Source organism: Neovison vison, chromosome 3, assembly GCF_020171115.1.
Source record: "Neovison vison isolate M4711 chromosome 3, ASM_NN_V1, whole genome shotgun sequence".
Classification (NCBI taxonomy): Eukaryota; Metazoa; Chordata; class Mammalia; order Carnivora; family Mustelidae; genus Neogale; species Neogale vison.
This window is the reverse complement of record NC_058093.1, coordinates 222823787-222967533: the sequence shown is the minus strand read 5'-3', so window position 1 is coordinate 222967533 and position 143747 is coordinate 222823787. Positions and strand designations below refer to the sequence as shown.

The 143747-nt window shown below is 46.4% G+C and overlaps 2 protein-coding genes across 5 annotated transcripts; one reads left to right on the top strand and one right to left on the bottom strand.

Moving 5' to 3' along the window:
• Nucleotides 1-1695: 1695 nt before the first annotated feature.
• On the bottom strand, nucleotides 1696-28372 carry PIWIL3 (piwi like RNA-mediated gene silencing 3). The gene is made up of 22 exons (XM_044244416.1): nucleotides 28362-28372; nucleotides 27977-28035; nucleotides 27347-27479; nucleotides 26156-26238; nucleotides 19739-19867; nucleotides 18922-19136; nucleotides 17988-18106; nucleotides 17262-17342; nucleotides 16738-16938; nucleotides 14016-14127; nucleotides 12163-12289; nucleotides 11834-11951; nucleotides 11335-11449; nucleotides 10578-10765; nucleotides 9485-9557; nucleotides 7005-7205; nucleotides 6755-6858; nucleotides 4865-4935; nucleotides 3976-4132; nucleotides 3178-3303; nucleotides 2144-2291; nucleotides 1696-1992 (listed from the first exon to the last, which is right to left on the bottom strand). The coding sequence occupies exons 1-22, from the start codon at nucleotides 28370-28372 to the stop codon at nucleotides 1876-1878; spliced, it is 2688 nt and encodes an 895-aa protein (XP_044100351.1). The 3' UTR covers nucleotides 1696-1875.
• A 24195-nt stretch (nucleotides 28373-52567) lies between these two features.
• On the top strand, nucleotides 52568-142436 carry SGSM1 (small G protein signaling modulator 1). Of its 4 annotated transcripts, XM_044244049.1 has the most exons (26): nucleotides 52568-52649; nucleotides 52759-52802; nucleotides 83735-83810; nucleotides 86946-87108; nucleotides 88688-88840; nucleotides 91963-92030; nucleotides 92302-92447; nucleotides 92573-92704; nucleotides 96697-96821; nucleotides 99925-99992; nucleotides 101068-101231; nucleotides 101629-101761; nucleotides 105826-105990; nucleotides 108258-108396; nucleotides 110687-110751; nucleotides 112670-112815; nucleotides 116302-116430; nucleotides 120575-120757; nucleotides 122103-122171; nucleotides 123504-124094; nucleotides 126026-126150; nucleotides 128046-128128; nucleotides 133618-133727; nucleotides 135676-135772; nucleotides 136874-137041; nucleotides 140218-142436. In XM_044244049.1, exons 1-26 carry the CDS (start codon nucleotides 52631-52633, stop codon nucleotides 140304-140306), a joined length of 3450 nt encoding a protein of 1149 aa, XP_044099984.1. In that variant the 5' UTR covers nucleotides 52568-52630; the 3' UTR covers nucleotides 140307-142436. The 4 variants fall into 4 exon arrangements, with proteins under 4 accessions (XP_044099984.1, XP_044099985.1, XP_044099986.1 ...); XM_044244050.1 differs by lacking the exon at nucleotides 105826-105990; XM_044244051.1 differs by lacking the exons at nucleotides 52568-52649; nucleotides 52759-52802 and adding an exon at nucleotides 83932-84439 and having other exon boundaries at nucleotides 83733-83810.
• The last annotated feature ends 1311 nt before the right edge of the window (nucleotides 142437-143747 follow it).

Sequence of the window (143747 nt, the reverse complement as noted above, 5' to 3'; positions counted from 1 at the left end):
CCAGTCTCAATGATGAGTGGTGTCACTTGCTCAGAAGTGCCAAGTGTTCAGGCGTGGTCCATCATAAAGTCACTGACTCAAAGTTAAGTTGTAAGACACAAACCTCGTGGTCTTTTTCCCTGTCTGGAAAATAGAAGGATCAGGTTAAGTCAGTGGTTGTACCACCAAAAGGGCACACCACTCTAAACCACCATGTCCCATCCAAATGATTAGAATTTAAAACTATGCATCTTGGGGTGCCTGGGTGCCTCAGTGGGTTAAGCCTCTGCCTTTGGCTTGGGTCATGATCTCGGGGTCCTGGGATTGAGCCCCACATTGGGCTCTCTGCTCAGCGGGGAGCCTGCTTCCCTTCCTCTCTGCCTGCCGCTCTGCCTACTTATGATCTCTGTCAAATAAATAAATATTTCAAGATTTATTTATTTATTTGACAGACAGAGATCACAAGTAGGCAGAGAGGCAGGCAGAGAGAGAGAGGAGGAAGCAGGCTCCCTGCTAAGCAGAGAACCTGATGCAAGGCTCGATTCCAGAATGCTGGGATCATGATCTAAGCTGAAGGCAGAGGCTTTAACCCACTGAGCCAACCAGGCACCCCAGTAAATAAAATATTTTTTTTTAAAAATTATTTATTTATTGCTTCTTTTGATTGGCTTTTTTTTTCCCAATTTATTTATTTTCAGAAAAACAGTATTCGTTATTTTTTCACCACACCCAGTGCTCCATGCAAGCTGTGCCCTCTATAATACCCACCACCTGGTACCCCAACCTCCCACCCCCCCGCCACTTCAAACCCCTCAGACTGTTTTTCAGAGTCCATAGTCTCTCATGGTTCACCTCCCCTTCCAATTTACCCAAATTCCCTACTACTCTCTAACGCCCCTTGTCCTCCATGCTATTGGTTATGCTCCACAAATGAGTGAAACCATATGATAATTGACTCTCTCTGCTTGACTGATTTCACTCAGCATAATCTCTTCCAGTCCCGTCCATGTTGCTACAAAAGTTGGATATTCGTCCTTTCTGATGGAGGCATAATACTCCATAGTGTATATGGACCACATCTTCCTTATCCATTCATCCGTTGAAGGGCATCTTGGTTCTTTCCATAGTTTGGCGACTGTGGCCATTGCTGCTATAAACATTGGGGTACAGATGGCCCTTCTTTTCACGACATCTGTATCTTTGGGGTAAATACCCAGGAGTGCAATTGCAGGGTCGTAGGGAAGCTCTATTTTTAATTTCTTGAGGAATCTCCACACTGTTCTCCAAAGAGGCTGCACCAACTTGCATTCCCACCAACAGTGTAAGAGGGTTCCCCTTTCTCCACATCCTCTCCAACACATGTTGTTTCCTGTTTTGTTAATTTTGGCCATTCTAACTGGTGTAAGGTGATATCTCAATGTGGTTTTAATTTGAATCTCCCTGAGGGCTAATGATGATGAGCATTTTTTCATGTGTCTGATAGCCATTTGTATTTCTTGATTGGAGAAGTGTCTGTTCATATCTTCTGCCCATTTTTTGATGTGTTTGTCTGTTTCGTGTGGGTTGTATTTTTTTAAAAAAACTATGCATCTTGGGGCACCTGGGTGGCTCAGCCAGACGAGCGTCGAACATTTAATTTAGGCCTGGGGTCGTAATCATGGGGTCATGAGATCAAGCCCCATATTGAACTCTGAGGAGAGTGGTGGCTGCTTGGGATTCTCTCTCCCCTCTCACTCTATCTGCCCCTCCCTGCTCACTCTCCCCCCACCAAATATATGTTTGTATTAAAACTATGCATCCAGGAGAGTATTTCAGAAGTACACGTTCAAAGGAGAAAAAAAAAAAAAAACTAACAAACTCTGGTTTTCAACATATCGTCAGGCTTTCTTCTGAAAGTCACAGGTAGAAGAGACGGCTGGCCAGGGAATGGTGTGGTTCTTGGTGAATACTCTGACCCACAAGGTAAGCCAGTTTGTGGGCGTAGTGACAAGGAGCAGGAACTCGAATGACACCCTTTAGAAGAAAGAACAACAACAATATTTTTTTCTGAACTTTGTCTGAATTTAACCTTTCATAGGTATCAATTCAAAAGGTTCACAAAGTATAGATTCAACATGGAGCAATCTTAGAGATTTAAAGGAAAATGCATATAAAAAATACTTACTGCCAAATTGTAATACATGTGGCATAGTCTGTAAGTGAGATGCTGTATCCTATCTGGGGTAAAGCGAACCGTATCGTGGATGACATTGTAATGAGTGGGAGTGACAGTACCATCTTTCACAGACTGACTCACGATAAAGAAATCGTACCTAGAATCGCAGAACACATGAGTCTAGACAACAGCTTAATTTCAGAAGAAAAAGAACATAGCAAACCTAGCATCTGATGTGCCATGAATAGACAGAAACCCATTGTACAGACAGTTCTGTTTACATGTAGAAGCCCACTGAACTGTGGGGCAATGATTTGGGAAAGCAAGTCCATAAAGGTCAGGGCAACACTCATGGGATTTCTGCAGAAGCATCCGAGCTGACGCCTCAATGCAGAAACCTGACATTGGCACATTGGATAAGGTCACAGGGAACCTCAATTCAGAGTTCCAGGGATGGACCCTTCAGACGTCTCCTCAGGAATCTCTGGAATCTATTCAAACCCCCTAATGATAGAAATGGCAAGGTCCATCAGCTTCTTGTAGATACGGGACTTTTTCTCATGTGCATTATGTTATGCTTTTTACGGATCATACTTTCCCACTTGCTTTTTTCTTTAACCCTTTCCCGCCTCCTACTAGATTGATCAGTGTTTGTCTTTCCTTCATTTTCTTTCATTTCTCCCTGTTGGCTTGTAGGACAGTCTTGTTTCATTTCCCATCCTGTGTTGTACATAATTCTCTCATTTGCACAATTGACAAATCTCTGCCTAATCAGAAGCTCAGTCATTCTTTCCAACAACCCAGGAATATCAGTATGTTTATGGTATATGCTGTAAATTCTAGGAGAAGAAAAAGGAAGACAGAAACTTCTAGAATCCCATGTTTATCTGTTCATGTAATTTTCAACCAACTTTAAGTCAATCTGTTATCCTCCAAACCAGGCAAACCTTGAACACACACACACACACACACACACCTCCTCTATTTTTGTTTGAGTAAAAGAGAATGTTTATTTAAACAAATAAAAGGGGGGGGGGTCTTACCATTGCCTCTTGGTCACCTCCACATCAATAACTGTTCCTGGAAGTGGGTTTCGAAGTCTTCCTTCAGACTCCACAAAAAATCTGGTGTTTATTCGTTTCTTCACCACAATGAAAGTAAGTTTGACCCTTGAAAAGAATGACTGGTGTTACCAGCTGGCATTCAGAGTACTGAAACCACAACACAGGATCCATTAAGAATCTACAGAAGAGGCAGTTCTCCCCACACACCAACCTTACTGTCCTAGCCCCCTGTGCCCAGGCTTAAGCAGTGAAAGAGGTTTCTCTTCTCAGCCACCCACATTGTAAGGGGAGGAACTTCCTTACAAGGTCATGACCATTCCTATTCATGGTGGGTACCAGGCTCCACCAACAAACAGAGGAGGCCAGAGGCAAGAGCTGAGAGAGATCCCCAGGCCTAGGACCTACAAAACTCCAGAATAAAGGAGTTACATAAATACAAACCATCGCCAGGCTGTGTTCTTGGATTTTAATGAATATCAGAGGTTAACAAGTACCCCTTACATCAAGGCTTGCAGAGAGATTAGGAAAAAAGGACAGGTTCTTAGGGTTCCATGGGGAGAATACAATCTGGAATGTTCCAGTTCTGTTCTGTCCTCTGACTTGGGTATGGAGCAGAAAGTCTAAGAATGAAGGGTCGTCTATCTTCTCCCCACCTAACGACTGACGCCCTCTCTGTCATGCTCTTTCTCTCTTAATTCACATGTCATAATTTCTACAGATTCGTTTCTAAGAGTGAAATGTAGAGTTTACAAAATCTTCACTTTACAATTTATATACCCAGAGTCTTTAGGACACACGGATTTTAAGGAAGACTCAATCTGTGGTACTTCATAGTCCAGCAATGCTTGAAGCTGACCATCCCCCACTCCATCCCGGTACACAATGATAGCTTGTGGCAGAAACAGGTTATGTTTACACCAGAGCTTCAGGGCGGCTGGAAGGAAACCAGAAACTTGGGTAAATAAGCTGTAACTCAGAACCAACTGACCACTGCTATTTGTAACAACTTCTAGGGTCATTTTTCCAACCCTGTAGCCTCCAGGACACTGTCACACCTTTTTTTTTTTTCACTTGAGCAGGCAAACCTTTATTTTACTCTTTTTATGCCAACTTTACTGCTATTAGTTTTTTTTTAATTTTTATTTTTATTTTATTTTATTTTTTTCCAATTTATTTATTTTCAGAAAAACAGTATTCATTATTTTTTCACCACACCCAGTGCTCCATGCAAGCCGTGCCCTCTATAATACCCACCACCTGGTACCCCAACCTCCCACCCCCCCGCCACCTCAAACCCCTCAGACTGTTTTTCAGAGTCCATAGTCGCTCATGGTTCACCTCCCATTCCAATTTACCCAAATTCCCTACTCCTCTCTAACGCCCCTTGTCCTCCATGCTGTCACACCTTTTAAGTCTTCAGGCTAGCCCAGCGTTTCTCACCAGCCCCACTACTGAAATTTTGAGCCAGATAATTGTCCATGGTGGTGGTGGTAAGGGTGTTGCTGTCTTCTGTAGCATGCTGGTCTCTAGCCATCAACTGGATGCCAGTAATACCTCCACCATCCCAACCTTGACAGCCAAGAGCGTCTTTAGTCATTGCCAAGGTCTCTTGGGGGACAACGACCAGTATCAAGTCAGAGACTCCAACCTTGATGAAGGCACTGACCTTCCAAGCAGGCTTTCAGCCCATTCACAAGCTCCTGTCCCGATTTCTGGAAGATGCACTGAGAGAACCACCTGTTTGGAGAAAAATCAGCCATTGGTTTGGGAAACAAGACTCTGAAAATGTCATCATTTTGATTCTGAGTTCATCTGGGACCTCCAGGAAAGAAGAAAAGTCCTTATAGGTAGCTGAGGATCCCATTAAGGATCAATTCTCTGATTCCCCTGCAGAGACTGAAGCACTAATCTCTTCCTATACCCCAAGGTGCCTATTAAAATTGGGAATGCACACAAAGAGGAATTCAGAATGGAAGCATTCATTAACATTGCTCCGAATTATGCACACTTTCACTGTGCAAGACTACTTCTGTCTCACCCACTGCGGGCACCACAAAATTAACAGCCAGCCTTCCTGGAGATCCCTGCTTTGAGCCTCATGTCTCAAACAATGGCTCATCCATAATCTGCTTTGAGGGAGCCATCTGCTTTGGAACAGTAATAGCTACTTGACCACTTCCCCACAGATTGAGCAATGTTTCTCTCAAGTCTCTATCCTCTCTATTTAATTCAGGTATCATGATGACCTGACATGATATAAGATGCTTCCCTGCTTCTTTTCCAGAATACACACTCCATGAGAGATCATGCTTTGGGGTGAAACATTTTCACTGCTGTGCTCAGCATCTGCATATAGCAAGGGCTCCAAAATATCTAGGAACTGAATGAAAGCTTAATTTCCTTCCCATTGTACAATGTTCTTTTTTACCTGCCCCCCACCCCAAACAAAAAGCAAACCAATGTTACTATATCAAAATAGAACAGGACTGGGAAAAAATGATGCCATTTGTGAAAATAAAGATGGATCCTCCTTAAAGAATATTCTGGAATTATACCTAGTGGGCTATACTCATCAGGAAGCATAGCATGTGTAATGGTTTTACAGGTCCTAATGCTCAAGAAACTATAAACTGAAGAGTGTGCAAATTCATTTGAAGGCAGGTTCTACTCTAAGCACAGATAACAGAAGTGTCCCTGAAGCAAAGGAGAAACATGGGATATGGAAATCTTCTTTGTCAGGTCACATAGATGTATGAAGACCAGATCCTGTACCTAGAGTCTGCTGGTCATATTCCTACACCTTTCTTCCCCTTGGGGGACCTGAGTTCTTTCCTCTGTGTTCCTGGTCCCCATGCAGGGACTCAGTGATCATTAGAGCCTCTGGTGGGCAGAATTCTACCTGTCCTAATGCTCAAAATCTTTGACTGTCCCATTGCCCTGTGATTATGTCTTATGGCATGGTTGGCTTTATAAGGAGATTTTCCAGATGGACCTTATCTAATCTCATGGATCCCTTGAAAAGCAGAGAGTTTTCTCTGATGACAGAAGAGGAAGAGATTTGAAGAAGAATAAGGACTCAGTGTGCCCTTGCAGGGAACAGGGCTTTCGAGAAGGAATGTGGATGAAACTCAAGGAACTGAGATGGGTCTGGGAATTGAGGACCTCTGTCCTCTATCTACACACCCCCCCAAAGAAAGTGGATTCTGCCACACATATGTACACTTGGAAGAGGACCCCAAGCCTCCAGAGGAGAATGTGGCTTGCCCAACCTGTGGCCCACCCAAGAGCCACATGGTGCCAGATTTCTGCCCGACAGACCTGTGTAGGGACACACGAATGGCCCCTTAAGCCTCCTTATTTGTCATCATTTGGTAAGCAGCAATGGTAAAATGAAATAAAGCCTTCCACATCAAATGTTTTGGGAGCATAACTTTGCCAGAAGAGGAGGAGAACACCTTGTCCATGGACCTTGTCAAAAAACATGAGCTGGGTCCACCTCTCCCCTTTGGTCTACAGCTAGCTGCCATATACACAATGTCTGCTGAAGTCTACTCACTGTGTCAATTCCTGATTGATGCTGGACACAAAGCCTGCAATTGACTTCTGCTGATTTACAGTATCGTGGAAACAGTCGATACCAATGAACATCGCATTCTGCAACTAAAATTTTTAAATAGGTAGTACATGGAGTTAGAACACAATAGGAATAAAATTAAGCAATTACATTTGCAAGATAGGTAAATAGAGTCTTAACCAATTCCACTGAACACAACTGAAAAAAGAGAAGGCAATGAAATCCAACGTACTCCTGTCTCCACCTTCCAGAGGGCTCCTCCCATCTTGCAGTTCATTTGCTGGGCAATATTTGTCGCAATGGTCAGCAGCGTCTGGGGTTTGTCTAAGGTCCGTGCGATGACACACTGGCTTGGGATTGGGCAACTGACACACAGGTATTGTTTTATGCTATCATACAGCTCTTTCTTTTCACTGGACAACACGCAAACAACCTTGGAAGAAAGCAAAAATGGGACTGTCCAGTATGCAACCACAGCAATAGGAGAACAGGATGTCTGTGTAGGTGGAGCACTGAGTAACTAGAATCTATCCATTCAATCAATAGCTGGACCATGAGGGTAAGAGGTCTGGAATCCCAGCCCATGAAACAGTTGTGAAGGTGACCATGTGGAAGAAGAAAGTCTGGGAGCCAGGCACAGACAGTATCCTCACTTGAACTTGCAAAGTCCTTATGTCCTGGTTATTCTGTTTCTGGGAGTTTATCATGAACTTAACACAGGATGATTAAAAAGTACAGACTGACATCTACCATTGTCAGGACTGTCCTAGCGTCCAGGATGGACACTATGCAAGGGGCATTTGCTCATTCGTCAAAAACCTACTGAGATCAATACTATCCCCATTTTACCCCTAAGGAAACAAGCGCAGGAGTCAGGAACTGGCTGCTGTATGGGCAGCAGACAAAGTTTCCAACACTCGCTGGGACCTCTAGCAGGACACAGAGCCATGAGGAAGAGCAGTTACCACATGGCTGGGTTCATACTATGATGGGAAAATCCTCCATGTAGCATTTTTAACATGTATGCATTATTATATGTATAACATTTATATATAATGTTATAGAAAGTATTATTTTTAACAATGATGTTTCTAGGAAGACTTTCTGGGGGTAGGTATCCTCAATCATATTAGGGACATTCTTCTCTCATTCTAGATGAAGTGACTTTGTCTTTTCACAAGAAATGTGGAATTCTATAAAATGCATTATACACATTTTGCTTACATTTTATCTGCAATTATGTTTCCTAAAATTCATCACACTAACCAGTTCATTTCTTCTTTTTCTAAAGACTAGATTGCCAGTTTTCAGACTTGCTGGCACCCCTGGTGTTGTCCTAACATTTCTTTAACCTCCATTTTGTCTGTTAATCATGAACTCTTCTTGTCCTTAATGCTGTCAAGCCTCTGCTGGACTCTTTTCTTCACTCTTGACAACATCAAGTTTTAATATTTTTGGCTTTATTTTGTTCTCTGTTTCTGTTTTTTTTTCTTTTGTTCTACTTTATTTTGTCTCACTCTGCACTTAGTGCATTAACATTCAGACTTCCTTCCTAATGCACTGATCAAGGGCTGGAGGACCCCTGTCATTATTTTTTTTAGCTTGCTGTTTTAAACAGATTTTCATGCATACTACTTATAAGGTCTAAAATAGTTTCTAAATTTTCTATTGATCTCTGTCAAATAAATAAAATCTTTTAAAAAATAAATTTTCTATTGGTATGGTTCTAATATGGTTGCTACTTACAAGTAATTCTTTGGTTTCTGAATATATGTGGTTTAATGATTTCTAATTGTAATGGACTGTGGTCAATGTGTGAGTGTTTGATAAGTAGGTATCAGTCCTTCATTATTGGTTTAGGATTTCTCCATGCCCGTTGAGATCCTTTAAAGATGAAGGCTAAACTAACTTAGAGATATGCTTTTTTTTTTTAAGCACCTCACCTTTTGGGTACAGATTACACACAAACCAACACACAACGTACACACACACACACCCCCATCCCTCCCTCCTTTTATATATTTATGTATATTTTAGTAGGTCAGTAAGTCAACCTTTTAAAGACAGATGCAACATCTTCTAGATTCTAATTTTTTACATGAGGATGTCTGCGTTTTCTGCGAGCAGTCAGCTAATGTTGTCCCCTACAGATTCAGCTTCTGGAATAGCAGGGGCTGGTCTCCTCCTAAGAAGAGCTGTTCAAGCTGATGAAAATACAGAACTGTGCCTCTCTGGGGCTCAGCCAGTCTACCAAGGTCATGAAGAGTTACAGGGTTAAGACAGGAGAGAAGTAGGGACCCAGAGTGCCTGCCTAACCCCCAGAGGGAGAGGTCTGAAAGGTTGGAGACCATGAACAGACTGACAGCCTCCAAGAGAGAACAGGACAGGAATTGGAGACAAGACCCTGCCAAGGACAGGGTTCTTTTTTTTTTTTTAAGATTTTTTTTTATTCATTTATTTGACAGAGAGAGATCACAGTAGGCAGAGAGGCAGGCAGAGAGAGGGGAAGGGAAGCAGGCCCCCGCTGAGCAGAGAGCCCGACGCGGGACTCGATCCCAGGACCCCGAGACCATGACCCGAGCCGAAGGCAGCGGCTCAACCCACTGAGCCATTCTTGAGACAGATTTTGAGTGTCTGCCACTCGAAACTGAACATATGTGATTTGTAACACTACATATCAAGACATGAAGCCACTGCCACATAGACACTTACCATCTGTGTTTTGGAGGATGCATGGTTTTCTAAGGTGGTTGTATAGGATTGGACTGAATGACTTACTTGAAGCCTAGAAAAAAGAAGAAAAAAAGAAAAGTATAGGACCTCTATACTCAAAAGGCAATGAACAATAAACATATAACAAGCATTTTATGCTGCCAATGAAGCACAATATAAAACAAAACAAAATACCACGTTAAGACAGTTACTTCAGTTGAAAGGCTTTTTTAAAGACTGATTATTCATTAGAGAGAGAGGCAGAGAGCTAGCCCATGTACACATGAGGGGAGGGGCAGCGAGCGAGCGAGTGAGAGAGAGAGAGAATCTTAAGCAGACTCCCCACTGGGCACAGAGCCCGACCTGAGCAGAAACCAAGAATTGGACGTTTAATTCACTGAGCCACCCAGGCACCCCAAAAGTTTGTTCTTTAGACAAAAGTAAGTTCAATTTTTGGCTTCCTTAGTATGTGTCCTGAGAGCCACAAATCATACATCACAAAAGCCTATTTTTACTATCTGTTACTGGAATAGGCTAGACTTTTTTTTTTAAGATTTTATTTATTTATTTGACAGAGAGAGATCACAAGTAGGCAGAAAGGCAGGCAGAGAGAGAGAGAGGAGGAAGCAGGCTCCCTGCTGAGCAGAGAGCCCGATGCGGGACTCGATCCCCGGACGTGAGATCATGACCTAAGCCGAAGGCAGCGGCTTAACCCACTGAGCCACCCAGGTGCCCCTGGAATAGGCTAGACTTATTTGCTTATAACCTTTCAGTGTTTCGATTAAAGTGACTGACTCCTAGAATTTAGTATCTTCTCTTTTTTAAGATTTTATTTATTTATTTATTTGACAGACAGTGATCACAAGTAGGCAGAGAGGCAGGCAGAGAGAGAGGAGGAGGAGGAAGCAGGCTCCCTGCTGAGCAGAGAGCCTGATGCAGGACTCGATCCCAGGACTCTGAGATCATGACTTCTGAGCCGAAGGCAGAGGCCTTAACCCACTGAGCTACCCAGGCACCCCTGGAATTTAGTATCTTCTGATTCCACTTTCAGGTAGCTAATGACTGGTTTTTAAATCAGAGGTAGTCGACTTACATTTTTGCCTCTTTCATAGCTATGCCCATCGTGGGTGTGACTCTCCGTAGACTCTGCAGAAAGGATGAGGCTGCTCTGTAGTATCCTGTAGGATAGAGTATTAACCAATGATCTAGTGACTTGACATTGAGTAAGGGTCCACTTCTTGTCTCTTTTGTCCAATCTGCAAATTGTGGGTGGGAGTCAAACTGCAAGAGAAAGGATAAGACTTCATTTAAAATTTTTATGTATATTATATATGTAAAAGATTTAATAATTTACAAGACTATATATTACACATATATAATATATATAATATATATATATAGATAATGCCTTTGCTGATATTGAAGAGCCTTTCCATTGCAAATCTGTGCTACTTCCCATTGTAAGGTTATTAGTTTAAACTTCAGTCATGACTTAATTACCTATTTTTGCCTTAAGGTACAAGTAAGTGATGCTGGAATTCTTTCATGGGTTATTCTGGATTGTCTTGATTCTAGGTAACTAACTCCTAAGGAAAACTTTGGAAGATAGTTTTACCATGAGAGGGGACCACAACACTAACAGAGATAAAATACAGAGTTTACTCTATACCAAGGATGCCCTATGCATTTTAATTGAACATCTGCTTGCTGTATCCTAGACAAAAGACAGGTAGCCCAAGAAGAGAGAGCAGAGAGTTATTGACCTGAGCTAGTTCCTCTGCATTATTATTCATTTGAGCCCAAATGACAAAATGAATAACTAAAACACAACCATCTTGAAATGGTCTTACCACTCGTCTTCCTTGAAAAATTCTTACTTCTTTCAAGATTCTTCCTGAGAAGGACAAGAGGCTGCCATCAAATTTCAAATCCCAGAGTTGAAGTTCCCGTTGTATCTCCTTATTTCTGAAAGTTAAAATGTTTCCACAGGATCAGACCTCCTTCAAGGAAATAAGCAAAAGCAATGATCCATTTTCAAAATTCTCCTCTAACCTAAAGATGCCCTGTTGTTTGTCCTCTGTGCTGACACGTTGCAGAGAAGGCCCCTAGTATTCTGAAATCACATCTTTGCTCTCACATTTGTGCTTAGGATCTTTCTAGTTCATTTTCCCCCTCCAGACCTCCCCTAACTTTGCACTGACAGAACAAATAGAGTTGTTCCCCCAAGAGCTCACTTTCTTTTTGACCTGTTTTTTTAGTTGGAGAATCTAAGATGCCAAGAGTTCTGCACATGTCCTGACTTCAGGACACACACACACACACACACACACACACACAGTCAGCACTTACGTCTGTATAGTATTCATCAATTTTCGTAACTCGTGCTGCCTTTTTTCTGGATCCAACCTCATATGGAGAGCCAAGTCTCTCATCACTCTGTAATTTTTACGCAGCTCATCTGTTAGACCTTTAAAAAAGAGTAAAAGCTATTGCTCAACAAGTAAGACTAGATTTATATGGGAGAAGCCTCAGTGGCTTTATCTGGAGGAGGAAGAGCCAATGGAGAGAATGCAGCTCTGGGTCACCTGGAGGACTATGGAAAGTGTGGACCTCTAGATCATAGCATCTGGGGCTTGAAAGGGGTGGTCTTCCAGGAAGACCGGGTAAATGCGCAGTACCTGTCAGGTTGCATAGCTGGGGAACCAGCAGTATAGGCTCATGGGGCGTGTCCTGTTTGCTCTTCTGCCATTTGCCTTTGCTGATCAAGAGCGGCTGATTCAGTTCCGTGACTACTTGATCATACCGCTGCTCAGAAGGGGGAAGAAAGAACACTGGCATGACTACCATCCAAGCCCCAGTAAATCACGTAAATAGGTACAACAGCTCATTTTTGGATCACCAACAGAGGCCCAGGGGTGTCCTGGGGACCCAGTTTCCCCAGGTTTAAGGACACATCAAAAATACTCTTCATGTTCCCATGAGATGTCCCAGGAATGGCCTCTTTTTTTTCCCCCCCAATAAGCACACATGGCTGAGGAGAGGCGGGATCACAAACATTATATTGGGGTCATTGTAATAGCCTTCTTTGACTTCAGATAGGTAGATGTGGGACCAACTCTTGGAATATATCTCTCTCACTACACGACTCTCTTAAAAATTCTTAACACATAATTGAGAAGTTTCAAGAGGATTGCCAAACGGATGGGGGACAACAAACCTGGTCACTTTTTAGAGTGACTACTACTACAGCTATGCCAAACATGCCTCCAACATCATTTCCCCTAAAATATTCCAGCAGGAAAAGGCAATTGCCAAGACATCCTACCCAGAAGGTCTTATTCCTAGGCTCCAATTCCTGTACAACAAAGTGCCCTTACTCTCCAACACAAAGTGATGATTTGTCATAGATCCATTCATGCTGATCACTGAGGTCCTCCTCTGTAACCAGTGAGCCACAGGAATTCTGTATGATCTGCCTATTAAGCATCTTGAGAACATCAAAGGAGTTCCTACCTGAGACAAGACTTCAAATCCAGTGTTCATGGCTCTTTTCCTCTTGAGCTGAAATACTACTTTTAATTCTCATGATCTTGTTGCAGACCATGTATATTTTTTTCCTTAAAGTAGTTATTTGAAAGGCAGCCGAGATTCACCCCATTTCTCTTGGTGCTAGAGTCTTAATTAAGGCAGGAGCTTTTACAGGGAGATGTATGCACAAATGTGCAGGATCATAGGGTCATTTTAGGGCCTCAACCACCACTCTTACCACCCAGTCTAGCTAAGTCTTTGTACAAGCTATTCTTCCTGTTGAGAACTTCAGGAAACACACTACTTATTTCTCATAGCTGTCCTGTGACATTCTAGAAGGATATCCTGCAACATTAACTTCTGCATTTTCAAAGGAATTCTGCTGTCCCACTTTGTATTATTATGAAAACTTTTTTGAAAGCCAGGAATGTACTTTCCTTCTAAGGGCTCCACTATGGATTCTGGGATTTTTCTAGATCTCATGATAACACAACAACTACACTGCCATCTGTTAGTAGACTGAGTTCTCACCAGGGCACCCCAAGGCTACCCAACATTTTAATTACTTCAGCCCATCTGTTTTGCTCAAGCAAACCTGCTGAAACCATGGTCTTATATTTCTTTTACATCTAAGGCTCCTCCTATCAACACATGCCAAGAAGGTAGTTTGCTTTCACAGAAATGCTCTTTCAAAATGTTCCCAAACCTATTGCTCTGTGATGCCAGCATGTGTGAACTACCATAGCCACTTCTAAAACTTACTGTATTGGAACCATTCTAGTTATATGACATTACCCTATATACAAGGCACTCTAACACATGGAAAATAGGTATAAGTCAAATTGTAATAACCCCAAGGAGAAATTCTATAATATGTATTTGTTATGCATAAGATTATGACCTATTATGATGTAACACAGGACTAGAAGTTTACATGTATTATTGGGAAACATGTTTGAATAAGAAAAAAAGATTTAGATACACTGAAAGAAAGACTTCCTACCGTTTTATAGTATTCTACAAAGGTGATTTCAGCACCATCTGAGGTTTTAAATGTAGTTCTGGGAGTTTCCTCCCAATTAAAAGCGTCCACCCTATAGGTTTTGTTGTTATACCTGTGGAATAGTCACAACATATGGTTTTATTCCTAATGTATTCATTGCATGGGATCATGCAAGAAATAAGAGGCTTTAAATCCTATGAGTAATTACAAGATATATCCCCCTTATTTTATATATATACATATATATATAACATTTGTTATTCTTTTTTTTAAGATATTTTTTATTTATTTGACGGGGGTGTGGGTCACACGTAGTCAGAGAGGCAGGCAGAGAGAGGAGGAAGCAGGCTCTCTGCTGAGCGGAGAGCCTGATGCAGGGCTCGATCCCAGGAACCTGAGATCATGACCTGAGCTGAAGGCAGAGGCCTTAGCCCACTGAGCCACCCAGGTGCCCCAACATGTGTTATTCTTAGTATATTCACCAAGCTGTACACCTTTGAACACAACCCAAAGAACTACCACAACCACGACAGACACTCCTCATTTCCACTAAACTCGCCCAGTCCTGAGGCAACCACTAGTTTAGTTTCTATCCCTATATATTTGCCTACCCATCCAATTTCACATGAATTATATCACACAACATGTGACCCTTCCTGACTGCCTTCCTCCACTTAGCATAATGTCTTTCAAGGTCTATCCCTGCCATAGTGTGTTCTGGAAGTTCACTTTTATTGCCAAATAATATATCATTTTATAAATATACTGCATTTATGTATCCGTTTATCACTTAACGAACATTCAAGTTGTTTACACTTTTGAACTATTATGAATGAGGATGCTCTGGCCATTCATGTACCAATTTTGGTAGACATAGGCTTTTCTTTTTCTTGAGTAAACAACCAGGAATAGAATTGCTATATGGTCACACTATATATAGCTTGTTGAGAAAGTGCCATACTGCTTTCCAAAGAGACCAAACGATTTCACATTCCATCCTAGTGGGTATGAAATTGCATTTCAGTGTGGTTTGACTTTGCACTTCCCTGATAGCTAATAATGTTAGTATTGTTTCCTGTGATTATTGGTCATTGTATATTGACTTCAGAGAAATGTCTATTCAGATCCTATGCCCATTTTTTAAAAAGTTGGGCTGTCTTTTAAATTGACTTGTACGTGTTCTCTATATATATAGATGCAAGTTATTTATGAGATAGGTGATTTGCAATTGTTTTCTCTCATTCTGTCCATTGTTTTTCACTTATGACTTCAAAGAATGGACATTTTTAATTTGATGAAGTCCAATTTGTAGTTTTCTTCTATCATTCCCCTCTCTCTTGGCATCCTAGAAGATTTTGCCCCACCCAAAGTCAAGAAGATTTACTCCTACTATAGTTTTTTATAAGAATTTCATACTTTTAACTCCTACATTTAAGTCGATTTTGAGTTAATTTTGGAGTTAAATTGGAGTTAATGTTGTATATTGTGTCAGGAAAGGCCAGGTGGATATCCAGTGGTCTCAGCAATATTTGCTAAAAAGACTTCCCTAATTAAACGGTCTTGACACTCTTATTGAAAATGAACTGACTATCAACGTGAAGGTTAACCCTGGGATTCTCAATTCTATTCCAGCAATTTTTACATCTGTCCTCATGCCCCCCCCTTTTTTTTTTTTTAAAGATTTTTTTATTTTATTTTATTTATTTGAGAGAGAGAGACAGTGAGAGAGAGAATGAGCGAGGAGAAGGTCAGAGAGCGAAGCAGACTCCCCATGGAGCTGGAAGCCTGATGTGGGACTCGATCCCGGGACTCCAGGATCACGCCCTGAGCCGGAGGCAGTCGTTTAACCAACTGCGCCACCCAGGCGTCCCCCCCCCTTTTTTTTATTACTAGAGCTTTATAGTAAGTTTTGAAATTGGGAAGCAGGAGTCCTTGACTTTACTCTTACAATATTGCCTAAGCAATGTTAAATCCACATTCTTCTCAATTTAAAGCATCTGGTCTAAAGGGAGAATAAAAAATTTTTTTAGAAAACTTCCTCCAAGGGGAAATTTGCTCATGGATTTTAGTTAAGCCCTGATTTTTAATAAACACAAAGCAAAATAAAAGAAGAAAAGAAGGAGGGACATATTCTGTTATCACAAGACAGGGTTCAGAGCAGAGGACTGGATCGCCATTAGGAATCAAGAACTGCAAAGTCTATACCCAACACATATTCCTCTCTTGTGCTATAGAGCCAGATGAGAAAAAGCATGGAGTGGTTCTGGCCATTGCCATGCCAGGCCTACTTCTGAAATGTAACCCTGATTGATCTGAAATCTACAGAGACACCTCTTTTTTTTTCCAATTTATTTATTTTCAGAAAAACAGTATTCATTATTTTTTCACCACACCCAGTGCTCCATGCAATCCGTGCCCTCTATAATACCCACCACCTGGTACCCCAAACTCCCATGCCCCCACCACTTCAAACCCCTCAGATTGTTTTTCAGAGTCCATAGTCTTTCATGGTTCACCTCCCCTTCCAATTTACCCCAACTCCCTTCTCCTCTCTAACACCCCTTGTCCTCCATGATATTTGTTATGCTCCACAAATAAGTGAAACCATATGATAATTGACTCTCTCTGCTTGACTTATTTCACTCAGCATAATCTCTTCCAGTCCCGTCCATGTTGCTATGGGGAAAAGAGAAGTTATGAAAGTGATGGGATGCAGACTTACATCGTAGAAACAACCGATCCGACTAGTCGTTTAGAAACTTGCTCCTGAAGCTCTTGCTTTGTGGGGAAGCCATCACGAATATCCGATATTAAATCATAGGCTGTTTGCATTCGGAACAGTTTATGGTTCACGTCAGCACAGAGGGTAATGCTGGTTTCATACTCAAGAATAGAAGTAACATATCCAGGCCAGATGACCAGCCTGCAAATGGAACACATTAGATGTGAAATCAAACTCCAAGCTCCAAATATAGAAGTGTCACAGGGCTGGCAGTCAGGGTCTAAAACTGGTGATTAGGAGTCAAGTAAGAAATGGTCTTTCAAAGGATCTTTCCAATAGATATTTACCTGATGAACCCGTTATATTATCTTTGTTAAACCATTTTTATCACCACCCACAGGCGCTCTCCCCCCCAGACATACACACACGTGCACACACACACACATTTGAGAATATAGGTTTATATAGGATATAGGTTTATATAAATTATAAACATTATGTGAAACTTTCTACTTGATACCAACTTGTGATCATGGAACTCCATGGCCTCTCGCTTGTTGTAATAGTTGCGACCAACTTGCTCCAACTCCATCATCTTCAAAATTCTAGAAATTGGAAGAACAGATTTTGTTAAAAGTGCCACAAATATTATTAAGCACTTAATAACACACATGAGGATACTGTGGCGGGGGGGGGGGAATCTGCCAGTGACTTGGTCTACCAATAATTAACGGAAGTGCCTGGTACAAGTAAATTACATGGTGAGGTTAGATATTCAGGCTCATTTAACCTCTTTTTTTCCCTGCTTTCCATAATATACAACTGACTGTCATGAAAAGGCCATTAGAATGTCCTCCATTCCTAGAAATGATCCAAAACAGATTTTGCAGACTAAGGGCCTCTGATTTTAATTTTGAATTTTTGTCCATCATTATGAAGGTAGAAAACAAGTGCATTCGCTCCAGGGAGAAACACACGTAGATGTGCCTAGTTGATGTCCATTCCTCCTTCTAGACAGGAACCAGCCATGGGATGTGGCAGTAGGCAGGGAGAACAATATGGAGAATAAGCCACAGAATTTAAACATGTCTAGGTGAGGTTCAAGTGCCATGTCATTTCCAAGATCCTTTGTTTTCCCAGAACAAGGAAGTGTCAAGAACACAAAACTCTAGGAGCAAACATCTGTGTTCCATGCCACTGACACACTAACACACAACCAGATCTCAGGAAACCAAATCCTACGAACAAACCTTCTAAAGAGAATGTTGTAATAACGTAAACAGTCTGGTGAGGTGGGCATGAGTTCGCTGGTGAATTCAATGGTCACCTTCACAACCTGTTTTCTCAGCAGGCTGACCAATTCCATTTTCTGAGAGAAAAACAAACAAACAAACAAAAAGTTCCAGCAGTCTTCCCAAGGATAGCAAGCTCATTATTGGACCACAAATCAAGGTGTCACTTGGGTATCCAACACATGAACATGGCGGGAGCCATCTTGCCCCCAGAGACATGTGCAGGGAGAAGATAGGATCTATGAGACCAAAGTGAGGAGTCAGAATTAAACATTTATAGCTCCTTAAAAAAAAAAGTTCCTGTGTATTAGTCACTTGGTAAATATGGAAGTTTATTGAAGAAAATATTAAGTTCTAAAACTTTTTTGCTGAAGTTTTAGAGAGAGCAAGAGATAAAGACTAAATTATTCAATAATTCATCAGCATTTGAGCCATATTTGCCACTGAAAAGGTTAAAAAATTAAATGTATTTATTGCTCTCAAATTCATTGTAAGTGCTGAAATGAGGCACAAGGGAACATCCTGATAAACACACATGGCATGTGGGTTTTCTTACAAGCCCTATGGGCAAGAGATCTTCAGGAGGTCTCCTCAAACCATTGTACAGAAATGGTGTATTTGCTCTAATACAGTAAAAATGTGGGAGAAAGAACAAATGTCCAGAAAGTACCGGGGGTGCCTGGGTGGCTCAGTTGGTTAAGGGTCCACCTTTGGCTCGGGGCATGATCTCAGGGGGCTGGGATTGAACCCCATGCTGGACTCCCTGCTCAGTGGCGAGTCTGCTTCTCCTTCTCCTTCTCCCTCTGCTTCTGCACTCACTCACTCTCTCTCTCCCCACCCCACCAAATAAAATCTTTTAAAAAAGTGAAAATGTCCAATAACAGTACTTAACCGGTGATCGTAGTTTGTGAGGTAATAACAAAGAAGTTCCATCAAATATATAACACTTTCTGATTATTGCTTTATGCTGCAGAAGCAGTTCTGAACGAACTTGTCTGTCCTCAATGTCTGGCATGTAGTCAATGTTGTACTTATAGGTGATCTGCTGGGGGCGAGATGTCACTCGGAAATGGTTTGCAAATAGCTTCACAGGTCTACCCTGTGTGCCTGCAAAATGGTGCCATGTGTTAACCAGGAAACAAGCTGACCAACTGCACCCAAAACAATGTGGACACCCTGATACCACGAGCCAAAATTAGGCCAAACAAGGACGTCAACCACCACACAAACACTATATACACCTGCTGTTCCAGAACGTGTACCATCCATGCAGATGCGTCCTACATAAGCGTATGTTGAGAGTTACCATAGAAGATTAAAATCTTCAACAATAACAATAAAAAAATCTCTAACACAAGATTTCCCAAAAGGGGTGGGGAGGGTGAGTGGGAAGTCCTAGTGTAATAATGTAAACATCGTAATAATGTTTAATTAAGATAAAAAATCTCAGTGGATCCAAAGAGCTGGGTCATTCTAACTTAGTGGCTCTAAAAGGAAAAGAGAGAAACGAAGAATCCATCTGGGATGCTAAAACAGGTCTTTGTTTCTGCAGAAATGGGTGCTATGATGACAATGAGAACAGAGAGGAGGATACCTGCTCTCATAGCGATGAGCTAAGCTTTACACACACCCTGAGACACACACAAGCACCCCAGCACACGTCTAACAGGGACAGTTCCCTAATGCTGGGTTGTTAATGGCTGCTGCACCTGCCGTGGACTGTCTCACGTGGTCTAAGTACTGTCGGGTATCCACCACATGGTCTCGAAAGATGCCCCCAAAATGGTTTCTCTCCTTCAACGACGCTGCCTGGACTGTAGCCACCAGCTGAGTTTCCTCTACATGGAAACAAATGTGAAAGCCATGAATTTTAGATGATTAAAAAAAAAAGGGAGGGAAGTCAAACAGGACATTGTTAAACCCCAGCTGTGAAGTTAAACTAAGTCAGGTCACTGGAGGTAGGAAAGAGGATTGTCAAAGGATCCAAACATGAATTTCAGTCATGGGTCACCAGAAAGGGGGACTGTGACCTAGAAGCCTCTCCCAGCAAGACCCCACTCCACATTAGTGGCTGGCCCAGCCTCTCACACACATCAGTGCTATGCCTTTTGCCTTCATCCAGCACTTGTCCAGAAACTTTGTCTCTTCTCTACTGACTTTATATGCCAATCACCTGTCACCACACGGCCCTCTCATAGACATCAGAAAATGCTGACTGAACAGGCTCTTAAAAAAAAATCTGGGGCGCCTTGGTGGCTCAGTCATTAATCATCTGCCTTCGGCTCAGGTCATGATCCCAGGGTCCTGGGATCAAGCCCTGCACTGGGCGCCCTGCTCAGCAGGAAGCCCGCTTCTCCCTCTTACTCCCCCTGCTTGTGTTCCCTCTCTCACTGTCTTTATATATATATATATGTATATATATATATACATATATATATATATATGAAATGCTTTTCCTACAGAATAACTGATCTATTCTTTTATTAACAACAACTGGGAAAACTCTATTTTTTTAATCCCATAGTAATGTGCATACAGGTTTAAATATTTTACAAGGTTAATATTTGGAGGACAGTGCAAAGCGTTCTTTCAAATATTGTGAAAGAAACCTATATTATCCATATGCCCCTGAATAGCTAATATAGTCCCCACTCTGGGCCAATTCTTTTCAGAATGTTCCTTCTGGAAGCTATTATTCCTCATTTATGAAGATCTTATACCAGAGTCTAAATTTCTATAATAGAAAAGCTATTAAATTTCATTTTACATATAAATTTTTAAAAAGCTTTTTATCAAACTCAGCTAATTCCAGACACCTCCAGCAATCAAACTTACCACGTTCAAATTTCAGTGAAAAAAAAATTTGGCATTGTTCATTAGTACTTGCTACATATAATGTGCTTTACGTGAAGCATTAATCATAACTCTTCAGACAGGATACAGAGGATAAAAATAGGTATTTTACTATTTTGCATTCACATTTACAACTTCATTTCATGGAGTCTGGAGTTCGTATCAGTTTATTATAAAAATATCTACAACATAAGACACCAAAAGCAGAGACAGCAGAAGCAAAAATGGACAAGTGGGAATTCAAACAGAAAAAGTTTCTGTACAACAAATGAATCAGTCAACAGAATGAAAGGCACTTAAGGAACGGGAAAAGACATTTGCAAACCATGTACCTCATAAGGGGTTAATTTCCAAAATATAAGGAACTCCTGAAACTCAAGAGTGAAAAAAAACGTAATAACCCAATTACTTTAAATTGAGAAAGGACCTGAGTGGACATTTCTCTAAAGAAAACATAAATAGACAACAGGTATATGAAAAGATGTTCAAAGTCATCAGTAAATTATCAGGAAATTGCAAATCAAAACCACAATGAGGGGTGCTTGGGTGGCTCAGTGGGTTAAGCCTCTGCCTTCGGCTCAGGTCGTGATCCCAGGGTCGTGGGATCAAGCCCCACATCGGGCTCTCTGCTCGGCAGGGAGCCTGCTTCCCCCTCTCTCTCTGTCTGTCTCTCTGCCTACTTGTTATCTCTGTCTGTTAAATAAACAAACAAACAAACAAAAATCTTTAAAAAACAAAACCAAACCACAGTGATCTATCACTTCCCATCTGTAAGTATGATTATTTTATATATATGTCTATATATATGTATACACACACATATATAAGTATATATGTGTGTGAAAATACATATATACATATATACACACATATATACATACATATATACATATATACATATATACACACATATATACATATATAAGTATATATGTGTGTGAAAATACGTGTGTGTGAAAATACGTATGTGAAAATACGTGTGTGTGAAAATACGTGTGTGAAAATATGTATACAAAATATATATTAAAAAATTAAAAAAACAGCAAGTACTGATGAATATGTGGAGAAATTTAAACACTTTGAGAAAGCAAAAAATGGTATAGCTGCTATGGAAAACAGTATAGAGTTCCTCAAAACACTTAAAAGTAGAACCACCGTATAATCCAGCAATCTCACCTCTGGGGGATTCTTACAGAAGTATTAAAATCATAATCTCAAAAAGATATTAACACTCCTGTGTTCACTGAAGCAGTATTAAAAATAGCCAAGCCCTGTAAACAACCTAAAAGCCCACCAAGGAATGAATGGGTAAAGCTAATGTGGTATATTCATACCGTAGAATATTATTCAGCCTTAAAAATAAAAAAGAGGAAAATCCTACAATGTGCAAGAACCATGACCTTGAGGACATCATGCTAAGTGAAATAAGCCAGTTCTAAAAGGACAAATACTGCATAACTACAAAATTCCACTGATAGGAGACATCTAAAATAGTCAAACTCCTTGAAGCAGAAAGTAGGATGGTGGTTGGTGTTCAGGGGTGGAGTGGAGGAGGGATGGGGAGTTGTTAGTTAACAGGTGTAAAGTCTCCCTTATGCCAGATACGTTCTAGAGATCTACTATTCAACATTGTGCCTACAGTTAACAGTACTGTATCTATCGTACACTTAGAACTGTGTTAAAGGATAGATCCATGTTCTCTATTCTCACTGTAATTAATAACAATTTCAAACTTAATGGGGTGCCTGGATGGCTCAGTCCGTTGAGTGTTCAACTCTTTTTTTTTTCCCAATTTATTTATTTTCAGAAAAACAGTATTCATTATTTTTTCACCACACCCAGTGCTCCATGCAAGCCGTGCCCTCTATAATACCCACCACCTGGTACCCCAACCGCCCACCCCCCCCGCCACTTCAAACCCCTCAGACTGTTTTTCAAGTCCATAGTCTCTCATGGTTCACCTCCCCTTCCAATTTACCCAAATTCCCTACTACTCTCTAACGCCCCTTGTCCTCCATGCTATTGGTTATGCTCCACAAATGAGTGAAACCATATGATAATTGACTCTCTCTGCTTGACTGATTTCACTCAGCATAATCTCTTCCAGTCCTGTCCATGTTGCTACAAAAGTTGGATATTCGTCCTTTCTGATGGAGGCATAATACTCCATAGTGTATATGGACCACATCTTCCTTATCCATTCATCCGTTGAAGGGCATCTTGGTTCTTTCCATAGTTTGGCGACTGTGGCCATTGCTGCTATAAACATTGGGGTACAGATGGCCCTTCTTTTCACAACATCTGTATCTTTGGGGTAAATACCCAGGAGTGCAATTGCAGGGTCGTAGGGAAGCTCTATTTTTAATTTCTTGAGGAATCTCCACACTGTTCTCCAAAGAGGCTGCACCAACTTGCATTCCCACCAACAGTGGAAGAGGGTTCCCCTTTCTCCACATCCTCTCCAACACATGTTGTTTCCTGTTTTGTTAATTTTGGCCATTCTAACTGGTGTAAGGTGATATCTCAATGTGGTTTTAATTTGAATCTCCCTGAGGGCTAATGATGATGAGCATTTTTTCATGTGTCTGATAGCCATTTGTATGTCTTGATTGGAGAAGTGTCTGTTCATATCTTCTGCCCATTTTTTGATGTGTTTGTCTGTTTCGTGTGGGTTGAGTTTGAGGAGTTCATTATAGATCCTGGATATCAACCTTTTGTCTGTACTGTCATTTGCAAATATCTTCTCCCATTCCATGGGTTGCCTCTTTGTTTTTTTGACTGTTTCCTTTGCTGTGCAGAAGCTTTTGATTTTGATGAAGTCCCAGAAGTTTATTTTCGCTTTTGTTTCCTTTGCCTTTGGAGACGTATCTTGAAAGAGGTTGCTGTGGCTGATATTGAAGAGATTACTGCCTATATTCTCCTCTAAGATTCTGATAGATTCCTGTCTCACGTTGAGGTCTTTTATCCATTTTGAGTTGATCTTTGTGTACGGTGTAAGAGAATGGTCGAGTTTCATTCTTCTACATATAGCTGTCCAGTTTTCCCAGCACCATTTATTGAAGAGACTGTCTTTTTTCCACTGTATATTTTTTCCTGTTTTGTCGAAGATTAATTGACCATAGAGTTGAGGGTCCATATCAGGGCTCTCTACTCTGTTCCACTGGTCTATGTGTCTGTTTTTATGCCAGTACCATGCTGTCTTGGTGATCACAGCTTTGTAATAAAGCTTGAAATCAGGTAAGGTGATGCCGCCAGCTTTATTTTTGTTTTTCAACGTTTCCTTAGCGATTCGGGGTCTCTTCTGATTCCATACAAATTTTAGGATTATTTGCTCCAGCTCTTTGAAGAATGCCGGTGGAATTTTGATCGGAATGGCATTAAAAGTATAGATTGCTCTAGGCAGTATAGACATTTTAACGATGTTTATTCTTCCGATCCAAGAGCATGGAATGGTCTTCCATCTTTTTGTGTCTTCTTCAATTTCTTTCATGAGTGTTCTATAGTTCCTCAAGTATAGATCCTTTACCTCTTTAGTTAGGTTTATTCCCAGGTATCTTATGGTTCTTGGTGCTATAGTAAATGGAATCGATTCTCTAATTTCCCTTTCTGTATTTTCATTGTTAGTGTATAAGAAAGCCACTGATTTCTGCACATTGACTTTGTATCCTGCCACGCTGCTGAATTGCTGTATGAGTTCTAGTAGTTTGGGGGTGGAGTCTTTTGGGTTTTCCATATAAATGAATGAAAAGGGAGAGATCACAACTAACACCAAGGAAGTAGAAACAATCATCAGAAGTTACTACGAACAGTTATATGCCAATAAGCTTAGCAACCTAGATGAAATGGATGCATTCCTGGAAAAATATAAACTACCAAAATTGAACCAGGAAGAAATCGACAACCTGAATAGACCAATATCTAATAACGAGATTGAAGCAGTGATCAAAAATCTCCCAAAAAACAAGAGCCCAGGACCTGACGGATTCCCTGGGGAATTCTACCAAACCTTCCAAGAAGAAATAACCCCTATTCTCCTGAAGCTGTTTCAAAAAATTGAAGCAGAAGGAAAACTTCCAGACTCTTTCTATGAAGCCAGCATTACCCTGATCCCCAAACCAGGCAAGGACCATACCAAAAAGGAGAATTTCAGACCAATATCACTGATGAATATGGATGCTAAGATTCTCAACAAGATCCTAGCCAACAGGATCCAACAACACATTAAAAAGATTATCCACCATGATCAGGTGGGATTCATCCCTGGGCTACAAGGATGGTTCAACATTCGTAAATCAATCAATGTGATACAACAAATTAATATGAGAAGAGAGAAGAACCACATGGTCCTCTCAATTGATGCAGAAAAAGCATTTGACAAAATCCAACATCCGTTCCTGATTAAAACGCTTCAAAGTATAGGGATAGAGGGAACATTCCTGAACCTCATCAAATCTATCTATGAAAGACCCACAGCAAATATCATCCTCAATGGGAAAAAGCTTGCAGCCTTCCCATTGAGATCAGGAACAAGACAAGGATGCCCACTTTCACCACTCTTGTTCAACATAGTATTAGAAGTCCTAGCAACAGCAATCAGACAACAGAGAGAAATAAAAGGTATCCAAATTGGTAATGAAGAAGTCAAACTCTCTCTCTTCGCAGATGACATGATTCTTTATATGGAGTGTTCAACTCTTGATCTGACTCAGGTTAGGATCTCCTGGTTGTGAGATTGAGCCGGCTTAAGATGCTTTCTCCTTTTCCCCTTCCACTCACAACTCACATTTATGCTCTTACACACACACACACACACACACACACACACACTTATATAAATAAGAGCAAATCAGAGCATCAGATATGAGGTCTTATTGTATTAGCCAAATCCTTGGCTAATGTTGAGGTGCTCAAGGAGCGACTCAACCTCCCAGGGCAGTGATTTACAAACACGATAATGTTCCCAGAATTCCTAGTTAACCTGGAGTCATTATATACAAATGCATGGTCTAAATCTGAAAAACAATTTTATCAAGCCATTGGCTAGACTGATGGTCATCAATCTCCATTTCTTTTCCAAAAACCTTAAAATACAGGGACACTAAAATGCTGATTAATTCATTGCAGAAAGGAAAAATACTTGTGGCCTGTATTCCAGTCCCATCCTGACAAACCCTATGGGGGTCCTGCAGTTCTCTACCTGGAATGCTGTCACTGTGGTGCACCCTCACAAATTAGACATCCTCTGTCCCCCACCGTATCCCTCTCTTTTTTACCTGGAGCCTGAGGTGCTGCTGTTCTTGGTCTTCTTCGTTGTGCAGGCTGAACCACTTGGCTCCTCACTTGCAGTGGCTGGGGGCTAGGTGGAGTTTGGCCGGCTTGCTGAGCCTGCAGGTTTTGGGGGAAGAGTCCTAAAGGATGCTGTTAACGATATTTGTTCATCATCCAAAAATTATTTGCCTGCCACGTGCCAGGCACTGTCCGGGAATGAAGCAAGTTCCCTTGTAAAGGCTCCCATGCCAGTGATGGAAAATAAAAATAATGATTTGCATAGCATTTGCATGTTAAGTGCCTGGGAAATGAAGAAAAATAGAACAAAGTAGGCAAAAGTGGGTGTTGTTGGGAAGGTGGAGTGTGAAGGGGACTGGTTAAGCTAATGGGGGATGAAGCAAGCCTCAGCACAAAGTTGAGACAGAATCAAAGAGTTGAAGGAGGAGAGTTACAAGGTCACATAAGCCACAGGTAGAGGAAAAAGAGCAAAAATTCTAAGGCAGAAATGTTCAAGGAAGGACAAAATGGCCACTGCGGCTGGAGCGAGGGGAGCAAGGGGGAGAGAAGCAGATGTCAGAGAGGTGGTAGGGCGGAAGCCATTTTGAACCATGTGCCTCTGACTAAGGAAACAGGAATGCATAAAGGGGAGGGTGCTGGGAAGAGGAGCTGCATGGACCAGTTTATCTGGTTCTGTGCTGGGAAACATGGAGGGAAAGACCAGGGGGAAAGCAAGATGACCGGTTAGGAAGCCACCGCCCAAACCTAGGGATGCTGGTGGTTTGGACCAGAAGGTGGTAACAGAGGTGATAAGACATTATCAGATACCAGATTTTTTTTTTTAATTGGGAGACAACAGTATTTCCTGGTTATTTATGTGAAGGGTTTGAGAGGAGTCCACAATGGATCCAAAGACTTTGGCCCCAGCAACTGGAAGAATGGGGCTTCTTCAAACAAAGGGAGTGGGACCTTTCTGAGAGAGCACATCAGGAGTGTGGGAAGATCTGTGGAGCATCAGCTGCTTGTTTTGAAGTAACTCCCCAGGAGGACTCACTGGCTGGGCCAAGCTATTCAGAAACCCTCCCATCCACTCAGGTCGGATGGAAGTCCATGTGCATATGTGAAAACACATGAGAGGGAAGCAGTAAAGGAATTAAAGCATCTTTTGCATAAAGGAGACTGAACAGGGCTGAGCTCACTGGTGGCGCTGTGGCTCCAGGTGGCACAGTGGCTCCAGGTGGCACAGTGGCTTCAGGTGGCACGGGTTGAGAGGGTGTCTGACCACGGGTTCTGCCTCGGGCTCGGGTCCTGGCTCGGCCTGACATTGCTGTCCTGAAGGTGCAGACCCTCAAGGGGACGAGCCCTGGAACAGCACGGTTCTATTAGACATCTCTGTGTAAGTTGCCTGGCAACTTTCTACAAATCAGGACTTTAAAGAAAGCAGCAGGTACTAACCGTGCAGGTTTTCTGATCACACCAAGCCTGATAACTCCAAAGTTATCAAGTAAGTGTCCTGTAGTAAAAGACAGGAACCTGGTAAAGTATTCTTAAAAATTTAAGAGAAACCATTGGCTAGGATTCTTTTCCCCCCACAAAGTGGCAGGACACCATGGGTTACAGTGCTTGCTTATAGGAGTCAGGTGTGCACAGGGTTCTCACCTACGACGTATCCTCCACGGCACAGGGAGGAGCCCAGGTGTCCCCTGGACACTCGCCTGCCTCCACCAGAGGCACACACACCTTGGAGCTAGCCCAAACGGGTCCTCCAAGCTCCACTGACACCACTCACCCTCCTCCTCAAGAATTAGGCTCCTCTGTGGGTGATGTACCCAGGGCCTGTGGCCTGGGGCTCCACTCCTCCAGCCCCACAGCGTCTGAGTACTGATAACTGTGGGGTCAGAAGGGCTAAAGCTTCTCTGCAAAAGGGTTAGCCTTTTCCAGGACTGGCCCTGTACCCTGCCCCAGTCACCAAATGGATGTAGGACTAGCCTAGCTGCCTTGCCTATGCTCCTGCAATCAGGAAGATGGGTGCCCTCCTGGGACCCACCGTCATTTCAATTTCAACCCTGCTGGCCCAGCCCCTTCTGGCACGCCTCCATCCTGCTCCAAATGAAGCCAACCTTAATGTTCACCTGGCAGCTTTATAGGAGCTCTGACTTTCAGTGGGATGGGCGTGAGTGGTTCTGCCTGCTCTCTTGCCCTACCTTAACTCACCCAACAACCATCCCCCCAATTAACCTGCCAGGTGACATTAGGGAATGATGTGCACTTGGGGCTCCAGAAACTTAGGCCCTTACCACTTAATATTTTAACCAATTCCCTGCTGTTGCCAATACAACTGAATTGTAATTGATAGGGTCCGTGATCAAAGGAGTGAGACATACAAGCAAAGGTCAAGCAAAGCTTTATTTTGCACCAGTATTGAGAATCAAACCGACCAGTTGGGGCTGTCTCTTATGGAAAGAGCAACCCTTCCCAGCCTCACAGGCTAACTTTTATAGAGCAAAGGCAATGTGGTTGAGCCTAGCCACACATAGGGAGCCAATGAGATTGTAACACACAGAGAAAGTTGCATAGTCATGCTAGGTCACACACAGGTGGCCAACTGAATTGCAATTCACCCTATAGTAGCTGTTTGAACTAGCCTATCACCTTGGTCAAGACTGACCCCCAAGTTTGGCGCCCAAAAGTTGGGGCCCACATTCTTTAGTAGTCAGGGAGATAGTATGTGCACTTTACTGATTGGATGTCTCCACCTGGCCTGACACGTCCCTGTATTCTGGGCTCTGTTTTCAGGGACTGGTCAACCATATTTTACTGGTTTCCCAGACTTGCTTTTAATTACGTTCCTCTGGGGGGGAGGCAGGGTCAGTTTAAGTTTTACTGCACAAACAACAAATGGCTGTTTAACCGAGATGGAGTCGCTCTGGCTAAGTAGGCCCTTACAGTAATCACTGTCCAAACCTAGGCTCCTCCATCATGGTCTTCTTGGCCTAGATCCTACAAGTGGATTTGCAGTAAAGTATAAGTTTGTAAGTATGGGGAGTCATTTTTTTAAAAATGGTATTTGTTGTGTCTGTCTTTTTTTTGTTGATTGTTTCCAAGTCTCTATCATTCTTTGATTTTGCTACTAAAATCATTTTTAGGGGGGCCTGGTTTGTTCCATCAGTTGAGGGATTGTGTTTGGCTCAGGTCTTAATCTTGGGGTCCTGGAATTGAGCCCCTCGTCAGACTCCCTGCTCAGTGGACAGATTGCTTTTCCCTCTCCTTCTCCCTCTCCCTGTGAGGACCGCTTGCTTGTGCCCCCTCTCTCTCTATCAAATAAATAAATAAAATCTTTTTAAAAATTTTTAAAACACTCAAAAAGAGCAAAGGATTGCAGGGGGAAATTGTGGGAATCGGGGCAGTTAAGGACAGGGGCTTAAGTCCCTGGACCCAGGACAGCCTCCCCTGGCGCTGAGCCAGAGAGAGTGTGGCAGAGAAACCAGGTCTTGGTCCCTGAGCCACCAGTGCACCCAAGAACACATGGGGCCCGGCTCCTGTGAGGGCCTGGGAGTTTCGCCAGAAGGCAGAACGCACGCACCCGACACCCTCCCCTGAGAGAGGTGCACACAGGCGCTAGCCTGGCACTCTTAGACACATGACATACTATCAAAGCCTGAGACACATGTGCCCCACACCCTCCCCTGAGAAGGTATGCAATGGCACCAGCCCAGTGCGCTCAGACCCAGAAAGACCAGGCACTCCCAGCCTGGGCCAGTGGGAAAATCTCAGTGTGCGATCACTGCTTGGAACCTCTCTGGCAGTCTGGAGCTGCCCAGACATCCCCCGCTGCCATGGTTTTGGGTACAAGCAGGAGATCCTGTGTCCCCAGGGACCGCGATGTGGCACCTGCTCTGCCAGTGGCCGAGGGGGAACTTAATGTGCTCTGGAGACCCAGAGGGGAACAGACTGAGGCTTCTCTCTGAGAGGGAGGTTGGGACACAGTTTGCTTTCCTCTAAACCTCCAAAAAACATCAAAAGCTGCCAAGGCGAGAGAAAACAAATGAACAAACATAAAAACCTCCAGAGAACAAAAGCCTGAAAAAAATCAGTTTCCTCAGAGCCCACCCCCTTGAGGGGGGCAGGAGGACTTAACTCAGGGAACATCATTGACTGAAAACCCACGTGGCAGGCCCCTCCCCCAAAAAACCAACCAGGAAAGAAAAAAAAAAAGATGACAAAAGAACAACCACCTACTTCATAGATATAACTTTTCTTTTTAACTTTTTCCCACTATTCTGGTTCTTTTTTTTTTTAGATAATTTAAATAATTTTTTAACCTATTTACCAACACGGTGACATGTCCAGTACATCAAATTCCATAATAATCTTCTAACCTGAACTTTTTGATACATACACCCATGATTTTCTTTTGCTTTTCTATTTTTTAAATATTTTATAAATTTTAGTTTAGTTTAGTCTATTCTTTTTTTATTTATATTTTCTAATATTCATATAGAGTTAAAATTCAAGGTAATCCCCCTTCCCCAATCAATGCTACCCCTATAGGTAAACCAATTTTTAATCCCCATTTATCTTAGGAAAGTTGAGTCCTTTAACAAAGATATCAAGATACATCCAGGAAGAATCAAAATAACCGTCCTTGCCCACACTGAGAATTTATAACCACTCTCTGATCTTTTTCTTCTGCCAGTGTTTCTGTGTATTTGTGTTTGTCCTGATAATATATAACTCTTATACTTGGGGTTCTTTTTAATGAGGTTTTTCCTATTTTTGCTTTTATATATATATTTTTTTCTCTTGTCATATACTTTTATCAGTCTTTTTGTTTGTCTGTTTTTCTTTCTATACTTCATAAATCTTACCTTGGGGCCCATTTGGGCTGAACCTTCTCTTTTATCTTCCCTTTTTTCCCTGTCTCTCTCTCTTTTTCTTTTCTTTTTTCTCTCGTTTGGGTGGGGAATCCTGATTGCTCAGAAGCATTCCAGGGTGCTCCTTGACTGCACCACAGTCAATACCTCCAGCTACATCCGTCCAGTCATCTCTCACCAAAATGACTAGGAGGAATGCCCAACAGAAGAAAAATACAGAGGATGGGCCTTCTACAACAGAGCTAATGGCTATAGACATAGACAATATGTCAGAAAGGGAATTCAGGCTAACAATTATCCAGGCAATAGCTAGGTTGGAGAAAGCCATGGATGACCAAACGGAATTGATTAGGGCAGAACTGAAAGCCACCAGGGATGATGTTCACAATGCTCTCAATGAGTTCCAATCTAATCTAAATTCCCTAAAAGCTAGGGTAACTGAAACAGAAGATGGAATTAGTGATCTGGAGGACAAACAGATAGAGAGAAAGGATCAGGGGGAAGCCTAGAACAAACAGCTTAGAAGTCACAAAAACAGAATCAGGGAAATAAATGATGGCATGAAACGTTCCAACATCAGAATTATTGGAATCCCTGAAGAGAAGGAGAAAGAAAGAAGTCTAGAAGATATAGTGAAACAAGCTCTCCATGAAAATTTTCCCAGTTTTGCGAATGGAACCAGCGTTCATGTACTAGAGGCTGAACGGTCTCCACCCAAGATTGTAGATTCCAAAAAAAATCAAGCCACCTGATAGTCAAACTGAGGAATCATAATTGTAGGTATAATCTCTTGAAAGCCGCTAGGACAAAGAGGCTCCTTACTTACAGAGGGAAGCCCATCAGAATAACATCAGACCTATCCATGGAGACCTGGCAAGCCAGAAAGTGCTAGCAAGATATATTCAGGGCATTAAATGAGAAGAACATGCAGCCAAGAATACTTTATCCAGCAAGACTGACTTTCAAAATGGATGGAGAGATAAAGAGTTTCCAAGACCGGCAAGGCTTAAAAGACTGTGGAACCACCAAGCTGACTCTGCAGCAAATATTAAGGGGGGTTCTATAAAAGAGGAAAAATCCTAAGAATAGCATTAAACAGAAATATAGAGAAAATCTACAGAAAGAAAGACTTCAAAGGTAACACGATGTCAATAAAAACATATCTATCAATAATCACTCTCAATGTAAATGGCCTAAATGTGCCCATAAAATGACACAGGGTTGCAGATTGGATAAAACGACAGGACCCATCCATATGTTGTCTTCAAGAGACCCATTTTGAACCTAAGGATACACCCAGACTGAAAGTGAAGGGATGGAGAAGCATCTTTCATGCCAATGGGCCTCAAAAGAAGGCTGGGATAGCGATTCTCATATCAGATAAATTATATTTAAACTAAAGACTGTAGTCAAAGATACAGAGGACACTACATAATTCTTAAAGGGACTATCTACCAAGATGATCTAACAATTGTAAATATCTATGCTCCCAATTTGGGAGCAGCCAATTACATAAGAAAACTATTAATCAAGATAAAGAGTCATATTGATATGAATACATTAATAGTAGGAGATCTTAAGATGCCTCTCTCAGAAATAGATCATCCAAGCAGAAAATCAATAAAGAAACAAGAGCATTGAATGACACATTGGACCAGATAGACCTCATAGATATATACAGAACATTCTACCCTAAAACAAAAGAGTACTCATTCTTCTCAAGTGCACATGGAACCTTCTCCAGAACAGACCACAGACTGGGTCACAAATCAGAACTCAACCGATACCAAAAGACTGAGATTATTCCCTGCATATTCTCAGATCACAATGCTTTGAAACTGGAGCTCAATCACAAGGAAAAGTTCGAAAGGAACTCAAACACCTGGAAGCTAAAGACCACCTTGCTTAAGAATGCTTGAATCAACCAGGAGATCAAAGAAGAACTGAAACAATTCATGGGAACCAATGAGAACGAAGACACTTCGGTCCAAAACCTATGGGATACAGCCAAGGCAGTCCTAAGGGAGAAATACATAGACATCCAAGCCTCTCTCAAAAAAATTAAAAAATCCAGAACACAGCAGTTGTCTCTATACCTTAAAGAACTGGAGAATCAACAACAAATCAACCAACTCCACAAATAAGAAGGGAAATAATCAAGATTAGAGCTGAGAGCAATGAGGTAGAAACCAGAGATACAGTAGAACGTATCAACGAAACTAGAAGCTGGTTTTCTGAAAGAATCAATAAGATTGATAAACCACTGGCCACACTAATCCAAAAGAAAAGAGAGAAAGCCCAAATTCATAAAATTATGAATGAAAAGGGAGAGACCACAACTTACACCAAGGAAGTAGAAACAATCATCAGAAGTTATTATCAACAGTTATATGCCAATAAGCTAAGCGACCTAGATGAAATGGATGCATTCCTGGAAAAATATAAACTCCCAAAATTGAACAGGAATAAATTGACAACCTGAATAGACTGATATCTAGTAACAAGATTGAAGCAGTGATCAAAAATCTCCCAAAATACAAGAGCCCAGGACCTGACAGATTCCCTGGGGAATTCTACCAAACTTTCAAAGAAGAAATAACACCTATCCTCCTGAAGCTGTTTCAAAAAATTGAAGCAGAAGGAAAACTTCCAGACACTTTTTATGAAGCCAGCATTACCCTGATCTCCAAACCAGGCAAAGACCCTACCAAAACGGAGAATTTCAGACCAATATCACTGATGAATATGGATGCTAAGATTCTCAACAAGAGCCTAGCAAACAGGATCCAACAGCACATTAAAAAGATTATACACCATGACCAAGTGGGATTCATCCCCAGGTTACAAGGATGGTTCAGCATTCGCAAATCAATCAATGTGATAGAACAAATCAATAAGAGAAGAGAGAAGAACCAAATGGTCCTTTCAATTGATGCAGAAAAAGGATTTGATAAAATCCAGCATCCGTTCCTGATTAAAATGCTTCAAAGTATAGGTATAGAGGGAACATTCCAGAACTTCATCAAATCTATGAAAGACCCACAGCAAATATCATCCTCAATGGGAAAAAGCTTGCAGCCTTCCCGTTGAGATCAGGAACACTCCAAGGATGCCCACTCTCACCACTCTTATTCAACATAGTATTAGAAGGCCTATAAATAGCAATCAGACAACAAAGAGAAATAAAAGGTATCCAAATTGGCGATGAAGAAGTCAAACTCTCTCTCTTCACAGATGACATGATTCTTTATATGGAAAACCCAAAAGACTCCACCCCCAAACTACTAGAACTCATACAGCAATTCAGCAACGTGGCAGGATACAAAGTCAATGTACAGAAATCAGTGGCTTTTTTATACACTAACAATGAAAATACAGAAAGGGAAATTAGAGAGTCAATTCCATTTACTATAGCACCAAGAACCATAAGATACCTGGGAATAAACCTAGCCAAAGAGGTAAAGGATCTGTATTCGAGGAACTACAGAACACTCATGAAAGAAATTGAAGAAGACACAAAAATATGGCAGACCATTCCATGCTCTTGGATCGGAAGAATAAACATTGTTAAAATATCTATACTGCCTAGAGCAATCTACACTTTTAATGCCATTCCGATCAAAATTCCACCGGTATTCTTCAGAGCTGGAGCAAATAATCCAAAAATTGTATGGAATTAGAAGAGACCCCAAATCACTAAGGAAATGTTGAAAAATAAAAATAAAATGGGGGGCATCACATGACCTGATTTCAAGCTTTATTACAAAGCTGTGATCACCAAGACAGCATGGTACTGGCATAAAAACAGACACATAGACCAGTGGAACAGAGTATACAGCCCAGATATGGACCCTCAACTCTATGGTCAATTAATCTTCGACAAAACAGGAAAAAATATACAGTGGAAAAAAGACAGTCTCTTCAATAAATGGTGCTGGGAAAACTGGGCAGCTATATATAGAAGAAAGATACTTGACCATTCTCTTACACCATACACAAAGATAAACTCAAAATGGATAAAAGATCTTAACGTGAGACAGGAAACCATCAGAATCCTAGAGGAGAACATAGGCAGTAATCTCTTTGATAGCAGCCACAGCAACTTCTTTCAAGATATGTCTCCAAAGGCAATGGAAACAAAAGCGAAAATGAACTTTTGGGACTTCATCAAAATCAAAAGCTTCTGCACAGCAAAGGAAACAGTCAAGAAAACAAAGAGGCAACCCACGGAATGGGAGAAGATATTGGCAAATGACAGTACAGACAAAAGGTTGATATCCAGGATCTATAAAGAACTCCTCAAACTCAACACACACAAGACAGACAATCATATCAAAAAATGGGCAGAATATATGAACAGACACTTCTCCAATGAAGACATACAAATGGCTATCAGACACATGAAAAAATGTTCATCATCACTAGCCCTCAGGGAGATTCAAATTAAAACCACATTGAGATACCACCTTACACCACTTAGAATGGCCAAAATTAGCAAGATAGGAAACAGCACGTGTTGGAGGGGATGTGGAGAAAGGGGAACCCTCTTCCACTGTTGGTGGGAATGCAAGTTGGTGCAGCCTCTTTGGAGAACAGTGTGGAGATTCCTCAAGAAATTAAAAATAGAACTTCCCTATGACCCTGCCATTGCACTCCTGGCAAAGGAAACAAAAGCGAAAATAGTTTACCCCAAAGATACAGATGTCGTGAAAAGAAGGGCCATCTGTACCCCCAATGTTTATAGCAGCAATGGCCACGGTCGCCAAACTGTGGAAAGAACCAAGATTCCCTTCAATGGACGGATGGATAAGGAAGATGTGATCCATATACACTATGGAGTATTACGCCTCCATCAGAAAGGATGAATACCCAACTTTTGTAGCAACATGGACGGGACTGGAAGAGATTATGCTGAGTGAAATAAGTCAAGGAGAGAGAGTCAATTATCATATGGTTTCACTTATTTGTGGAGCATAACAAATAGCATGGAGGACATGGGGAGTTAGAGAGGAGAAGGGAGTTGGGGGAAATTGGATGGGGAAGATGAACCATGAGAGACTATGGACTCTGAAAAACAATCTGAGGGGTTTGAAGTGGCAGGGGGTGGGAGGTTGGGGTACCAGGTGGTGGGTATTATAGAGGGCATGGATTGCATGGAGAACTGGGTGTGGTGCAAAAACAATGAATACTGTTATGTTGAAAATAAATAAAAAATAAATTTAAAAAAAAAGATCAGGTTCTTGGGTTATTTGATAACCTAGTTAAGAAAGAGGAGTAAATCTGGGACGCCTGGGTGGCTCAGTTGGTTAAGCGGCTGCCTTCGGCTCAGGTCATGATCCCAGCATCCTGGGATCGAGTCCCACATCGGGCTCCTTGCTCAGCAGGGAGCCTGCTTCTCCCTCTACCTCTGCCTGCCATTCTGTCTGCCTGTGCTTGTTCTCCCCTGCCCTCTGATAAATAAATAAAATCTTTAAAAAAAAAAAGAGGAGTAAATCTGAACATCTTGAAGAATAGAAACATTTTCTGACTGGTTTGATGAGAAACCAATAGAAAACTCTTTATGAATAACATTGGTGACAAATTAGCTAATGAGTATCCCTACTTCAAAGAGTATTAAAATTCAATCAGTTATGCTCCACAAATGAGTGAAACCATATGATAATTGACTCTCTCTGCTTGACTGATTTCACTCAGCATAATCTCTTCCAGTCCCGTCCATGTTGCTACAAAAGTTAGCATGGAGGACAAGGGGCGTTAGAGAGTAGTAGGGAATTTGGGTAAATTGGAAGGGGAGGTGAACCATGAGAGACTATGGACTCTGAAAAACAGTCTGAGGGGTTTGAAGTGGCGGGGGGGTGGGAGGTTGGGGTACCAGGTGGTGGGTATTATAGAGGGCACAGCTTGCATGGAGCACTGGGTGTGGTGAAAAAATAATGAATACTGTTTTTCTGAAAATAAATAAATTGGGGAAAAAAAATTCAATCAGTTCACAAAAAAAAAAAAAACTCAAAAAGCCCAGACTATGGACATTATCACATGCTGATAGAAGCTCAGTAAAGTCTTTCCCACATCTGACAACAATCTCAAAAATTTAGATGGTGTCACAACTGAGGACACATCATTTTCTAAGCTATCACTAAGGAAGAACAAATTTCTATCTTCCATGCCAGAGAAAAGACTGAAATTTATTTTACTTGTTCTACAAAACATACTAGAAAAAGCATTCTCCAGTGGCACCTGGGAGGTGGCGTAGGTTAAGTGTCCAACTCTTAATTTTGGCTCCGGTCATGATCTCAGGGTCATGAGATCCAGCCCCCCCAACCCCCACTGAGCTCCCCATTCAGCAGGAGTTTCTTCCCCCCCCTTTCCCCTCCCCTCACATGCTCTCTCTCTCTCTCAAATAGATAAATAAAATATATTTTAAAAAAGAAAGAAAAAGAAAAAGGATTGTCCTCAGGAGAAGCGATCCCAGACGATGCAAGCAAAATAAATAAATAAACAAACAAGGAGCCGGTAGAATACAGATGGCAGGCAATATACAAAACATTGTTTTCTGGGGTTTGGGATGGCATGAATATTTTGAAGCTTTCTTAACTCTGAAGGTTGTCACTTTTAAACCAAAATTTGTTTTTGCAGTTTTTATTTTTTCCTTAAAGTGATCCACAAAATTGGGGAAGTTTCAGACCCTGTGAAATGCAGATTGGCACTGGCAGGCATCAGCTCATCCTGACCCGTCCCCATGCCTTGGCCAAGGATGCCACCTTTCTCACCCCACATTCCCAGGTGTGCCCAAAGTGCTCAGTATATATGGGCCTGAGGAATGGTTAATATTTTGTTATGACTGGCTGTCGTCATTATTATTAGCAACAAAAAGTAGAGGAAGAGGTTTCTGACATTTTGTTGAGGATGTTTGGGCGAGGTGGGCTTTGAACTTGTAACACAAAGAGCAGCTGAGTTTGCACACTGGTGGCATTATATTCTGGAGCAGAAGCACTAAAAAACACAGCCACCCATCAGAGAAGATTCAGAATCATCCATGCTTACCTTGGATAAGCCTGTTCTAGAGCACCCTAATGAGAGGGGCAAGAGGGAGAAAATTCCAGGCACCCCAGAGAGGTCAGAATTTACAGAAGCCACCGGAGCCCACTCAGCAGGTGTGTCGAGAGCTCAGCGGCTGCTGACTGGACTCCAGCTTCCCACGAGCTGCTTCCTGATCCACCTGAATGCTGCAGCTGTCCCCTATGGTCCCCAGGACCCAGCATGATGCATAACATATGATGGGAATTTGTAAGAATTTGCTGATTAAATAGTTGTGCCATTTGAGATGTGATTCTGTTGGTTTGGGATGTCTGTGGTTTTTAAGAATCCTCTGCAACAGAGACTCTTAACTTAGTGTCTAGGAAGCTCCTGAAACTGGATGGAAAATAGAAGGTTTAAGTGTGCTTTTCAGGGAAAGCATCTAGGAACTCCCCATATCCTCTACAGTGCTTAAGGCTCCAAAGAAACCAAGGAGTATGGAGAAAATGAAGAAGCATGGGCCCCTGGAAAGTTCTCCCTAAACCACCATCTTACAGACAGCAGCACTCCAGGACTGGAAGGGACCTTTGGGATGGCACAGTGTGGTTGAGCCAACAGACCCAAAGATGACGACCCAGATGGATGCCTAGATGGGACAAACCTGAGGTCACAGGACATCCTCTGTCCTCCACATTCCCTGGGATGGACCACAGAAAGTCTTCTGCCATAAGTGCTTCTATAACCAACAGCAGTTCATTTGTTCCATACTAACTGAGGCTGTACTCTGTGCCAAGCTCTGGGCTAGATGCTGGGGACACATGGGGACGAGATTCCCAGGAGGGTGGACACAGGGCCAACTATCCATAGAGTGAGTCTATCTTATTCATCTCTGTATTCTCCAAGCATAGGCTTCTGTCCAGCACGTAGTAGACATTCAACAATTAGCAACTGCCTTAAGCAATGGGACAGGATAGTGGTTCAGTCTTCGGCATTTGGAATCTGGAAACATCAATTGGAATCACTGCTTGTCCACTCAGGTGCTGTGTGACTCTGGGCAGGTCACATCATCTCTCTGAGACTCGATTTCATGATATATAGGATGAGAAGTCAACTTCAAGGGGTCTGGGGGTGGTGAAGAAGCTAATTGGTGAAGGGGCACCTGGGTGGCCCAGTTGGTTGAGTGTCAGACTCTTGGTTTCAGCTCAGGTCATGATCTCAGGATCGTGACATTGATTCCCATACCAGTTCCATGCTCAGTGAGGACTCTGCTGGAAATTCTTTCCCCCTTCCTCTCCCTCCCTGCTGCTCCTACCCACCTCTCCAGCTTGCATGTGCGCTCTCTCTCTCTCGTGAATAAATAAATAATCTTAGAAAAGAAGGAGAAGAAGAAGAAGAAGAAGCAGCTAATGGGTGAAAAGAGCCTGACACACACTGAGTGCTCGTCAAGCCACAGCTATTGGAGTCAATACTGTCACCATAATATCAAAGAGCCCAGGTAAAGCCTTGGACCTCCATGCATCTTCTGGAGAATGGGGAGGACTCAGCAGATGGCCTCTCTGCCTCCTCCACACAGGGACCTCAGAATCAGAAAAGTGGGCTGTTTTTGATGGCCATAGAGCAGCATCTAGTGGAAGGGAAGGAAAAGTGACAGGATATCACTTTTCATAGGATATCGGGAAGGATATCCCTTATCATGACAGGGTAAGTGACAGGATATCACTTATCATAGGATATTGGGAAGAGAGAGTTTTAAAGGCAGGGACAAAGCTTGACAGAGAAGCCAGGAAAGTGACTGGCCTGTGCTGGTGTCTTCAGCAAGGAGAGGTCAGACAAGGTCTCCTGATTAGGACCAGGGACTCTGCCTGCCTGAGCCAAGGGAGCAATGGAGGAGAGGACCTCCCCCTCTCTCCCGACTCCCTCCCTTTTTCCCTCCCTCCCTCCCTCCATGAGTGTCAGGTTCCCATCTGCACAGCACTGTGTCACCTCCACTGTCCCCAAGTCTCCAGCACCCAGGATGTCAGGGTGGAAGAGGACTCTGTATAGGACACAGCCAGGCCATCTCCATGGCTCTGGGCCACTTGTCAGCAGCAGGGTCTGTGTCCCTCTGATACCAGGTCCTTGGGTTTCTGGCTCTGCTGGCCTGTACAGGGATGCTCACCACACTGTCCATTCCCCTTGCCCCATCCTCCTGCCCCCCTCACCCCCCTGCCCACAGCCCTCCCTCCTCTTCTTCCTGCCTAAAGAATCCAGAGCAAACCAGCCTTCTCCCCTGGCCTTGTCTGCCACCAAGAGCAGGGACCTAGCAGACTACCTCCCCAGGTTGTGAGAAGTGATTGGGAGAAGTTGTAGAAAGCAGGAAGCATGTGTACAGGCACACATGGAACATTTCAGAAGTAGAAGTAAGTATAGCATCTTCAGGAACATCATCAATGATGAAGCAAAGAGCCAGCCCCCCTCTTTCTCCAGGAAGAGCTTCCACGTATTCATGGAAATTCCTGTGTGACAGTTACTCTTCCAGTCCCTTTTAAGGATGTCCATGGATATAAATAGTAATATTTTTAAGATATGTTAATCATATGTTGAAGTTTGCAAGCCAGAGGCTCTGATTTTCCAAGCACTTTCTAAGTGTCAGGAATAGCACAGAGCAGTTGCTGTCCACCTCATAATTTAACAAGCTTAGATTGATAATTATTGCCCCATTTTTTGGATGAGTAAACTGAAGTTCAGGAAGGTCAAGGGTTGTGATGAAGGTTACATAGCTAGTATCAGGGTTGAAGTTCAGTTATGCATATGTCTGACCACAGATTGTGGTCTTAACTTTTATTATGTGGTGCTGCCTTTCTTAGTGGACCCCACCTCTCCTTAAGGCACCTCAGTATTCAATAGGCAGTTCACCAAATGCTTCACGCTAGTTCTCACCTCTGAGCGCCTCATTTTTCTTTCTCTTGTTTCATGTCCTCCCTGGATCTGCCACTTCTTGTTTCATGTCCTCCCTGGATCTGCCACTTCAGAGCGGTTACTCCTTGGGCGTATCTCTCCATGTCGGGGACCTCAGTTTCCTTGTGTGCCGAATGGGAAACACAGTGATTATAACACTTACCTCACAAGGTCCTTGTGAGGCTCAAGTGATGACTGTGAAAGCAGTTTATAAACTTTTCCAGCCCTGTGCCGCCTCAGTGAATGCAGTCACAACAGTGGATGCCTGGGGGCTCAGACAGGAAGGGAACTTGAAAGAGCGGCTCTGTCGAACTGGCAGACGCAGAATTGATCTATAGTCTAGCTGCAGAATTAAGCTTTGTAAAAGTGCAAATAAAAACAGCAAAATTGGGATAAGGGCTATGAAAGAAGCAAGGTGGAAAGCAGAAGCCAGCATGGGGCTGATCCTTTGAACTCGAGAGAGAGGAAAAAAATCGACACATGCAAGAATTGATCAAATGAGTTTCAGGGTGGGGAGAAAAGGGGAAAGTCACTTTAGAGGTGGTTGGACTGGTCCAAGCAAGCGGTGATATTACAGGTAGAAGAGTTCAAGGAGTAGGAACAGGGGGTCAAGAAGTGGACAGATTCTTATGGTTCTTGGTGCTATAGTAAATGGAATCGATTCTCTAATTTCCCTTTCTGTATTTTCATTGTTAGTGTATAAGAAAGCCACTGATTTCTGCACATTGACTTTGTATCCTGCCACGTTGCTGAATTGCTGTATGAGTTCTAGTAGTTTGGGGGTGGAGTCTTTTGGGTTTTCCATATAAAGAATCATGTCATCTGCGAAGAGAGAGAGTTTGACTTCTTCATTACCAATTTGGATACGTTTTATTTCTCTCTGTTGTCTGATTGCTGTTGCTAGGACTTCTAATACTATGTTGAACAAGAGTGGTGAAAGTGGGCATCCTTGTCTTGTTCCTGATCTCAATGGGAAGGCTGCAAGCTTTTTCCCATTGAGGATGATATTTGCTGTGGGTCTTTCATAGATAGATTTGATGAGGTTCAGGAATGTTCCCTCTATCCCTATACTTTGAAGCGTTTTAATCAGGAACGGATGCTGGATTTTGTCAAATGCTTTTTCTGCATCAATTGAGAGGACCATGTGGTTCTTCTCTCTTCTCATATTAATTTGTTGTATCACATTGATTGATTTGCGAATGTTGAACCAACCTTGTAGCCCAGGGATGAATCCCACCTGATCATGGTGGATAATCTTTTTAATGTGCTGTTGGATCCTGTTGGCTAGGATCTTGTTGAGAATCTTAGCATCCATATTCATCAGTGATATTGGTCTGAAATTCTCCTTTTTGGTAGGGTCCTTGCCTGGTTTGGGGATCAGGGTAATGCTGGCTTCATAGTAAGAGTCTGGAAGTTTTCCTTCTGCTTCAATTTTTTGAAACAGCTTCAGGAGAATAGGTGTTATTTCTTCTTTGAAGGTTTGGTAGAATTCCCCAGGGAATCCGTCAGGTCCTGGGCTCTTGTTTTTTGGGAGGTTTTTGATCACTGCTTCAATCTCGTTATTAGATATCGGTCTATTCAGGTTGTCGATTTCTTCCTGGCTCAATGTTGGTAGTTTATATTTTTCCAGGAATGCATCCATTTCATCTAGGTTGCTAAGCTTATTGGCATATAGCTGTTCGTAATAACTTCTGATGATTGTTTCTACTTTCTTGGTGTTAGTTGTGATCTCTCCCTTTTCATTCATAATTTTATGAATTTGGGCTTTCTCTCTTTTCTTTTGGATTAGTGTAGCCAGTGGCTTATCGATCTTATTGATTCTTTCAAAAAACCAGCTTCTAGTTTCATTGATATGTTCTACTGTATCTCTTGATCTCAGCTCTAATCTTGATGATTTCCCTTCTTATGTGTGGAGTTGGTTTGATTTGTTGTTGATTCTCCAGTTCTTTAAGGTGTAGAGACAGCTGGTGTGTTCTGGATTTTTCAATTTTTTTGAGCGAGGCTTGGATGGCTATATATTTTCCCCTTAGGACCGCCTTTGCTGTATCCCATAGGTTTTGGACCGAAGTGTCTTCATTCTCATTGGTTTCCATGAATTTTTTCAGTTCTTCTTTGATCTCCTGGTTGATCCAAGCATTCTTACCTGATTTCAAGCTTTATTACAAAGCTGTGATCACCAAGACAGCATGGTACTGGCATAAAAACAGACACATAGACTAGTGGAACAGAGTAGAGAGCCCAGATATGGACCCTCAACTCTATGGTCAATTAATCTTCGACAAAACAGGAAAAAATATACAGTGGAAAAAAGACAGTCTCTTCAATAAATGGTGCTGGGAAAACTGGACAGCTATATGTAGAAGAATGAAACTTGACCATTCTCTTACACCATACACAAAGATCAACTCAAAATGGATAAAAGACCTCAACGTGAGACAGGAATCCATCAGAATCTTAGAGGAGAACATAGGCAGTAATCTCTTTGATAGCAGCCACAGCAACTTCTTTCAAGATACGTCTCCAAAGGCAAAGGAAACAAAAGCGAAAATAAACTTCTGGGACTTCATCAAAATCAAAAGCTTCTGCAAAGCAAAGGAAACAGTCAAAAAAACAAAGAGGCAACCCACAGAATGGGAGAAGATATTTGCAAATGACAGTACAGACAAAAGGTTGATATCCAGGATCTATAATGAACTCCTCAAACTCAACCCACACGAAACAGACAAACACATCAAAAAATGGGCAGAAGATATGAACAGACACTTCTCCAATCAAGACATACAAATGGCTATCAGACACATGAAAAAATGCTCATCATCATTAGCCCTCAGGGAAATTCAAATTAAAACCACATTGAGATACCACCTTACACCACTTAGAATGGCCAAAATTAACAAAACAGGAAACAACATGTGTTGGAGAGGATGTGGAGAAAGGGGAACCCTCTTCCACTGTTGGTGGGAATGCAAGTTGGTGCAGCCTCTTTGGAGAACAGTGTGGAGATTCCTCAAGAAATTAAAAATAGAGCTTCCCTATGACCCTGCAATTGCACTCCTGGGTATTTACCCCAAAGACACAGATGTTGTGAAAAGAAGGGCCATCTGTACCCCAATGTTTATAGCAGCAATGGCCACAGTCGCCAAACTATGGAAAGAACCAAGATGCCCTTCAACGGATGAATGGATAAGGAAGATGTGGTCCATATACACTATGGAGTATTATGCCTCCATCAGAAAGGATGAATACCCAACTTTTGTAGCAACATGGACGGGACTGGAAGAGATTATGCTGAGTGAAATCAGTCAAGCAGAGAGAGTCAATTATCATATGGTTTCACTTATTTGTGGAGCATAACAAATAGCATGGAGGACAAGGGGCGTTAGAGAGGTGTAGGGAATTTGGGTAAATTGGAAGGAGAGGTGAACCATGAGAGACTATGGACTCTGAAAAACAGTCTGAGGGGTTTGAAGTGGCGGGGGGGTGGGAGGTTGGGGTACCAGGTGGTGGGTATTATAGAGGGCACAGCTTGCATGGAGCACTGGGTGTGGTGAAAAAATAATGAATAATGTTTTTTTGAAAATAAATAAATTGGAAAAAAAAAAAAGAAGTGGACAGATTCAAGACCCCCAAGACTTGCAGAATCATACTCAGGGGTGTAGGATTGAAAGGTCTCCCTTAAGATCAAGAACAAGACAAGGATGCCCACTTTCACTAATTCTATTTAGCACTGCACTGGAAGTTTTAGCCACACCCATTAGGCAATATTTATCTTTATTTGTGAAGACACAATCTTACATAGAGAAAATTCCAAAGAATATACATACACAAGCTATTACAGCTAACTAATAAATTTATTTAGCAAAGCTTCAGTATATAAGATCAATACACAAAATCAGTAGTATTTGTGGGGTGCCTGGCTGACTTAGTTGGTAGAGCGTGTGATTCTTGATCTCTGGGTTATGAGTTCGAGTCCCACATTGGGCGTAGAGATTGTTAAAAAAAAAAAGAGCTAACAAAAAAATTAGTCTAGTCATATTTCCATACACTAACAACAAGCAATTTGAATAGGAAATTAAGAAAACAATTCCATTTACAATAGCATCAACAAGAATAATGTAACTTGGAATAAACTTGACCAAGCAGGTATAAGACTTATCCACTGAAAACTACAAAATGTCATCAAAAGAAATTTAAAAAGATACAAATAAATGGAAAGATATCCTGTGTTCATGGATTGGGAGATGTAACATTATTAGGATGACAATACTATCCCAAACTACCTATAAATTCCATGTAATCCCTATAAAAATCTCAAAAGCTATTTTTGTAGAAATGGAAAAACTGATCCTAAAATTCATAGGGAAGATCGAGATTCCCCAAATGGCCAAAACCATCTTGAAAAAGAAGAATGAAATTAGAAGGTTCATGCTTTGCATAACACCCTCTAGCTCCATCCATGTCACCAAATTGACATGGATGGAGCTAGAGGGTGTTATGCTAAGCAAAGTAAGTCAGCCAGGAAAGACAAATACCATATGATTTCACTCCAATGTGGAATTTAAGAAAGAAAGATGAACTTAGGGATAAAAGCAGAGAGAGGAAGGAAAACCAAGAAACAGCCTCTTAACTACAGAGAACACCCTGAAGGTCACCAGAGGGGAGGTGGGTGGGAATGGAAGAAATAGGTGCTGGGGATGAAAGAGGACACTTGTTATGATGAGCACTGGATGATGTATGGGAATGATGAATCACTATAATATTATACACCTGAGATTAATATCACACTGCATGTTAACTATGCCAGAATTAAAATCTAAAAAAAAAAAAAAAAAAAAGAAGGTTCATGCTTCCTTACAGTAATCAAAATCGTGGTACTGCACTAAGAACAGCTATTAGATAAACTGAGTAAAACAGGAATCCAGAAATAAAACCATACATCTATGATCAATTGGTTTTGTTTATTTATTTATTTGAGAGCAAGAGCGAGAGCGAGAAGAGAAGAAAAAAGCATGAGTCAGAGGGAGGGGCAGAGGGAGAAGTAGACTCCCCACAGAGCAGGGAGCCTAATGCAAAGCTTCATCCCAGGACCACAGTATCACGACAGATGCTTAATAACTGAGCCACCCAGATGCCCAGATCAACTGGTTTTCAAGAGGCTGCCAAGACCAATCAGGAAAAAGTAGTCTCTTTAACAAATGTGCTGGCACAACTGGATATCCACAGGAAATTAAGTTGGATCCCTACCTCATACCATATACAAAAATCAACGTAAAATGATTAGAGATTTAAATATAAAATCTGTAACTATAAAAATCTTAGAACAACACATAGGAGCAAACAGTCATGATCTTGCATTTGGACATGGTTCCTTGGATATGACACCAAAACTACAAGCAACAAGAGAAAAAAGATAAATAGGGCATTATAAAATTCTAAAACTTTTGTGCACCATCTGAATAGGTCACTATCAAGAAAGAGAAAAGGCAACCCATGGAGTAAGAAAAAATATTTGCAAATCATATATGTATTGAGAGTCTAGTATCCAGAATACGTTCAGAATTTGTACAACTCACCAAAAAAAAAAAAAGACAATCAAACTTAAAAAATGAGCAAAGCACTTGAACAGAATTTCTCCAAAGAAGTTCTACAAATGGCTCACAAGCATATGAAAAGATGTTCAACCTCATTAGTCATTAAGGAAATGCAAATCAAAACCACAGTGAGATACCACTTCACACCCACTAGGATGACTCTAATTAAACAAAAAAAAAGTAAAGTAAGTTTAGGCAAGGATGTGAAGAAATTGAAGTCCTTATGCATTGCTGGTAGGAATGCAACATGGTGCGGTCACTATGGAAAACAATTCAAAGGCTCCCCAAAATGTTAAATGTAGAATTACCCTATGAGCTGTGACTTAATCCATTCAGGCAGCTATCACAAAGTACTATCAGCTGGGTGGCTTATAAATAGCAGAAATTTATTTCTCACCATTCTGGAGGCTGGAAAATCCAAGATCAAGGTATTGGCATATTTGGGGTCTGGTGAGAGCCTATGTCCTGATTTATAGACAGCTATCTTCTCATTGCATCCTTGCATGGTAGAAGGGGCAAGAGAGCTCCCTGGGGTCTCTTTCATAAGGGAACCAATCCCATTCACTAGGGCACCACCCTCCTGACTTAATAACCTACAATAAGACAAGACAACACCTCCAATACATCTCTAAGTATACTGGGGATTAGGTATCAATATATGAATCTGAGGGGACATAAACGTCCAGTCTTTATCACTCAGCAATTACACTCCTAGGTATATATCCAAGTTAAATAAAGTTATATGTGCCCACACAAAAATTTACACACAAATGTTTATAGCAGCCCTTTTCACAATAGCCAAAAGGTGTAAACAATTTAATATCCATCAACTGATAATGAACAGAGAAACAAAATGTGTTCTGTCCACACAATGGTATATTGTAAAAACCCATAAAAAGGAATGAAGTACAGACCTTTGTTATGACATGAATTAGTCTAAAAAATATAGCAATATCTGAAAGAACATAGACACAAAGGCCACATGTGGTATTTTCCATTTACATGAAATGTGCAGAATACGCAAAGCCATAGAGATAGAAATCAGATTAGTGGTTGCCAAGGGCTGCAGGGACAGGAGAATGGGGAGTGACTGCTTAAGGAACACAGGATTTCCTTTTTTTTTTTTAAAGATTTTATTTATTTATTCGACAGAGAGAGACCCAGCGAGAGAGGAAACACAAGCAGGGGGAGTGGGAGAGGGAGAAGAAGGATTCCCGCCAAGCAGGGAGCCCGATGCAGGGCTCTATCCCAGGACCCTGAGATCCCTGAGGCAAAGGCAGATGCTTAATGACTGAGCCACCCAGGAGCCCCAACAGGGTTTCCTTTTGAAGTAGAAGAAATGTTCTGGAACAGTCTGAGGGGTTTGAAGTGGCGGGGGGGTGGGAGGTTGGGGTACCAGGTGGTGGGTATTATAGAGGGCACGGCTTGCATGGAGCACTGGGTGTGGTGAAAAAATAATGAATACTGTTTTTCTGAAAATAAATAAATTGGGAAAAAAAAAGAAATGTTCTGGAACTAGATAAAGGTGATTGTTTCACAACATTGTAAAGGTACTAAATGTCACTGAATCATCCACTTTAAATGGTTAAAATGGTGGGGGTGCCTAGGTAGCTCAGTCGGTTAAGCACCCAAGGCTTGGTTTTGGCTCAGATTATGATCTCAGGTTTCTGGGATCAAGCCCCACGCCCTGTCCAGGACCAAGCCCAGTGTCCTTTTTGGCTCCATGCTCAGGGGGAGTCGGCTTCCTCTCTCTCTCCCAATTCTCCTCCCCCTGCTTGTTCTCTCTCTCTCTCTCTCTCAAATAAATAAACCTTTTAAAAAATAAAACAAATCTTAAAAAAAAAACAATAAAATAAAATAAAATGGTTAAAATAAAATGAAATAAAATGGTAGGGTGGGGTGACTGGGTGGCTCAGTCAGTTGAGCATCTGGCCCTTGGTTTCGGGTCAGGTCATGATCTTGGGGTCCTGGGACCGAGCCCCATGGTGGGACTCTGTGCTCAGCAGGGAGCCTGCTTGAGATTCTCTCTCCCTCTGCCCTCCCCTGCCCTCTTTCTCTCATAAATAATTAAATCTTTTAAAAAATAAATAAAATGGTTAAAATGGTGACTGTAATCACCATTAAAAAAAAAAGAAGAAGAATAAAGCTTGCTGATGGACAGAAGGTGGGATGAAAGTGCCAGAAGGAAATCAAGAGCCTCCTGGTTCCTCTGGGGAGTTATGGATTGGAGGAGCCCTGAGTCCTCACTGTGTTTCAGGCTCCACTGCATCCTTTCTCTTCTTTGTCTTGGCACAGTCAATCCCACCCCAGGCCTTTTGCACCTGCTTTTCCACACACCTGGAATGATTTTCCTCCACCTCGTGGCCTGGCTACTGCCATCTCTGAGACTCATGTCTCAGTTGTGTGGTCACTCCTTAAACACCCTTCCACAATTTGGACTGATTCCTCCTTATCTCCCCAACCCCAAAATCCCCAGTGTCATGCCATCCAGTTCACATGTTCCGCAGCATTGATCACAATCTGTTATTTTATGGATTTGATTATTTGCTTATTGTCTCTCTCCCCCCAGCTCAACTGTGAGTTCCATGAGAAAAATAACATCCTATTGTCACCAGCTAGACCCCAAGACTGAACTTTACTCACCTGCTTCTACTAACTGACCTTTGTCTTACAGTTTTCCTTCTGTTCTTCTTTCCAGTTTATCTCTTAATCTAGACAAAAGACCATAGGGTCATAGCATCCCGTGATGGAGAACCATCTAGAGAAAGAGAACCAACTGGATTTACTTATCCATTTTTACAAGGAATTGGCTTATTCAGTTATGGAGGCTGAAATATCCCAAGACTGGCAAACAGGTGACCCATGAGAGCCAATGGTATATTTCACAGCAAGTCTGAAGGCTCAGAACCCAACAAGAGCTGAGATTTCTCTTTGAATGTGAAGCTCCCAAAAGACAGATGCTTCAGCTCATGCAGTCAGGCTGGAAGCATTCCCTCTAACTCAGACTTCTTTGTTCTATTCAGGTCATTGGTTGGTTAGCTGAGGCCTCTCCACACTAGGGAGGACCATCTGCTTTACTCAAATGTGATCTCATCTAGCAACACCCTCAAAGACACACCCAGAGTAAAATTGAACCAAATATCTGGCCATCCCATGACGTTATCAAGTGGACATATACAATTAACCATCACAGCAATGAAGAGTAAATGCTACATGGGGCACATAAGACAATGCGAACTAGAATTACTTTCTACAGTAAGTAGGTTAAGAACACCTTGGCTTGAATCCAGTCTCTCTATGTTCTAGCTACATGCCTTTGACTAAGCTGTTTAACTTCTCTGGGAGCTTCAGGATAAAATACAGATGATGAGAAAAACCTACATCATGGGGTTTTTTGGTGCATTAAATGAGCTAATACGTGAGAAGTTCACAGCCTAGTGCCAGACACATTTAAGTGCTCTAAATTACAGTTATTATCATTGTTATTATATCATGAATTGTGAGGTCATGCCTTCTGCCAGTTATCAGTGTATTGCCTCTCAGCTCCAAATTGTTCCTCCGATGATTGTTCCTTGGTAATAGGCAAGACTGCCTGAGCATTTCTAATTTGTACTGAGCACCCTGCTGAGCTTTCTCAATAGAGGGCACAGAAGGGACAAGGCAGGAGAAAAAGGCTTTCCACCTGGTTCTGGCTGCAGCACCACGGGGCAGTGACACGGGATGAGGCATAGCCTGGGAAGCATGAGGAAAACTGGCACCCAGCAAAGTTTTTCTGCTCTGGCCAGAGGGAGAGTCTCATCACTTTCCAAGATGATGCTAAGTGATGGCGCCCCTAGTGGTGAGTGGTCCAACTTCAGCGGGCCCTGTTGAGAAACCCCGGGGAGCCGGGCCTGATCCCATCCATGCCCAACTTCCTGCTGCTGTCAAAAAAACTACCAATTCTTGTATCTTGGAAGCAAACCTTCAGGTTTTCAAGGAAGGACCAGCGCAGCACCGGTCAACTTCCCAGACTTAGTGTTTGGCTGGGAAGGGAGAAACGTGGGCTCTGGAAAAGGGCTCCCTACAGTGATACCTAGCTACCCTACTTTTCTAAAGTACCCTAGTTAACGTAGGGGTGCAGTCAAAGGGAAGAACCACTGAATCAGTCTCTTGGATCCTGAGGTTGTAATTCTGGCTGTGGCTCCCTTGCTGTATGAAGTTGGACAAAGGACTCTCTAGGCTTGGCTTTCTTTTATAATACAAAAAAAAAAAAAATGAGTGTTGAGGGGTAGGGAGACAAGAAGATCAAGCAGACACACCTAAAGCCCTTAACGCAGTAGCTGGCACATAGTAGGTCCTCAGTATATGGTTCTAATATATGGTGGAAGGGTATTTGGCTTCCAAGCAACCATTTCACATTCTCTGGGCCCACAGTGGGCTTGCACATTCTCATTGGAGATAGTGGGTGGGTGGGATTGTGACTCAGAGTCCCCTTCCTTAGCAAGGAGCAGGTGTGTGTCTCAGTGGGATGCTCCCTCTTCGGAACAGGAACCTCCAATAGCTATAGCTCCTTTCACCTGAGTGGTGGCACCCTGACCACACTGTCCTCATCACCAGGTGACTATTCCCAAAGGTTTCTCTTTCTGGAACTGCCTTGCTTTCAGCCCAGTTCCCCAGATGCTTGCCTCCCCTATGTGAGACCCACCCATCTGCTAATAATGGTATTCCCATTATCCTTCCAGTTTTTCCCTTTTCACTAAGTTAGCCAAAATCACCTTCTCTGGCTTATGGCCAAAGACTTCCGACACTGACAAATGGAAAAGAGGGGATTCTGAAACTGGGGCGGGGTAAGGGGGCTCTTAAGAGCAGGATGCAAGTCTTTAAAGTGGACTTCAAGGCCATAACAGGACCTTGATCTTCCACCATCCTCCTTGTTCATGCCACTCCAGCCCCACTGGCCTCTGAGATGTTTGTCATACCCAGTGGCACACTCCCACCTCAAAGCCTCTGCACTTTCTGCTTCCTTTGCCTGGAATGCTTTTCTTCCAGAAATCCCCACAGTCTATTCCTTCTCTTCTTTATTCAGATGTCACCTCCTCAGTGAGGCCCCCCCTCAAACACCCTACTTCAAAATACAAACCGCACCTGTGTGGGCCCTCCCTGTCTCCTTTGCCTATGTAATTTTTCTCCAGAGATTTCCAACATGCCGCATGATCTGCTTATTTATTTTGTTTTCTGCCTTCTAAGCCCTGTGAGGGCAGGCTTTTGTCTGAGTTGCTCACTTTGGTATCCTCAGCACAATAACCTGACGCATGGTAGGTGCTCAATAAATGTTTGTAGACCCGAGTCGCAGTCTCGGTGGCCGTGGTCAGGAACTTGGTGGAACAAGTGCTGGTCCCAAAGAGGTCATTGCCTGCCTGGCCCTGGAGGTCCTGGCTCACAAGTGCCCTATTAGGGTCCTGGGACGATCTTTCCCAATAATCTGCATGTGGGGGAGGGAGCCACTTAAGGCCTGCCATATCTTGCAAGACTCCTAATAATAATAACAACAATAACAATAACAACAGCAGCTATCTTTTACCGTTGCTGGTCTTTTTTCCTCTGTCTCCATTAAGTGCTTTATCTTCACTCTCATTTGAGTCTCATATCATTCCTATGTTATCAAATTATATCCATTTCAAAGGCGAAACCCCTGAGGCTCAGAGCGTCAGTAGCAGTCCCTCCATCTCCTTCCGCTTCCTGGAGCCTGGTACAGAGCCGACCTCCAGTAAAGGATCCCTCCCTGCCCTGCCCAACAGAGGTTGTGAGGGACTTGGGGCGCCGGGAGCCGAGTGGGAGGGGGGAGGGGGCGGAGCTTCCGCGGAGGGCGGGACGCTGGCCTTGGGACCTGAGCCTGCGTCTGGCACCGGAGGAACCGCCCGCCAGGAACCCGGACACGCAGCGGCGGCTCTCTGGAGGGGCGGGGCAGCGGCGCGGCGGGTCCTGACGTCACCCGGCGCTGGGCCCCGCCCCGCCGCGGCTGCAGCAGCAGAGCTAGCGAGCAGCCTCCGCCAGCGGCCTGACTGGGAACGCAGCGCGCACGGCCATGGCCTCGGGCCCCCCGGGTAAGGGGCAGTGGGGCGCAGGGGTGGCGGGGGGAGGCGGCGGGAGGACAGCCCCGGGCCTCCGCCTTCAGCGCTGGGCTTACCGGCCGTCCCCCATCTCGTCCCACAGAAGCGGACACGCGACAGAGGCTGCTGCGCACTGTCAAGAAGGAGGTAGGTGCCCGGACGGGCTCGGGGGTCGCGACCTTGAGGGAGGGGGCTGCTGCAACCCCGCACCCCTACGCCGGGGAAGGTCTCTAAAGGAGTGGTGGCTCCTGGCAGCGGGGGCGGCACCTCCGGTGTGGGGCTCACCTGGGTAGGTATTTACCTCCTGCGGTACTGGAGGCCAGTGAGTTTGGGGGTGGGAGCCTCCGGTATTGGGGGGGGGCTCTGGATGCAGCGGGAGGGCCCCCCAGGTGTGGGGTACACCTGGATGTGCCTGGGTAGGAGCCCCTCTTGTGAAGGAGCAAATGGGTGGGTCTCACTAAGGGGAGGCAAGCACCTGGGGGGGCTGACTGGACGTATTGGAAAGTGCGGGGCCTGGATGGGGCTGCAGAAGGAGGACCAGACTTCGAAAAAGGGGAAAGGTTCACTTTGGGAAAATAACAATCCTCTATTCCTCCTTCCCCCCAATTCTCAGTCCTTGGAGCCACCCCCAGGAGCCAGGGGACTCCCTCCCTGGAAGTCCCTAGTCAGTGGCTTACTCCATTTGTGGGCATGTGCTAAGGCCTCATGGCAGGTGGGTTCCCCTCACCCACCCCTCCCCACCCCCCACACGCAGAATCAGTCCCAGCTCAGCTGCCCTTCTGCCCCTTCTCTCTCCTTGGGGCCAGATGGGAGCCAGGTCTAGCCTTTAGTTAATAGCACTTGACTTCCCGCAAGGGGTGAATCTATAAGCATGGGTTCCTGGGAAGCATTTAGGTGCTCGGACTGTGTGTGTGTGTGTGTGTGTGTGTGTGTAGAGCACACTCACGCTTGTGTGGGTGAGGATATGTGGCTGTGAGTGTGTGTATCTGAGAATGTCTGTGCATCTGTCTGGAGATACCCAAGTGCATCTCCATATTGTGTGTACATGTGTCTGTTTATCCATTTTTGTGACTATGATGTGTATCTTTGTGATGCATGAGTCTCTGTGTATGTGTGTGAGGCTGTGACCATGTATGTGTAACTGTGTGTGTGTGTGTGTGTGTGTGTGTGTGTATCTTGCCTTTCTTATGTCACTTCACATCCCTCACCCTGGGACCCCATCACTGCTGAGCTGATCACCTATCTTGGTGCAGAATGGCTGCAGACCTCGGGGGCTGGCCAGATTCCTTTGCCTCTGTGTGTGTGTGTGTGTGTGTGTTGAGGGTATCAGCCTTTGGTGTCAGCACCAAGCACCAAGAAGGCCCTCACCACATGGTGGCAGACAGCCATCAAAGACAGCCTTGATGCTGGGACCTGTTGCTGTCCCTCCCTCCTTGGAAAGCATGGGAGTATGTTGGTGTATAGATCTCTGTGTGTGGCATGTCCCGCGTTGTTCAAAGAATCAGCTCCTGGGCTGGTTGTACACTCCAGGATTTCTGAATAAGGATGCATAATAGGTTATGTGAATTCCTCAGAAAGGCCCAGAACTTTTCAGTTTAGCCCTCTTAGAGGCACTGTGGGGACCTGAAGAAAGCTCTGTCTGGATAGACCATCCTTCCAACAAAACCCACAGACCTATAATAGTCTGATGTCTGTGTCAGGGGAGGGTGTCTGTAGAACCTGTTTGTTCATTGTTTAACTAAATCTAGTTAGTTTAGGTCAATTTGTGCTTCCCAGATATTTTCACCTGGAATGACGATGGGGAGGACAGTGCCTCTGGGCAGTGCTCAGCTGGGGCCCTGGTCCCAGCTCAGCCAGCAGCTCCCTCAATGCCCTGGCCAAATCCCTTTGCCCTCTCAAGGACTCAGTTTCCACATCTGGAGAAAGAGGTATTGTTCCACTGTTCTTAGAGATCCCACCCATGTTAGTCTAGTTTGGGATAGTGGCAGGTTGTGGGGGATACTTTGCCCCTGGTGACCAGAGTTGTGGGCTTGCATCCTCTCTCCTGGGAGCCGCCAAGTTTGGGGCTTGGAATGAACTCTCTGCCTGGCATAAGGCCGAAGCCATCACCTGATCAGAAGGATCCCTTGGCACCCTGCTTAGTGCCTGAAGGGGTCACGGACAGAACCTTGCAAGTTTGGGTAAAGGGCCTCAAGCAGTATATGACCTGCGGCCAGAAGTCAAGGGTTATGGTCACAAGTTAGTGACTGATTCTAAATTCTACTTTTCTTGGGTCATTTCAATAATCAGAGTTTCCATATAGTGGGGGCTACTCTGTGCCATACCCGATGTACATAGTAACTTTATGAGGTGACTGAGATTGTTCATATTTTATGGACCAAGGAAACCAAGCCTGGAGAGGAGGTATGAGCTGCTCAAGGGAACACAGCCAAGAAGGTCCAAAGCCAGGGACTTAAACCACCAGGTCTGTCTGACATCAGAGCCAGGCTCTTACCTCCCATATCCCAAATGTGCCCTTCCATGTCTATATGGCACCAGAGTCTCAACATGGGTGGCATGATTTCCATCATACAGAGCTGAAATGGCCCAGACAGAGTAAGTGATGTCTCAAAGGTACAGAACCAGTAAGGAGAAGACAAGTTCAAGTTTTCTATGAAGTCTTTGTTCAGCATGGGTGCCCCCAAGGGCATGGCGACTAGTCCATGCCCCACCAAAGCAGACCTCTTATCTCCTTTCCTTACTCTAACAACCTCTTTGGGGAGCTTCTCTTCCCAGTATCAGAGAGCCGGTCTCCAGTGGAATGGTGGAGGGAAGCTCTTTGCCTAGAAATCTGGAAGTCAAGTCTGCTCTTCCTTTTTCCTTCCATCTTTCTGGGTTCAGAGGAGCCACATGCCTGCCAGAAGCAACTCCCATCATTCTTTCTGGAAGGTGGCTTAACAATCAGTTTCCTTAGAAAGGTGTGCAAGTTTGGGCTGAGCCACAGAAACCGCAAAGGCCAGCAGAGTCCGTGAGGCTGGGAGCTCTGTCCAGTGCTGACTCTGGGAGCCAGTATGACCCAGTAACCATGAAGCAGGTCAGAAAGGGGCTTTGGGCTCACCCAGAGCAGGGTTTAAATTCCGGTGTGTTTAGGGCAGCGTCTGTGTGCCAGACACCGGGCTGGGCTCTGTGGCTACAGCAGCGAACAAGGTAAGTCTTGCCCTCTTGGGGCTGACATCCGGTATGGTAGACAGACCCCCAATAGACATTCTGACTGTAATTCAAGGGATCATGACGGGCTTTGCACCAAAGCGTGAAGTAGAGACGCTTGGCACCACAAGAACACACAACAGTGTGATTAACCTCATGCAGGTGGCCCAGGAAGGCTTTTTGGAGGAAGGGATGTTTAAGAAAATACATGAGCGATGAGTAAGCCTTCTAGGTGGAGGTGGGAGTTGGGAAGACACAGAGGAAAACCCTTCCTGGCAGAGGGAACGGCATATACGAAGACTGTGGCTGGAGGGAGCACCATGAACCTGAGGGATGAACAGACTGGGGAAGTGGCTGGGTGCGAAATGCAGAGGGGCAGAGTATGTGGTCTTATCCTAAAAGCAGAAGCAGAGGAGTGGGGAGGACATGAGCTATATGGAGGTAGAGGGTGGAGCTAAACTTGACGGCTTGTAGGTTGTACAGTCCTAGACAAGCATCTGTCTTTACCTTCACAAGGTTCCCGAGTTTCAGTTTATTTATTATGAGGATGAAGATTACTCACCTGTCAGGATAAGCCACGTGGAAACACCCACTACGTTAGGCTGTGCTGCTTCTGGGCAGACATCTTATTTTTTCTCTGTCTCCCCAATGTTGCCAAGGGAAAGCTGGAGACAGGGTGGCCTCCCCTCGGGCACAGTTTTCTCCACTTAAACCCAACCAGCTCCATCCAGGCTCCTTCCTTGCTTGTTTCACCCTCCCCTCCTTTCCTCTCCTGCCTCTACCTCTTAATTTTGTTTTGGTTCCCAGAGCTGTGGGGACTAGCTTCTCGTTGCCATGACAACTGCCATTAAAGGAGCCAGCCACGTGACTGAGGAGTTGATGAGGGAAGCAAAGTGACTAACTGCCTTGTTTTCTTGCCTGGTGCTGGGCCTGGGAGGCCTCTTAATTGGAAGGGAGAAGGCTGCTGCTGGAGGGCAGGAGGAGAGACCCTGGGAAGGAGACAGGGGGACAAGTCGGGTCCTGGAGAGGACACTCCCTGTACCTGTGCCAACTGGGTCTGGTGTAAGAGCTGCCATGGGGAGCCCTTGTCACAGTGGCTGAGTTTGGGGAGCTATGCTTCCCAGCCCTCTTCTGTGGGGGTAATGGGATGGGGGAGGAGGGCATCACATCCTAAGAAGATTGGAGGAAAGTGAGAGAATCAACCCATGTTTCTACTAAGACCCCCATGGTGCTCCCACTTTAATCCAGGGGTGCTCAATGAAAGAGGGGTGACAACTTGCCCCCCTCCCCCGGGTAGGGTTGCCAGATAACATATGGGTCATACAGTTAAATTTGAATTCCCCATACACAGTAAATACTTCTATTTATCTATTTAGTATAAGTATGTATTGCTGAATCCGGCAGTCCTACCCCAGGGGACATTTGCTAATGTCTGGAGCTATTTCTGGTTGTCAAAACTGGGGGTCCTGCTGGCATCTAGTGGGGAGAGTCCAGGAATGCTGCTCAGCTTCCCGCAGTGCCCAGGATAGCTTCTCCACCACGAAGATGTGTCCAGCCCAGAATTGCACTGTGGTTGTGATTGAGAAACTTCTGTGCAGACCATGTGCTGAGTGCACCCCCAGACATTCCTTCCGACATGCTCCACGACAGCCCTGAGAGGGAGAATAATTATCTGCTTGATAAAGGAAGAGCTGGAGGCACAGAGAGGTTAAGCAGCCCCCTTTAAGGTTGCATAGCCAGCCCGTGGAGAAGCCAGGATTCAAATCCTTCTTCTGGCTCTGAAGGGTGGCCTCACAGAGGTTCATCGAGTTCCGGGAAACATGGCTTAGGGTCAGATGAGTGTAGGGGAAGAGATGAGGCAGGACAGGTCCATTTGCCACAGCTTGTTCGGGGCTGTGAATTGCCAGGCTGCAACATTTGCTCCATCAGATAGTGTGGAGCTAGAGAAGACTTGGGAGCAGGGAGGGTCTTGGTTGGACTTGGACTTCAGAAAGTGTCAGCTGATAACAGGGGCCAGGAGGGAGACTTTTGCCACTTCTTGGAAGAAAACTTTCTCCTTCCTCTCTCCTTCTCTCCCCACCTCTTCCCCCCCACCCCTCCTTCCATCCCTTCCTTCTTTCCTTCTTCCTTTCTTCCACAAATATTTATTGAGCATCAACTATATACCAGGTACTGCTCTAGGAACTGTAGAGAAGGAGCAAAGCAGCATCCTTGCTCACATGCTGTCATGAAGCATATGGTTCAGTTGGGGGACAGATAGATAAACAATAAATATATGCAGGCACACCTTGGAGATGTTTTGGATTCTATTCCAGGCCACCAGGAGAAAGCAAATATTGTGATCAATTGAGTCAAAGGAGTTTTTTGATATTTCAGTGCATATAAAAGTTATGTTTATACTATGCTGTAGTCAGTTAAGGGTACAAAAGAATTGTGTCTCAAAAAAACCAATGTATATATCTTAACTTAGAAATACTGTTATGTTATTATATAAATTATATTTTTATCTTATTATATACATTGTATATACTTTAAATATATTGTATACATTTTTAAAAAGATTTTATCTATTTATTTGAGAGAGAGGGGGGAGGAGAGTGGGGTGAGGGCAGAGGGAGAAGCAGACTCCCTGTGGAGGAAGGAGCCCCATGTGGGACTTGATCCTGGGACTCCAGGAGCACAGCCTGAGCAGAAGGCAGATGTTTGCCTGACTGAGCCACCCAGGCACCCCATATTGTATACATTTTAAGTAGGAGATACAGGCTTCCCCCCACAAAAAAAATTTTACTGCTAAAAAATTGCTAACCATGATCTGAGTTTTCAGGGAGTCATCATCACTGATAACAGATCACTGTGATAAATATAATAATAAATAGAAGTTTGGAAATATTGTTAGAATTACCAGAGTGTGACACAGAGACAGGAAGTGAGCAAATGTTGTTGGGAAAATGGGACTGATATAGACTTGTTCGATGCAGGATTGCTACAAACCTTCAATTTGTTAAAAAAAAAAAAAGAAAAGAAAAAAAAAAGTAGTGTCTTCAAAGCACAATAGAGCAAAGTATGCCTGTATTAGAAGCCACAAGTACTGTGAGGAAAATAAAGCTGGAAAGGGAGTGGAGAGGAGGGGGAAGGGTTCTCCAGAGGAGGTGGTCAGGGATGGCCTCTCTGATATAATGACATTTGAGCAAGGACCTCAAGGGAAGGAGAGAACCCTACTGACATCTGCAGGAAGAGTGTTCTTGACAGAGGGAAAAGCATATGCAAAGGCGCAGAGTCAGGAGCAGTGAAGGGCGAGGAGGCCAAGGAGCCTGGAGTGGAGTGAACAGAGTAGAGGAGGAGAGGAGGTCAAAGAGGAACAGGAGGCTGCTCCTTCAGGGTCTTGTGGCCCTCAGACATGAGATAGCAGCCATGGGAGGATTTTGAACAAGGGGTGGGGGGAATAGGAATTTACCCATGTTGTAGACTGCTCAGGCTATAGGCTAGTGATAAATGCGGGGGACGAGTGGGGGCACAAGGTCATTAAGCAAGAGAGGAGACATCTTGTTCTTTTCTGAGCTTTCAATATGCAGGCTAGAAACCAGAGCCCCCCAACTCTGCCCAGCTCCCCCACCAGCCAAGAAGGGGTTCCAGAAATGCTTGCCAGTCGCATGGATGCAGGAAAACGGTGCAGATATTTCTGGGCTCTCAGCTGCTTATAGGGTTGACTCAGATCAGTTTGCATGTGTCATGTTTCCAGGCTTAAGATGGCAGTTTCTCCTCATGAATCATGCAGCCACAGCCGTGCCGTGCGTTTGATGCTTTTCTCAGGGCTCTGGCAGTGTGGCTTCCGGGAGCTCCTGCTGGTGCAGAGCCTGGGTTTCAGCACCATGGTCAGATGTGACGAGGGTGACAGAGGGCTTACGGTGTGGTTCTGTCTCCTGCATGGTCTGGCTAGGTCTCCCCTACAGTGACCTCATGAGGGGCTCCGGGAGAGGCTGGTCACCTCTGTTGCTGGTTGGCAGGTAGGAAAGGGCATTTTTGTCACCCTGATGGGCCTGCAGACCCCAGGATGGGAAGGGAGAACACTGGAGCCCTGTCCCAACTCTGCCCCTAAGCATCTTTGGCCTCCGAACGGGTCCCTTCTCCCTGTGTCATTCTGCTTTCTAAGTAGACAAGGTTGGACGGCCCCAGGATTCTAAGAACCTTGAGCCATCAAATTTGGCCAGCATCTCTTTCTGAGAGCCAAGTCTCCCCGCATTTTGTCAACTCCGAAGTTGCCAAGCCTATACTTAAGACCTATTAAAAACTCAGTAGCTGATGAAACTATTCAGGAGCCTTCATTCCACTCAGGGAAAACAAGGGTCAATGGGATAAAGATTTTTTTTATTTGTTTCTTAAGCAGCATTTACTGGGCATTTTATATAGATGACTTTGTTCTGTTGTCCTGATGCCACCACATGAAGTGGTAAAAAGGCTGTCCCTTAAAGATAAGGATATTGACATGCAGAGATGGCAAGTAAGTTGCCATAGGTCATGGACATTGTCAGTAGTACAGCATGGGGTTCTGGCCCTAGAACCCTGCTCTTCATTACTCCAGAGCTGAAACTGATGACCTACTTACGGTTAGGAGATACCCTGAGTATGTGGAACTGGGGAAAGGTCCAAGCTTTGGAACCGGACCACCTTGAGTTAAAGTTCTGGCCCTGTCCTTTAGCGGACACACGAACCTCTCTGGCTCCGGCATCCTTGGGCATCAGGTGGCAAGCGTACCCTGTACCACGCAGCACTGCTATTATGCCATCATTCCTGGGAATTCACCAATATTCATGAAGGGCCCTGGCATACTGCTTGGCTCACCCATTTAAGAGTAAGACAGAACTCAGTCACAGAAGGACATTGTGCTGCCCTCTCTGGTCAGGCACATCTGAACTTGCAGATGTTCTTGGCGTGGGATCTGGTTCTCTGTGGGTAAGCCCTCGGCTGGGGGTGCAGCAGCCACAGGCTGGGGAGAGGTTATTTCATGGGAGTCCGGAGGAATGAGCCCTTGAAGGGCGGCCAGGAAAGCTGAGTCTTGCCTGGCTGCCTTGCCATCCTGAGGTGGGCAGTGGGATCTTCCCTCTGGGTCTGGTGGCTCCTTAGCCTCATGGAGGTAATCCCTCAGCCAAGGAAGGTCCGACCCCCTCAGCCTGTTGGCCCCACCACTTGGCTGCTCTGAGCCCACTCTTAGCTCTGAGCAGCTAAGAGTGCTGAACTCCAATGGGAGGCAGCATATTTTTCTTTCAGTCATACAGAAAGACAAGACATGAATAGATTCTTGTGCTTTGTCTTTGGCGTACCTTGAATGAACTCAGATTTATAAAGGGCAATAACCGTTCCTTTAGCCGTGAGTCCCCATTTAAAAATCAAATAACATCTGAAAAACAATCTGAGGGGTTTGAAGTGGCGGGGGGGTGGGAGGTTGGGGTACCAGGTGGTGGGTATTATAGAGGGCACAGCTTGCATGGAGCACTGGGTGTGGTGAAAAAATAATGAATACTGTTTTTCTGAAAATAAATAAATTGGAAAAAAAAATCAAATAACAGAAGTCCCAAGAGTGAAGAGACTTAGTGATACCTGGGATGTTGAATGATTCTCCTTTAATTTTTATTAGTTAGTAAATAACATTTAATTAGCAAGCTAGAATTACAGCAACTATCATGCATTTCCCCCCCCTTTTTTAGACATAAAGATATCTTTACAACCACCATTTATTAAATGCTGTTCTAAATTGCTTTGTTTGATCTCATTTAATGCATCAAGCAAGCTTCCTTTAGAGTAGGTACAAATAGCAGCTCTACTGATGAAGGAAATTGAAGCTGAGAGAGGTTAACCTGAGCCGCCTGAGTGGCTCAGTCAGTTATGTGTCTACCTACAGCTCAGGTCATGATCTCAGGATTCCAGGATTGAGCCCCGTGTCGGGCTTCTTGCTCCGCAGAAAGTCTGTTTCTCTCATCTCCTTTCTGCTCTTATTTGTTGCTCTCCCTCTTTTTCTCTCAAATAAATAAATAAATAAATAGTCTTAAAAAAAATAAAACTGGACCAAGGTCACACAACTGAGAAGCAGCATAGCAGGGATTTTTTTAGCTAGCTATACCCATTTCAATTTGAGTAATAACTTGCTAACAAAACCAGTTAGAACAATAAATACATATATAAACATAAAACCAAAAGGGAAAGAGGGGCTAAAAAAAAAAATCAATTCATTGGTTCAGACGTTTGGGAATTTGGAGTCCATCCAGCTTCAGGTGCGGCTCTATCTAGGGGTTCCGATGATGTCATCAGGACCCTGTCTGTTTTCATGTCTCTATGCTGGCTTTCTGCCTTGCCTGTCTGCGTGGGGAGGGAAAGCATTGCCCCAGCAGCTCTCAGGGTACAACCTGCCAGCTTGGCATCAGCAGACAGAGAGCTTCCTCTTCCCCATGGTTCTCCGGGAACTTTTAGGATTAGGTCTCATCGGACCAGCTGGGTCACATGTACCTTTTGCATCAATCGCTGTTGGGTGCATTGCTCTGCTAGGTCGGGCCTAGAGGGACGGTGTGGTGGGGCTTCAGCCCAGTGAGAGTGAGAGAGGGGACCCCGGGGAGTGTCAGGGTAAAGTGACCAGGCAGGGACATGGGAACAAGGCCGAAAAGCCACAGATGTCCACCTGGACAGGATGAAGATGCCAGTATCTGGAGCCAAGCCCTGAAATGCAGAGGTTGCCCCAGTCCTCCTGAAAGTGCTGCTTGAGGGCCTACTAGGTGCTGGGTGTCTGTGGAATCAGAGATTCTACTCCAGCATCGTGCACAGCCCTGAAATTGTACTTGCTGTAGGAAGACAGTATCCTCAGTACCTCTAAGGAGTCCACCGCCCCCCAAATCCAAAATGGTTTAGAACTGCCTGGCAAGATGCTGGGATGTGAAGAGGAATACAGTTTACCCGACCTCGGCTCACTCAGAAATGAAATCCTCCCTAATCTCTAACTCAGTGAGCCCTCCAATCACAACCACCCCTAATAATAATCATAATTAGCATTTATTAGGCACCTGCTGTGTTCCGGACCTGTACTGTCCAATGAGAGCCACTAGTCCCATGTGCCTCCTTACATTTAAGTAAAACTCAATTAAATAAAAAATCCTGTCACTCTGTCGCATTAGCCAAGTTTCAAGTGCACAACAGCCCCACGTGGCTAGAGATCCCACTTTGGACAACACAGGCTTAGAGCATTTCCAGAAAGTTCCGTTGTGCCCTAGACATTGTGCTAAGTGCTTTACATTCATTAACACAATTAATCCTTAAAACATCTCAGGAGGGTAGGTCCAGTTTATTATCTCCCTTTACAGGTGGGTACATGGAAGCATGGAGGAAGTGAAATGACCTACCCAAGGTCACACAGCTGGTGAAGGGGCAGAGCCAATGTCCTAACCCAGCCCTTGGATGTGACCCTGGACTGCTTTCCCTCCTAAGCTAGGCTAGGGGCAGTTTGTGTGTTTCCTGGTGCATCCTGTGCATGTTTGAAGCAACCTTCTGGGAATTCCGGCTCTTCTTTCCTGCAGCTGCTTTGACCCCCAAAGAGAATTGAGGAGGCTCCAGACTCTGTGTGTGCCTTCCTCATCCACGAGGCCCATGGGTCTGTGGAAGCGAGGCGCGTTGTCAGGGGAGCCGCCTCCCGAGGCAGAGCCCCCAGGAGAATGCTGGCTGGTCTCCAGGGGGTGAGCTGGGAATGTGAGACACGCAGGCCGTTTCCTCTGGGAGTGGAGGGGCAGCGGGGGATTGACTCTGCACAGCTCCATCATCTCCCTGAGTGGCCATGTGTGGGAGTGGGGCTGGAAGGAACTTTTTGCCAAGATGCCTTCAGATAGATGCCCCAGAACCAGGCATGGCAGCAGGGGTGGGGGGACCTCTTTGTCAAGGGGTGTCTGAACACCCGTGCAGGGCTGCGAGGGGAGGCCTGTGTGTGGGAAACCCATCCTCAGTGTCCAGAACGCCAAGCTTCCAGGTCAGAGCAAGTTGGCGCGTCCCTATACCATGAGGGAAGGATGCATGGTGCCTATTTATAGCATCCTAGTAAACCATTAACTGGGACCAGCCTAGCAGCTGCCCAGTGAAAGAGAAAGGCTTTTGCTTTTTGCTTGCAAGGCCCACAGCCATGTTTAGGGCAGGTCAACAAGGAGGTACAGGAGGGAGGACTTTTCTAGCCCTCCGAAATCCACGTGCCATGGCGACATCACTTACAGGAACCTCCTCCCTGGCCCCCTGCTCTCTCCCACCGCACAGATGGGGCTGTAGAAGGACTGTCCTGTGTCTTGGCTTTCATCTTCCATCTGCGTGGATGTGGAGGGCAGGGGTGGAAGGATGTGGGTGGGAGGGTGGGGCAGGTCTGTTCTGGAAGTCCAGGAGAGGAAGCTCTGATCCATCCATCCACCAGCGGCTGCTGCACTCCTGCTGAGTGCCAGACCCCTGCAGACCCCTTGTCTGAGAAGACCCCAGCCCAGTGCAGGCCACGATGGTCTGAGGGCATGGAAGACCCCATCTGGGAGGAGGCAATTTGCCCGTGTGCCACAGCACGGCACACATGCTGACATCCTGTACGAGCCCCAGAGCACAGGAAGGATATTTCCTTTTTCCTTTCTTCTTTTTCTTGTTTTTTTTTTTAATAGACTTTATTTTTTAACAGCAGATTTAGGTTCACAGTGGAAATTGAACAGAGAGTACAGAGATTTCCCATACATCTCTTTATCTGCCCTAAAAATCCTCTGTGCTCTGCCTATTCATCCATCCCTCCCTCCAACCCCTGGCAACCACTGATCTTTTCACTGTCTCCATAGTGTTGCTCTTTCCAGAATGTCCTGCAGCTAGAATTGTACAGCATGTAGCCTTTTTCAGATTGGCTTCTTTCATTCAGTAATAAGCATTTCAGGTTGGACGCTTTCCCTTTGTGATCATCATTCTCCTTTGGAAGCCGATGTGCAGCAGGGAGAGGGAGCCATGAGGCGCTGGGCATACGTGGGGGAGATCAAGGATGAAAGGTCATGGCAGGACAGAGGTGGAGCCGGCTGGTGCCCTAGGACTTGGACGTGGGTAGCAGTTGGCCATGACTATGACACTTGGCTGTACAGGGCTGAGGGAGCAGGTGCACTGGCCACCTGGAACTTTGGAGCAGGAGACCTTGATTCAAATCCCAACCTCTTCTTGGGCCAGATGGTCTCCGTCCCTCCTAGGTCACCTGCCTCATTGGGAAAATAGAATAACAATAGTGATACCCACATTGCATGCTTGTTGTTGTGAATCTTTGGGTTCATGGATGTGAAACACCCACCTGGCTTGTGGGATGCACCCATCGGTGTTGAATGAATAAATGAACCTGCTGTGTGCCAGGCTCAGTGCGAGGACAGTTAGTCTTGGGTTTGAGTCCCCACTCTGCCATTCAAAAGCCATGTGCTCTTGGACAAGTATTTAACTTCACCAAGACTCAGTTTCCTTATCTGTGAAATGGAGTTCTCATACCCATCTCACCTAATTGCCCTGAGGGGTAAATGAAATAATGTCCCCAAGCATGGTGCCAGGCTCAGTGAATATCTATCTGATCAGTATCTGAAGCACTTACTCTGGGGCTGCCACCACCCTGTTAAATGCTTTCGATGTATTATCTTGTGCCTGTGAGGCAAATAGCTGAGACTCATTTTACTGGTGGGAATGCTGAGGTTCAGAGAAGGGACACAATTCGCCCAAGATCATGTGTGCAAGAGCTGGGGTGTGAATTCTGGAAGTTTGCCTGGAGAGCCCAGTGCTCCTGGCTGATCATAAGAGCTTAGAAGAGGGAGGAATCACATCAACTTTGGGGGTATCTCAGGACCCCCCTCAGGGGTCTAAGGGGGGTCCCCATCCTCCAGAACTCACTGAGGAGAAGGGCACCTCAGTGAGTTCTGGAGGATGGGGTGGCTTCTCCAGAGCTGGAGATGGAGTAGGAGTGGGTGGGGATATCAGGTAGAGGGGCCTGCACAAAGCAAAGGCGGGGTATGGGAATGGTGAGTCACAAAGAAGGAATGGCACCTGTGACTGGTGGAGCTGGGTGCAGGAAGGGGAAGGGACAGGATTTGGCAGGAAAGGAAGGTAGGGCTACACAATGGAAAGAGTCACAGCTTGCAGCTCTGCTCCAGCCTCTCCCAGCTCACCTGCTGGGTGCCCCACCTATAACAAATTAGAAAGTAAAAAGCCGCCAGCTATTTCCATGTAGTACTTTTCCCTGCCACACTGTCCTTACATCCGTTCCTTCTTTGAGCTCCATGGTGGCTCTGTGGGGGCGGTTGCAGGGGACCGCTTTTTTTCCCCTTTGCTTTAGAGTTTGGAGAAACCACAGACTAGAGAGTTCAGTTCTGTTTATACTTTAGATCTTGAGTTTATACTTTATACCTCCTCCAGGAAGCCTTCCCTGACTTCTTGACCTACCTCACCAGGTTCGGTTTCCTTGTTATTTGTTCTCATGGAACCACATTCTTTGGCTGCAGAGAACGGGCCCCACTTTTTGTTGTAATGTCCGCATTTGTTGGATTTGGTTAATGTCTAACTCAATGGACTATCACCTCCAAGAGGACAGGGCCTTCTATCTGCTTGTCACCTTGTACCAAACTCATAGGAGGTGCTCCATAAATGATGAGTGAATCAGGGACAGCTTTGTCTCATGTGATAGGTGCTGGGAAGGCAGGTGTTGGCAGAACATGGGAGAGGTACATTTATCCCTGCTCGGGTATGGAGAGTCCAGGAAGGCTCCCAAGAGGAGGAGGTGATATCTGGGCTGAAGCCCGAGTTGCACTTAGTGAGTTGGAGCATGGAGGGAAAGACACCTGGCAGAAGGCATCTGTGAGCAAGGGCACAGAAGATCCCACAGCACTGCCTTGGGGGAGCTGCGTCTTAGGGTCTGCAGTCCAGGGCAGGGCTGGAGACACTGGCCTACTAGGGCACCTGCATCTTGTCCTCAGCATCCAGAGTACCTGCATGGGAGGCAGAGTCAGCCCTCTGCTCACTGCCCTTTCCTCATGCCCTCCAGACATCCTAAATTAACTGGCCTTTCCGCTGTGAGTTTCTCACAGACGTGAGACTCAGGGGGCCTCCATCTCATTAGCTGCTGGGGGTTCAGCATTACTCACCCACCTGCACTGCCAGCCACCAACCCTCTGAGACCCCAGCCGGGGTATGGTGTGCTCTGAGTCAGGACTGAGGTGGCAGCTCAGCTGGTTTGTATTTGGGCCACAGGTGCACTACAGGCACAGTGCTGGGTGCTTTATACCAGGGGTCTCCGTGGGCCAAATCCAGCCTGGGTGTGCACCGCCCTTAAGCTAAGAACAGTTTTGACATCCTAAAAAGGGTTGTGAAAACAGGAGGTGATGGGGCATAGGCTGTATGTGGCCTGCAAATTGGTTTGACGGATTTAGCAATTAAAAATCCATATGGCCTGCTTAGATGTGAATTTCAGAAAAACAACAAATAATCTTTTAGTATGGATGGGGTCCATGCAATATTTGGTACATCCTTAACACTAGAAGAAATTCCTTACATATTGGAAACTTAGATGTCACTGGGCAGCCTGTATTTTTCTGGCAGTCCTACTGTAACCCTGATGTGTTTGCTCTCTGACCCTTTACAGAAAAGGTTTGCCCGCCCTGGCCTTGAACACACAGCAAATGAGATCAGGTGTCAGAGGGACTTAAAGACTCTGCCTGGAACCAAACTTGATAAGCATTAGCTGCTGGAGTTAGCATTGTTAGAATCATCAGAGTGGTCATCAGCATATATGAAGTACCCGCTGTTTGCCCGGCACTGTCCTAGAGGTGTACACTACTAAGTAGGTAAGCGCACAGATATATAGTGAAAGTCGGGCCGTGATAAATTCTAAACAAACGTATGCAGCAGCAGAAGAGGTAGCAAGTGCCATATGTGAAGCTCTCTTTTCCATAGGGTGGTAGTCCTGAGCCCCTGCCCCCATTCTGAGCGCTGTGCATGGTTCCTTCATGAAATCCACACCTAGCAGCCCTGACAGGTGGTGTGAGCATCATCTCCATGTTACAGATGAAGAAACTGAGGCCTGGGATCACCCAGCCAATGGCAAAATTGGAATTTGACCTGGGCCTGTTGACACGTGAGCTGACTTTTACTGACTTCACTCGGGTGCCTCCTTTTCTGTGGTGCCAGCTCTGTGCCCAGTCCTGTTTGGGGCCCTCTGCTAACATGTCTCATAATCCTTAGGACAGCCCTGCTCACTGGGCTGGACTCTTCCTCTCCAGGCATAGAAGGGGTGAGCATTGCACTACCTGGAGAGGCAGGGGCAGTAGTGAGTTTATCTGGAACCTGGCAGGGTTCCAGGTGGGCAGGGTGAGGGTACCTGGATAGGGGTGGACAGGTGGCAGGAAGGAGGCAGGAGGTTGGGGGGGAGACAAAGCAGGCCTGGGAGCCCTAGGAGCCCCTCTTCCGGCTTTGGGGGTTGGCCCCATTTCCCTGCCTGACTCCCTCTAGAGAGTACTCCTCCTCTGTGCTATTTAAATATTTGCAGGTGGAAGGTGGGAGGGCGTGACTGGTTTCTGAGTGGTTGCAGGGTGGGCCGGGAGGTGGGCAGTGGCTGATGCTCAGAGGTTCCCACGTGGAGGGGTGGGGCCAGGCCACTACCCCAGAGGCCAGCTAAGTCCTGAAGAGACACATGGATGGGAAGCTGGGGTAGGTGCATAGAGCTGAAGGGCCCCTTAGCAACTGTACATTCTCTGAACTCACACTCACAAATACCCACTGGGCGCCTGGACCATGACCTGGGCTGTCCCTGTTATCTAAGACTGGTTCCTCTTTGTAGAATCCCTGCTGTGTGCCAGGTGCTGTCTCCACAGGCTCATTCAAGGCTCCCATTACCCAATGAGCTGGGGGTCCAGCATCACGAGTGGTCAAGGATTCGATGCCAGGTCTGTGTCTCCACATTCTGGCTCTTAGCCTCTCAACTGCCACCTAACATCCTGTCTTTAGAGCTAATAAACTGGTTCCAAAAGAAGTGAGCTCCCCATCATTGGAGAAATGCGAGCAAATGTTGGAGGTCTCCTTGAATGGATGCTGGACAGGGATGAAAGCTTCCTGACCACTTTGACCTTTGAGGTCCTCTTGCCCCGGAAAGGCCCCCACGGGACGTAGTTGGCAGTGTCCTGACACCCAGTTCAGTGCTTTTTTGGTCCCCACATTGGGTGAGACTGAGGAGCCACTTTTCATAGGTTTCTCAGCACCTTGGGGTTTCAGAGGGCCTGACCCATTTCTGAGTAGGGCTGGAGGCATTGCTGACCTGAGTTCAAGTCCTGACTGCTCCCTTTCCTGGTTTTGTAACCTTAGGGCAAATTGCATAAACTCTGAGCCTCAATTTATCTGTCTTTAAAGCGGAGCTAATGATGTTCCTGTGAAGAATATATAAAGTATTCTATACAAAGTACTCCACACATGGTAGATGCCCAGTAAACATACGGTCTCACTCTAAGCTGGACAATAAAAGAAGTATTTTGTTGAAAATGACCTCCAGCTTCGGGCGCCTGGGTGGCTCAGTGGGTTAAGCTGCTGCCTTTGGCTCAAGTCATGATCTCAGGGTCCTGGGATCGAGTCCCACATCGGGCTCCCTGCTCAGCAGGGAGCCTGCTTCCTCCTCTCTCTCTCTGCCTGCCTCTCTGCCTATTTGTGATCTCTCTCTGTCAAATAAATAAATAAATAAAATTAAAAAAAAAAAAAATGACCTCCAGCTTCTGTGATGAGACGAAGTATTTGTTAGAATAAAGGCCCTGGGTCTGATCCTGGCTCCTTTGCATGACCTTGGGTGGGTTATCTAATAGCTCTCTGCCTCAGTTTCCCCATCTGTGAAATGGGAATAATTCGGTAACGTACTTCATTCAGGTGGTCATGCTGTAAACAGTCCCAGGAACACAGTGAGTGCTCAAAGGGAAAAAAAAATGAGCAGCAAGCTTCAGCATCATAAAACTCCTACTGTGTGCTAGCCAGGTCTGCCCTTTTGTAAATAACAGCCCATTTAATCCTCACCCCTGGACACAAGGGACTGAGCTGGAACACAGGTGCTGGTCTGTGTGAACCCAGAGTCCCACTAGCCTCAGCCACTGTGCTGCGTGAATCAGGCATGATTCCAGGGCCGGAGCTTAGAGAAATCACAGAGGCTGCTGCAGGGAGCCAGGGGGCCATGCTGCCACTGCCGCCATCCCTAGACCACCCTGAGGTCCCTCACATCTGTCAGCCTCCACAGCAGACCAAGGCCAAACGCACGCCTGGGAGCCCAAGAGATGGAAGGAGGTGGAGCTAAATTTCAGAGGCCTTCTGTGGCCATCCACCCTGTGCCCGCAGATCAGATCAGGCTCCCATGATGGCCCCCCACCTCACAGGCCTGGACACAGCCTCTTCCTCCGCTGTAAGTCTCTCACCAATCTTCCGGTGGAGGCCTCCACCCCACCGCCTTTTTAATTTCCTCTTCTGGCCTCAGGCTGTCAGCCTGTTATTAACTTCTGCTGGCCGGTTCTAGCCCACAGCTGGGAGCCCGTGAGGGTGGGGAGGCACCTCACTTCTCTGAGCCCCTCCCTAGGCTGAGTACTACCCACAGGTGCTGCCTACCCCCCTGCATTGCCCACCCCACCCCCAGATCCATCCCCAGAACGAGAGGCCTGGAGCCAGCCTTCCTTGGGCATGACCCTTGCCGAGTTTCAGAATCCACAGTGATAAGCAGACAACCTCCTCCCCTCAGCAGTTTGGACTCGAGACAATGTGCATATACAATCTGGGTAACAATAGGAAACAGATGATTCCCCCAAACTGAGTACAGTGAGGTGCATTTAATACAAGCACTCTTTTTTTTTTTAAAGATTTTATTTATTTATTTGACAGAGAGAAAGCACAAGTAGGCAAAGAGGCAGGCAGAGAGAGAGAGAGAGAGGAGGAAGCAGGCTCCCTGCTGAGCAGAGAGCCCGATGCGGGACTCGATCCCAGGACCCTGAGATCATGACCCGAGCCGAAGGCAGCGGCTTAACCCACTGAGCCACCCAGGCACCCTAATACAGGCACTCTTGACCAAGGCAGGGTGAGGGCAGGGTTGGGGAAAGGATGCAGCACCCTGTGGTTGTAATAGTGGGAAACCTGGAACTATTATCTTCCCTAGTATGACCTGGGGGCAGGGAGAGGTGCCAGAGGGGACTAGCTGTGTGGGGAAGGTCCCAGAAGGGGCAGGAGCCATGACTGCTCAGTATCTTCCTAAGGATTTTGGGACAGCTCCTTGTTTTCTATCCTCCCCTCAAATCCCCTGCTGTAATCGAGCATGCACGAGAATCCCTTGGAGCCCTTGATGAACCGCCCTGAGCTGCTGACTGCATGGGTCTGAGGCCGAGCATCTCTATCTGCAGCCTGCTCCCAGCCAGGGCCAAGGCTGCTGGGCCCTCTGTCAGCAGCTCTGCTTGGCCACATTGCACCTGCCCATGCCTGTCTTAGCTGGTTCCACCTTTACCTCGCTGGAGTGAGCGGTCTTCCAGGGCGGGACTGCCTGGTTCCATCCCCGCCGCTCTGTGTGCTCAGGGTAGGGGGGCTTCTTGCCTCTGGCTGAACTGAGCTCCCCAGCGTGGGGAAGTGTGTACAGCTTGTCCCTATTGGCGGTTGTCCTGAGGCCTGGTGGCCCCTGAGCGAAGGGGCCATTGTCGAGATGGAGGTCAGCATGCAGGCTTATTTGGGGGTGTCTTTAGGATGAACACCCAGGGAAGCAAAGTGAGGCAAGCAGGAGGGACCCAAGGGAGAAGATGGGCCATGAGGCTTCCATGGAAACCCTGCAGGGCGTTCCCAGGGGGCCGGGATGGCCCTTCAAAGCTGTCCCAAACTGGGGCAAGGAGGCCAGATCTTAGAGCCCACATGTTCCAGCCACAGGGTGGGGGCCACCCTGGGAAGCAGTGAGGCCTTGAGGGAGCTCTCTCCCTTGGGCCGAAGGGATTCCCTGTCCCCTAAGGGACTAGTAGCTGAGGGTTCTCCTGCAGATCTCCAGCAGCCTCCAGTCCCGGAGGGGACTGTGGGGCACACTGTGACATGTGCCACACCATCTGGACTTGTCCGAGGAGCCAGGGAGGGACCAGAGGCCTCCCTTCTCTGTCCCTGAGTCCTGTGGCCCCTGTGCCCCAAACCGAAAACGTTCTCGCTATCCCTCAAGCACACAGAAGCCCCTGCCTGTGGGTTTGCCAACAGCTGCCTTCTGAATCTTCATTTTGCTGGACCAGGCCATCCTGGGACACAGAGAGGCAGAAGCCCCCTGACTCCACCTTGGCTTGTGCTGAGATGCGGAATAAATGCATCAGTGTTGTTACCCGCCATATGCAGTGGTTAGGAGTTCCCTGGGCCTTCTGGAGACAGGGAGAGGGATAGGAAGGGATTGTGTCTTCTTTCATGTAACTGAAGCCGGCAACTCCAGTGAGAGCATCTGACCCCTATTTCTGGGGCAGAGTGTGGTGGGTAGAGGCTCCGCTTGGAGTCAGAGTGACCAGCATATGAACCTCAGCAGGGTGACCTTGGAGTTTTCTGATGACCTTGGCTAGGTAGTCACCAATACCTCTAATTTCACCATTTCCTTGTCTGTTAAGTGGGTAGGAACTATGTCATGCGGATTACATGGGGCTTGTCATGCATCTCAGGTCAGGCTGCTGCAGCAGAAGACCACAGATGGAGTGGTCTAAGCAGACATTTATTTCTTGCAATTTAGAGGCTGAGAAGTCCTGACAAGGTCAGGGTGCTCGCTGATTTGATTCCAGGTGAGGGCTCTCTTCCTGGCTTGTAGACCACTACCTGATTTGTAGCTTGTAGCCCACTGCTCTGGTTTCTTCCTCTTCTTTTCTTTTTTAAATATTTTATTGACTTATTGGACAGGCAGAGATCACAAGTAAGCACAGAGGCAGGCAGAGAGAGAGGGAGAAGCAGGCTTCCCACTGAGCAGAGAGCCCGATGCGGGGCTCAATCCCAGGACCCTGGGATCATGACCTGGGCTGAAAGTAGAAGCTTTAACCCACTGAGCCACCCAGGTGCCCCCCCCCTTTTTAAAGATTTTATTTATTTATTTGTCAGAGGGAGAGAGAGAGCACGCACCATGCCCGAGCACAGACAGAGAGAGTAGCAGGCAGAGGGAGAAGCAGGCTCCCTGCCAAGCAAGGAGCCCGATGTGGGACTTGATCCCAGGACACTGGGATCATGACCTGAGCCGAAAACAGCGGCTTAACCAACTGAGCCACCCAGGCGTCCCTCTTCCTCTTCTTTTAAGGACACCAGTCCCATGCTGAGGCATCACTTTAATGACCTCATGTCACCCTAATTGCACCCCAAAGGCACCTCCTCCAAATACCATTACACAGGACTGAGGGGTAGGGCTCCCTCATGTGACTTGTGTGGACACAAGCATCTGGTCCATAACAGGATGTCTGCTTAGCATAATGCTGTGCACATAGTAAGTGAGAATAGTATTAATTACTATTTTCAGAGACAAGCCATTGGCTGAAGCTTCTAGAGCAGCCTCAAGAGCCCAGGTTTAGATTCTGCTTCTGCCTCCTGTTCACTGTGTGACCGTGGGCCAGTTGCTTAGCCTCTCTGAGCTTCATTCTCATAAAAATAGAACCAAGCCTCCAGGGCTTTGCAGAGGGTACAGTGAGTTGATAATACGATAAGCCTAGAATTCATTCCCTCATTCAGTCCTTCATTCTCTGGCAGAGAAGGGCTCAGAGGGATGAGGGTGAGGAATGTGATGGCGAGGATGCTGCTGGCAGCTTTGGCATTCTCTCCTGGCTGCCGTCACAAGGTACCACATCCCGGGGGTGGGGGGTCTTAGACAACAGAAATTTGATTTCTCACAATTCTGGAGACTGGAAGTCTAAGATCATAGTATCAAGCGGGTTTGGCTCCTTCCAAGGTCCTCAAGGGGGGGCCCTAGGGGAGTCTTCATGTGGTCTTCCCTCTGGAGTGGGCTGTGTTCACATTTCCTCTTACAAGGACACCAGTGGTACTGATGATGACCCACCTTAATGACCTCATTTTAACATAATTACTTCTGTAAAGATCTTGTCCTCAAATAGGTCAATCACATGCTAAGGTACTAGGGTTTATGATTTCAGCATATGAGCAGAGGGCAGGGACACAGTTCAGCCCATAGCAGTGGAGGAGGTGATAGCCTGCAGGATCTGAAACGTGGGTAGAAGAGGCATGACACAGAAGTGGTGCAGGTCTTTGAGCCCAGAGGGTAAAGTGAGGCCCGGAGGGACAGTGCCAGCCTGAGGACGCCTCCTAGTTGGTATCCCCGCCAGAACATAAAGCTGAGGTATTTTCAATCCTGGCTTCCTTGTGTGGATGGAGCAGATGGTACCTGGCAGTCTCTGTGTTTGCCACGAGGGGAGGACACAGATAGGTGCAGGGTGCCTGCGTCAGAGTGGTTCCAGCAGGCGACAGGCAGGTGGCCACCACCGAGGAGCGGGGGGACCTTGGTAGGAGGACTGCAAGCTGCCTAAGAGAGGGCTGGACCCTGGAAGAGCTGAGGCTAGCCGTGTTAGTGCTCACCCCAGAGCTGTCCCCACTGTGTCCCCACTTAGGTCCCCAAGGCAGACAGCCTGGGCCAGCCTGGTGCCCCCAGGCATTCTCATGTGGGATCTGTGATTTGGGAAGACACACTCCCATACATTCCTCCTTTATCTCACACTCTTCCTGTATGACCCTGCGGACCCTAGAGGGCTGTGAGTTTCCTACATGTTGCACAGGTCTCTGGGCCCAGCTGTGTGGCCGGCCACTGAACTGAATTCTGATTCTAGTGACCTGGAGTCAGTCAGTATCAGATCCCACAGGTTTGGGGCCTAGTCCTGCAAGCCTGCCCCCCACTTCAGAGACAAGTCCTAGATTGTCTCCAAACCCACACTTTTGGAATTTTTTTTTTTTAAGATTTTATTTATTTGACAGAGATCACAAGCAGGCAGAGAGAGAGAGAAGAGGAAGCAGGCTCCCCGTCGAGCAGAGAGCCCGATGCGGGACTTGATCCCAGGACCCCAAGATCATGACCTGAGCCGAAGGCAGCGGCCCAACCCACTGAGCCACCCAGGCGCCCCACACTTTTGGAATTTTTATGGAGGCTTCATGACATAGACATGATCAATAGTTAATTCAGTCTCCATCCCTTCCCCTCCCCCCCATTCCTGGAGAATGAGGGATGGGGCTGAAGGTTACAAGCTTCTCACCATGGCTTGGTCCTTTTGGTGACCAGTCCCCTTCATGACATGATCCAGGAGCCCACCAGGCATCACCTCATTAGAATAAAAGACATTCCTATCATGGAGGAAATTCCAAGGGATTTAGGACTTCAGTGTCAGGAACTGGGGTCAAAGGCCAAATGTCAGACCAGAAGATGCTCCTAGTGCTATTATCACTTAGGAAATTACCAGGGCTTTATAAGGCCTGTGCCAGAAACTAGAGACCAAGACCAATAGAAAACACGTTTTTTATTATTTCACTGTCAGCAAACTCTTGCCCAAAGGACAGAACTGGCCCTCCACTTGTTTTTGTAAATAAAGTTTTATTGGAACACAGCCACACTCATTCATTTACATGTGGCTGCTTTCATGGCACAAGGATGAAGTTGAATCATTGAGACAGAGACCAGATGACCAGCAAGGCCACAAATGCTTACACTGTAAATCTCTACAGAAGAAGTTTGCAGACCCCGGCCCTTGGGCCTTGAGGTCCGTAGTTCTGGGTGCCGTGTCTGCCCCCAAAACTTCCCTCTTATGCCAACTTGAGGAAGTCCATTTGGCCTGCTATAACAAAAATACTATATAGTGGATGGCTTAAACAACGAACACTTATTTCTCATGGTTCTGGACATGGGGAAGTCCAAGATCAAGGTGCCGGTAGTTCAGTGTCTGCTGAGAACCTGCTTCCCGGTTCATAGACGGCTGTCTTTTCTGTGTCCTCACGTGGCAGAAGAGGGAAGGGGGCTCTCTGGGGACTCTTTCATATGGGTACTACTCCTGTCCTTGACCTCATCACCTCCCACAGCCCCTCCGCCCCATACCATCACACTGGGGATTAGGGTTTCAACATAGGAATTCTGGGGGGAATATAAACATTTAGTCTATGGCAAGGAGCGTCCTCCTCCCCAGAGTCTCTGTTTCTTCCTCTGTAAATGGGGAGACATTCACCCTGAATTGTCAGCATGATCCAATGAGGGAAGGCAGGCAGGAGAGCACTTTACAAACTGGGACACTCTTGGAACTTACTAACTCTTATTCTCTGCATTCCACTTGCTTATAACGCCCCCCACTTCCTCATCTTCAAGGCAAAGCCCCTTCTTTCCACACTGCCTGCAGCCCCGCAGGCTGCCTTTGGTGGCAGTTTCCTCTACAAGATTGATTTTCCTCTACAAGATTGATTTTTAACCTGGTTTTACCTGCATTCATGTGTTGGATGAGCAGAGGAGTAGGGTGCAAGGACCAGAAGTCACTTGTTCAAGCAGCAGGCTGTCTGCATGATCGTTATTAAATTGCCACTGTTTATGGAACACTTACCCTCTATCAGGCTCTATGCTGAGTGCTCTTTCTCACCTCATATAAACATCACTGTGGGAGGTCCACACTCCTCCCACAGATACTGCATGCCTACTATGTGCCAGACATTCTCCAGGTCTCGAGAATAGGGCAGTGATTGACATATGTGGAATTCCTGACCTCGTAGATGGTAGAAGCCCATGAGATTGGAGATGCCCAGGACAAAATAAGCACCATGTGTAGCGGGTTAGAGGCGAGAAGCGCTCTGGAGAGAAATAAGCAGAAAACGGAGGACGTTGAGTGTTGAGTGCGGGGAGGCGGGCAGTTTAAAGTAGCACAATCAGGGGAGGTGGCATTTAAGCACAGAGTTGAACTGTGTTGATCTCTGGGGAGGGAGCATTCCCCACAGCATGTGCGGAGGGCCACGAAATGGGCCTGCGCCCGCGTTGCTGAGCAGACCACAGGGAGAAGCGGTATGTGGACTGAGTGATGGGGACAGCTGGGGGAGGAGGTCAGAAGGTTGGTGGTGGGTTGAAGTTGTACAGATCCTTGTGGCCCATGGTGAGGACTGGGGCTGTCCTTCTCAGTGAGATGAGAGCCCTGAAGGGTTCAAAATATTCACTTATTTACACCATGTTAACACATAATATCCACACTTCTAAAAATTGTGGTAAAATACACAGAACATAAAATTTGCCTTCATCATCCTTTTTAATTTCGGTGGTGTTAAGTAATTCACATTGTTGGGTAGTCAGTCTCTCTCCATCATACAAAACTACAACTCTGTACCCATTAAACAGTAATTGCATTAAGCCAGAAATTCCCCGTGCCCTCCTCCTCCCAGCCCTGGCAAGTGCCGTACTTCTTCCTGTCTCCATGCACTTGACTACTCCAGGGGCTTCCCATGAGTCTCTTTGTGGTTGGCTTGTTTCTTGACATGATGTGTTCAAGTTCATCCATGCTGGAGCAGGTGTCTGAATGCCCTTCCTTTGTAAGGCTGAATTTCATTCCCTTGAACATGTCTGCTCCGTCTTGTTTATCCATTGGCCAGCGATGGCCATTCGGGTTCCTTCTACCTTTGGCCCTTGTACTTAATGCTGCTGTGAACACGGGTGTGCAAATCTCTCTCCTGTACTCTGCTTCCAGTTCTTTGGGGTGCATACCCAGAAGTAGAATTGCTGGATCCTACAGTGATGTTCTGTTTAGTTTTTTCAGCAACTGCCCTACTATTTTCCTTAGGAAATACCTGATTTTACATCCTGGTAGCAATGCCCAAGGGTCCCCATTTTCCCACATTACCACCCATGGTTATTCTCTGTTTTTGGATAGTAGCCCTCCTCATGGGTGTGAGGTGGTATCCCCTGGTGGTTTTGATCTGCACCTCCCTGATGATGAGAGAAGTTGGGCGCCTTCTTGTGCACTGGTTGGCCATCTGTAGGTCTTCTCTGGAAGACATGTCTCTTAAGGTCCTTTGCCCATTATGGAATCAGGTTGTTTTTTGTTGTTGGACTGTTTGGAATTCATCATCAATCTAGACATTGGCTCCTTATCAGATACACAATTTGCAAATATTTTCTCCCACTGCATGGCTTGCCTTTTTCACTCTATAGTGTCCTTTGATGTACAGATGTTTTTTACTTCGATGTAATTCAGTTTTTTTCACGTTACTTCTGCTGCCTTTCCTTTTGGTGTCACAGCCAAGAAATCATTGCCAAACCCAGGGTCATGAGTTTCTCTGCTATGTTCCTTTGAGGAACCCCATGGTTTTCACTCTTCTGTTTAGGTCTTTAACCCATTTTGAGCTGATTCTTGTGTGTGAAATAGGTGAAGGTCTCACTTCATTCTTCTGCATGTAGAGATCCAGTTTTCCTAAGAGCATTTTGTGGGAAGTACTGTCCTTTCCCCCCATTGAATGGTCTGGGCACCCATGCAAAATCATTTCACATATACTGATAGACATGAGGGTTTGTTTCTGGGTTCTCTATTCTTTTCCACTTGTTTTTATGCCCATATCTCACTGTTTTGATTACCATAATTTTCTAAAGGTTTGAAGTCAGAAGTGTGAGACCTCTAACTTGGTTCTTCCTTTTCAAGATGCTTTGCCTATTCACAGTCCCCTGAGATTCCATACACATTTTAAGGATAGATTTTTTTTTCTGGAAAAAAAAAAAAAGGCCCAGAAACAACAATAAGGGCAGCAAAATGCCATCGGGATTTTTTTTTTATTTTTTTTCCAATTTATTTATTTTCAGAAAAACAGTATTCATTATTTTTTCACCACACCCAGTGCTCCATGCAAGCTGTGCCCTCTATAATACCCACCACCTGGTACCCCAACCTCCCACCCCCCCGCCACTTCAAACCCCTCAGATTGTTTTTCAGAGTCCATAGTCTCTCATGGTTCATCTCCCCTTCCAATTTACCCAAAAGCACATACCCTCCCCAATGTCCATAACCCTACCCCCCTTCTCCCAACCCCCCTCCCCCCAGCAACCCACAGTTTGTTTCGTGAGATTAAGAGTCACTTATGGTTTGTCTCCCTCCCTATCCCATCTTGTTTCATGCCATCGGGATTTTGATGGGGATTACATGACACCTGCAGATGGCTTTGGGTTTTATTGACAACGATATTCAGTCTTTTGATCTCTGAACAGGTGGGATGCCTTTCCATTTCTTTGCCTCCTAACAGAGTTTTCTCAGCAGATCTGTTAGAGCTTTCAACACCCAGGCCCTTTCCGCTCCTTGGTTAAGTTTATTCTTAAGTATTTTATTCTTTTTGGGGTGCCTGGGTGGCTCAGTGGGTTAAGCCTCTGCCTTTGGCTCAGGTTATGATCTCAGGGTCCTGGGGTCCAGCCCCACATAAAGCTCTCTGCTCAGCAGGGAGCCTGCTTCCCTCTCTCTCTCTGTCTGCCTCTCTGCCTACTTGTGATCTCTGTATGTCAAGTAAATAAATAAAATCTTTTTTAAAAAAGTATTTTATTCTTTTTGATGCTCTTGTAAATGGAATGTTGATATTCTTCTTTGGATTGTTCCTTGTCAATGTTTAGAACTACGGCCCATTTTCACATGTTGATTTAGTATCCCACAACTTTGCTAAATGTATTTATGATGGCCAACCTTTTCCTTGTGGAATCTTCGGGGTTTTCTGTGCATAAGATTGTGCCATCCATCAACTGAGATCATTTTACTTCTTTCTTTTGGATTTGCATACCTTTGATTTCTTTTTCTTGCCCTAATTCATCTGGCTGGAACTTCCACTGCTATGTGAAATAAAAGAGACAGGAACAGGCAGCTTTTTCTTTCTTGTTCTTGACTTTGCAGGGAAAGCTTTTGGCCTCCACCATTGCAGTGAATGGTAGCTCTATTAAGTTGAGGCAGTTTCTTGCTATTCTTAGTTTAGTGAGCGTTTTCTGAAGAAAGGGTGTTGGATCGCGTCAGATTCTTTTTCTGCATCAACCGAGATGCTGTTTTTTTTTTTTTTCTCTTCATTTTGTTAATGTGGTATATTACCTTGGTTGGAATAGCTTGGAACCATCCCTGCATTTTAGCAGTAAATCCTAACTTGGTCGCTGTGTGCTATCTTTTCTAGATATTGCCAAATTCTGTTTGCTAGTGTTTTGATGCAGATTTTGACATGGTGATGTTGGTTTGTAGTTTACGGGTAGTATGTTGGTTTGTAGTTTACGGGTAGTATCTTGCCTGGCTTTGATTTCATACAACAAAAGTATCCCCTCTTCTTCAGTGTTTTTTGTTTGTGTGTTTGTTGTTTTTGGAAGCATTTGAGGAGGATTGGTGTTAATTCTGATTTTAGTTATTTGAGTCTTCTTTTTTTCTTAGTCAGTCTGGCTTAAAGTTTTGTCAATACAGCTGAATTTTTGAAGAACCCACTCTTGATTTTGTTAAAATTTCCCATTGTATTTGTTTTCTATTTTGTTATCTCTACTTCTAGCCTTGGGTTTAGTTAGTTCTTTTTTATAGTTCCTCATGGTATAACAATAGATTCTTGATTTCAGCTCTTTCCCGGTCTTTTAACATAAGCATTTCTGGCTATAAATTTACCTCCTATTACTGCTTTCTTTACATTTCATGGATTTGGTTATGTTACATGTTCATTTCCATTTGTCTCAAGGTATTTGCGGATTTCTCCTGTGAATTCTTTGACCCACTGGTTGTTTAAGAGTGTGTGGCTTAATTTCCACTCACAGGGCTGGTCTCTAGTTTCATGCCATTGTGATCAGAAAAGATACCTGGGGGGCGCCTGGGTGGCTCAGTGGGTTAAGCCGCTGCCTTCGGCTCGGGTCATGATCTCGGGGTCCTGGGATCGAGTCCCGCATCGGGCTCTCTGCTCAGCAGGGAGCCTGCTTCCCTCTCTCTCTGCCTGCCTCTCCATCTACTTGTGATTTCTCTCTGTCAAATAAATACATAAAATCTTTAAAAAAAAAAAAAAGAAAAGATACCTGGTATGATTTCAGTCTTTGAAGATTTGTTAAGACTTGTTTTGTGCCCTAGTCCGTGACATGCTCTATCCTGTATGAGCACTTGAGAAAAAATGTGTTTTCTGTTCTTGTTTGGTGGAGGGTAATGTATGTCTCTTAGGTCCAGTTAGTCTATAAAATTGTTCAGGTTCTCCATTTCCTTATTGATCTTCTGTCTGGTTGTTCTGTTGACTTACCTTTTAACAAGATCCTTCTGGTCATGTTAAGATGAGTCTCTCAGGAGGTGGAGGCAGGGAGACAAGCGAGAGGGTGCAGTGTCAAACCAGGAGAGACATGACTTGGAGCAGGGCCACTTGGATCAGAGAGGTCCTGATGGAGAGGATGAGAAGTGGTCAGGCTCTGAGTTGGCAGAGCCAACAGATTTTATTGACTCTGGAAGTTGGTCCTAGGTAAAGGAATTTGCCTAAGGTCCTACAGTTAGTAAGTGTTTGGGCTGAGATTTGAACTCAGGCCTGTCTGGCCCCCAGTTCTTAGCTTTTAAAGAAACACTGTATTTTCCAAAAGCACTCCTGTCCCAGCTTCCTGGAGCCCCCATTCTACTCCCAAGGGACACCCAGGTCTGGGTGCTTGGCAAGCCCCACCTGGCAGGTTCCACAACCTACTGGGTGGTAGGCCAGCATCACTGTACCCTGCTTTAGGGGAGCAAAGGAACAAAGGAGGCAGGTAGTAGGGGGTGGGAGGGGTGGCTAAATGCTCTGAGATTGTGTGAGCTTAATGGACTGTTGCAAAGGAACTCAGCCCCTAGATTCAGACAGACCTGGGTCTAATTAACCCTTGACTCTCCTCCTCATCAGCTTTGTGACCCCGGGCAGATGACACCACCCCTCTGTGCGTCTCTGTGCTCCCTTGACAAACAGGGATGTTGATGCTGCTGCTCTCTATTTACCCACAAATATGGTGACAGGAAAGCATTTTTTCCAACTAAAATATTCTCCCAACACAAAAGCCAGTCATGATCTTTCAAGCCATTTGTTCCTCAAACTGAATTTTATTGAGTACCTAAGATGTCCCCGAGCCATAACTATCCAGCAGTGTGCTCTCCCCTCATGAGGTCCGCAGGTGGGTGGGGAGGATGAAATCCACATAAATCTGATGGGGGTTAGCAAAGCAGCCACTGTGGGGGCCTTGAAAGCCAGGGAATTTATTCTCCTCAGCAGGCACTATTTTAGCAGGGACCAGAATAACTGTAAAAAGAGGGTTCAGAGAGGGGAGACGCATGCGCAGCTCTAACATTTACCACAGGCCCCTCTGTGCCGGGTTTGGTGCTCAGCACACGGTGAACATGATCTTGTTCTGTCTTCCCACAGCCCCTGGAGGCAGGTGCTATTCCTCTACGCCCTTTACCCAATGGGAATACTAAGGTTCAGAGAGGTGATGTGACTGGCCTGAGGAAGCACAGCTAGAAGCTAAAGGGGCCAGGCTATAGCTGCTGGTGCTAAGGTCGAAGAAACCAGTATAAGTCAAAAGTCCAGTTGTTGCTTCCTAGCCATGTAACCTTGAGTCAGCCTGTTTGCCTGTGAATAGGACCAGTTCCACAGGTTTGGCTGGAGAGTTTTCAGACTTAGGAATGCAGCTGGCAAAGCTCAGCTTGGGGGCCCTGAGCTCCAAGGCCAGCAGCTGTTCACAGGGAGGGTGCTAACTTGGACCATGCTCTGTGTTCTGCCTTCCCCTCTAGGAGGCAGGCAGAAGGAGGAAAGAGAAGGACATGTAGGGCCTGAGATTGCTCTCTGACGGGGGCATGGCTGAGCAGGCCCGGCTGAGGCCGAGGCAGAGTAGGCCACAGGCCAGCCAGGAAGCCCACAGAAGGGGTCGGATTCAGAACTGTTCCCATCACCTCTGCATCGCAGCGTGGTGATGTGGAGCTGGGACCGGCATTGGAGATTATCTCTCCCAATCTCCTCAACCTCAAGGTGGGGAAACTGAGGCCCTAGAGAAGAGAAATGTTTTGCTAAAGTCCCGTAGTGGCTCTGGGCAGAGTGGGACCCAGCATCCAGCAAAGCAGAAGGGTGTTCAAGTCACCAGAGTGTCCCCTCTGTGAGCAGAGGCATAGTTGCCCTTTCAGCACTGGGTTCCCCATACCTGGTATATCAGTGGTGCTCAGAAAATATTTGTTGAGCATGTGAGGATGGTAGGAAGAGCACAGATCTGGGGATTCAGACTCAGCCTGGAATTCTGTCTCCACTCTGGGCCAGCTCTACTTCTCTAGGCAGATCACTTCCCCTCGATGAGCCTCGATTTCCCAAAACAATATCCCAAACCCAGCTGGTAGGTGCCTGAACAGGGATTTAAACCTGGGTTTGCCAGATTCCAGGGCCGAGTTGTCACTCTGCCTGATTCTTTTACATACTTTTTTTTTCCTTCCAAAAATATTTATTGAGCACCTGCTATACACCAGGCACTATTCTAGTCTCCGTGGATATAACAGGCAGATGAGGCCCTGCCCCCAGGGAATTCATGTCCTAGAGCAGGGAGATAGTAAGTAAATAACACGGGACAGGAATAGGATAAGTACCCGGAAGGGTGTGGATGGAGTCTTGGAGGGGGAGGAGAGCGGTCTCAGCTAATGGGGCCCAGGAAGGAGATGACATTTCTTGTGACACCTGAAAAGAACCGCCCTCCCCACCATGCAGAGCACCCGAAAAAAATAATTCCATAAATTGTGAATTGTGACACTGTGACAGGCCTCAGGCTTTCAGAAGACTGTGAGGAGGGCATGGAAGGAAGGCAGTCAGCCAGCTGCCCCAGCCGGCCTGAGAAGGCCCAGAGAGGCAACACAGCCCTCTGGGGTGACCGCACCCCAGGCGCATTTGGGTCTCCCCTTTCAGCTGCCTCTGCCTTCCAGGTGAAGCAGATCATGGAGGAGGCCGTCACACGGAAGTTTGTCCATGAGGACAGCAGCCACATCATCTCCTTCTGTGGTGAGTTCGCGGCCCGTGGCCTTGAAAATGGCTGCTTTCTCTGTGGGCTGCCTCAGGGGGAGTGGCATCCCCCCACGAGCGAGCATTCTGACACTGCTTCTTTTGCTCTGTGACTCCATAGTTATTTGTAGGTTCCCAAGAGGCTCCATTAGGGAATTTGGAAACATGGAAAAGTCTAGAGAAGAAATGAAGAATGACCTCTGCACCCCATGGGGAGTCAATCATTGTTGACGCCGGAGGGACTGACTGCCTTCCCCTCCTGTGGGCTTAGAGCATGGCGACTCACACCCATAGTGATGCTGGTCTCTCATCTGACGAATGCCCTTTCCTCACCCTGCCTATGGCTGTTGCCAAATAAAGAGAGAGGATGGATGGGCTTTAAAAATATAGGGAATTAGGAGCCATCAACCCCCCTCCCCACCGAGGGATCACATCCAGCTGGCTCAGCAAAGGAGACAGGCCCGGGGGCTCGGAGCCTGACTCAGACTTCTCTCCTCGAACCAGCTGGGCTCACAAAGTTTCCAGAAATAACCATGCTGCCAGGTTCTTACTGTATTTCCTCCGCAGCTATAAACGTAGGCTTTGTGTGTCCCGCAAATCAGGATTCAGCTTCTAATCTGTGTGTACATGTAAGTAGGGGTGTTTCTCCCTGAAAAACCTTTTTAATTTGTGACTGGAGTATCTTGGGAGAAAGGACATGCTATAATACCCCTCTCTCGGTCTTGGCCTCCTGCAGAGGCCCCAGCGAGGAGACCTAGCTGGCCCTTCAGCTTCATCCCCACGGCTGGGCACACCACCTATGGGAGCACACGCCGAGACCTGGGAGCCTGCTGATGTCTGTTCGGTCCCTTTGCAGCCAGGCAGACCTGGGTTCAAATGCCTTCTCTGCTACTTATTTCTTGGGTGACTTTGGCAAATTTTATTTTATTTTTTTAATGATTTTAATTTTATTTTTTAATATGTTTGTTTAAATTACAGAGATAGGTATATTTGTGTACTTGCATTTGTATGTATATACGTAGGGGTATATATATACACATTTATATGTATTTGTATACATGTATATATATATATATAAACACATAAATGTGAATTTGGGGATATTCTCACCTATTTTTTTTCTTTTGAACATCTCTCTTTGCAAAGAAAATAACAGGCATGCCCATTTCAGAATGTGTGGCCATATCTACCTATTAAAGACTTAGAGGAATAGAAAGTGCTAAAAATCATGATGGTCGTCTAACTTCAACCACTGTTTCAGGATGAGAGAAGAAATGTAATGGCACTGAATAAGGCCTGCAGGGTCTCCCTGAGATGTCTCTGATCCATTGTTCCTTATGGGCCATTGTCAGAAAGAATCAACCAAGACTCCAATGCCTAGATGATTAAATTGTTGCAGTAGAGACAAATGAAAAGTGTCGTGTGTATAAGCGAAAATGAAGCTGTGTAGAAGATGCTTACCCAGAATATTTTAAGCCCATAGGCAAATTAGACAATAGAGTGGAATCCATTTAAAATCAAATAGTTGCCAGGGCACCTGGCTGGCTCAGTTGGTAGGCACAAGTCTCTTGATCTTGGGGTTGTGAGTTCAAGCCTCATGTTGGGCATGGAGCCTACTTAAAAAATAATAATAATAATTTTTTTAAAAACCAAGTAATTGCTAATAACAACAACAACAACAAAATACCCCAAGACAAGTAGTTGAACCAAAACTTCTCAGTATTTTTCCCGGTGCATAGCCTGACTTTGGCCAGGCTCTTCACCCTCGGACTGCTGGTGTTTTCCTTGTGTGGAGTGACAGCAACTAGAACACTCACTTCACAGGGTTTTTCCAACAGGATTAGGGAAGGTAAACTTCAACACTGGTTGACACCCAGCAGATACCCACTAAGAAGTAGCTCTTATAATAGACTCCCTTTTCCCATCAACACTGACTATGCTCCTGTTACATCGCAGAGTGAGCTCCCAGTCTGCTGTGTAAGACAGGGGCAGGAAAATACTTATTAGAGGCCTGCTGAAAGTACCAAAAAGAAGACGGGGGCCATCTGAATGGCCTACACAGGGACTGTTTTCCAGGAGGAAACACTAAGGCCCAGAGAGGGAAAACGATTTGCCTGAGGTCACACAGCAAGTTAGTGGTAGAGCACAGGTGACCACCCAGGGGAAACACAGACACTGGAAGACAATGACTACATCCTCTCTTCAAATTTTTCGTGGAAGCATAAGTGTTGTGAGCACACCTTGGGCTCAGGCCTGGGTTTGAATCCCAGCTCCACCACTCATTTGCTAGGTTTGGGAACTTCAGCTTACTGCTTAGAGCCTCAGTTTTCACATCTGAAAAATGGGGATTTTTTTCCCCTTTCTTGGCTGTGACAGAGGTAGAATGAGATGCATACTGTTTGCTCTTACTGGAATCACAGTAATGACGTTGGTGTGATTCTTTAACCCAGAGAAAGCTTGACAGTCCTGTGGTCCAGTCCCTCTTCCCTCACTGCCAGGAGTAATAACTCATGTTTCTAAAGCACTTTCTATGTGCCAGATTTTACATGAAATGCTTTCCATGCATTTTTTCCCACCTCATTCTCTTTTTTAAAAGATTTTACTTATTTATTTGAGAGAGGGAGAGAAAGAAGAGAGAAAGAAGAAGAAGCAGACTCCTCCTGAGCAGAGCCCTATGTGGGGCTCAATCCCAGGACCCCGAGATCACCACCGGACTTGAAGGCAGATGCTTAACCAACTGGGCTTCCCAGGCATCCCTTTCCACCTCATTCTAAAAGCAACCTTTTAAGAGACTTGTTCATACTATCCCCATTTCACAAATGAAGAAACTGAGGCACAGGGAGGGTAAGTAGTTGCCCAAGGTCACACAACTGGTTAGTATCTGGGGGAGGACATCAACACAGACAATCTGACCTTGGGCAGTGAGCATAGGTTAACTGCTAAGCTCTCTTGTTTCCTTTTGAGGGAGTGGAAGGTAGGGAGGCATATGTGCCTTTCCTTAAGAGCCTTTCATGAATTTTGTGATGCTGGGGCCTGCAGCTCTCCAAGGTGCCTCTGTGTGACTGGAGTTCTGAGCTGGGTGCAGGGGAGCATGGGCAGGGCAGGGCCTGCTGACTGACCATTGTGTCCCTACAGCGGCTGTGGAGGCCTGCGTCCTGCATGGGCTGCGGCGCCGGGCAGCTGGTTTTCTGCGCAGCAACAAGATTGCAGCTCTCTTCATGAAAGTGGGCAAGAACTTCCCACCGGCCGAGGAGCTCAGCCGCAAGGTGCAGGACCTGGAGCAGCTGATCGAGAGCACGTGAGTGTGGAGCATGGGGTATGGTCAGGGCGGGCCTGCAGAGGATAGTTCATGCTCCTCCCTGAGCTCTGCAAGCACCCCTACCTCCTGGCACTCTCTCCAGTCTCCTTTCTGCTCCCCAAACCTGCCAGACTCTTTCCTATCCCAGGGCCTTTGCACATGCTGTACCCATCACCCAGTTCACACACCCCCATCTTCCATACCTAGTTCCTTGTCATTCAGGCCTTCCCCCAGTTAAGGGTAGATTCCAGCCTTCACCCCATTTATCTTTTAGATCATCCCCCTGTTTATATACTTCCCTGTGGTTATCACCACCTCTAATTATTCATTTATTTTTTTGCTTGATACTTGTCTGTCTCCCCCACTGGACTCTGAACTCCATGAGAACAGGCAACTAAAATCTGTTATTCCCCATTATGTCCCCAGTGCCTGGAGAGTGCCCAGCACCCCAAATGCTCTAGAAATGATTGTTGAATGAGTAAGTGCCTCTTGGAACCCAGACCCCATTCTGAATGCAGGGAGAACAAAATTTAATGAAATTAATATGGTCACTGTCTGCATGGACCGCGTGTGACACTGAGGCAACCATTGAAGAGGAGCAGTGACTTCACTCATGCATCTCAAGGCTGATTGTGTTCGTTGCTGGGATACTCATGGCCTGAGTGTGTATATATGAGCGCCTACCACCAGAGTCACCCCCAAAGTCCCAACTGTGCAGCCAAAGCCTCCATCTGGGGCCTGATCAGGGATGACAGATAAGTTTCACCTCCAGTTCATGGTACAGGCCACTGGAAAGACCTTGTTTTGAAAGATTCTGGAGCTGCTATTGGGTTTCACGAGAAAGAATGCGTGGATCAATTAGCCATGTCTGTTCCAGGCAAGAGAAGGGAGAGAGAGGCACAAAGGCCATGTTCGCCTTCTCTGCTGTGTGTGATCACTCCACATCACTGGATGGGAAATGGCCCTTGCCTTGCCTTCCAGGCCATGCCAGCCCAGTGCTTCTGGACAGAACTGCATGATGGCCAGCATGTGGCTTTGGCGTTGCCAACTCCTGTTTTGGAATCTGACTCCTCAGCCACATGGTCTTCAGGTGCCTTCCAATCTATCTGCTAAATTCCCAGGTGTTTGCTGATAACTTTAAAGGGATGGATTTCCATGGGCCTTCCATAATATTGGGAGAGACTTTCTAATGGAGGAATTAGAGATACCCATGCCAGGTGGTAAGCAAGAGCCATTCATTCATTCATGCAGTCACTCATCCATGTCAGATAGAGGGGGAAAAGAAGGAGAGAGAAAGAGAGAAGGACAGGGGGGAAGAGAAGAGAAACATCACTGTAAGAATCTGGCTTGTCCATTAGCAGTTTATGAAAGTGTCTGTCCCACTGCAACTTTACGCTTACTGGGTATTGTGACTTTTTTCAGCTCTTTACCCACTTGCCAGGAGCAATAAGGGCTCCTGTTCTTTTAGTTGCCATTCCTTCATTTCCTAGAGAGGTAGAACATTTCACCAGTTGCATATTGGTCCTGTGGGATTTCCTCTTTTGTGAATATTCATCCTCCTTCTTTACTGGCCTTGAAGGCGAAACCAGATCCAGGGCCTCCAGGAGAATGTGCGGAAGCTTCCGAAGCTGCCCAACCTGTCCCCACTCGCCATCAAGCACTTGTGGATTCGCACTGCCTTGTTTGAGAAGGTGCTGGACAAAATTGTGCATTACCTGGTGGAAAACAGCAGGTGAGCTGGAAAGACTAGACTCCTGGGTGTGCTCTGCCGCCACCTGCTGGGAATTGCAACCTATTACACAAAGCTTTATTTTCTTTCCCTTGATACGTACTTGATTTGAAAGAGATTAAATAAAGGCTTTCTGGATGTTTGCTTCCAGATTAGCCTAGTATAGAAGAACCTTGGGAAAATTCAGGTGCTTACTGCCAATGCAAAGTCTTCAGAGTTGGAGTGGGATGTAGTATCTTGCTATCTGAGACATCTTTCTTCTCCTATGAATTAAGCTACTGTCTTCTTGCTAACTATGGCCCTAGAGGAGTCATCTAGCTCCTAGGTCTCTGCTCTCATTTGGTAAATGGGACAGGGATTGCTGCCATTCTGGAGAAGGGGAAAGAAGGAGAGTTAGTAAGTACACAGCATTTTAGAAATAATACCTTTTTACATTTTCTTTTCTAGCTCAGATCAAACTAGTATAAAGATTTTAGAGCATGGGCCCTTTTGGAAAGCATTTACCCATCCATTCATCCATTCATTCATCCAGTAAATACTTAATGACTGCCTACCATGTGCCAGGCACTAACCTAGATGCTGGGGATGCATTCATCTCAACTGTCATGTTCAAAGCTTGAATGTTACGCTAAGGGCATGGGGCAGCCAGATGAATGAGGAGACTTTTCATGGCCAGTACTCCCTTCCAGCCAGAGAGAGGGGGTGGAGAGAAGGAGGGAAGGAGAATATGAGGGAAGTATCTGAGAATCTCTGTATCTCTTGGTGTATGAAAGTGCTTGTTTAACCACATCTTCACATGCAATAGGTATTATGATCATCTTTTATTCTTAGCCTGTTTGCTAGGAAAATGTGCATGAAAGTGTAGAGCGAAGTGCTTCTCATGAACCTCGTATTGTAGCAGGGAAAACAGGTAAGTGCTAATTGGGACAAGATATGATGAGTATTCCAAGTCAGGTGGGTGGTGTTTTATCTCCACTGGGTGACCTGGGAAAGTGTCCTGGAAGACATGGCAGTTAAGCTTCCATTTGAAGGACATGTAGGCTTTAGCCAGATAAAGGGGGTGTGGGAAAAGAGTGATCCTAGCAGAGGGAACAGCTGGTGCAAAGGCAGGAGAGGAACTGGAAGAAATCCAGGCTTTGGAGTCCAGTTAATCTCTTCATCTTGTGACACATCTCTGCCCTGTGTAGAGACATGGGTTTAGAACCTAAATTCTGCTAAATTCCCAGGGTCTCTGTAGGTATTGCCTTTGGCATATGACCTTGTGCTTTCTCAATAAGTCAGTCAAAAGGAATTAGTGATTTATTTCAGCAATAATGCCAACCTCTTTCTTCATTAAACTTATTTTTTCAGATTCACATAGAAGCTGAAACATTAGAGTCTCTTCTACCCTAGGTGATAACATCCTCCATAACATAGTATAAGGACCAAAATAGGGGATTGCCATTGGTAAAATACTGTTAACTGAACAACAAACTTTATTTTGGATTTTTTTGGATTTTGCTAGTTTTTACATATACTCATTTTTTTCCCCTGTATTGTTCTATGGAATTTTAATACATGCATAGTCTTGTATAGCTGACACCACAGTCAGGAACAGAACTGTTCCAATGAAACCTATCACTGCAGAGGAGCTCCCTTGGGCCACCCTTGATGGTCACATCTTGCTTCCAGTCCTACCTGCTATTTTTCAAGGCAGTATTCCCAAGGTTCATGATCAGGTAACTGTGCTGAATTTTGGAATGGAAACTGAGTGGCAGAGTGGAAAGTGTCTTGACACCTTATCTTCAGCCAAAATGTATAAGCTTGCTGCTGAGCGTGTACAGAGCAGGTCAGTTCTGCTTCAGCCAATATTCTGGTGGACAGAAAATTCCTCTGGGATAAAATAACCATGATGTTGCCACCATTTCATGAGAACTTCCTGGAGACAGGGTCTGTGCTGTTGCTGTACAAGCAGGCCTATATTTAATCCTCCCAACAACTGGCTAGGTGAGTTTCGTCGTTCTTCCCATTTTACAGCTAAGGACACTGAAGCTCAGAGAAGGTAGTCACCTGCCCAAGTGGGTAAGTGACTTCCGCCACAGCAAGGGCGGAAATGGTCGAACCTGGCGCCTCCTCAGTGTGTCTCCTGTCTCCCTCCCGATCCTGTGGTCTTCACCTCCTGCTGTAGGCTGGGTGTAGCCTACAGCCACCTGCTGTGTGGCCTCCAACAGGTCACTTTCCCTCCCTGAGCCTGAGACCTCTCAGGAGGGTAGAACAAGGTTTTTATCAACTCTAGAATTCTATTTCTAGATGGTATGAGTTAGCAAAGAATTAGAAGCCACTCCACAACAACTCAAACAAAGAAATGAAAAGCAAAACAGCAGGAACATTGTATTGCCTATATCACAAGTTATTGGGAAGAGCCAGGAGCCAGCAGGCGCTCATGAGCACATCAGGCGGGCATCACCTACGTGGGCTATCTGGGCAGGAAGTCCTGTTAATACAGCTTTTCAGTGCACACAACAGCTAAAAGGCATCTTGCTGCCTCATTTGAAGGGCAGACAACATCCAAGCCCCTAAGCAATTTGCCGTCTGAAATGGAAGAAGCGGTAGAAGTCGATAGAACCAGCCAGGAGCCACTTTGGTTTTTGTTGTTGTTGTTGTTTGTTTGTTTTTTATTTTTTTTAAAAGATTTTATTTATTTATTTGACAGAGAGAGAGGGAACACAAGCAGGGGGAGTAGGAGACAGAGAAGCAGGCTTCCTGCTGCATAGGGAGCATGATGTGGGGCTCGGACCCAGGACCATGAGATCCTGACCTGAGCTTAAGGCAGATGCTTAACGACTGAGCCACCCAAGGCCCCCACAGGAACCACTTTGTAATCGTTATTCCTGTTACTCTCATTCCAGCCATTCCATGCAAAGCACAGTGCTAAGTGCCTCACATCTGTTGTCTCTCTCAAAAGGCTTTCCAACAGCCCTAGGACATCTATTTTTATTATACCCATTTTACAGATGGGTATCTGAGGCTCAGAGAGGTGACCAGAGGGAGACCCAACACAGTCCGCTTTTAACCAGTAGGTCAGAGTTGATTGTGCACTCTCTGTTGGTCGCCATCCAAACTTGCCTGTCCTTTTCTCTTGCTAGTAAGTACTACGAGAAGGAGGCCCTCCTGATGGACCCTGTGGATGGCCCCATCCTTGCATCTTTGTTGGGTAAGTGGTCCAGTGCTCTGAATTTCATCTGGGTCTCTGGGTTCTGCTCACTGTTATATTCAAAGGGCCTTTCTCATTGCCCTCCAGCCTCCTCCACCAAAACATACCTGTTCCCTGGCTCTGGCTCCCAGGGTCTAGTACTGGCCTCTCCTTAGGAAGACCCTGGGGGTACTCACTGGCTGGAGGGGAGAAGTGGTAAAATTGGTGGCCCATGGTGGGGGAAGGTGGACCGTCCGGGACTCTAGAGTCCCAGCCCCCATATGCTCTGCAGTAGGGCCCTGTGCCCTAGAGTACACCAAGATGAAGACTGCGGATCACTTCTGGACTGACCCCTCGGCGGACGAGCTCGTGCAAAGACACCGCATCCACAGCTCGCACCTGCGGCAGGACTCACCCACCAAGCGGCCGGCTCTCTGTGTGAGTAAGGGTGGGCTGTAGAGCCCTGGGAATGAGTTGGGCTGGGTTCCAGACTAGGTGGGGAGGTGGGGAACGAGTGGGACCCTGAGGGTCACCCTAGGCGTGACCTCCTCTCACACTGCCAGATCCAGAAAAGGCATTCAAGTGGCAGCATGGACGACCGACCATCCCTTTCTGCCCGTGACTATGTGGAGTCCCTGCATCAGAACTCCAGGGCCACACTGCTCTATGGCAAGAACAACGTTCTGGTTCAGCCGGTGAGAGAGATGTTGGGCCCGGGTCTTCTGGGGTTGGGGGTGTCCATCTTTAAGTTACAGAGCAGAAGTTCCCTCTGGCTCCAGGTTGCTCATCCATTCATTCATCTACCTACCCACATACCTGTGTCTTCATTCATCTGCCAGTACTCCCATTTCTCCATCCATTCATCCCTGTGACAACATTTTCTTCTATCCATCCATCCATGCATCCATCCATTCATCCAACCGTTCATTCTTCCATCTTTATATCCATCCATTCAGTCATTCATCCATCCACCTACCCACATACCTGTCTCTTCATTCATCTACTAGTAGTCCATCTCTCCGTCCATTCATCCATATGACATTTCCTTCTATCCATCCATCCACGCATCCATCCATCCATCTTTATATCCATCCATCTACCCCTCTTTTTTTTTTAAAGATTATTTATTTATTTATTTGACACACAGAGAGAAAGATCGCAAGTAGGCAGAGACACAGGCAGAGAGAGAGGAAGGGAAGCAGGCTCCCTGCTGAGCAGAGAGCCCAATGCGGGGCTCAATCCCAGGACCCTGGGATCATGACCGGAGCCACAGGCAGAGGCTATAACCCACTGAGCCACCCAGGTGCCCCTATCTACCTGTCTTTACAGCCATCCATCAACCCATCTTTACAGCTATCTGTCCATCCATCCTTATATCCTCCCATTCATATATCCATCCATCAACTGTTCATCCATCCATCCATCTTTACATCTATCCATTCAGTAATTCATCTGTGCATTCACTGTCTCTTCATTTGTCTGCCAGTACTCCAACTCTCTGTCCATTCAGCCATATGACAACATTTCCTTCTGTCTGTCCATCCATCCACATAGCTATTTACCCATCTTTATATCCATCCATCAACCCATCTTTGCATCTATCTCTTCATCCATCCATCCATCCATCTGTCCATCCATCCATCCATCCTTGTATCCATCCATTCAGTCATCCATCTATCCATCTACCCATCCATTCATCCCTCTCTCCATTTACCAGTCTTTACATGTCTCTCCATCCATCCACCTACCCATCTTTATGTGCATCCACCCATTCATCCATCCATCTATCCAACTCTTTGTTCTTTTATCTTCCAGTCCATCTCTCCACCCACCTGTCCACCCAACTGCCTATCCATCCATTCTCTCTTGTTATCACTCATTCATTCAGCAGATATTTATCCTAAACCTACTATGAATTAGATGCTTAGGATATCAAGATAAATATCTTCATGGTTAATACTTATGGAGCACTTCCTATATGTCAGACACCATGCTAAGTTCTTTTAACTGTACTGACTCATTTAAAGCTCACAACAACCATATGAAGCAAGGAGTCTTATCGAAGGTGAGAACACTGAGGTGTGCACAGTGGGGAGGAAGGGATAAAGTTATGCTTTGAATTCAGGCTGTCTGCTATGAGAGTCTATGTCATTTATCATTCAACTTCTATGCCCAGGACTGGTCCAGGTCCCAGAGATGGGTGGTGAGCAAGATGCATGAGGCCCCTGCTCTCAAGCAATAGATATCCCCTTTGAATCAGTGTGGTGTTTGGGCTCAGTTCAGAGGAAGAGGAGGGAGAGCTGTTGGCTACTCCAGCTCTGAGGTCACAGTTGTGACCACCAGGTGACCCTGAGCAAGTCACTTCTCCTCTGAGCCTTAGTATCAACATCCCAGTGGGTACAAGATCCTATCTCCTCAGATCTAAGAAGCTGTGAACTTAAGACATCCCGTTTTTTGGGGGGGGGTGAGATTAACATTTTAATTTTTTTTAATTTTTAATTTTTTATAAACATATATTTTTATCCCCAGGGGTACAGGTCTGTGACTCGCTAGGTTTACACACTTCACAGCACTCACCAAAGCACATACCTTCCCCAAAGGACATCCCATTTTTTTTTTAAAGATTTTATTTATTTATCAGAGAGAGGGGGGGGAGAGAGCAAGCACAGGCAGACAGAATGGCAGGCAGAGGCAGAGGGAGAAGCAGGCTCCCTGCTGAGCAAGGAGCCCGATGTGGGACTTGATCCCAGGACGCTGGGATCATGACCTGAGCCGAAGGCAGCTGCTTAACCCACTGAGCCACCCAGGCGCCCCTTAATCTTCATGTCACTTTTTGACTGAGAGACATTGCTGTCTATGTTTTTCCACCAAATACTGTCTTCTGTTCCATCAAAAGAAGGGGTCAACAAACTATATAGCCATAGGCTGAATTCAGTGCTCTGCCTGTTTTTGCCAATAAAGCTTTATTGTAACCCAGCCATGCCCATGACGTATTGTGTAGGGCTGCTCTCAGGCTATAAGGGAGAGTGGACTGGTTACCGCAGAGAGCCTATATGGCTCGCAGAGCCCCAGTTTTCCCCTATCTGAGCCTTTGTAGGAAGTTTGCAGACCTCTGATCAAGAGCGTCAGAGGTTTGCAAATATGTGCACTTGGTTGTTGCTTTACGAGAGAATCTGGAACTGGGGACATCTGTGCAGCCATGACTCGTGTGTCTGCTTGGCCAGTATCACATCAGTGCCCTTTTGCTCTGTTGCCCGTCTTTCTGCACAATCACTTTTTTTTTTTTAAAGATTTTATTTATTTATTTGAGAGAGAGAGACAGTGAGAGAGAGCATGAGCGAGGAGAAGGTCAGAGAACGAAGCAGACTCCCCATGGAGCTGGGAGCCCGATGTGGGACTCGATCCCGGGACTCCAGGATCACGCCCTGAGCCGAAGGCAGTCATCCAACCAACTGAGCCACCCAGGCGTCCCTGCACAATCACTTTTTGATTCAAAGATGAATCAGTCTAATCTTTATAAAGACATTTAAAATAACACCTGTACTCCACACATGAAGTAACAATCACGCTCAGAATTGAATGGAGGGGTGCCCAGGTGGCTCCGTCAATGAGGCATCTGCCTTCTGCTCGGGTCATGATCCCAGGGTCCTGGAATAGAGCCCCGTGTCAGGCTTCCTGCTCAGCGGGAAGCCTGCTTCTCCCTCTCCTTCTGTAGCTGCTCCTGCTTGTGCTTACTCACTCTCCCTCTCTGTCTTTGTCAAATGAATAAATAAATAAAATCTTTAAAAAAAAAAAAAAAAACCTGAATTAAAGTAACATCTGAACAGCTAGGCCCGAATTTGCATGAGATCAGGCCGTGACCATGATTGTGAGATGCCACTCTATCAGGTACATCCCCATTTCAGGTGCATTACTATGTGAAAACCAGTCGTGAAATTGTGCTCCATCACAGGGCTGCAGGCTTGTGTGGTTAAATGGGGACCGTGTCCCTGCAGCCAAGCCAGGCTTGTTGCACACACTAGGTGCTCAGTAAATGCTAGCTGTCTATCTCCCCATGGTGTACAGGCTAATTTGGTGAAGAAATCACCTTCACTATGTGTGAGGCTTGGAGATGGCCCCCTCCCTCACACCCCACTTGGGGTAAAGCAGAGGGAGCAGGTGAGAAGCTCTGAAGGCTAACTGGGAAGACAGAGGATTAGGCTGCTGGGGCAGGAAGTACTGTGTGGGTATTTGGGGATTCTGGAAAATGTCTGCGGATGGGACATAGAGCTCAGCTGCCCTCTTTTTCCCCCTTAAGACTGGCCAAAATGATGCCAGATAAATGTCTTCTGTTAAGAAGAGGATGGTGGTGAAGAGGGGTAGAGCTGCTTCCTAATTGTAGAGAGCCACCAGCCCTGCCCTTGCAGCAGAGCTCCTGGACCTTGGTTGAGGGGAGGAGGTGTGAGTATGAAAGTCGAGGCGGGGGCAGACAGTTTTCCTAGCTGGATCTACAGAATCCATCCTGAGGGGTTGGTTACAAACTTTTCTTGGCAGGGCCACCTGGAAGGAGGTTCAGGATCTTCCAAATGGCCATGGTCTTGAAGGGCATGACGTAGCCTCTTGGTTCTAGTTATGCATCCTAAAGCAGATGGGCCAGGACCCACGATCACTGTGACACTTTGACCAAGCCTGTGCCCTCTCTCTGCAGAGGGATGATATGGAGGCTGTGCCAGGGTACCTGTCCCTGCACCAGACAGCTGATGTCATGACCTTGAAGTGGACACCGAACCAGCTAATGAATGGGTCGATGGGGGACCTGGACTATGAAAAGAGGTAAGGTGCCGGGTCCCTCTCCTACCCTTCACACAGGGAAGTTTGTGCTCTGTCCGTCATGCCTTTCCCCGGCCCGCTGCTCAGTCTGGTTGTTGCAGCCACTTGGCCCAGTCTGCCCGCAGTGGTGGCCTTATAGGTAGCTCATTGGGAGGATCTAGAAACCAGCAAGAAGAATATTAGGGCATGGGAGTTAGGCAAACCCTGGTCAAAGCACCACCCAGTGGGAGAAATCTTAACAGAGATCTTGGAAGCCTGCCAATGGCAAATATTCCCCCATCTGCTGCCTCCCTTCCCATCACTTGGTCAAGAAGGAAAGTGGGAGGCCATGGTTAGTGGGTATCTGGTCTGGGGCTGCATCTCCCTGTGATACCCTGGGATCTATAAGGCTCATCAAAGCCTTTGGGGTCATGCTCTGAAGAAACTCAGAAACCAGGGATTCCCTGCTGCAATCCCCTGTCCCAGCACAATAAGGAAGGGCCCTAGAAGGAACACAGACAGAAGAAAGGCACTGTGCAGAGTGTGTCCGGCCTGATTATTTCAGCTCAAGGAGTCCTGCCAGCTACATATATAAAATAAGGGCTCTTTTCACAGAACATAAACAGAACACCATTATTGCATTCTGTTTTGTGTTAGGCTTCCGTGTGAGGAACCCCAGGCCTTGGTGTGATTGATGCTATTCTCTAAGCTGGCCACTTACTGTGCTGAGGTGGCCATCTGTCTTCAGAGACAGTCAATGGGAGGTACAGTCTGTTTTGGGCTGGGCCACATAACAGCTCCAGCCAGATTCCAGGGCTCTGAAACCCTCCCCGAGGAACAGTGCAGGGCTGATGAGATGCCCCTGGTCTAGGACCTTGTTTCAGCCTATTCATCTTAAACCCCGGGCCTTCCCTGACTTGCCAGCTAAATTTGGATTACATGGAGCCCTGAATCTCCTTCATAGCATTTATAAAATCGTGCTCACGTAATAAATCTGTGCCCACCCATATACCAGCTGTTACATTCTAGACCTCATTTCCATGAAGGCAAGGATTCTTTCATGCTCATGTCTTCTCTCCAGCACCTGCCACCCGTCAGTGCCCGGATAATCTTTGTGAAATGAAGCAGGGAAGTCAGGGGACCTGGATTCATTCATCAGATATTGACAGAGCACCTGTGATGTGCTAGGCCCTGGGCTAAATGAGAGAGAGCAGATGAAGAAAAGGAGAGGAAAACCTTTACCTTTTCAGAGTTTATCTTGTATTTACATTATACTGGAGGGAACACGAATATGTGGGTAAATGCATAAATGTACTTTGCAAAACCACGTGTTTGCTCAATCCTCATCTCCATGGGTGACTTGAGGTATGTTTCTCTTTATTTCTGGACCTCAGTTTCCCCGCTTCTATCAAATGAGGGGGCTAGGTAAGTGATCTCCCTGAACTCTCAGAGGGTTCCCAAAGGGTTTACAGGGGCTCCCCATACACTGAAGTCTCTTCTGTCAAACCTCACAGCCCGAGGGCCCTGCTCGTTGGTTGGACTTAAGCCCAGAGTAGTATGGGCAGACAACTTTTAATGCTGTTTCAGAGAAACACTGAACCAAAGGATTGCCAAGCAACCCCCACCCCCCTCCTGCTCAGATCACTGGGGTTTCCATCTTTCTGCCTCACCTTTTCCTCTGTGAACAGGCACATCATAGACACATCGATATTTGGTTCCAGTGGAGTCTGCACTTTCAAGGTCATTACTGATGGGGCTGGAGACTTCCCCTGCCTGGGCTCTGAAACCCCCCATCAATCCTTGTTACTCCTGCCTGGAACCTGGAGCTCAGTGAAGGAGAAAAAGCCAGTGGGCAGAAACATCGGGGTTAGCATGTAGGAAATGGGAGCACCCAGGGGTTCCGGTGTCTCTTTGGGGACCAAGAGATGATGAAAGAAGGCGGAGTGGTCCTCATCTGAGGAGCTTCAGGACCTCTTCTCTTGTCCCCCTCCCCAGTACCCTCTCTTATACAATGAGGGTCAGAGATCCCCAGCTGGCTTTCCTAGTGTACACAAGGAAATATCACCCAAGAGTGATATTTGGGTGATATTTGGGTGGCTATTTGAACTCTGGAGTCAGTGTGCACTTGGCTCAGATCTCAGCCCTGCCATGTGGAGAAGCAGCTGGAATTCCCCCCACAGCCGCTTCACAGACCAGTTTGGGAGTTTCTTAGGACCTACCCTTACTATGTGACCCAGCAGTTCTACTTTAGGAAGCTGTTAAAACAAGTAAAATGAAAACAGAAGCTCAGTTCTTGCTCGTTCCCAGTTGAGTGATCTTGGACAGTCAGCTTCCCCTTCCCGAGTCTCAGTTTGTTCATCTGCTGTAAAATGGGGATGCGGTTATGGAAGCTTGGAATAGGCATACAGGAAAGAGTCAGTGAGAAAATGCAGGTAGAGCCCTTAGCTGGGAGGCTGGAACCTGGAGCCTGTTTGAGTCAAGTTACACAGCTCCAAAGGGACTGTGGCCACAGCTCCTCCTTGCTGATGTCCGGTGGTAGTTGGAGAGTTGCTCTGTTTACTGGGTGCCCTAGGGCAGCCATTAGCTCTGAATATTATTCTCTGAGAATCTTGCAGAAGTGAGCAAAACCCAGTCACTGCCCAGTTCAGCACCTCTCGGGGAAACAGGAGAAAACAAACCATTGCAACCCTAGGAGATGGGCACGATGCAGGAGTCTGGGGAAGGACCTCCTGGCTAAGACTCACATGCAAGGGGCTCCGTAGAGGCTGCTACTCTGAAAACCCCTGTATGCTTGGCTGCCCTCTGAGAATGTTCGCTCCATGGGCCCTGGGAAGGTTGACTGTGGTGCAGACCAGAGCAGGAAGGTCCCTTAGAGAGCTTCTCTTCCAACTTCCTCATGTTGCAGCTAGGGAAATTGAGGCCCAGAGAGGAGAAGGGACTGATTCAGTATAGTTGGTGGAAGTGGGATTTGAAGTCTGACAAACAGATGTTGGGGACTGGTGGGTCTAGTGACCTACCAGTGAGAAGGGTGCAGAAGCCCATGAGTGTGGTCTTCTGGCCTTCTGGTCCCTTTGCCACGACGGGGTAAGTAGGCACCCTGTGGACCTAACCATCCCTCCACTTCTAGCGTCTACTGGGACTATGCCATGACCATCCGCCTAGAGGAGATTGTGTATCTGCACTGCCACCAGCAAGGTAGGGACCGTGGGGGGAGCACGAGGCTGGGGTGTTCCTCCTGCCTCCCTGCCTGGCCCCACATCCTTATTACCGGTGTAGCCTCAAACAAGTGAATTCTCCTCACTGAGCCTCAGTTTCCCCATCTATGAAATGGAAGCACAGCAGCACCTTCTCTTGGCCTTGTTGTGAACATCCTATGATGAATGATAAGGGCTCAGCATCCAACCCATGGTGTTAGTAGCTAACACCTACTGAGCTCTTGTGATGTGCCAAGCAGGGCTCTACACAGCTTAGCACAAAGTCACATAGCCTGGAAGCTCCAGAGTTTGGACTCGAAATCAGGTCTTTGTCATTCCAAAGCTGGTGCTCTGAAGATCCAGGATTAATCACTAGCATTCTCCTTTAAAGCTCAGAGAAGGTACATTCAGAAAAAGCAGGCCATCCTGCTGTAGGAAGCTGGGGATCTGTGTCCCAAGATAAGAAACATTAAGCTTATTGAGTCAGACAAACCTAGGTTCAGATCCAGGCCCTACTGTGCAGCCCTGGGCAAGGTACATAGCCTCTCTGAGCCTTGGCTCCATCATTTGTAAAATAGACCATAATAGATAGGCCTCACAGGTCTATTTTGAGTAGTCAAAATACTCAGAAGACACTGCCTTTAATGTGCTGTGCTTACATACATACATTGCTAGCACAATACGTGCTAGCAAGTGAAATACTGCCTTGAGAAGGGAAAGATCTGAAAGGCCCCATACAAAAATAGGTCAGGTTGATTCAGAGAGGGTGCTTGAGAAGCATCGGATGTTTGGGGGCACCATTTCCCTTCAGTGGGTGACTTCACAGAGGCCAGCCATACTGTTCTGGACCATGTCCTATACCACCCAGTCAGTGACCCTAGCAGGTGGGATTTAAGAAGCCCAGTGGAGGTTAAAAACTGCTCCCGACCTTCTGCCCAGGCCTTTCCCAGAGCCTTGGAGCAGGTCCCTGGGACTGTCTTGGCCTGCCTGGGGGGATGTGTGTGCCGGGAGTGCCCCATCCCCATGCCTCATAGTGACTTCCCATTGGGTCTCCTCTGGCTGGGTCATGGTGGCAGTGGACAGCGGCGGGACAGTGGTGCTGGTCAGCCAGGATGGGATCCAGAGGCCGCCCTTCCGCTTCCCCAAGGGAGGACACCTCCTGCAGTTCCTCTCGTGCCTGGAAAACGGGCTGCTCCCTCATGGGCAGCTGGACCCTCCACTCTGGTCTCAGCGGGGAAAGGTGAGTGATCGCAGAGGCCCCGGGGAGGCTGGAGTGGGGGGTCAGCTGTGGGGAGTGATCATCTTTTTGAGGGAGAGAGGGAGGGAGGAGCATGAGCTCATGCACAAGCAGGGTGGGAAAGGGATGGGTGAGCAGGAGAATCCCAAGCAGGTTCATGCCCGGCGTGGAGCCTGAAAATTGGGGCTCAGTCTCACAGCTCTGAGATCATGACCTGAGCCGAAATCAAGAGTCAGATGCTTAACTGACTGAGCCACCCAGGTGCCTGGGGCAGTGGTCATTTTTGCCCGTGGATCCTTACATGGCTTTGTGGGCACATATCCCACTGAAATCCTCAGACTGTACAGATTGTGGGGACAGGCGTATCCCAAGGACTGTGCAATGGGCCACATTCTTTCAGGGCAAAGTATTTCCCAAGCTGCGCAAGAGAAGCCCTCAGGGTTCTGCTGAGTCCACGTCTTCAGACAAGGAAGATGACGAGGCCACAGATTACGTGTTCAGGATCATCTACCCCGGCATGCAGTCTGAATTTGGTAAGCTGACCCGCCTCTGGGCTCCCTGGATCCACAGTTAGCTGACCATGTGAAGGATGTCCAGGTGTTTGGGATTAGAAGACCAGTCTGGACTGGTCTGGACTCTGGAGTCAGCAGGGGTTGGGGGGGGGGTACTTGAAACCGGGGAGTTAGTATCTCGGTTTCTTCCCAAATGAGAACCACAGGTGACTTAGCTTAATAATAAAGATGTATCTACTCAGGACGTGGCCTGGGGTAGTGGCCGTGGGCTCTGGAATCCTGGTTGAACTGGGGCAAGTTTCTTCACCCCCTGTGTCTTGGTTTCCCCATCTGCAAAATGGGGATGTTCACAGCACCTGGGACATAGGGCCCTTGTGGGGATTACATGAGCTAAGACTCTTGGCACAGACCACGTAACGTACATTATAGCCGCTGTTACAGGGTTGTTCTTTTACTTTGATACATTGTCAGGATTCAATGAGAGAAAGAGGTGGTCAATGTAAAGTCTGTAGAATAAAGTCCCACACACAGTAGGCCCTCAAGAAATGGCAGTGAAAACAGCAGAGGGGAAGCAAAGCACGGGGAGCTGGCACCTGGGACACTAATGTATGTCCAGTGCATTGCATGGCGGCTCGCATGGTGCCAATGCTTGGTTCACACAGACTCTTACTCTCAAGGTCATCATCACCACAGGGTTATCATGAGGGTTACATAAGGCAATAGTTGAGAAGTTCTTCGAAAGAGGCCTGGCATTTATGAAGCATCCTATGGATGTCTGTTCAACAACTCGATATTAAGCTGTAGGTTCCTTTTGTCCACCTCCTTATATTTAACCTTTAGTGGCCCTGTTGTTCCGTCTGAGGGATAATGGCTCTGAGCCTCCCCTTGCATTACTAACTGCAGCTGGGCCACGAGAGGCTCTCTGGAAAGCAGATGTCCTTCTGGCAAGGGTAGGCTAACCATGCCAGGCCTCATGTTTCTGCATCACCGAGAGCCCAAGAGTATCCTGAAGTATTCATCACTACATCTCTTCCTACCCAGGAACAGGGTCTGGAACCCTCTCAGCCTGTTGGGAGGACCATGAGTCTTACTGCCCCACCAGAGAGCTGATTGATCAGAGGAGCCCGATGCCTTGGGCCTGCGTTCCCAGGAAACTCTCTGCACAGGGTCTCATCCAACAAACAATGTTTAGGCACCTGCTGGGAGCCAGGCTGGGTGCTGGGTATCTTTCTTCCTTGGGGGCAGTCCATGTAAGTGTATTGTGGTTCTGCACGTGTCAGCAGAAGAGACACTGGCTGTGCCTACCCACACCCCTCTGTGCCTGCCACTCTGCAGCCAGCCCCATCCTAGAGTGCCTTCTGCCCATGGCGGGGGCAGGGGGAGTAGGAAGTGTCAGGGAGTCAGAGCCTCACTGGAGCAGCCCTCAGCCAAAGATGGGCAGGAGTCGGTGTCTCAATGCCCTGGCTCTCTCGCGCCCCACCCCCCAGCAAGAAAGCCCTGGCCTGTGTGTTCTACACATCTCCCAGAGACCCCTCTCCCTTCCGCTGGGAGATCAAGCACCAGTTGCCCATGGTGGTGACCCACATGGTAACCCTTGGCAGAACCTTCTCGTGTCGCTTCACCTCTCTCCTACCCGTGTTTCTTGGAAACATCTCCCAGATATGCTCCTGGGACTTGAATTCTTGTCTGCCCCTGGGGAAACCCCAGTGGACTCAGTTTAACTAGAACAAAGCTTCTCAGTGGTAGCACCACTGACATTTTAGATGGAATAATTCTTGGTGGTTGTTGGGAAGGGACACTATGGGCCTTATAGGATATCAGGCAGCATCCCTGTCATCCCCCTGGCCCCCGACTAACTGCCATCTGCCCACACCCCACCACTAAGTGGGGACAACCAGAAATGTCTCCAGGCACTGCTGGGTTCCCACTGGGAGCAGAATCGCCCCCTGCACTCACCTGTGCCCCTTCAGTGTGGCCAAGTGACTTGCCCTCTGCGGGCCTCATTTCCTTGTCTATAGAATGGGGAGGACAGCCCCATTCTGTTCCCATACAGGATCCTATTCTGAGGAGTTAGTGTCAGACACCTAACTTGAAATGCTTGACAGACGCTCCGTCAGTAATACTGGGTACTGTGTGCCAAGCCTGCCTTTGTCCCTCCAATGTTGTAACTAATTTAATCCTCATCACAGTCTTCCTAGGCAGGTACCAGCGTCCTCAGCAACCTCTGTTTTTCAGAAGAGGAAACGGAGGCACAGAAAGTTTGAGAAACTGGTTCAGAGAGGCATAGTTAATCCTTGGCATGGTTGGAATTTAAGCCCGGGTGCCCTGGCTCCAGAGCTTGCAGATTGTTTTGACAGATTATGGTCTCACCCATTTCCTCCCCAAGTTCTGATTCAGCCCACATGGTAATGGCACTCCATCCTTGGTTGATTTTCTCCAGGGGCCTGAGCCTCAACAGAGCTAACACAAATAATCATGTGTGGTTTTCATCTTTGAGAGCAAGAAAGTCCTTCCTGAAGAAGTGCCCAAGTCAGAAATGGGCAAACTTCCTCCTGTGGTCCAAATTTGGCCCACTGCCTGTTTTTGTAAATAAAGTTTTATTGGAACACAGCCACGCCCACTCCTAGCCATATTTTGTGTGGCTGCTTTCACACCCCAGCAGTGGAGTGGGATTGTAGTGACAGAGATCGTATGGCCCACAAAGCCAAAAATATTTACTATCTATCTGGCCCTTTATAGAAAAAGTTTGTGGATGCCTGCGGTAAGGAATAAGAGAGGAGTTTGGGCCTGTGGGAGGGATGATGTGGCCATAAATGGTTCTAAACCCCCTCTCAGTATCTTCATGCCTCCATCTCCAACACCTGGTCCTTGGGCACAGAGGAGGCAGAGACCAGTTTTGAAACGTGGAGTCAGGTTCAGAGTCAGAGGAGGGCATTTCCAGACTCCCATGTTGCTGGGACTGTCTGTACCATCTGGTGTGGTAGGCGTGAGCCTCATGCAGCTCCCAAGCACTTGAAATGCAACGAATTCGAATGGAGATGTGCCCTAAGTGCGAAAGACACTCACATTCTGAAGACTTTGGAGGAAAACCAGAAAAGAATACAAAATATCTTACCAGTCATTTTATACTGACTCTCAGTTAAAATGGTCACATTAGGGATATACTGGGTTAAACAGAATATATTGCTGAAATTGATTTCATCTGTTTCTTTTCCTCCTTTCTGTGTGGCTATGGGAAACTTCTAAATTAAGCATGTGGCTCGAGGTGGATTCCTATTGAACAGAGATGGTCTAGGGCAGGGCTGACATACTGGACTGAATAATGATGTGTGATGTGTTTGGTGGGGGTGGGGTGTCTTGTGTCTGGCTTCTACCCACTGGATAGATGCCAGTAGCATCTACCAAATTCTCAGGTTGTAACAATAATAAATGTCTCCAGACATTGCCAAAAGCCCTTGAGGGGACAGAATTGCCCCCATTGAGAACTGCTGGTCTAGATAGAGCATGGATAATATGGGGCGGTGGGAGGGGATATCAGTCAGAAGACTATGAATAGGGTCTTGGGGTCTGATGCCCTGGGTCGGAATCCCATCTCCACTCTTTGTTCCCTGGGTGGTCTTAGACATGATGCTTACATCTGTGCCTCAGTTCCCAAGTCTGGAAAACGGGATAGTAATACTTGCTCTGAGTAGGTGATAGCTGTCATTAGTGGAAAGAGAAGCAGGACCTCAGTGAGAAAAGGCTCTTAATGCCAGTTACCGCCTGCTAGGGCTGTGGGTGGTTAAGCACTGTTGTCCTTCTGAGCCTCAGTTTCCACTTCCGCAGAATGGGAGAAGAGATGGATCCCCGATGGGGTCACTAAGGATGAGAAAGCAAGCCTGTGCCTGCACAGCAGGCAGCACATAGTAGGGCATTTGACAAACATCAGCATTCTTTCTTCCTTGATGCCAACACAGTACATGGGAGCTATGCAGAGCCAGGCAGGGGAGAGGTAAAGCCCTGAAGGGTGGGTTCTTCGGCTGTTTCTGTGTTCTTCCCACCTCAGACATTTCATTTCACTGGTGTTTTTTGTTTTGTGTCTCAAGTTGCTCCTGACCCCCTGGGCAGCACTGCCTTCGATTCCGTGAGACCCGCCTGGATGGTGGTTCCTGCCGGCCGGTCTGTGCTGGTGGTGGCAAGGGGCGGTCCATGGGCACGAACTGGATGGGGCACCGCCTTCCCCAGGCCGGGCCTGAAGCAGCAGCCCCCCAGTAATGTTGGGGCACCTCCCACACCTGGGGCTGAGTGCTGGCCACCTCTGCCATCTTGTCATTTGAGTCTTGGTCCCCAGGGTGAGGGAAGCAGGAGCCAAACAGATGCCCTCATGCTGTCCAGCCTCCATGTGGCAGAATGCTGCTAAGAGTGTTGTGGGATCTGTAGGGAAGGGGTCCACTGGTGATGCTGGCAGAGTGTGAGGGGCTGGGACTGAGGCATACGGGCCACACCTTGCTGAAACTGATCCGTGCTTCCCTGAGATTGGTGGAGACCTGGGGATGCTTTTCTAGAACATTTTACAGGGGCTCACTGGTCTTTCGTGGTCAGCTTATCAGTGAGTCAGCTTGGGGAGGATATTTGTGCACTGTCATGGGTAGGGCTGGGCCCTGTCTGCTCCTGAGCTCAGATAACAGGTGACCCTGGGTCCACAACTCCCCCCTTGCAGCCCGAGAGAAGAGACCAAGATTACCCGTTATCCTTGGAAGGCATGGCCTGTGGGACAGGTGGACACCCTTCTCAGTCTCCTAGGTCAGAGCTTGGCAAACTAGGGCCCACAGGCCAGAGCCAGCCTCATTCAGTGAGACCCATGAGCTAAGAATGGTTTTTACATTTTTTTTAATGATTGAAAAAAAATCAAAAGAATCGTAATATTTGTGACCTGTGAAAAATGATACGAAAGTCAGATTTCAGTATCCATAAGTAAAGTTTTTTTTTAATATTTTATATATTCGTTAGAGACACAGCAAGAGAGGGAACACAAGCAGGGGGAGTGGGAGAGGGAGAAGCAGGCTTCCCACTGAGCTGGGAGCCTGATGCAGGGCTCGATCCCAGGACTGGGATCTTGACCCAAGCCGAAGGAAGACACTTAATGACTGAGCCACCCAGATGCCCCCATAAATAAAGTTTTTTTCTTTTTTAAATATTTTATTTATTTATTTGACAGAGATCACAAGAGAGGCAGGCAAAGAAAGGGGGAAGCAGGCTCCCCACTGAGCAGAGACCCCAATGTGGGGCTCAATCCCTGGACCCCGAGATCATGACCTGAGCTGAAGGCAGAGTCCCAACCCACTGAGCCACCCAGGTGCCCCCCATAAATAAAGTTTTATTGGAACCTAGCCATGCTCACGTGTTTTCATCTTGTGGATGGCTGTTTTGCACGATGACGGCAAAATTGAGTGGTTGTGATTGTGGCCAAAGGGTTCACAAACCATAAAATGTTTACTCTCTGGCCCTTGATGGAAAATTGCCTACTGAGCCCTGTCCTAGAAAAAATATAGTCTTTGCACCTGTCTGGAACTGCCAAGAGGCCAGAAAGTTAATGATAGAAATTATAATGTGTGAGTCACCATTGTGTTTTCCATGCAGCTATGGAGACATGGTGATTTCCATAGAGCTGGAAGAGAAGGCAGGGAGGGAAACTCTGAGTGCTGTATCCTGGGAGCCCAAGATCAGGAACACCAATATCCATATTAGGAGATCAGTTATACCCTCTTGGTTCTCGAACGTGGCTGCTGTTATTAAAATTGTCTTTTGATATACAGACTTAAAGGCTCTGTCTCCAGGAGGTTTAAGTTCAGTAGGTCATGGGTGGGATACAGGCATATGGCTTTTTAATAAGCACCCCCATGATTCTGGGTGGGGGTCCCTCACCCGTTGGAGACCTATTGATGGAACAGCTATATGGCTCAGGATGATGGACAGTGTAGGTGGGCTCATCAGCAGGAACTCCCCTGGGTCCCTTGCCCTTGGGAACCCTGCCTCATCTATTGAGTTAGACTCCCTTCTGTCTCTCTACTAGAGACTCTCACTCCCAGAGAGTCTATCTCTGGGGACTCAGGACCATCATCCTTCCCCAGAAGTCCCCATCAGGCTCCTCTCCCTTCTTGTCAGCCTCCTGTGAGGACACTTGAATGACAACATGGTGAAGCTTGGCTTCCTGTTCTGGTACTGGGTCTGTTTTCTTGGGTCTTGTCTCCCTTTCTATCTTTCCCCCTACACCCCACTTCTTCCTCTCTCTTCAGCTATCTTCAGCTCTGCCTGTCTGCTGAGGGTCCCGGGTCTTGGTGGTAGCTTTCACTGAATCAGGTGGGTTCATCGGTCTGGGTCAGATAATGATTGGGGTTGCTGTCTCTGACTGTCAAATTCAGGGTCTTTCCCTGTCCCCGTGCTGGCCTAGAGGTGAGCTGCTTGCTTTGGGATGAGGTTTCTGTGACCCACATAGGCCTCACCAGATCTCTTGCTCCATGCCTCCTGTCCACCATAGTCCCCCAGGACCTAATGGATGTCTCCGTGAGCAACCTACCACCCTTATGGCAACCCAGCCCCCGGAAATCCTCCTGCTCGTCCTGCTCACAGAGTGGCTTGGTCGACGGCGGCTCATCCAATGGCTGCAACCATGAGAGGTATGAGGGCCTTAATCTGTGGGTGGAGGTTATGGAGGGATTTTCCAAAGATTTGTAGATGCCCATTCCTTGCCTAGCACTGAATTCAGAAGAGGAACATAAGTTATGGAATCGTCGAGGAACATAAGTTATGGAATATAAGTTATGGAATAGCCTTGTGGAGTCCTAGCTGTCTTTGCTTCCTTCCATGTATCAGTCAGGATAACCAAGGTTATGTTGCAGTAACAAACAGTCCTGAAATCTCAGTTGCTCAGTAGAACAAAGGATGATTTATCATGCATACCATGTGTCTCTCGTGGGTCAGCTGGGGGCTCTGCTTGGGGCACATTAAAGGGCCTGGCTGATGGAGCCAAACTATCTAGAATATTCCCAGTCCCAGTGACAGAGTGAAAGGTGGCTCTGGGGCACCTGGACAACAATGAGAGGCTCCACCTTGGATGCAGGACATACTCTCTCTGCTCATGCCTCATTGACCCCATCCACAGCAGGCCAGGAAGCACAGTCCTGTCATGCTCCTGGAAGGCAGAAACTAGAAATACTACTCACTGCCAACCACATGTGCCTCAGTTTGCTCCTCCACTGAATGGGGATATAAGTGCTTGCTTTGTTTCGCTATCGTAAGGACAAATCAGATACCAGTTTAACGTGGCCAGCATGTGGTACCCAGTGCCTGGCAATGTTCAGTAAGTAACGCTTCTTATTTTATTGGATAAAGTTTGATCCCCCAGATCATCTCTGTCCTGGCCCATAGATCTCATGTGTCTTCAGAGCTGCCCAGTGCAATAATGAGACTGGTCTTGATTCCCAGATGACCCCACCTGGCCTGCCTGGGGAGAATGGAATCCCTTTTTCCATGCTGGGCCTCTGGCCCAGTGGGTGGTCCAGTCTTCAGCCATAGGAGCTCAAGGGGTGGGAGCTGGCATCACATTTTTGTAGTCATCTAAGGCCTGGCTTTCAGCACATGGTCCAAAAGCAGAATCTCCATTTAACTTGATCCTAAACTCATGTGCGCATTGTCAGTTTGAGAAGCACCCCAGTAACCAGAGTTTCTCCCATTTGTGTGCTTCAGAACCAGCAGGGGGAGGTGACACTGCTTCTGAGACAACTTCCATAGGGGTCCTGATCCAATAGTTGTGTGCGGGGCCCAGGAATCCACATGTTGGAGAAATGCCAAGTGATTCTTGGGCTGTGGTCCAGGGGGCATTGAAAAATGCCATTCTAACCTAGTGTCCCCATTTGTGGCATCTGCTTACATACCTGGAATGATGGGGAGCTCACCCTCTTTCACATAGCCAAGTCTGTTGTGGGACAGCTGTGTGTGTGATGCTGTTCTTAGGTAAACTGACCAACCCTGAGCCCCACCAACCTGAGGGCATGATGAGGGTGATTTTCATGCTTAATGGTTCTATGTGTGTAACTGGAGCACTTTAGCCATGCCTCCTTCCTGTCTTTTTCGGTTTTCCTGTGTATCCCCGGGATGTCCTGAGAAAAAATATGCGGATATTCCTCCATTCTGTTCTCTGCGAGGATGCAGAACATGCCCATCAGCAGTCCTTGATTTCCCCACTAGTGCTGGGTCCTTACTCCTCTCTTCTCTTTCAGCCAGCTGCACCCCACCTCCCCAAATTACCATGCAAGAAGCTCTGAGGCATCACCTACTCTGCAGTCAACCAGACTCTGAGTCCTGGTCTGGCTCAGTTTGGTTTAGCTGCGTCACTTCAGAGGTCAGAGCTCTTTGGGCAAGTGACAGAAGCCCACTTCAGACTGGTTCACATACAAAAGAAAATCTTGACAGAACTAAGGAGTCTAAAAGTGCAATGACTTCAGGCATGGTTGGCTCCAGACGCTCCTATGATACTCTCCTTCTCAGGCAGGCCCTCCTTATGCAGGGCAGAAATGGATCCCAGCAGCCACCGCCCTACATCCTTCTGGCTTAGGGACTCGAGTAGAGAATAGTGTGAATTTCTCTGTAGTTCTGACAAAATGAGTTTGGGGCTCATTGTCCTTGATTCAGATTGGATCACATGACCACCTCTTACCCAATGCCTGTGACTCCAGCCTGAGTCCTGTACTAGGTCGAATCAGCTCCATTCAAGCCCCAGAGAGTTGGAGAGAGATAGACCCCAAAGCCAACAGGAGGAGTGGCGGTATGGGTAGAAACCACAGTCCTCCCAGAGTCCCCTTGCCTGGCTGGTTTTAATCTGCCCCTTGCAGGTAATGAACTGTGCTCCTCCAGGAAACATGGGCTCTGTGTGGTCTTTTCTACGTGTCCTCTCTTCCTCCACCACAGGGCCCCGCTGAAGCTCCTCTGTGACAACATGAAGTACCAGATCCTTTCCAGAGCCTTCTATGGATGTGCGTATCGGTCTCATTTGCCATTGTGGTCTATGGGCACATTTCTCAAATGCCTGTTGTATGGCATCAGCATCAAGGGAAGGAGCCTGGCTCTGGCACCTGAACCCCAGCTCCCCAGTTCCTAGATGTGTCTAGATTAGTGAAGCTATGCAGACGTCTTAGAGCCTGAACCTCCTCAAGCAGAGCCTGGGCATAAATTTTATCTCTGGGCTCTAAGAGAGGGCAGCCAACCATGGGGCTCCTCAGGGGAGGGGTTTGGTTAGTCACCATGGCATCCCAGTGCCCGCCTTAGAGGGTTTGTTCTCAGAATGAAATGAGAAACGTGAATAAACCCCTAGCAGCTGGTATTACCTGTCATAGGTGCTCAAAGTCAGTTCCCCTCACCTGTGGGCATAAGCAGAAGAGTAAAGAAAAGTTAAAAATTAAAACTTAAACACAGGTATTCTGGTTATTTCCATTTAACACATGAGGAAACGAAGGCAAAAGGAGACAAAGTGACTTGTCCAAGGTCGCACAGGACAGCGCTGGGACTCTAACCCAGGCCTGCCTGACCACAAAGCTGGTTTGTTTTTACTCTGCTGTGTTCATTCTTAGCACATTTTATTTTCTCAGCCTCTCAGCCTAAATGGGGGAGAGAAAACCTGTGTGTTGTCAGGGATTCTAGAAAAGTGTTGCTATATCCTGCATGGGCCTGGAGAACAGCAGTGCCAGCCATGTGCCCAAGCCCCTGGATGGGCAGAGAGAGTGTAAGCTCCCCAAATCAAGGTTTTTGCCCATTCTGTTTTCATCCATCCCTGGTGCCTAATTCAGGTCCTGGCATGGAGCCCAGATAGAAAGGCTTCATGGAGGAAGGTCCAGATGCATGGGGGTCCAGATGCATCTCAAACAGGGTTATGCATTCAATGGCTCATCCCTGATGGGGCTTGAGAGCCCAGGTTCTGGCTCTATGCAGCTTGGGTTCCAATCCCAACTCCGCACTTCCTAGCATTATGATCCAGCCAAGAGACAGAAAAGGTCTGTTCCTCGGTTTCCCCATGTCTAAGATGGAGAATGTAGGAGTACCTGTTCCATATGTCATGAGAATTTAGTGAGTTAAGGATGTGAGCTCTGGGCAGTTCCCTGGCATGTAGTATGTGCTTGTATAAGTGTTAGCCATTTCTTCCTCTTCCCCCTTTCTCTCCTTTCCCTCCTTCTCCTCCTTCTCCTCTTCTCCCTCCTTCTCCTCTTCTCCCTCCTCCTCCTCATTGCTGGTAGGGGCCAGTCCTCAGGCTCCAGATGGCCCAGGGTCCTGTCTGGGAGTTAATAAGGGAGAGCCAGAGGGAGGGGGCATAGAGCAAACACAGGCTGGCATTTGCTGAGTGCCTCCTGTGTACCAGGCACTCTGCCTTCCAGGTGCCCAGGGCAGAGCAGGTGAAGGCCGCAGTTTGGTGGCTTGTAAGAGTGCAGAACCATCTTTGAGAGCAAACCAGGTGCATTTCTCAGGGCCTTCTTTATCTGGCTGCACTTTGAAAAAGGAGTCGTCCACCTCTGCCCTTCTCTTTCTCTCCTGGGATGAATTGGAAGCACCCAGAGGCACTGTGAGCCTGTGGGATCACTTCCTGCTCCTTCCTGCTGCTCCTTCCCTGCCTCCTGCCTGTGGCTTAAATACCTTGGCTTCCAGGTAAAGAGGTAATGTCACCCTGGCCCAGGCTGAGGAAGATGATCAGATGTCCCCAGGCTCATACAACTATTAAGCAGTCAAGCCAGCAAGGGGTTTTGCCCCTCAGCTCCTTGCTTGTCTGGAAGAGAAGGATGATGGGACTTTCTAGGTCACAAGGGTTCACAAGGTTTGTGGGCGAGGCAGTGCTTTGAGATCCATGAGGTAAGGCAAGGTGGGTTGGATGGTGGATGATGGCACTCTCCCTCCCTCCCTCGCTAGGGCTTGCCTACTGCAGACACCTGTCCACTGTGAGGACCCACCTGTCAGCCCTGGTCAATCACATGATTGTGTCTCCGGATTCACCCTGCGATGCTGGGTGCGGGCTGACGGCCAGGATCTGGGAGCAGTACCTTCAGGACAACACGGTAAGGCTTGGCCTGGCTTGGCCTGCAGTGGAGCATAGCCAGTGAGGGGACCATTTGGTCATCTGAGCAGGAGACCCACCTGGTTATGGGGACTGAAGGCTGTTAGGATACCTTTGGGTCTTGGGGTGCCTGGATGGCTCAGTGGGTTAAAGCCTCTGCCTTCAGTTCAGGTCATGATCTCAGAGTCCTGGGATCGAGTCCCGCACCGGGCTCTCTGCTCAGCAGGGGGCCTGTTTCCTCCCCTCTCTCTGCCTGCCTCTCTGCCTACTTGTGATCTGTCTGTCAAATAGATAAATAAAATCTTTAAAAAAAAAAAAAAAAAGGATACCTTTGGGTTCTGCATACCCAGACTGAAGGTCCCTCCCTTCTTGAGAGTTCCAAGACCCACAGCCCCCTTCTGCCCAGATGGGTGAGAATCAAGGAGGATGGAAAGTATGCTTGCTTGTCTAGGAGTAAGAATGAGTTCTTCCTCAAGTATTTATTAAGCACCAACTGTATGCTTAGTGCTGCAGGAGGGGCTGTGAGTTCTCAGCAGGAAGGGACCTACAGTGCAGTTGAACTACTTAGAAGGACAATGGTAGCTAAGTCAGAGGAGGGAGGTGGGCCCAGGAAAGCCCACCACCTTGCAGAACTCTTCCATCTCTGCCTCAGGGCCTGACAATCCTCCCATTATATACTCTACCTGGAGACAGATTTCTAAGACTTATTAGAAAGCAAATGTCCCCACAAGGAAGGTGTTTACATTTGAAAAAAGTGTCAGGGTCAAAGTGTTTGGGAAACAAGATGGGTCAACTTTTCTGTATCCTGCTGCACTTCCTAGAACCTTGGGTAGGCCAATGCGCTTATCTTGTGGTAGGCAAGCATAAGGAACAAGCCCCTGGAATGTTTAGGGCCCTAGGGACCTTTGCTGGAAAAGTGCATCCCATGGCCGGTGTGGAAGGCAGAATCCATTTTGACAGATGCTAAGCGAAACTCCCTCAGGAGCGGGCATTCAGAAGAGGTGGCTGATACCTCCGCAGGATGAACACGATGGCTCACTCCACTGGGTGCTTCTCACCCAGGGCCCTGGGGAGGGCCAGGCCCGTGAGCACCTGGGTTGGCCTGGCTTCCCCACGCTGGGGAAAAGCGCTATTCTGTGCATTAACTTGGGAACACTGGGGGACTCTGGGGAAAACAAACTGGTTCCCAAACCTGGATAAGCAGGAGGGTTGTTTAACTTGAATGCCTACTTACGGTGACAACTCAAATAATGAAAAATGCAGGTGTAGAGGACAAAAATTGTTTATGTACCTTCTTTCTGCCGCAGTGCCCTGATTCTAATCCCCCGAGTTAATGAATAGTATCAGTTATGTCGAGACCCTGCCATGTTTTTCCTGTGCTTATACATTCATAGATAAATCTACATAGATATATCTGTAATTCTTATTTCTGCAAAATGAAGTGACATTATATCTGTATTTTAAGCAGCAATTTCATTTTATATCAAAGATGTCCTTCCGATCTCTAGGTGAAGTACTGAATGCTAACACCTTAGTGCCTCACAGATGAGTAGCCCATAATTAATTCAAATCTTCCTCTAATGAGAGACATGTGGGCTCTTTCTCTTTTTACAAATTATTCCAAACAATGCTTCCGTTGACATCTTTATAAGCACATATCACTCTGACCCGTGCTTTTATTTCAGGGGTAGATTCCTAGAAGTTAAATTGATTGATGTGCATTTAAAATTTAAATAGATATGCCAACTTATTTCTCAAAAAAGTCACTCTCCCTGGCGGCCGGGGAAAGTGCACGTTTCCTGAGGAATTCAAAAGATTTATAGACTTCTGGGCTCCACTCCAGCACTACTGATTTAGCATCTCTGGGACTGGAGCCCAAGAATTTATATTTTTTTAAAGTTCCCCCAAACATTTCCAGTGATCTCCCCAGTTTGGGAGGTACTAGTCTAAGGACAAGTTGGTTGAAAAAAATAAGTCAGTCAAAAATGAGTATTTTTTAGTCTAACAGTTTCACAACCCTTTCACAAACTGGCCATATTTTTACCCTTCTTGGTTGCATTGTTGTATTAGGATGGACTGAGCTGCAGTAACAAGTGGTCCACACTGTCAGTTGCTTGACATCATGGGGTGTATTTCTTGCTCACGGAGGAGTCCTAGGTGGGCACTGGCCTCTGTCTTCCCTCCAGAGGTTTTGGGGTCTCTCAGTCTCATGGCGCCACCATCCTCCAGGGCCTCATGGTCATCTGCCTCCAGGCAGCAGAGGGGAAATGCAGAATCTGAAGGGAGTACACCTGCAAATGGCTTATATGACATCCTGTCACATCCCATTGGCCAGTATCTAGTCACGTGGCCACCCCTGCCTGCAAGGGAGGCTGGGAAATGGAGTCCAGCTGTAGGTTCCAGGACCCACACAGGTGGATTTTTGATGACGAGTTTACAGCCTCAGCCACAAATGGTTCTCTGATTTTTAGCTGGCGTTGACAAGGCTTTCTGTAGAATACAAATTAAAATTTCCAACAAAGCAAAAGAATGGCTGGTTTTGCCATTATGGTTGGGTACATCTCAGATGATCATTAAGATGGGAAATCAGTGGGACACCTAGCTGGCTCAGTAGAGCAGGTGACTCTTGATCTCAGGGTTGTGAGTTTGAGCCCCACGTTCAGCACTGAGTTTACTTTAAAAATGTGAAATATGCTTATAATTTTGGGATGTGAAGACATAGGAGGAAACAACCCTACTACCCTTCAGAGTAACTTTCTAGTAGTCATTGGTATTTTCCATACACAGACACACACACACAGACACACACACACATGAACAAATAGGACCTGCTGGTCCCCCAGCCTGACTAATTATAACTGCAAAGCCTTTGCCTGAAAATGAGTTCTTAAAAAGAGGGCAAATCTGTTGGACAATACAGCAGACAGTTGTTAAAGTCATTCTAGTGTGCACAGAAATTGTTAGTGCACGAAGAACCATCTGGAAATGTTCATTTTGGATCGATTTACTTTTAAACAATTTTCTTTGTGCTGAGTCAAGATTAAAAACTTTGAGATAATGTTGCCACATCAACACAATGCACAAAATTGACTAAAAATTAAGTAGAAATGCTAATTCATTCTATACTGGCCTTTTGGGTTTTTTTGTAAAAAAAAAAATGGGTTCACGCTAGATATGTTCTGCATCTTGGTGGGTTGTTTTTTTTTCCAGTTGACAATATACTTTGAACATCTTTTTATGTCAGTTCTCATGGATGCACCTCCATCCCTACCTATCCCCACGTAGGGGATACATTGTTTCCCTATCAGTGGGCAGTTGGGGCTTTTCTCATATGACACCAGGGTGGATATCCTGGTACACACAGCTTTGCTTATTCACACACCATGATCTCTAAAGGCCAGATCTGAGAAGTGGGACTGCCAGCTCACAGAGCCCTCCTTCCGGTTTTCTGTTGACCAAACCCTTTCCTTCTTCCCACTTACCACAGAGTTATGAGGAACAGGAGCTGCTACGCCTTATCTACTATGGGGGCATCCAACCAGAGATCCGCAAGGCCGTGTGGCCTTTCCTCCTGGGCCATTACCAGTTTGGGATGACAGAAGCAGAACGGAAGGAGGTTGGTGACCCTTGATGGGCAGCAGGGTCTTTGGCAACTAAAGGAGCCAGGGGCCATGGGGCTGGGGGTGCTCTAATTTCATACTGGACCAAGATGGGGCAGGGGAACATGGGGGAGCCAGGAAGCTCCAGGGCATGGCTGTTCCCTAGAAAAGCAATGCAAGCTACAGATACCATTGTTTAAAATTTTATTTGGGAGATAATTATAGATTCAGATAGTTACAAGAAATAATGCAGAAGGATTTCGTGTATCCTTTATCCAATTTCTCTCAATGGTGGCATCTTACAAAACTGTAATACAATATCACAATCAGGGCGTTGACGTGTGTGTGTGTGTGTGTGTGTGTGTGTGTGATCACCACCACAGTCGGCATACTGAACAATTCTGGTGCCAACAGGGTCCTCATGTTCCCCTTTTTTAAGCCACACCTCCCAGCCTAACACCTGGCAACCACCGCTCAGTTCTTTCTTCCTGCAATTTTGTCATTTCGACAATATTGTATAAATGGGATCACGTAGTATATAAGTTTTTGGGATTGACGTTTTCACTCAGCATAATCCTCTGGCAGTCTATCCTTTCTATGGCAAGAGTTCTATGGTATTCACGGCCTGGGTGCATCACAGTGACTACCCACCTGTTGGTGGATAGGTGAGTTGTTTTCCCAGTTTGGGCTATTGCCGAGAAAGCTGCAGTGAACATTTGTATTTTCGTGGGAGCATTAGTCATCATCAAATGCTCAAGTGTACAATTGCTGGGACACACGGTACACATGCTTCATTTCAAAAGAAACTGTCAAGCTTTTGTAGCTGCTGAACCATTTTATAGTCCCACCAGCAATATCCTGGTGAGCCACACCTGCATCCCGCCTGGAGTTTTGGTCTTGTTGCTATTTTTTTATGTTAGCCACCTAGACAGGTGTAAATGATGTTTCATTGTGGTTTTAATTTGCATTTCTCAAATGGCCAGTGATGCTGAACATGTTTGCACACACTTCCTTGCCACCTGTGTATCTTTGGTGAAGTGTCTGCTCTCATCGTTTGTCTGTTTTCTAGCTGAATTGTTTGGGTTTCTACTGTTGCATTTGGAAGTTCTTTATATGCTTTAGATATTTTTTCTTTGTTGGATAAATGGTTTGCAGATATTTTCTCCCAGTCTGTGTCTTATCTTTTCACCCTCTTCATGGGATCTTGTGCAGAACAAATTTCTAAATTTTTGATGAGGTGCAGCTTATCAATTTTTCCTCATATATACTGTGCTTTTGGTGTCAAGTCTAAGAACGTTTTGCTTAGTTTGCCCTAAATCCCGAAGATTTTCTCCTGTGTTTCTTTTCTCAAAGTTTTGTAGTTGCACATGTTACATTTAGGCCTGAGATCCATTTTGAGCTCATTTTTGTATATAGTGGGTGGTTTTGGTCAAGGTTCATTTTTTGGCCTGTGATGTCCAGTGGCTCCAGCCCCATTCGACAGAAAGGCCATCCTTCCTTCGTTGAATTGCTTTTGCACCCCTGTCAGCCATCAGTTGGGCACATTAGTGTGGCTTCCCCATTCTGTTCCATTGATCTAATACCACCCTGCAGTGAGCCATCTTCAGCTGATACAACCTGGGGCGCCTGTGTTCATCTTAATTGTCCAGTGAATGTGTTAGTAGTAGTCCCATTTTGAAAAGTAGAAAGAAACAGATGCCCATAAATATTTTTTAAAATGATAAGTTCACGAGGAATTATAAAAACTGTAACAAAGAGGTCCTGCCATACCCCTCACTCGGCTTTCCCCAATGGAAACATCATGTAGAACAGTAGCCCGTTACCAAAGCCAGGGCATTAGCATTGGTACAATAGGACTCACTTGACTGCACACCTCACTAGGATTTCACCAGCTTCTGCATTAGTTTGTGTGTTCACATGTGTGCAGGTGCATGTGTGTGTGCGCATGTGTATGTGTAGGTCTACGTCATTTCATCAAGGTGATATTAATTTTAATACTAAATTCTTATTTAACCCAACATACCCAGTATATTACCATTTCAGCATGCAATCAATATTAACATTATTGAGAGATTCTTCCTTCTTTTATTCAGACTAAGTTCTTAAAATCTGGTGGTATTTGACATTTCATACCCATGTACCCGCTCTGCTATTGTGTATTTGTCAGTAAATTGACTCACTGTGTGTATAGCTTATTGAAAAAGATACTTGATATCCCTGCCATCAATGGAAAACTGACGTGACTTGGCATAATAGACGGAAACCAAAAAAATAAATAGGATATGAGAAAAGGGCATAAATCAGTCCCACGTAGATGCCATAGCTTGCCTAAGGCCTGCTCTCTCATTGTCAGAAATGGGGATTATGAAGTGTTAAAGGAGGTGTTCAAGACACTGTGGCACCAGACTGACCTTCCCCATAATCCAAAGACTTAAAGGGGAGCTGGAAATAGAAACTACACTGTGATTCCGTATGATAAGACCCCATGCCAGTGAATTGTCTTAAAATTGTCTCAGGAACAGCAGGAGGTCCCCACCATGCTTCACCCCCTGCCTGCTGGGCTCCCGACAAACAGGAACAGCACTCTCGGGTGCCAGGCCCTGTGCTTGGGACCAGAGACCCAGCGGTGCATTAGATGAGGTCCTTGCCAGTTTAGTGAATGTGCAGAGTCAGATGGAGGCAAACCCAGAGGTTGTAAGAGTCCATGGGAAGCAGCAGTGTCAGGCAGAAGGCTCCCTGCTCCCTTTCCAGGCAAGGGGTGTGAGGAAGGCCCTCTAGGAAGAAGGGCCAGCATGAGCAAACCCTGAGGGCAGACTCGTGCAGACTCAAGGTTCATTTTTTGGCCTGTGATGTCCAGTGGCTCCAGCACCATTCGACAGAAAGGCCATCCTTCCTTCGTTGAATTGCTTTTGCACCCCTGTCAGCCATCAGTTGGGCACATTAGTGTGGCTTCCCCATTGTGTTCCATTGATCTAATACCACCCTGCAGTGAGCCATCACTGTGGTGTGGGAGTATATCTCTGTGGGTTTGTGTGGGAGGGGTGGGAAGTGTGTGGTGGGCATGGTGGTTGGAACATAAAGGACAGGAGGTGGGGATGACAGAGGTGGGGCTGGGAGGGAAACAAAGAGGAGGCTGTTGAGGGGTAAGTGCATGGTGTGGGGGATCAGGCTGGGACAAGCAGGCTCTGGAAAGGAGGTTCCTGGGGTCGTCCTGGTGCAGGGTCATGGAAACCTAGTCTAGGAAGGCAGTGGGAATGGGGAGATGTGCTAGGACAAATCTTCTGGAGGTCAGTGGGCAGGAGGACAGGCCTTTGGGCAGGGTGGACCCCGAGCTTCTCTCTGGAAGCCCTGAATAGATAAAGGATTCCCCACCCCTCCCAGCCCAGCATGGGACAGTCTCCCTGCCCTTTCTTTGTGCCCCTCCACACCCTTACTTAGCTCAGTCTGTCTGCCCCCACTTGTGCTGGAGGCCTGGCAGATTCAGGACCTCAGTTCCCTGGGCATGTATTAGTAACAAAACAAGTTGCTCTCCCACCACACGGAAAACGAAATTGCTTGAAATCTGTAGCCCTTCTGTTAAGCCATTGCAGGAGTAAAGGGAGAGGCTGATTTTGTTCATCTTTGTATCCTCTGCTCCTAGACCCGCACTGGGCAAAGGGGAGGCCCTCATAAATGTGTGGAGGGAGTAGATGATGGGTAGAGGGGGCACCCTGCTCATCTTGTTTCTCCTATGCCTCGTGTGGTACCTAACCCACTGTAGGTGATTCCAGAAATATAGGCAAATGAGTGAATGAGGAAGGAGAAAAGCTAATAAGAAAGGGAAAGAAACGGTCCTCTCACTTCAGTACCCCCTTGGCTTAGTATGCTGCCTGGCAGAGTAGAGGTTCCACAGATATTTATTTGAATGTGTGAATGAATGAATGAATGGAGAAAAGAGGGAAGAAGGAAATATTGAAAGAAAGAAGTGACCTCGTGCACATTTGTGTACCCTCAGGGCCTACCCAGTGTCCTGCATATAGTAGGTGTTCCATTAACATCTGCTGGCTGTTCATGAATGATGGCTGCCTGTCTCTGGGGCTCACGGTCCCAGGTCAGGGCTAGCATCCTCTTCTGGCTTGGGCTGGCTCTCCCCAGGGGGTGACCTTGCCTCTGCCCTGGCAGGTGGATGAGCAGATTCACGCGTGCTATGCACAGACCATGGCTGAATGGCTGGGCTGCGAGGCGATCGTGAGGCAGAGGGAGCGGGAGTCCCACGCAGCTGCCTTGGCTAAGTGCTCATCGGGGGCCAGCCTGGACAGCCACCTGCACCAGATGATGCACCGGGACTCCACCATCAGCAACGAGGTGATGGGCGGCACCCATCCGGGAGCACAGGGTCAGAGGGGCAGTAAAGGCCGGGATCTGCTCCGTTTAGCTATTGTAGGAATGGTGACAGCTGGGTGTCTGGAACCGTCACCCCTAGCGTTTGGGTGGGAGGTGACCGTGGAGTTGGACAGACCCATGTTTGAATCCAGCCTCACCATTTCCTGGCTTGGGGGGCAGGGGAGACCTCAAGCAACCACCTTCACTTCTGGGCCTCAGTTTCCACATCTATAGAATGGGAACAACCATTTACATAGGGGAGGTTTGTGTGCAGTTCATCTGAGATAGTGCCTGTGAAGCTCCTAGCACTTGCATGTAATCAGCACATGCTAGACTTTCATGTATTCAGAAAATGCTCGCTGAGTACCTTCCGCATGCCAGAGACAGTTGGGAATGTCCTGAAATGTCAGAAACACTCCAGAAGCCAAGTCAGAACTCTCCGCTCTTATAGAACCTCCAGTTCAGCAGCCCAAAGAAGGCGCTGAGAAGAAAGTTAATTCTCTTCCCCAGTGATGTACACTCATCAGTTGCCAGCAGTCATGCTCCCTAGCATAGCAAGCAACCACCCAAAGCCAGTGACTTCTAGCAGTAGACACTGAATGTGTACTCATGGGTGTGGCCCAGGCGAGCACTTCTGAGCAGGGCTGGCTGGGCTCACTCTTGCACCCGCTGTCAGTGCCTGGTCAGCCGAAAGGTTTGTTGATCTATGCTGGGCTTTCTCCCATGTCTGGGGTGACTGGGCTGTGATCCACATGTCCCATCCTCCAGCAGGCTGAGCTGGGCACATTCTTATCGTGAACACAGATTGTAAAGAGACAAAGTGAAAACGCACAAGGGCTGGTAAAAGCTCTGCCCTGTCGAGATTGCTAACATCCCACTGGCCAAAGTAGGTCACAGGGCCAAGCCCTGCATCCAGGTAGGCAGGAACTAGAAGTCATAGGGCAAAAGCTTATCGACAGAGAGGGGAATTACAAAAAAATCAAGCCATTCGTGCCAACCAGTCACATGGAGTTGAACTTAAATATTAGCCAGAAGTGTCAAGTACAAGGCAGTGAAAGGTAAGGTTTTCCAGTTGCAGGAGTGAGAGGTGGGGTCTTGTGCCTTCTGTGTGTCCCCAAAGGCTCCAGGGAGCAGAGGGAGACCTCCCCCACTTCTCAGTGTGCAAATAGGAGGCTGGGCCCTGAGGGGACTTGCCCGAGTCAGGAATAGAAATGAGACCACACTTGAGGAATCCCTGCCTGAGCTGAGAGCAGGGCCCCCAGGGCCCCAGAGCCCCAGAGCCAGGATACAGCCTCACCACTATTCTCTTGGCCTCTTTTTCTATCAGTCTTCCCAGAGCTGCAGTTCCGGCCGCCAGCATGTCCGCCTACAGAGTGACTCCAGCAGTGGCACACAGGTGACCTTCTGGAGGCCCAGCCCCTTCCCCATCCTTCCCTTCCCGTCATCCACTCACTCCATCCAACCTGGAGTAAAGGGATTGGGTGTCCATCACGTACAGGTCACTTAAGATTTTTAGCTTTTTATACTAGCATTAAAAATGGAGTTTTTAGTTAACACAAGTAATATATGAATCTCTTCTCCCTGTAAAAAATTAAAATGTTTCAGAGAAAGCTAAATTTGACTTTGACCATTCCTAATCCCCACTCGCCCTCCCTAGAAATAGCATCATTTTCTGTGTGTCCTGTCAGCCCCCACTGCTTGCCTGTACATACGCAGAAATACGTATATAGTACATAAAGCATATATTGCTATGTTTGGTAATTTTTGAAAATTTCTACATAAATGCCGTCATATGTGTTGGTCCACAGCTTTCCATTTTATTCAGTGAAATGTTAACTCATCTCACTGGATATTAAATAAAAAAGCAAAGCCCCACAAATATGCTTACTGTGTCACCTTTTGCATAAAAAGAGGAAATATTAATATACCTATTTTCAAGAACAATGGATGAATAAGCCAGAAATGAATCAGAATCATTACCTACAGGAATCAGAGGAGGGCACAGGAAAAGAAACTACATTTCCTTGAATATCCCTTGTTTCCTAGTTCCGAGTTAGGTACGTTTGTTTTTTGGTTTTTTTTTTACATAATTTAAAACAATTGAATCAAATTTTTAAAAACCAAAAATGTGATTTTAACAGTAAATCACGTTGGTGACCTAAACACAGTGAAGAAATAGTTCATGTTCCTTTGGAATGTGGTCTTATATCCTTGATAGGATATGACCTCAGGACACAACCAACCACAAATAAATCCTCGAGATGGACCCTGGAGGCTTTTCCATAGTGGTTCACACATCTCTAACTACTTCTGGAAACCGATCCATAATAGCCAATCGCGTGAATATACTATGCTGTTTTTAGCCTGGTTCCTTATGTTTTTAACTATTTTTTTACGTAAAAAACTATGTACCTATAATTTTGTGTGATGAAAAGTACAGTCCTTGCCACTTGAATGCCCTGGTGCTCCCTCCTCAGGCAATTTCAATGCTGCCTTATTTCTGGATTATTCCATGTGTTTCCATGCAACAGGCCACTTTTTAATTTTTCACAACAAGAACCCATATTATGCCTGGTTCCCTCCCCTACCCTTTTTCCTGGCTGTATAGTATTCCATGTACATGTTCTGTATTTGAATGAGTCCCCTGCTGACGGAGATCTAGGTTGTTATGGAAGCAGTGTCCCAGTGGACATCCTTGTCTCTCCATTCTTATGCTCCTCGTCTTCAGGTGTTTGAGTCTGTAGATGAAGTGGAACAGGTGGAGGCAGAAGGCAGGTTGGAGGAGAAACAGCCCAAGATCCCCAATGGGAGCCTGGCGAACGGCACCTGTTCCCCTGACTCTGGCCATCCCTCTTCCCACAACTTCTCCTCGGGCCTCTCAGAGCACTCGGAGCCCAGCCTGAGCACAGAAGACAGCGTCATGGACGCCCAGCGGAACACTCCCCTGGCGCGTCGACCCGGGGACAGCAGCGTGGATGATGGGCAGAGCAGCGAGGCCACCACCTCCCGAGATGAGGCCCCCCGCGAGGAGCTGGCTGTGCAGGACAGTCTGGAGAGCGACCTCCTTGCCAACGAGAGCATGGACGAGTTCATGTCCCTCACTGGCAGCATGGACGTGGCCCTGCCCGGGAAGGAGGGGGCCGCCATGGAGCGCTGGGGGGGTGGTGAGGTGGAGAAGCACAGCCAGGTGGACAGCGAAGACAACCTCTCAGAAGAGCCTGAGATGGAAAGTCTCTTTCCTGCCCTGGCTTCTCTGGCCGTGGCCACGTCCGCCAACAACGAGGCGTCGCCTGTGTCTTCCAGTGGTGTCACTTACTCTGTAAGTCTCCAGGATTCTCTCGTACTTGGGTTTCTTACCTAACAGCTACAGGAGGGTGGGCGTGTCCCATGAGCTTCATTTTCCCAGCATGATCTCTGGTTTGTTACAATTTTCCTCAGCAAAGAGGCTGCACTGGAGAAGCCCCTTTGGGAGCGAAGACAAGAGCACAGGGTGTGCTGTTCCAGCTGTCCCAGAGTCAATCCCAACTGATGCATGTCACTTTATCTCTCCGAGCCTCAGTTTCCCCATCAGTTGGGTACTTTCCCTCTTGGGCTGTTCTCAGAATTAGTGAGTCCAGTCCTCCATGCCCGACATGCAGTGAGCCCTCAGTCCATTCCAGCCTCAAGGATGAGCCGCTTGGCATACACTCAAGTCAGCATCTTAAATACTCAAGTTTGCTTTCTTGCCAGAAAATCCAAACCAAAGGATGTCAACTGAACAGGAGGTTTCCTGAGCCAGGCGTGGTATTTCCATTCCCTTTGAAGACTTTGTTATTTCTATCTAAGATACGCATGCCCATAGTTGACAGAGTCAAACAGACAAGGCCGAATAAGGAAACCAGAAGTGCCCCCCACCCGCCACCGTGGAGCTCTCCCCAGAGGCAATCACAATGACTTACTGTGCCCAAATTATCTGGCCTTTACCCCCACGTCTGCCAATAACATCCCTGTACTGCTACTTCTTGATCTTTTTTTTCCCTTTCTCTTCAATTCCAGACAGTCCACACCCACACCCCCACCCCACCAGGGGCACCTTCCCAGCTCCATCCATCCACTGCAGTTATCATAATTTTAGTTAAATGACTGTTTACGGTTCACACTAGAAAACATAATAATGTATATACCACGTAGGAAGCTGTATTTATTTTTTTCTTTCCCACAAAAAGAAGTTTTGTTCCCCCAGATGCGTTTTTATTTCCTTGTCTCTGTTTTCCTTTCCTACGTTTGCCACATATAAACCATGGTTCACCCCCCCCACCCCCAACCCCAGCCTCCAAACTCTGCCAGTGGTCTAAATCTCTCTTGGAACATTCAGACACGTGATGTTTTCTGTTCGTGTTTATGTCTCAAGAAGTCTCTCCAGTGGCCTTCCCTGGTCCACGGCTTCTGATGCACAGCTGTCATCTGGGATTTTTTTCTTCATCTTCACAGGGAGCTTACTTTCACTTTCAGGTTACACACCTGTGTGCATTATAAACCTGATCTGAAACTCTTAATTATCCAGGGGGATATACTTTACGCTTCACTTGAGCCCTCTATTCAAGACAGGCCGCTGTCCTTGAGACCCCAAATATTAGTTTTTCTTCCAGGCTTCCCTTACTGGGGATCCGGGTCCTTGGGGATCCCACCTTAAATGCAGGAGAGTCTCTTATTCGATTCCTTACCTTAGGGTACAAGGACACCAAAACCATTCAACCCAAGCTTCTGTTTGCCCATTTGGAAGCTTCCTTCAAGGCGAGAGCCAGATTTGGTATTTACTTACCTTTGTGGGTTAAATTTTGGCCTTGAAATGTTCCCATATTTTTCTTGCCATATCATTGCACCTTGTTTTCAGGCAGGGTCAAGTTTTCAGGCCGGAACTGGACTCCTGCTCGCTTCCTCCATTCTTCCTGTCGGGTACTGGCGGGGGAGGGGGCACCTCCAGCTAGTTACAACCCTCATCCACTCAATGGGTAGTCAGTCTGTGCACCTTCCAGAGTTGTCTTGTTTCGTTGAAGGGAGAAAAGCCAAAGAACTCTCATTATATGAAGTAAAAAAGAGGCTTTCAGAGGCAACAACAGAAACAAAATGAAACACTCTCCTGGGAGAGGAGATGCTTTTCAGGGGCAGCAGGAGAGGGTGAGGAGGGCAGAGGGAGAACCTCTGGCATCCGACCTCTGGGAGGAGTGGAGGTGTAACCGTCCTTTCCTTCCCCTCCCCCGGGGCCTGAAGCCGGAGCTCCTGGATCTGTACACGGTGAACTTGCACCGCATCGAGAAGGACGTGCAGAGGTGTGACCGCAACTACTGGTACTTCACGCCTGCCAATCTGGAGAAGCTGCGGAACATCATGTGCAGGTGGCTGAGGGGAGGAGGTCTGTGGGCACGGCCGGGGGTGGCAGACACGGGGCCCAGGGAACCCAGCCGGACGGCAGCCTCTGCTGCTGTCTCCTTGCCCACCTGTTTATGCCAGGCCACATTGACAGTAAGGTAACAACCAGAGCAATGATAACAACAGAGCATTTATTAAGCACTTACTGTATACCAGGCACTCCCCTGAGCCCCATACTAAGGCTGTTACGCCTCGCTCACACAGCAAGGCTGTAGAGTCAACGTTACCCCATCTGCAGGGAAGGAAACAAAAGTGGATGGCTACCATACTGCTCGAGTCCCCCAGTGGGGTCAGTTGGCTGAACAGGAGCTCATACCCCTGTCTCTTAGGTTCTAGAATCTTGTCCTTTATTTCCTTAAGCCAAGACTTGGAGCTTCTTATTACTTTTCACTACATACTGAGTATCTTATTTCTTAAAATATGGAAGTAACTCAGGCTTATTAAAAACATCTATCAATCAGCAAATCCAGAAGTTCATAAGGTCTGAAGAGAAACTGCTTCTCTCTCCAGTCGTAATGCCCTGTGCGCTAGAAGAACTCTGCTAACAATTGAATAAGCATCCTCACGAGCCATCTGTGTATTATATGTGTAAAATAACACAATAGATCATATATATAATGTAATATCACACGCATGTGTATGTGTTTTAACTTTTTTTGTATTTTACCCATATGGGATTAATACTGGGTTTTCTACAACTTGCTTTATACATGTGAGAATGCATCCTGGCCATCTCTCCATGCTACTCTAACTCAGGAGCTCACAAACTAGTAGTGTAACCCACAGGCCAAATCCAGCCCACCCCCATTTTGTAAATAAATTAGAACTCAGCCATGCCCATTTGTTCATGTAGTATCTGTGACTGCTTCTGCAGAATTGAGTAGTTCAGACAGAGCACATACGGCATGCAAAGCAGAAAATAATTATTATCTGGATCTCTCAGGAAAGGGTTGCCAACCCTTGCTCTAACGCATTTTTATTAATAAGTACTATCTCTTAACTATTCAATTTTGCACTCTCCTGAGCAATCATTCTCTCTCAAAACTGAGTTGAGGAGATACAAATACAAGGAACTTTAATACAGTAAAATGAAGATGTACTGGGGAAGAAAGGCTAGACCAGCTTTTTCTGGGGTATGGCCTTGGGAGAAAACATGGAAGGCTTCACAGGAGGTGACATTCAAGATGGCCTTCGGCAAAATTAGGAGAGACTCAAGAAACCACTTGGCTTTGAGGTGAGGCTACCTGGGTTCAAATCCTGCCTCTGCCATTTATTAGCAGGTGTATGACTCTATGCATGTTACTGATGTCTCTGGGCCTCAGTCTCCTCATCTGTAAAATGGGATATGATAATACCTTTCTCATACAATTATTTTGATAACTTCATGGTGCAAGACATGTTCAGTGGCTGAGTATACAGTAAATGCTCAGTGAATATTGTTCTTATTATTAAGAGGCAGATGGGAACCCCAAGTACGGAACAGCTAGGGCAAAGCACAGGGGTGTAAATGTGTGCCAGAGAGGAGGAAGTACCAGGAGGTCATGGCGGGGACACGAAGATGGATTGGGGGATGACTCTGAATGCCTTGTACCCCCAGTGATGGAGTTTGCTTATCGTCTTGTCACAGCGGGGAACCTGCGAGCATGTGGGGTTTTGAGTTGAGATTTAGGAAGGCCATTGTGGTGGCTGAGAATAAGATGTTTGAAGAGTGTCAGATGGGCAGGGGATGCAGGTGAAACCTCAAGGAGTGAGTGGTCCAGGTGAGAGATGGGGGACCATGCCAGGGAGGAGGGAGAGGACTAGTGGGTTGGAGAGACGGGTCACAAATGCCATCCTTGGGCCCCTGGTCTCTCTCTTGTAGCTACATCTGGCAGCACATTGAGACCGGCTATGTCCAGGGCATGTGTGATCTCCTGGCTCCACTGCTGGTCATCCTGGATGACGGTGAGTATGTCCTCCCCACTCCATGTCCAGGGGCGCAAATTTTCTTCCTACTGCAGGGGAGGGGAGGGTAACCTCATGTGACTCCACGGAATGGGTCAGTGCAGGTGCTCAGAGGACCTGTTGGTGAACACACCAAGGCCCCAGTGAAATAAAAAGTCTTGTTGTTCCATATTAGCCAACACTTACTGCCAGGTGCCCAACACCCAGCCAGGCCTTTCCTAGCCACTGATTGTACAAATGTGAATGCGGACAAAGACAAACCCAGGCCCAGGTGTCTTCATGGTGAATCTACCAAACACTAAAAAAAGAAATAATAGCAATCTTTCACAAACTCTTCCAAAAGGTAGAATAGGAGGGAATGCTTCCCAACTCATTCTGTAAGACCATTCCTTATATGAGGACCCATCAGTACCTTGATACCAATACCAGACAAAGACATCACAAGAAAAGAAAACTACAGACTGATGTCCTTTATGACTATAAAGATAAAAATCCTCCGCAAAACACTTACAAACTGAATCCAGCAAAATATAACAGGACTATCTATACCGTGACCAAGAGACACAGAACTCTCATCATATGCAGACTGGTTTAATGAATGAAAATCAATCAGTGCAATTCACTATCTTAATAGAATAAAGGACAAAAATGACACAGTTGTCTTCATTGACGACAAAGTGGCATTTGGCCAAATCTCACACTATCTCATGTTAAAAATACTCAACAAACTAGGAATAGAAGGAAACTTCCTAAACGTGATAAAAGGCTTGTAAGAAAAACCTACAGCTAATTCATATCAATGGTGAAAGACTGAATGCTTTTCTCCTACAATCAGGAAAAAGACAAGGATGTCCACTTTTTTTTTTTAAGATTTTTATTTATTTATTTGACAGAGGGAGATCGCAGGTAGGCAGAGAGAGAGAGGAGGAAGCAGGCTCCCAGCGGAGCAGAGAGCCAGATGCGGGGCTCGATCCCAACACCCTGGGATCATGGACCTGAGCTGAAAGCAGAGGTCTTAACCCACTGAGCCACCCAGGTGCCCCTGGGATGTCCACTTTTGCTACAAAAGGTTCTAGACAGGACAATTATGGAAGCAAAAGAAAGAAAAGGTAGCTGTACTGGAAAGGAAGTAAAGTTGTCTACTTGCAGATGATGTGATTTTTGCATATAGTAATCCCAAGGAATAAGAAAAAAGTATTGGCAGGGCGCCTGGGTGGCTCAATCTGTTAGCACCTGACTCTTGATTCTGATTCAGGTCATGATCTCAGCATTGTAAGATCGAGCTCCATGTCAGACTCTATGCTGGATCCTTTCTCTCCCTCTCCCACAGTCCCCCCCAACAAAAAAAGTATTGGAGCTAATTTTAAAAGTTCAACAAGGTTGTAACATACAAGATATATATACAAAAGTCAGTTGCACTTCTGTACACTTGCATTCAACAATCCAAAAGCAAAATGAGGAAGACAGTTCCAATTGTAATAGCATCTAAAAGAAGATATTTATGAATAAATTTAACAGAAGAAGTGGAAGATTTACAAGTTCAATTCCAGATCACTACGATACAGCAAATATTGCATTAAAGCGAGTCAAATGAATTTTTTCTTTTCCCAACACACATGCAAGTTGTGTTTGCGCTACAAACTGTTCAGTGTGTAATAGCATTATGTCTAGAAAAATAATGTATATACCTTAATTTAAAAATACCTTTTTTAAAAAAATATTTATTGGGGCGCCTGGATGGCTCAGTGGATTAAGCCTCTGCCTTCAGCTCAGGTCATAATTTAGGGTCCTGGGATCGAGCCCTGCATCGGGCTCTCTACTCAGCAGGGAGCCTGCTTCCCACCCTCCCACCTCCCGCTGCCTACCTCTGCCTACTTGAGATCTCTGTCAAATAAATAAATAAAATCTTAAAAAAAAAAAAGATTTTTTTATTTACTTGACAGAGAGAGAGATCACAAGTAGGCAGAGAGGCAGGCAGAGAGAGAAGGGAAGCGGCTCCCTGCTAAGCAGAGAGCCCAGTGCGGGTCTCTATCCCAAATCCTGAGACCATGACTTGAGCTGAAGGCAGAGGCCCAACATACTGAGCCACGCAGGCACCCCTAAAAACACCTTTTTGATAAAAAAGTACTAACCATTATCTGAGCTATTGTCAACTCATAATCATTGATTACAGATCACCATAACAGATAAAATAATAATGAAAATGACTGAAACATTGCAAGAATTACCAAAATGTGATGCAGAGACACGAAGGGAGCAAATTCTGTTGGAAAAATGATGCTGGTAGATAGACTTCCTTGATGCAGGGTTGCCATAGACCTTCAATTTGTTTAAAAAAAAAAAAGCAATATCAGAAAAGTATAATAAAACAAAGTATGCCTGTATACCAAAACTGTACAATGTTGTTAACAAAATTTAAGAGCTAGGGGTTCCTGGGTGGCTCAGTCAGTTAAGTGTCTGCCTTTGGCTCAGGTGGTGATGATCCCAGGGTCCTGGGGTTGAACCCAGGTCTCCCTGCTCAGTGGGAAGCCTGCTTCTCCCTCTCCTTCTACCCCTCCCCTACACATTCGTGTACTCTGTCTCAAATAAATAAATTTCTTTAAAAAGTTAGAGATCTAAATAAATAGAAAGACACCTCATGTTTATGAATCAGAAGACTTGGCAGTATTAAGTTGGCCATTCTCTCTAAACTGATCAAAATTGACTACCATCCCTACCAACACCCCAGCTGCATTTTCTTGTACAGATGGGCAAGCTGGCCCAAAAATTCAAAATGCAAGGGACCAAGAATAGCAAAATCAGTTTGGAGAAAGAAGATGTTAGAGGGTGCACAGTTCCCAATTTCAAAGCCTACTACAATAGAGTAATCAAGAGAGTGTGGTACTTCCCCAAGGATAGACACGTAGATCAGTACAATAAAATTGGAAGTCTGGAAATAAGTGTTTCTCACACATTTACGTCAGGTGATTTTGACAAGGGTGCCGAGACATTTCAGCTCAGTGAGGAAAGAAGAGTCTTTCCGACATCTGATGCTGAAACAACCAAGCATCTGCACGCACAAGCTTGAAGTCAGAGTCATGCTTCATACTATATGCAAAACTACTAACCCAAAATGGACCATAGACCCAAATATAAGAGTTGAAACAATAAAATTATTAGAGGAAAACAAAGGCATACATCTTTGTGACCTTGGTTTAATGACTTTGGGTGTTAAGCAGTGGTTTCTTAGATATGGCACCAAAAGAATAAAGTGAGAAAATTAAAAACAAATTAGACTTGCCCCAAATTAAAAACTATTGTGCTTCAAAGGACACCCTCAAGAAAATGAAGAGAGCCCAAAGAATTGAAGAAAATGCTTGCAAATCACGTGTGTAATATAAGGGACTTATATCCAAGATATGTTAAGAGCTTTTACAATTCAACAATAAAAAGGGAAATGACACAATGAAAAATGAACAAAGGTTTGGATAGAACATTTCTCAACAGAATAGACATACAGTTGGCCAGTAAGCCTATTAAAAGATGCTCATTATCTTTCATCACTAGGGACATGCAAATGAAAACCACAGTGAGATACCATTGCACACCCACGAAGATGACTAGAATCAAAACAATGCAAACTGTTACGTGTTAGTGATAATATGGAGACAGCAGTGCCTTTATACTTAGCTAGTGAGATTGTAAAATGTTTGACATTTTGGGGTGCCTGGGAGGCTCACTTGTTAAGCGTCTGCCTTCAGCTCAGGTCATGATCCCGGGGTCTTGGGATCTAGCCCTGCATCAGGCTTCCTATTTAGCGGGAAGCCTCCTTCTTCCTCTCCTGTTCCCCCACTTGTGTTCCCTCTCTCGCATGTCTCTCTCTGTCAAATAAATAAAATCTTAAAAAAAAAAAAAGTTTGCCATTTTAGAAGGCAGCATGGCAGTTCCTCATAATGCATGGTTCCATTTATTAGAAATTTCCAGAAGAGGCAAAGCTATAGAGACAGGAAACAGATTAATGGCTGACAGGGGCTGGGGGAAGAGGGAACTGGGCCATAACTGCTGATGTGTGGAGGTGTCTTTTGGGGGCGAGGAAAATGTTCTGACCTTCTAGAGGATGGTTCCACAATTCTGAGAATTATACTAAAAATGGGAGCCGTACATTTAAAATGGTGAGTTTGGGGCACCTGGTTGGCTCAGTGGGTTAAGCCTCTGCCTTTGGCTCAGGTCATGAACTCAAGGTCCTGGGATCGAGCCCTGCATCAGGCTCTCTGTTCAGCAAGGAGTCTCCTTCCCCCTCTCTCTCTGCCTACTTGTGAGCTCTCTTTCTCTCTGTCAAATAAATACATAAAATCTTTAAAAATAAATAAATAAAACGGTGAGTTTTCTGTGGTGTGAATCTCTATAAGGCTGTTAAAAAATGAGGAGCATAACGCCACACTCCCTAGACAAGAGCTGTGCATTGTGACCTCCTTCCAAGAAGTTCAGTGTAGAAGCAGGTGCAGGCGAGAAAGAAACGCTGTGGTGAAGAGACCTGACAAATTCTGCGACAGCAAGGTGACTGAAATCAACGTTACCATTCTTTTTTTTTTTTTTAAAGATTTCATCTATCCATTTGACAGACAGAGACCACAAGCAGGCAGAGAAGCAGGCAGAGGGAGAGCAGGAAGCAGACTCCCTGCCGAGCAGAGAGCCCGATGCGGGGCTCGATCCCAGGACCCCGGGATCACGACCCGAGCCGAAGGCAGAGGCCTTAACCCACTGAGCCACCCAGGCGCCCCAACGTTACCATTCTTAAGTCATGTGGGTAGCAGGTGCCTGTGACAACACAATCTGATTAAAATGGCCTGTTACCAAAAAAAAAAAAGGAAAAAGGGGCGCCTGGGTGAAGCTTCTGTCTTCAGCTCGGGTCATGATCTCGGGGTCCTGGGATCCTGCCCCACATCGGGCTCTCTGCTCGACAGGCAGCCTGCTTCCTCCCTCTCTCTCTGCCTGCTTCTCTGCCTACTTGTGATCTCTGTCTGTCAAATGATTAAATTAAATCTTTAAAAATAAATAAGTATAATTAAATAAGATAAAATGGCCTGTTACCCATGTGGCCCTTCTCCCAATAACCCCAAATCCCAGTTTCATCGTGAGAAAAACATCAGACAAATTCCAATAGAGAAGCCTCCCGTAGAATACATGGCAACTGCCCTCGCAACTTCCAAGGTCATGAGAAACAAGGGAAGACTGAGAAACAGTCCCGGCCAAAAAGAGCCCTGAGAGAGAGGAGACCTGTATGTGCTAAAAGAAAGGCTATTCAACCCCTCACAGGTAGAAAGCATGTGGTTAAGACTAAAGAACATTCCCTCAAGTGGGATACACTGGCTCTCCCTCATCTGTGTGTTTCTCCTCTGGCTGTGGACCACGTGAACCAGCTTGGGGCCTTCGACCTTGGGATCACCTTGGGAGCTCGGGTTTCTTGGGCAGTGGCAGAGGTGACCATTTCTCCTGTGCTCTTTCCCTAGAGGCCCTTGCCTTCAGCTGCTTCACGGAGCTGATGAAGCGAATGAACCAGAACTTCCCCCACGGAGGTGCCATGGACACGCACTTTGCCAACATGAGGTCGCTGATCCAGGTATGACTGGTCCTATTCAATCATATAGCCCTCAGTCCAGAGCTCCCTACATCAACAGACCAGCCACATGTAGTCTAACTCAGTTCAGTTCGTCCTGACTCCATTAGCTCAAATCAACGCCACTTCATTCTGTCTCACTGAGCCAGGCCCCATGGCTACGTAATGAACAAGATGTGGCTCTGGCCCTTAAAAAGATGTTTACTTGTCAGGGAAATAAATACAGATCAAGAGATACCATCTTACACTGGTCAGAATGGCCAAAACTAACCAGTCGGGAAACAACAGGTGTTGGCAAGGATGTGGAGAAAGGGGAGCCCTCCCACACTGTTGTTGGGAATGTAAGCTGGTGCAACCACTCTGGAAAACAGCATGGAGGGTCCAAGAAGTTAAAAATAGAGTACCTTATTACCCAGCAATTGCACTACTGGATATTTACCCCAAAGATACAAATGTAGTGATCTAAAGGGGCACATACATCCACATGTTTATAGCAGCAATGTCCACAATAGCCAAACTATGGAAAGAACCTACATGTCCATCAAGAGATGAATGGATAAAGATGAATGGATAAAGATGGAATATTATGCAACCATCAAAAAACCGAAATCTTGCCATTTGCAATGACATGGGTAGAACGAGAGGGTATTATGTTAAGCAAAATAAGTCAATCAGAGAAAGACAATTATCATACGTCTCACTCGTATGGAATTTAAGACACAAAACAGAGAATCATAGGGAAAGGCCGGAAATATTAAAACAAGATGAAATCAAAGAGGGGAACAAACTGTAAGAGACTCATTAATCATGGGAAAAAAACTGAGGGTTGCTGTAGGGGAGGGGGTGGAGGGATGGGGTAACTGGGTGATGGGGATTAAGAGGGCACTTGATGTAATGAGCACTGGGTGTTATATAAGACTGATGAATCACTGACCTTTGCCTCTGAAAATAATAATGCACTATATGTTAATTAATTGAATTTAATCAAAAAAATAGATGTTTGCTTGTATTGATCCTTTTCCTCAAAGTAACATCTGGGTATATTTCTCACACACAGACACACAGCTTTATTGAGATATAATTCACATACCATGCCGTTTACCCTTTCTAAATATACAAAATCTAGCATAATTACAGTGGTGAAACCATCACGAATTTCAGAATATCTTCAGCACCCCAAAAAGAAACCCCAGGAACCACGGTAACATCTGTTCCTCTCCCCAGCTCCCGGCAACTGCTAGTCGACTCTCTGTCTCCGTATGGCCGATTCCGGTCATTTCATAGAAATGCAGTAACAGAACACGTGGCCCCCTGTGTCTGGCTGCTTTCACTCAGTGGCGAGTTTTTAGGGTCCATCCATGGGGTAGCAGGTATTGGGAAGCCGTGCCCTTTCTATTGCCAAACGATGCCCCATGGGATGGCTTTGCCACATTTTGTGTATGCCACCGTTCACTGATGGACCCTTGGGTTGTTTCTCCTCTTGGGCTCTTGGGAATTGTGCCGCTATGAACATTCGTGTCCAGGTTTCACGTGGCCATACATCTGCATGTCTCTTGGTGACATCCATGGCAGTGACCTCACAGCCACCAACAGGGCCTCCAGTTTCTCCCCACCCCTACAAACGCTTCGTTATCTGTCCTTTTGATTCTCCATTCTTGTCCTAGAGGGTGTGAAGGGGTATCTCCTTAGAGTTTTGATTTGCATTTTCCTGACGAATTTGCTGAACCTCTCTCATGGGTTTTATAGTTTATTTGCATCTCTTCTTTGGAGAAACAACTGAGTTGACCCGAGCTGGGTCGGTTTTCATTTCAAATCTTTTGTCCATTGTTTAACTCCTCCTGGTCGTAGGGGCTGTGTGGTGTCCGGTGAGGGGGTCATCCTCTATTCAGGGGATCCCTGTCGGCCAGCCACTTCCCAGGAGGCTGATGCTAGCCTTCTCTCCTGTGGGCAGATTCTGGACTCAGAGCTCTTTGAGCTGATGCATCAGAATGGGGACTACACCCACTTCTACTTCTGCTACCGCTGGTTCCTGCTGGATTTCAAGCGAGGTACTAACTTCAAACTGGGGCATTGTTCCTAGGCTCTTTGCAGCAGAACCTCAGGGGAAGAAAAGGACCATGGAGGAGAGGCTGGGGGTGTCGGAACACAGCCAGACGAAGAGAGGAACACCCATTTTTCGAGTTCTGACTATTGGCTCACGTGCCCTGGTTTGCAATGACACTACTCTATAGATGTGGTTACAGATGAGGAAACTAAAGCGAAGAATCTAATTCCAATGTAGGACCAATGGAGGCAGGAGTTTAGGCCCCCTCTGTCTACCTCCTAAGCCCAGTTAGTTCCCTTCCATTCTGTTATGCTGCTTATCGGAGGCAAGGCACCCCTTGCCCCATGTGGCATGTGTCCTGTGTGACTTAGAAATGGGGTATAGCCCAGCTCCCTGGTACTTTGCAAAGTGGGGGAATGCTCCCCTGCAGGGAAGTGTTAATAAACATGTGATAACATGTTCGTTACATGTAATCGACATGTAACAACATGCCAGGCAGTGTGCTGAGCCATTTCTATGTATTTTCTCCTCAAGCCTCACCCCACTTACAACAGAGGAGGAGAGGGAGAAGCTGGTGGAGGGGAAGTGACTAGCCCAAGGTCACCTTGCCAGTAAGTGGTGGGGCCGGATTCAGACTGAGTTGACTGGACACCGGAACCCTTGCTCTCCACCATTGCTCTCTCTTGTTTCTTGACCAGCGCCAGAGCCAGCAGCCAGCTCTGCCTGTGTGCAGAAGCAAGGGGCTACCTCGTGGGTGCCAGAGGAGATGTAAGGTGCAGGCAGAAAGGGGAATGCCAGTCAAGGGGTAGAGCAGGGACAGGTCAGTGTAAATTAAACCCGACCATGCTCAGTTCCTTCCCTCACAGCAGCTGGAAACTTACAACCCCCCAGTCCACATAGCCTTCTCTACAGATAGGGAAATTGGGTCTTCTCATGGTCAAGGGGCAGAGTGCAGGTTTCCTACCTCCTGACCTGAGCTCTGTCTGCTGCATGAGGACAGAAGCACAGGGCGCAGGTGGCCTGGGATTTTCCCAGAGGGAGGGTGGCACCGGGAGCTCCGTGGCTGACCCTCTCCCCACGCATGTGCGTGCTGGTGTGTTGGTAGAACTCATCTATGATGACGTCTTCTCTGTCTGGGAGACCATTTGGGCAGCCAAACACGTCTCATCCGCCCACTATGTCCTCTTCATCGCGCTGGCTCTGGTGGAGGTCTACCGGGACATCATCTTGGAGAACAATATGGACTTCACGGACATCATCAAATTCTTTAACGGTACCCACATGACCAGGGTGTCATCTGAGGCTTATGGGCTTCTGACGGGCCCCTTCCTGGGGCCTCAGAGGGTGGGAGATGCATTGAGATTGACACGTGTTGGAGGGGATAAGGTGGGGCTAAGGGTTTCCATCAGCTTCTTCTGTCTATTTCCAGATGGACGAGTTGACATCTTGTAACATGGAGAATGCGTTTTTCTCAGGAATCTAGCAGAAGGAGCAGGGATGTTGAAATCAGGCTCAGGGCGAACCCTGGCTCTGCCACTAACCAGCTGTGCCCATGGATATAAGTCACTTACCTCTTTCTAAGAGTCTCTTCCTCATCTGTAAAATGGGGTCAAAGTGTCTGCTTTGGAGGGTTGATGGGCCCAAAAGCAGCTCTAGGAAGGCATTTGAAGTGATGTGAGACAGGCACAGTCTTTGAAATCAAACAACTATGGATTCTGATCCCAGCCACCTGGGAGCTATGTGACCTTGGGCAAGTGACATGCTGTCTCTGGGCTCCAGATTCCTTGTGGGGCAGGGGGTGAAGAATGGTACTTATCCCTCCCTCACAGAGATGTTGGGACAGTTAATGAGACAACATGGACAAACTCAATCACGCTGATACGCAGCTCATCTGAGGGGCCCAGAGCTGGAAACTCTTACTCCTATTATCACTATTTAAACGTTTTTTTAAAACCTAGAGGTGATTTTGAAAAAAAAAGCAAAAGAAGAAGAAAAAAAAGCCCCCTTTGACCTTACCCCAGAAACGTTATTATTTTTTTCTTTTCTTTTTCTTTTTTTTTTAAAGATTTATTTATTTATTCATTTGACAAACAGAGATCACAAGTAGGCAGAGAGGCAGACAGAGAGAGAGAGAGAAGCAGGCTCCCCGCTGAGCAGAGAGCCCGATGCAGGGCTTGATCCCAGAACACTGGGATCATAACCTGAGCCGAAAGCAGAAGCTTTAACCCACTGAGCCACCCAGGCGCCCCTTAAGATTTTCTTTTTAAGTAATCTCTACACCCAACGTGGGGATGGAACTCACATCCCCGAGATCAAGAGTTACACACTCTGGGGCACCTGGGTGGCTCAGTTGGTGAAGTGTCTACCTTTGGTTTGGGTCATGATCTCGGGGTCCTGGAATTGAGCCCCACATCAGACTCCCTGCTCTACAGGGAGCCTGCCTCTCCCTCTCCCTCTGCCCCTCCCCACTCTTGTGTTCTTTCTTGTGCTTGCTTGCTCTCTCTCTGTCAGGTAAATAAATCTTTAAAAAAAAATGAAATAAAATAAAAATAAATAAAAAGAATTACATGCTCTCGTGACTGAGCCAGTCAGGCATCCCAGAGACATTATTTCATTTTTATTTTTAAAACAAACATTTTATTTTGGAATAACTAGATTTAAAGGAAAGCTGAAAAGATAGTACAGAGGGTTCTTGCTACCCTCCACCCAGGCATCCCTAATGTCTCTACATTAACCTAATCCTAGAACATTTGTCACAACTAAGAAGTTAACATCAGCACATTATTTTTATTTTATTTTTTTTTAAAGATTTTATTTATTCATTTGACAGAGAGAAATCACAAGTAGATGGAGAGGCAGACAGAGAGAGAGAGAGGGAAGCAGGCTCACTGCTGAGCAGAGAGCCCGATGCGGGACTCGATCCCAGGACCCTGAGATCATGACCTGAGCCGAAGGCAGCGGCTTAACCCACTGAGCCACCCAGGCGCCCCAGCACATTATTTTTAAACTGTAAATTTTATTTGATTTTGCCTATTTTTGTTTAAGATTTTTAGTATTTGAGAGAGAGGGAAAGAGCACGAGGAGGGGAAGCTGCAGAGGGAGACGCAGACTCTCCATGGAGCACAGAGCCCAACACAGAGCTCGATCCCAGGACCCTGAGATCATGACCTGAGCTGAAGGCAGACACTTAACCCACTGAGCCACCCAGGTGCCCCTGGCTTAGTTTTTAGGTGATGCCTTTTTTCTGCTCCAGCATCCAACCCAAGAAACCACGTGGCATTTAATGGGTTCATTAATCTCTCTTCCCCATCCCATCTTTTCCACAGTCAAAAGAAAATATTTTTATTTCACTCTTAAATAACTGTAACAATTAATGGGATGTGTGCCCCTGTTGGACTTATGTAGCTTCTCAAACCTTAGAACTAGATTGGACACCAGTACCTTCCTTTATTTCTTGTTCCACAGTGATTTTCACATTCTTTTGCTTTTTCTCAAACTTGCTTTCTTCAACTGCTTGCAGAAAACCTAGTGTTGCAAAGATATAAAGTCATTGATAGGAATGTAGTCCAGTTTGTGACCTCCCTTGTACTACTGGTTTGTCAGGTATTGAGCAGATGTGGAATATCATTCTCTCTCCCTTACAGTTTCATGAGTTCACCACTGACACCCTGGGGTATCTTGGTAGCCAGTCTGGGACTGGTCTTGGTGTCTTTTTCTTCCAGTAAATGATTTCTTTATGATAAACATCTAGGTTTAGGATTAGTCTGCTCTAAAGATCCAATCATTTTATGTAGCTCTTAATAAAATTATTATTTTTACTTTCTCCTCTCCCTTCCCATTTCCTGTTGCTTCATCCTTTCATACCTTTTAACATTGACTCTGTGCTCAGCATTGCTTTCTTTTTTTTCTTTTTTTTTCCCAAAGATTTTATTTATTTATTTATCTGAGAGGGAGTGAGAGAAAGAGCGCAAGCCAGGGTAGGGGCAGAGGGAGAGGGAGAAGCAGGTTTCCCACCAAGCGGAGAGCCCGATGTCAGACTCAGTCTCAGGACCCTGGGCTCATGACCTGAGCTGAAGGCAGATGCTTAATGACTGAGCCACCCAGGCACCCCCAGCTTTGCTTTCTTGAAAGGTCCCTAGTCGTGGTATTTATACAAGGTGGGTGGGAAGACCTAACTTTTTTCAAGCACGTGCTGTGAACCCACAGTCTCTGGTTTGATCTCACAGTAGCCTCGTGAGGCAGAAACTGTTGTAACCCCTATTTTACAGATGAGGAAACCAGGGTCCAAAGGGGCAGGCCATACCCCAAGGTCTCTGCTTGAGAATGATGCCAGATGGTTATGATAGGGCTGCCCCAGAGACCCCCCCGCCTCCCGCCCAGAAGCCTTGAGGGGGGCCCCAGGATGGACACAGAAGGAGGCTCATGAGCTCTTGCCTTCTGCTCTTTCAGAAATGGCCGAACGGCACAACACCAAACACGTCCTGAAGCTGGCCCGGGACCTCGTGTACAAGGTGCAGACTCTGATCGAGAACAAGTGAGGGCCTGCTCCCCTGGGCCTTGTCCGCCGAGCTGCCATCCGCCTGCCCAGCCCACTTTTCACTCCCGGCTGCCCTGGGAGCGAGGTCCCGGTGTCTGTTCATGAGCGTGGACTTCTGTGCAAAGAGAAACTACCCCAACTTTGGCCACCCAGGCAGGTGGGGTCGAGGGGTTGCCCCTTCAGTTCAGCCTTACGTTTTCCCGTTTGACCAAAGATTGTCCGAGTCTGGGATTCCTCCCTTGCGGGAGTTGGGGTGTGTCAGTGGTCAGAGGTAGCCTTTTCGTGGATGGCCTCCAGAAGGGTCGCCTCTCTCTTACTCTGTCCCAATGCCTCCAAGTTGTTCTGTCAGATGAGACTTGGGGAGGGAATTTTGGGGGGAATTGGTGTAGGAGAGGTCCATGGGACTACCTCTGTGCCCTGGAATGGGCCTTTGGAGAACAGAACATGGCTGGAAGGTTAGTTTAGAGCAGTTTTTGTACCTTGGCACTGTTGACATTGGAGCTGGATAATTCTTTTCTGTGGGGGCTGTGTATTATAGGGTGTTGAGCAGGATCCTGGCCTCTACCTGCTAGATGCAAGTAGGGCCCCCTCCCCAACCCAGTTGTGACAACCAAAACGTTTCCGGATATTGCCACATGTCCCCACTGGAGAACCACTGATGTCCCCAAGGGCTTCCCAGCGTATCTCCCTCCCTGTCTTTTCTTGACACTATGTGTGGCCTGAGGTCCCTTCCCATTCAGCAGAGGCCTGCAGGAGTCCACATCCATCTCGGGAGCCTGGATACCATTTGCTCTATTCTCTCATTTTTTTTCTCCTCCACCTGACCCCAGGAGAGACTTCTTTTCTTTCTTTTCAAGACAGTCCTCTCCCTGGAAGGGTAATGGAGTGTGAGACACACCTAAGGAGTGGGACAGCCTGAGGCTCCTCGGGGTCCTGTGCAGAGCCCCCCACCCCCCCCACCCCCACAGACAGGGCAGAGACCTCATCCCTTCCTTCACCTCCTGGGGAAGACCTCGCCTCCCCTTCAGCACGTGGGGTCTGGTGCTGCAGAAGCTTAGAAGGTGTGTGTTGATGAAAGCCCCTTCTAGAAAAGTCAGAGAGGCTGGCTTTTCCCTAGGTGCCTGGCTCGCTCAGGATAAAGGGGCATAAGGAAAGCAGAGGTCAGCCAGGGTTGACTGGGACATGTGTTTTCCTTGCAAACATGCTGATGACCTGGGACCAGAATCACGGCTCAGTCTGGGAATAGTCCCCTCCGTGTCATCATGGAGAGGGCTGCCAGTCACAGACAGCCGCTGAGCTGGCTGGTTCGCCCTGCCCACCAGTCCTTCTGTAGGAGCGTTCCTGCCAACCTTTTCTGAGAATGCTTGGGAATCTGGAGAAGCAGTGTCGGGTTGGAAGTCTCCTCCCCAGAATGGCAGGGAGGATTTGGGAGAGGGGAGGAGACTCAAAGCCCATCGAAGCCCTTACAGAGAGGATACGTTGGTCCTCTGTCCTGAGCAAACCAGGATGGGAAGGAACCCCTGCCCTGTGTGCTTGTGAAGGTGAATCCCTCGGTCCCAGTGCCTTCCACTGCATCCAACCCCCTTCGTCCCTGCCGTGGGGGCCTCTTGAGCAGTATGGGCAAGATCTAAATGATGCTTGCCTCCAAAGAGTGTGCTCCATGACAATCGTGTCTCCTTGATCTGGTCCCCTGCCTTCCCAAGACGGGGAAAATATGTGCAAAAGCCCCCTTTGGTTCAAAGTGTATCTAGCCACTCAGCTGTTCATTACAGAGGACATTATTTCAGCAAGACCCAGGTCCTAGACCTTCCAACTCGTATTTATTTTCTTGACAGACCTGTCACAAAGTACAGCACACAGTCCCTTCTCTTCCTTCTCTCTCGCGGTGTTCCAGAGAAGTGTCCGTGGTTGTGATTTGGAACATCGCCTATTTATTCGGCTTACTGTGCTTTTTTCGGTCTCCGTACATCGTGCGCGTCCTTGTGTCCTGGAAATCGAGTGTGTGGGAAGTTGTCCTGTCTATGGGGTGCCCGCCTCCTTTTTTCAGTGTTGCCAACATATCTTGTAACTGTTTACTGAAGAGTTGTGTCTATATAGAGAGAAAATATATATAAACAGAGAAATGTGTGAATATGGGTTCTTTTTTGTTTCTGTGCTTTGGGAATTTTTTTTAATACAAAGGAGAGGAGAAGTGTTCGCCGTGGAAGACTGTGTCCTCCCAGCCCCACCCCAGTGACCCAAACCCAGAAGGGGACCAAGTCTCATGGTAGCTGCCTGGTCTTTCCCGAGGAGGTCCAAGGCAGGCAAAACGCTTCTCACTCCTTTGTGTCAGTTAGCTGTCAGCGTAACTAATGCCACATAACAAAGCACCCCAAAGCTCAGTGGCCTCACACTGCCATTCATTTAGCTTACAATTCTGTGGGGTTGACTGCATGGGCTGAGAGGGTCTTCTGGTCTGAGATGGACTTTTTCATGAATCTGTGGTCAGCTGATAGCCAACGGGGCAACTGGGCTTCTGACAGTTGGCTGGCTGGTGACCAGGAAAGTGTGGGACACTGGGCCACAGGTCTCTCATCCCATGGCAGGCCAACTCAGCTTTGTGTGTATGGCCACGGTGGCAGTTTTCAAGAGTGCCAGCAGAAGTATGTGAGGCCTTTGAGACCTCAGCTGGGAATCAGCATGCGGTCCTTTGTGCTACATTTTGGTCGCTCAGAGTAAGTCACATGGCTGAGTGCAGATTCAAAGGTTGGGGGAATCCCCCAAGTTCTAGTGCACAAGAGGGGTCCCCAGATGGTCAGCCGTTTGACTCGGGGTCATATCTCTAAGTTGACACCTGCTGCAGGAGCTCATCTCTCACCCCTAATATCCCCACAGACCAGCAGCTTGACCCCCTTGACAGCCACAGTCCCCGCTCACGGCTACTACCATTCCCAACCTTAGCCATCAAGTAACAGGGACATCTCATGGATGCCCCATCCCTTGCAGCCTCTAGACATGGGCCGAGGGAAACAACTAGCTTTCAGCTGCAGAAGCAGAACTTGATCCAATCTGATAAACACCCATCGAAACTGTAGGTTTTGGGGCACCTGGGTGGCTCAGTGGGTTAAGCAGCTGCCTTCGGCTCAGGTCATGATCTCAGGGTCCTGGGATCGAGTCCCTCATCGGGCTCTCTGCTCAGCAGGGAGTCTGCTTCCTCCTCTCTCTCTCTGCCTGCCTCTCTGCCTACTTGTGATCTCTCTCTGTCAAATAAATAAATAAAATCTTTAAAAAAAAAAAAAAAAGAAACTGCAGGTTTTATACAGAAAAAGAGAGTTCTCAGGTGGCTGGGCAGCCTGCGGGAGCCCAGTCCCCACGTTCTCAGAAGACTGCCGGCAGAGGTAAGTCTTAAGCCCCACACCAGTGGGCAGGTGGAAGACTTGCCCTTTGCTCCTTCCAGGGGGAT

Bases quoted from the DNA above. Each gene is read 5' to 3' on its own strand.
- PIWIL3 (XM_044244416.1), bottom strand. The intron at 11,952-12,162 runs GTACTGCGCATT...TCTTTTTTAAAG, and splicing joins CCAGCTATGCAACCTGACAG to GTCTAACAGATGAGCTGCGT. The intron at 4,936-6,754 runs GTGAGTAGACTT...TTCTCCAAACAG, and splicing joins ATCAATCAGGAATTGACACA to GTGGTTCTCTCAGTGCATCT.
- SGSM1 (XM_044244049.1), top strand. The intron at 116,431-120,574 runs GTTGGTGACCCT...CTGCCCTGGCAG, and splicing joins CAGAAGCAGAACGGAAGGAG to GTGGATGAGCAGATTCACGC. The intron at 126,151-128,045 runs GTGGCTGAGGGG...TCTCTCTTGTAG, and splicing joins CTGCGGAACATCATGTGCAG to CTACATCTGGCAGCACATTG.